The sequence below is a fragment of the Ctenocephalides felis genome, unplaced genomic scaffold (genome assembly GCF_003426905.1).
Source record: "Ctenocephalides felis isolate EL2017-DRISC unplaced genomic scaffold, ASM342690v1 CF-g0.4_SCAFFOLD_01886, whole genome shotgun sequence".
NCBI classification, from domain to species: Eukaryota; Metazoa; Arthropoda; class Insecta; order Siphonaptera; family Pulicidae; genus Ctenocephalides; species Ctenocephalides felis.
The window spans coordinates 101,160,373-101,292,808 of record NW_020538040.1 but is presented as its reverse complement, the minus strand read 5'-3'; the positions used below and the strand labels follow the sequence as shown (position 1 = coordinate 101,292,808).

Below are 132,436 nucleotides of genomic sequence, written 5' to 3'. Positions count from 1 at the left end.
TATTTTATTTACTGAAATGCATAGGGGTGACTGGGTACGATCGTGCCACTTTTTATCATCGATAGTTTTGTTAAGTTACCAGTTAGCTGGGAGTGAAGTGAATGAAATGGTATCTTGAACATTTGTCTACATGGAAATACTGAAAATACTGCGTTTAAAATACGATAGGATTAGTCATAAAATTAAATCATGCAAGAAAAGGGCGAGTGTCACAACCGTCGCCGGGGGTGATCTATCTGTAAGCAACTAACAGTTATTATTTAAAGAAATCGATCAGAGAGACTTACTTTTGACTCTTTAAAAGTAATGCGGTCTGCATGTTAACTTAGGACGCCAACCGAAAGCAATAATGGGAACTTGTTCGAACAATCATACTTTTTCTCTTTGGACCCTATCTCAAAATCAGTATAGTTGAGCTGTTACGACGACTGTCACTACCGTACACTGGCGCAACCGTACCCAGTCTCCCCTACTCTTTATTTTACTAATTTAATTATAGTTTTCCAATATTAATTATTCGATTAATAGTTTTAACTTTTGTTGTAATAAATTGTTATTTTACTCTTTATTTTACTAATTTAATTATAATTTTCCCAATATTAATTATTCGATTAATAGTTTTAACTTTGTTGAAATAACTTAATTGTTGATTAAGACTTTGATTTTGAACATAATATTGATAGTTTGTCAATGTAATTAATTATTTTATTATACTGTATACTTTACCTATGCAATCAATTTCAGTTGCCAATTTAATGAAAAATTCAAATTAAAAAACTTTATAATAGATCTTAGATATATTAACTTTTTGTCAATGTTCACTTAAAAGACTTATTAAAATATTTACCCAAATGATTATTATGTATTTTATAACTTCTTTATCTCTTTAATTAATCACCTTAAAACGCAAATAACTTTTATTTCAAAGGGCTGATATAGGTAATGGGCTAATATGGGTCAAAATCAATACGATTCAAGATTAATCCTTTTTTAATAAGTAATAGTTTTATAACTTGGTACTCTGACACTATTTTCGAAAAAATATAAGTTTTTGGCACGAGCGGCCATTGTTTTCCAATTCGATTTTCATACAGGATTTTGTAGTTTTAAAAAATAAGCGAATCACCGTTATATTTGAATTTTTTATCTTCATTTGACATCATATGTTATCATATTTTAGCACACACAAATTTATCTAACCGCACATAATGTCGATATTTGTATTTTTATCAATATTTAATAAATAATCTTAGTTTTGATACACTTGATAAGTTTTTTTTTTTTAAATAAATATAATATAATCCGTTTAAAATTTAGTTTTTCCTCAAAAGTACAAAAGTTTGTATGAAGTGATAATTAGAAATTAAATTGTTAATATGTAAACTAATATAAATTACAAATGTAATTTTTTTTTAATTATTGTAAAGAACTAAATGAATGGTGTACATATATAAAATATTACGTATAGTATTTGATAAATAATTGATTTTGTAAATAAATGTACATACTAAGTCACTTTTAGTCAGTATGAGCAAACTTTAAGTCGTCAGTGTGAAGAGAAAGCTTCAATTAAAAATACATTATGTCAAAACAGTCTTTGCTCATACTAATGAAATTTAATCTAAGTCACGTGTGACTTCAAGATAAAATATATAAATTTATGTAAAACTAACTAAGGCTTGTGACAAACGACATCGTTGTATAAACATAAATATTTGCTGTTTGTGTTCGCCCGATTTAAATTTACTTATCCGTCCATAGCGATACAATAGGGATCAGGCGCTGATTTTTATGGCCAAATATCACATTCAATTGAATTATTAGATTTTCAAACAGTGGTATAACTATATCGTGGCGGAGCTGGCAAAATGCCTCGGACTGCCGATCCAAGAAGGCCCGGCCTAAAAGGCTGTTCAAAAAAATTTTAATACCGGTTTGTGTATTTGTTTTACATAAATTTTTCAAGGCTCTATTCTATAGACGTCGATTTTAATCTAGATTTATTATTCTTCTTCATTTCGTTACTAGATCAATTTTTGTTACAATTAATGTCCCCTAAGAGAAGGGGCGTATGGCCATTAGTGAAACATATATCGTGAAGATTAGTATAATTAAACTGAGTACTGAACAACGAGCCTCAACAATAAAATCTGGCAAGGGCACCAAGTTTTCATACGCCAAAGTTTTCAAATAAGTTTAAGATATATGTTCGGACGTATTTCCAAATCATTATATTGGCCATGTAGATAGCGGTCTTCATAGCCTTGAGATTTTGTATCGAAAGGTTGGTTGAAAGAGGGTAGTTGGAATAAGCAGAATTTTGTATGCAAAATGAACAAGAATAATCTTTAAAATATTTCTTGTATGAAAAGTATGATTATATTATCATTTAGATATTTTTGATTCAGAACACAAACTGAAAACATTACTTGCCCGATATCATGGAGACATATTTAAACAATTGTAAGCAACAAGAAATTCATACAATTATATTTTTCTATGAAGAATATGATAGCGTTTGTCACAACCTGAGTGGAGATATTAAATTGTGAATAATTTTGTTGATATTAAAATCAAATAAAAAAAATCGAAAAGTATCAGAACAAGCAATTACCATTAGAAACAAAACTCAAGAAACGATTATGTCAAATCTATTGCATGTTAATAAAATACAAAATATAAGCTTTTCAATCCACTTTCCTCTTTTAATCTCAATATATATATGTATATATATATATATATATATATATATATATATTAGGTTGTCAAATATCTTCCTTCCGCTTTTTTGCTCTTGGTTTATAATAAAAAAAAGGGCGGAAGGGAGATATTTGACAACCTAATATATCATGTATATATATATATATATATATATATATATATATATATATATATGCATTAAACATGTGGCTAACATGAAGCAATGATGTATATTATCTCTTGAAAATATCTAACAATAAGTCTTTTATACTTTTTACTAAATCGACTAAACTCAACTTATAATCCTGTTTTGGGAGAGCACCCATTATTTATACAAAATTATAGATGTAAAAAATTGTACATTTCAAACGTGGTTTCTTGTCATGATTGTGGAAGTGTGATTCTAAGATGTCTATTTTATAGTGTTTGAACGCGTTGCCTAAATGAACTTAAAACTATTTATATGTAGATAACTATTTTGATTGTCTCACTTGAAAAACTAATTGATACTGATATATAATGAATGTTCAAATCAATAAATGTGATTTCAATTCTAAGAAAAATAATATATATTTCTACTGTCACATATTGTAAGATAAATGTGGAAAAATAGTTAATCTTTGTTGAATTTGAAACTATACCGTGAACTTTAAAATCTGTTTATTAATACTATTTAGAATTAAGCCGTATTATCTACTGTGACAAAAACTTCATTAAGTTAAACCAGTGGTAGTCAAAGTATAAATTATAATTTTTCAGCATTTATAATTTTTATTCGTAATTTAAAACTTTATCAGTTCACTACACGTTCATAATTCGGACATAAATAAATTGATTTAACTAATTTCAAAATTGACTACCTCTGTGTTAGACTGTGCTAAAACGAGTACCTATTTAAAATATTTTGTGATAATATAAGCCATAATGTTTAGGATAAAAATAAGAAATTTATGTCAAGACGTCCAGAACAAGACATAAATTTGGCAAATTATTTCAGGTTAATGTGTTATTTGTTTGATGTTTTCCCAGTATTATATTAATATCAATTTCAAATATGATACAAAATAAATGGGCTTGTGAAAATAGTTTTACGATATATGTATGAACAATAATATAATGGTATCATTCGAAAAAAACTAAATTTATTATGTTCCGCTGTATAATTGTGCATATTTAGAATAAATTCTATATTAAAATATATTTTCGCCGAAATAATATATTCATAAATATCGAATAAAGTTTAAATTGGGGCTTTGACATTAAAATTACGTGTCAATATAAAGCACTTTGTTTTTTTTTAATTATTATTGATTTATATTTGATCAATTAGTAAAATATTTTTAAATATATATTTATATAGTTTAAAATTTATTTAAAATTTAAAAAATTGAAATAGAACTGTAATTAACAAATAAATTTTGTAATTGCTTTTTTTACATTATTGGATGCGTTACTTTATTCAATTTTCCAATTTCATATAGTAATATAATGTTTGTTTATTTTAAAACAAAAATATACACATTTTTGTGTCACAAGGTACACAATAAATACTTTATAATGTTTACGAAGTTTAATTTTGATAAATTGGTTTAACTATTATTAAAATATTTCCGTGTCGAACAAAAATTCTTGTATGTATATATATATATATATATATATATATATATATATATATACACCTAAGTCTGTTTATACACGGTAGATTGGATCCAGAAGAAGCCGTGTAAAAAAACCGTGTAAAAAAAGACATTGATCTTATACAAAAATGGGTGATTTGTTCCTAATCTCTAAAATCTATTAAAATTAGTGAAAAACAAGAATTTTTAGGGTATTCCCCTAAATTATTCCTATTCACATTTGCTTTGACCAGCAAAAATTGTTTGTACGCGCTAAAGGGGAATTCACTTAAATCTTTAAGCTAGTGTTCGCAAACTATCGATACTATCGATGGTTTCAGACTTTTTTCTTTCATAAATACTTTTTTGTTATATGAACATACTTCGCTAAAATTAAATTTGACAAAAAAAATTTAAGTACATAAAATTTCAAATCGTGCTAAATGTAATAAAATCGTGTAAAAAAATTAAAAATACTCAATTTTCAAACCGTGTTATATCAAAACCGTGTACAAAAAGAACGTGTAAAAACAGACTTAGGTGTATATATATATATATATATATATATATATATATATATATATTGTTCTACACATCTTTGTATAATTGTACCTTTGTTTTATGAAATATTTTATGTTAAGAGTTTTAGCACTTAATATTGCCTTTTAGATAGAGCGCAATTCAATCAAAGTTTTGTATGGAAATACCATGAGAAAATTTTCAAAAATTTTGCAGACCATCGAATTTTCAATAAAAAATGACACGAATTTTCACTTTTGATTCATTTGTCGCTAAGTTATGCGCACTATCTAAAAGTTAATATCAAGAGCTAAAACTTTCAGAAAATTATTTTTTATCAATTTGGAACCATTTGAGCCCTTGGGTGCAAAGAAATTTGAAAATGTCCATATTAAGGACCTCCCTAATATATATATATATATATATATATATATATATATATACATGTATATATATTCTTCCGATGGTGATAAATATGTTGATAAATCAAAAAAAACTTAACAAAAATTATTTTGTTTGTTTTATCAACATATATATATATATATATATATATATATACGAGGTGTGTTCAAAAAGTACCCGGAATTACTAATAATTAAATTTCGCGGGTCTGGAGTGTCTGATTGTCAAATTTTTTTTTTATTGTGTTGGTATACATGCCCCTAAAGTATGATGAAATTTTCAGCTATATTCACTGTTTACTTTGTCTGTGGTAGTCGCTAAGGTTCGACGTGTTTTTCTGAGCTCGGCGATTTTTACAATGGAAGAATTGAAAAGTCAAAGAATTTGTATTAAATTTTACGTAAAAAATGAAATAAAGTGTTGCAAAGTGCAAAAATTCACCAGATATGGCTCCGTGTGACTTTTTCCTATTCCCAAAGTTGAAGAGACCCATGAAAGGACGGCGGTTTTCCTCGATTGAAGAAATAAAGGCCGAATCGCTGAGAGTGCTCAAGGACATATCAAAAAGTGAATATCAAGGGTGCTTCGAAAATTGGAAAAAACGCTGGCATAAGTGTATTATATCTGGGGGGGACTACTTTGAAGGGGACCACATTAATGTAGACGAATAAATAAATATTTTTTTGAAAAAACGAAAATTCCGGGTACTTTTTGAACAGACCTCGTATATATATATATATATATATATATATATATATATATATATATATATATATATATATGGTTATTAGTTCTGTTACAATGTGTTGATGTGTATGTATGTTTTACACATTTATTTTTTCTTTAAAATGGCAATAAATGAATTATATGTAAATATGTCCCTGTTTCTTTCTTTTTCTGTATTCACATTTTTATTTGTCAAGGAATATCATATTCTAATTATCTAATCATCTACTTTTTATTAATATATTAAAATGTTTATATTTTGTTGAAAATGATTGCGTTTATTATACCTTGCCTTCTATTATAGATTTAATTTAATAAAATAGTTGAGTTCAAAAATAATTAGTATAGTAGGGTGGACAGAAGTAAGCCACGTTTTTATTTTTGGTTGTAAAATGGTTAAAAATGATAATATTTTCTTATTTTTTTCTTTATTTGCAAGGGTATTTCAAAATGCAACTTTTCATCATAGCATATAATTGCAAGCATATTTAAATGCTTGCAATTATGTTTGAAAGTATCTTTTTTCAATTGCAAAAAAGTGTATTTACTGTGTTTTCCGAAAATGTAGATAGAAGTGGGCCACACAAATTTTTATCTGAAAAAATGCTGCTTATGCTATACTCGAAGTAGTTTTTTCTTGTCAGTTTTTCGGGCATCAATTTATTGGAAATCATGCAAAAATCGATGTCTCATTGGAAGAAATCGAAAACTTTCTTTTTTTGTCTTTTTTCATAGCTGATTGTGAACTATTGGCCTTCTTGGAAACTTTTTGACGCTGTGCTGCTTCTGTCTAGACTCATGATGGCTTAAGTGATAGAAATAGGAAAATAAGACGTTATTAAAATTGATAATTAATAAAAACACTTTACTGTGCAAAGAACGGCATTGCTCAAGTTGCCCATGTCTGTTCACAAATAGTGGTCAACTTCTACAAACGTCTTTTTTTGCATATGCCTCCCACAAAAATACAATGTAAACCATCGGCAAAAATCATTTTGCATTTCAAATATTATATGTCTTATAATATATTCCATATTTACTTGAGTTTTCTGGTGATAATTCAATAACAAATCACGTAAGAGCGTACGCGGGTAAAAACTTTCTCGACGAAATTCTTAGAGCGTTTCTCTGTGCAATGCGATAGTAGGTTTATAACCTTCAAATGCTGTTTAATATTGAGCAAGTAACAAAATATTATAATTATGTGCACGGTTCGACATACATCACTAGTCTTAGATTTATTCAGGTCTCCAATCTGTGGCCCACGTCTGTCCACCGCACACTAGTGCATGGCATTGTGCCTTAAGAGAAATTTCTGGAACTTTTCGTACCCTAATTTTTTGAAAATTTTGAAAAGCTCAGAATTGAAAAATTTGAGAATTTTGATTTTTTTGATAATTTTGCAAATATTTGAACAATTTGAAAAATAAATATTTTTTGAAAAATACTGATGACTTTTGAAAATTTGATTTTTTTTTTTGAAAATTGAATTTTTTTCTTTAATGTTGAAAATTCCGAAACCGCTGGGGACCTGCCTTTGCAAAACCAGTTTTTCGGTTAAACGGTGGTCCCGAAAACGTCGACAAAAAATTGTATCCCTACATTCATACATGCACACACATCCATATGCAAAAATTTTAATAATAAAAATGCTCTAATTCACTCTACGGGATGTTAGTAAATTTTATATAATTTTAGTCATTTGATAGAACATGCATTTGTAATAATCTAAGAAATTTGAAATAAAAACTAGGTAATTTATTTTACGAATTTGCTTTTTATTTTACGAACTCATTGTTTTGGCAATTGCTATAAATCAGTGTTTCCCGACGTGGGGCACACGCCCCATCGGGGGGCAATTTTTAAATTTAGGTGGGCAATTTGAAAATTATGGTGATTTAAATGTAATGTAGTATAGTATCGGTAAAACATTTACATACCAAAATGCTACTTGGAATTAACTAAGGTGTCCAGGTTTGGTCAGGACAGTCCTTGTTTTCAACCTTGATTCCCTGGAGCTGGAATTATGTTTTTTCTCTCGGATTAATCTGACTTTTTAAAAAGATTAGATTGAATTTGAATTTTTATCATCACTTTATAATAAACTTTATAATAAAATTACAACTACCCATTATAATCTGAAAACGATATATTATGCGATAAACTGCTTATATAAAACTAAACATTATGAAAGAGAATGTTGCGGAATGCAATAATTCTTATGGTTCAAATAGCCCTTCACTAATTATTGTAAACTACTATATTCAAATTTACGAAAATTAGAAAAAAATTAGGTAAATCAAGTTTCTGACTGCCAGTGACAAGATATGACTTGAAATATGCACAAGGAAAGTGATATTTATTACTAAATTTAATTGCAAAGTTTAACGCGAATAGAGTTTTATACAAGGTTTTAAAAGCGGAAAAATCGTAAATATGGCTAAAGATGGAATTAATTTAAAACTATTTTTTATTGTATCCTTAAATAGTACACTTCGAATGATTATTTGGGTTTGTTGAGGTAGTCTACATGTAAAACACATTTTTTTTATTGTATAGTAAGAAATTTAGCTGTCAATTAGTAGAAAATACTTTTTTGATAAGTTATGTAATTTTCGATTAGCGTTCGTTCAAAAATAGAATATCAAAACAAATATTTTAGTCATATTCTGCATTTTTATTTTTGCAAAGAGAACAAGTCTTGACAAAGGTTGGGTGCTGTTTATGGTGCCTGGTTGGTGTTTAGAAAATACCTTTGTTGAAATCGCTTTGGATAATGCCATTCTGGTGATTTTTCACTCAATGCTGCTCTAATTATCCAGTTAAAGTTTTGGACAACCCAATTAAAGCAGTAATCGATTCGGCTAATAAATACAATTTGGCTATGTTTAAAAATTATTGGGGCTTTTTTTTCACATCTACCAAATATTGCAGACCACGAACCATCAGTATAAATCCTTGAATTAAAAAAAAAAATCATGAAGGTGTTAAATTGTGCCTAATTTACTTTTTGATAATAAAAACTAGTAGTTGGGACAATGATGCTTCTTGGAAGATAACAATAGGTCATCGATCAAAATGGTATAGGGTAGGGCGGGGCTAGTTGAGCATATTTTTACTTAAACGGTTGTAGCTCCTCAATGAAAAGTCTCAATAAATTGCTATACGGCTTAATGGATTTTTTGTTTATCGCTTAACAAAAGTGTTATTTTTTGGTAATAAGTAAAATTTAAAAGCTACAGCTGTTCAAATGCAAAAAGTCAAGTATGCTCAATGTACCCCATAGGTGGGGCAAGTTGAGCAGTAAGAAAGTATAATGAAATCGTAGGTTCAATGTCGATTGGTGATGAAATAAATAAGTTTTTAATAACCAGTTCTATATTTATAGTCTTTATTGACAGAGAAAACAAAACTTATAGTAATTTGCTTTGAATAATTAACGAAAACTAGAATCAACAAACAATATCGTATCTTAGAAATTATTTTACCATCATATTCAGTATTTTTGTTTAAAATCATTATTTCTTTATATTATTACTCATAGACTTAGATTAAATCTTAAAAATAATAATTAATTTCTGCAAGTTAATGGTAATTGTCTTAGAGACAGAACAAGTTTAGCAACTATGCTCAACTAACCCCAACTTGGAATTTCAAAATAAAAGTGAGTTTATAAAAAAACCGTGAGCTTTATACCCAGAATCTCTGTGCATATTAAAAGTACTATAATTATATGGAAGAATAGCATTTACCTGATTAAAAATAAATAACACTTGACTAAACCAGACAAAAACTCGCGATGAATTACTTTTTTACTTTCTGGTCTCAAAATAAACAAAACGCCCTTGAGCCTCACTCATTTGTCCATCGGCTACTAGCGATCGCGGGATATTTATTTCTCCCAAACCTCTATCTTTCCGCCATATAATGCCTAAATGGACGTTGAATAGTTTTTGAGATATTTCGATTGCTCAACTTGCCCCTATGCTCAACTAGCCCCGCTCTACCCTACAGAACAAAGTTATTTAATTCCGAAATTTTACTTATGATGTTTAATAACAATTCAATAGTGATTTTATATTGAAAGACATTTTTTAGGAACAAAAAGAATTGTATAGAGGGCACAAAGTTTTTATAAACCTCAAGGTGGGGCGCGGCTCAAAAAAGGTTGGGAATCACTGCTGTAAATCGATATGACACTTAAAAAAACTAGATTATATTTATCTAAATCCTAAGTTTTAAATTAACGCTTTTAATAACTTTTCAATTATTTTATGTTTAGAAATTGTTGACATTTTTAACGTTGACTTGTATTAAATTCCCATAAAAAATATGATTACATATGAAAGGTGGTGGTTCACGTCAGAAGGAACTGGCAATATCTAAATTCAATTTTCTAAGAGTGCTTCAATCTTCTATTTAATTTGAAACATCATTTGATTTAATATGTTTTTTTAATAACACAATAAGTTGTCAATAAAAAGATTCTAAAAAAGTTATATTGCTGCTACTAGCTTATACACGCGTTTCCCATGTTCAAAGTCACTCAGAAGTTGAGTGGTTATGTTCATGATTATGTAACGTACAATAAAGCGTTTAGAGGTGAAATTTCTTTATGTTCAAGACTTTTCACCAAACTATAAACTATTAACTAAAATTACTTTTTACTCAAGTAATGAACTAGGCGTCGAATTTCGAGAAACCCGTGAACAACCAGAAAAAGAAGAAATACAAATAAGATATTGCTTAAGTCTAATACAGATGTGTATCCACATAAAAGGTGACAAATTGAATATCGTATAAAAAACTAGTGGTGTATGGCATCGTGCCTTAAGGCAAATTGCTGGAACTTCCCGTACCGTAACAAAATGTTCGAGGAATATTAAATGTCTTCAAATGGATTAATATAAATACTGTCACATTGTATAATATTTATAAGAATTATATAAACTGAATCACAAAATCGAAAATATTTATTTAAACTAGATATACCACGCCAGTCGAAATGACTGGTTGGGCACTTTCAATTCAAAATTTCCATTATATATAAAATTTGTTTTGTGAAATGAAGTTATGACATGCGTTTATCGCCTACTCTCTTATCGACGACAATGTATATTATTTATTATTTATTCTTTATTACTTTGTAAAAATGCAGATTGCTGAACTATTACTAGATTTTTACCAACAAAACATTTGTTTCGAGCTTCGTTCAACACATTGAAGAAAATTTTATTCAAAGTGATTTACAAGTATAATTAATTATTCTTTTTGTACACTGATACAAAATAATACTGAGGCATCGCTACTATCGACTGTAGAGATGGGAAAACTTGGTGATAAAGATACAGATGGATCAAGTACGATAGTAAATTGATAGATATCACAAACAAACGTATGAGGCGATGCGACCCACTTTCATCCAATTCTGAAAACGAATTTGGAAATAACGCATCATATCAGAAAACTAAAATTGGTTCGGACGAAACTATTTAGACAAGAGTTGTAGTAAAGTGAAATAGGTTTTGCAGGTAGATTAGAAGTTTAAACGAAAAACATATACCATGAAGGGTGTAAATGCAATAACCGATATTATTTTTACAATTATTCATTTGGCATTAAAATTAAAATCTAAAAATAAAAAGCGCAAACAAGTGGTAGCTGCCGGACACTTTTATTGAGTATTGTACTAAAGTACTGTAAAAACTATTAAAAATCAATATTTTTTATTATTTGACAATACCTATAAGTTTCAATCAATATTTTTTATTATTTGACAATACCTATAAGTTTATTTATCAGCTATAATTAGTTTTCAACTTAAAATCACGCACGTTTTCTTAGAGACAAGTCATTTTGACTGGTGTTGGTAGAAATAGATATATTCAAATGGGTGATATATCTAGTGTTAAAGTGAAGTAAAATGAGCTTTAAAACTTTAGCCAGAATTAAAATTGAAATCTAAATTATTCTCGATATCAAAAAAAAAATGAAATAATTTTTTTTTTCAAAAGCAATTGTTTTGTCAACACAAGCAAAAAGTTTTTTTTAATCATTCAATTCGGATGCTTATTTCTCTGAAAAAACTGCCATTTTTTGTATATTTAGCTTATTTTGTATTTTTATCTTCGAAATGGCTAGGCCTGCCTTCGCCAATACTTAATAGCCATTTTTCCCAATCATTACTAATTGAATGTTTTTTAGATCATTCAAATCGGAAGCTCCGTTCTCTCAAAAACTCGATTTCTATTTTCTGCACTTTTTGCTCTTTATCTCCGTAACGGCTGGACCTGCCTTTGCCAAAAACTAATCAGCACATCTCCCTATCAATAGGAATCGAATGTTTTTTGAACCATTGAAATCGGTTAATTCGTGCGCCCGAAAACGTGAACGAAAAAATGCGGGCACACAAAACACATACACACACATCCATTTTTTCTGAGGTATGCCAAAATGTTCATAAACCTTCAAAACGTCGAGAAATGCAAAATATTTTATTTTCAACTTTCGGCCCATTACTATAACTACGCTACGGGAAGTTAGTAAAACCACCAAAATAGTCTAAATGCAAAAAATATGCGTGCGGAATATGTTTATTGAACGCACTTAAATGTAAACTAGCTGTAAGTGGAATTCTGTCTTAAGGCAATTAAGGCATCGTGCCTTAAGGCAAATTGCTGGAACTTCCCGTACCAAAAATTAATATTTTTTTAAAAACGATTCACATTTTTGAAAAAAATTTACTTAGAAAAAATAAGATTTTTGAGAAACTATAAATTGGACAAAAAATTACTTTTTTTGAAAAAAAAATTTAAAAAAAAAAAAAATTTATTTTTTAATTTTTTTTCTTTATTTTGACATATTGTGGAAGATCTGAACTTTCTTTTCAAAGCAATCGTACTGCTTTAACTGCATAAGGACAAAATATTAGGTTGTCAAATATCTCCCTTCCGCTTTTTTGCTATTGGTTTATAATACAAAAAGGCGGAAGGGAGATATTTGACAACCTTATATAAAGCGCGTAAGCCACGCGTCAATGTCTAACGCATAAGCATTGGTACGGAACCCATAGGAATGTTAACAAAATGTATACTTATTGTTAAAATCTCTATAAAATATCTGATAATTTGATGTGCATATTTATCAATACGAATCGAATGTTTTTTGAATTATTCAAATCGGTTGATCCGTGTTCCCGAAATCGTCGACGAAAATTTGTATCCGCACATACATACACACACATACATACATACATACATACATACATACATACATACATACATACACACACACACACACACACACACATACATCCATTTTTTCTAAGGTATGCCAAAATGTTCAGAAACCTCTGAAACGTAAAGATATATAAAAATTTTCATTTTTGATTTTTTTGCGATTACTATAACTTGCCCTACGGGAAGTTAAAAATGCGATGAGCAATGATTGATAAATTTGTATCTATTGCGTTTATGAAAGAAAATACGTTTTTTAATTATAATAAATTGTATTTTCAGATCTATTTCCAATATAACATCCTTACTTCATATACTCAAGCAGGTCATTTGACCCGCTAGACTAAAAATTGTGGTATGATTATTGTTAAATACGAATGTGGAACGTATTTAAGAAGTCAGGTGCTCTAGTAATAACATGTTCAAATTCCATATAAGACAATTTTCCGTCGCCATCAACATCTGCTTCCTCAACTACCTTTCCGGCAATTTGTGCCAATTCGTCCTGGGACAATTCTTGCGAATCACGGGTCAAGAGGCGCAGAGCTGCACGGAGGTCACTCGGACCTATTAGGTCATCTCCATCAAAATCTAAATAGAGAATATATAATTTAGAGTCATACATATGTGCCAAATAATCGTTAATAATAGTTTAGACATAGCTCTCTTGAGACAGGACATACTTAACAAATAGTTTTAATACAGTTCCTTATTACGTCCTACAATTTTATTTCAATTATTTTTATCCAAACCACATAGTTCTTTGATGTAAGCAAATCAAAGATTGGTAATTCTACTTTTGTAATTATGATAAGACTGTACATTTTCAAACTTAGCTTGAATGTAAATTTTAATCAGCACATATGAGTTCCATTCAGCAAACATTCAATAAGTATTGAAAATCGTAACTCGTTTATGTAATAATTTTAAGATAAATTATTATGTTTTAATTTAATTTTAGTGTATAATATATGTAATTGCCTTTTAGGGTTTGTTTTATTCTACATAGATAAACATTGCATTATTTGAACTTTGCACTTTTCCAAAATTTTGACTAAATAATCGAATATTTCATTTTACAGAATTCAAATTATAACTAGTTGGTATTGGTATTTTGCCTTGAGGCAAGTTACATGAACTTCCCGATAATATAAAAATAAATTCCGAGTGGATTCATTATACATGACTGAAAACGAACAAACACGTTTACTCTGAGTATTTTCTAAAAGCAAATTTTAAAAAATCAACAACTTTTATATTTGATCCAGTTTCCGTATGAGTTTAATGGTTTAGTATGTTTATTAATACTAAGTACTCTATAGTTATACCAAGTAAATCGTCTAATTTTAATTTTAACAAACGTTAAAAAAACTACTCATGTTTTGAAACTTTGATGAATTTTTAAAATTAAACTACTTGTCGAAAGGCCGAAATGTTTCAGTAAGTTTTATAAGATCGTGATATATATCGCTAAAAAAAGTTCCATAAAAATCGGATTATTTTATTTTCAACAGTTAATTACTAATCAGTATCATTCCCAAATAATATCTTCCGAACAGTTTTTGATTTTTTAAAATCGATTCGGTAGTATTAGTTTAAATGTGGACGAAAAGTTTAACATTTTTTTTCAAATTACAAAGAAACGGCTTGGCAGATCGTCGCACAAAACTGACAAACGATAGTCCTCATCGAGATAGATCAAATGGCTTTTAAATTTCTGAAATCGGTTCAGGCATTTTTGAGAAAACATCGATGAAAGGTCTAATTTTGACAAATGCAAAAAAAAACGATACTAATTTTTGCAAACTTTGACGAATTTTTAAAGCTAAACCAGTTGTCGTAGAGCCTTAATATTTTAGTATGGTCTAGAAGACTATAGTATCTACCGTCAAAAAAATAATAATAATAATTGTCAAAAAATTTTTTAACACTTTATTACAAGAAAACGGTCCGGCCGATCTCTACCAACAACTCATCAGCACGATTCCCAATCAATATCTTTCGAACGGTTTTTGAATTTTCAAGATCGATTCAGAACTGCGGGCTAAAACGTGGACGAAAATTTTTTCACTTTTCTGCTATTTACAAAGAAACGGCTTAGCTGATCGTCGCGCAAAATTGATAAACGCTAGTCCTCATCGAGATACATCGAATGGCTTTTGAATTTTTGAAATCGGTCCAGCCATTTTTGAGAAAACGTCGATTTACGGCAAAAAATCTGTTCACACACACACACATACACACACACATACTTTTTCCAACTTTGGTCTCATTCGACTCAGAATGGCTTTGCGAACTTGATGATTTTTAACTGAATACGATCTCACGTATTATTATTTAGCAAACCCTGGAGCACTAGTGTACTATTGACACATCTTTGCTCTCGGTCAATTTCATCTGGCTTTAACATCATTTTTACATTTTCTGAAGTAAAACAGTAAAATCTGCCAAAACACTGCTTATTGCTTTTCATATTTAAAAGGATACCATTCAAAAATATATTTATTTATTATATATTTATTATATATTTGATTGGGATGTTTTACACACAAACCTTAATATACAAGCTTTTAAATAATTTAATAAGTATAAGGATCTTGGATTCAAAACATACAATTAAATCCTAAGTCGTAAAAAACGAAATTGCTTTCCATACAACCTTAGTAATTGTTAATAACTAAGAGTAAACGAGGACATAATGTTACGAATTTATATATGGTGATATTTATCGAATTTCATAGGACAGATTTGACAGATAAAATGCAATCAGAGGAAACTAAAACAAAATTGCATGTTTTGATCTTATCAAAATTATTAACTTGTTTTCATAAATTTTCAAAATTCTAAAAAAAATGTCTGACAATAACATCAATAGTTTTAATTGCTCAATGCATAAAGATCTGAATTCTTGTGAATGCGAAGTGCGACATTTACTTAATGAGATCCAGAATTATGTCATTCAGACTAATGTATATCTGCAGCAAGCTGATCGCAAGGTCAAAAACTGTATAGAGCACCACGTTGTTGATTATAAGGAAAGTACGGAGGATGAAAACCGTTCTATGGAGCTGCAAATGGAAGTCGCTGTAAATCAGGAGAATGGGAATAAGAATGAGGAAGATAACAATAGTGAAGATAAGAACAATGAAGATAAAAATGGTAAAGATCAGAACGATAAAGATAAAAACGTTGAAGGTAAAAATGTTGAGGATCAGAACGATAAAGATAAAAACGTTGAAGATAAGAATAAGAACTGAAGAGAAGAAGACACAAAGGAAGAAGAATGTTGAGTATGACGAAAATCAGGAGTAAAACACTGCACTAGTTAGAAAAAAAACCTGAATAACAAGAATGTGTGCAAAATCGATAAAAATTTATATATAAACCTTATATACATTATTTGAATTTAAAAATCAAATTATTTAATTTGAATTGAAATCTCAAACATGCGATCAAGTTTTTATACTGCCACAGAGAACTAAAATATCTCTTGATATAATATAAATGATTTTTTAAATTTTAGGGGCTTTATTACATTCCGAGAATCACACTATTTGTTATATACTTTACACATAAATTTTAAAACCTGTAAATTTAAATAGAGCACGTATATGTAATGTTATATCAATCAAAAAATATAAATAAATGCATTGTTGCTAGCTTCACATATTAACTCAATATGGTTGTTGTTTATATCTAATTTTAGTTTAATTTTTAAAATTAAATATATAATTCAGTTTTATAAATAAGACTTTTATGCAACGCATTTGTTTATTGGTTGTGGTTTTTGTATTTTTAAATACATAATTTGTGCGTTTTGTCCTCTGACTAAGAGTCAAATTGTGTCTCTAAACCTATGGAAGATGTTTTTAAATTAAGCATAACTTAGTTATTTCATTTTAAAAATTTACTGTATTCCTGCATAAAAAACGCATGTTTGTATGTATATATATATATATATATATATATATATATATATATACCATATAGGTGAAGCAAAAACAAAATCTTTATTTTTGCAATACATAGTTGACTTTAATTATCTGTAATTCGCGTTGTATAAGTCCAATTAGGTTCTACCCCTGGGCGTTAGAAACATAAGGTTTAGCGCTAAAAAAACGTTTCTAACAATACTGTAATTGATTGATTCACTTTTGTTGAGCACGCGTCAAAAATGGACACTAGCAAAGAGAAAATACACTGTTTAGGCGGTCTGTTTTATAAAGACAAAAATGCAAGTCAGGTGGCTGAATATGTAAACAGTATTTATGGTCCTAAACAGTAAATTACACGCAATTTTGGTATAGATTCATTCGGATAATTTCCATGTCAAAGTCTTATTTGCACTGGAAGCTAAATTGTCAAAAACGTCGACCGAATCATGGCGTCCAGACGTCATGTAAGTCGATTTCGATTGCCCAAAGGCTAAAGACTGTACAAACAACCGTTAGGCATCATTTGAATAAAGCTAGATACAAAAAAACTTGATGTATGGGTGCCACATGAAAACCTAATAGACCGAATTTACGTCTGCGAATCGCTGCTGAATCGCAAGAAGATTGCCCCATTTTTAAAGCGGTTGGTGACGGGTGATGAAAAGTGGATCACTTACTGCGACGTGAGCTGATCTCCGTTGGTAAAATTGTTAACTCTGTCAACAATCGGTTAGTAAAACTCGGAATTGTACTGTCAACAATTGAACCTTCTAAGTAAAAAAATCTCCCAGAAACGGCGAGCCTTAGCCAATAGTAGATGGAATTGTGTTCCATCAGAACAACGCCTGGCAACACACATTTATGAGTCTCGCCAGAAGCTCCGAGAGCTGGATGGGGTGGTGGTTTATATTCATCTATTTTGAAGTTCGGACCCGGCATAAAGCAATTACCATCTGTTCTTATCTATGACGAGTAGTTTTGCTGTTGAAAATTTCACTTCAATGGAGGCATGTAAAAATCGACTATGTCAATTTTTTGCTAATAGGTACGAAAGCTTATATGAGAGAGGCATAGGGGAGAGATATATTCATTTTGAGATATTACTCTCAAAATGAAAACATGTTATCATACAAAACGGCTCATAATTGACCTAAATCGGATCATTCTAACTATAGTAATTAAACTTGTAATTTCATGCAAAAATAATGGATTTCTGTTTACATATATATATATGTATATATATATATATATATATATATATACTAGCTGACCCGACAGACGTTGTTCTGTACCCACGTCTACAATTTTTCAATATTTTATACTAATATTTACTGCTTAGTTAAAAATAATAATTATTGTTTTTTTAATTACTATTTACACCAATATATGAGTGATGTTGAATGTAGAACTGTTTCAAATAAAATGATTGTTCTCAATTCCCACAGTTAACACTTTAATTATTCATTTAAAAAATATTAAAAAATGTTCAATAAAATTGTATATTAAAAATTATACACTGCGATTTATAAAACAAATTTATTTCCAATAGCTCAATTTATTTTATTGCATTTAAGGGTTATATAGTATTTTTAGTCATACCTGTAGATGTGGATGTATAAATGAATGATTTTTTCTTTATTCACGACTAAAACATTGATTTTCCAAATTTATCACACTAAAAATGATCGTCTGCCTTTGTGATTTATGGTCATAGCATAAGATACACGTGTTGAAAATTGAAATCTTTTAAAAAGTACAACAAATTCAGAAAGAATTAATATATAGCATTCGCGGCAAAGGTGCAATATCACCTTTTATTTTTCTACCCAAAATAATTGCTTCAATAATGTTGCCTATAATTTTTATAATTTCGTACCATATTTTAACTGGCTTTTAGTAATTTTAATATCTAAATTACATTTTTTTCTCCAATAAATCAATATACATTATTGCTTATATTTGAAGTGAATTAATTTGTCAAATGCTGTTCACATGTGCTCTATTCAACTTACGATCAACAAAATTATAGCTCTGTGAATTTTTTTTACTGTGCTCCAATTTACTTGATATTTTGGAAATAGGCTAATCTTTATCTTAAATTCAGAAGTAAAAACAATTTGCACTCCGTCACCATCCACCGCATTAATTAAATTATTACTCTTTTAATTCTAATTTTATCAGAACTTGTAACACACTATTTTAAAGGTGATTAAATGAGCTACAACTTTCTCTATCATAAATTTTTCCGTGACTTCTCTTATTGTGAAGCGATAAAGGGTTAAAGGGCTCGAAAGACCTCTGGTTGGACAGCCGCCCACTCTTTAATTAATTAGACATCTATCAATATTTGTGTAACGGAAAAATAATAAACAACAATAATTAGTCAGAAAAATACCTCGAATTTTCATATATATATATATATATATATATATATATATATATATACTTTTATACGTATTCTTTCAGAGATATTATAATAAGAAATTGGATGATTTTTTAATGTTTTTTTTTTCATGAAATCATGAGTTTATTGAAAATCGTTTGTACTAAAGTTGGGGTATGTTCTAGAATCCATCAAGATCTCTTAAACCAAGTTAATTCTAGATGGAATACGATTATTTTTAAATTTGGTGGAAATGGCACCGAAAAACTATTTGATTTAAATGAAAAAGCATTAAATGCGTCTTTTATTTGCATGATAGTTTACTCATTTTACACGCAGAAGTACTCATTTTAAAGCTTATTTTGAGCACTATAAAAACCCATTTTCATATCTAGCCTAATAATGTTTCTAAAACACTATAAAGTAGCGATTTATTAAGATTTTAATTGATATAATTTTGTTCATTACATGATTTTCGTTAAAATGTATATTTTTGAAGATATTAGCAAAAAATGATGAAAAACGCAAAAAAGAAACAAATTTTCAGTAGCCAGTAACTTGAAAAGTATTTGCTTTTTTGAAAAACATTATTAAACATTTTTCTCTTATAATTAGTTCTTCTATCTATACTCAACGTTATTTTGAAAAAAAAGTAAAATTACACCACTGAAAAGAAATGTCATCCACCCGAGAAGTGGCAAAGGAATCTAAATTGTTTTCACTTCTAAAGAGTAAGATGAACATAGTTCCAAAATTCCAAACAAATTGGAAAACAGTAAAAAAAGTTCAGACCAAAAGCGCTCCATTCAGTAAATATTCCGTACCCAATGACAAGCATATGAATGTTTGACACAATGAAACTTCTAAATATTTTTTTTTGTATTGTGACTTAGTATAGTAAGGCAAAACGACCGCAAATTGAATATTTTTGAGCGCAATCACTTATGGCTCGTCTCCTTTGCACGAATTCGTACGGCGAATCTGTTCGCAAAGTGCGCAAACAAAATTATTGCAAGCAAAAGCAAACCACGCGTACGTTGAGAACACGATTCGCCGTGCGCGTCAGACGCATGCGCAGACTGTCAGACGCATGTTATATTATTTGCATCTTATATTAATTTAATTTTTGGCACATCTCAGCTGCTTTTCGGCATTAATAATGTAGACATTACATTTTCCTTATTCATAATCATGAATTTATTATATTTTAATATTGCCTTAGCCTATAAGTGAATAGAAATGTTTGGCAAATGACAGTCTTCAATTGTTTTTAATGTCAAACTAAGCTTCAAATATTTTCAAGGGCAAACAATGATAAGCGGTTTTTTGTAATTTTTTCCATTTATTTCTACAATCTAACTATATTTCTATAAATCACAACATTCTAGAAAATTTCCCGAACAAACTTCAGGAAGTTACATGAAAATCCGAATTATAGTTTAGGAGGATTAATGAAACTTACACTGTTACAGAAGAATTTTATATATAAGATATAACAAATGCATTCTAAGTGGATACTAGTGTGTAGCAGTGTATCGAGCGACTTGTAACGAATAACACATAATGTTAATTTAGGTTTCCATATTTTAAAGTTTAAATTATAACACACTGATGATGAGACATACCTAGTCTCGAAACGTTTGTGAAAATTATTATTTAATAAATTAGTGCAAAAAAGGGTGTTGTTTGTTCGTATATATATATATATATATATATATATATCAATAGATAAGTCCTGGATTTTTTCAATATATTGATTGTTTCTTTTCCGAACAGTAAATCCAATAATAAAAAACAATTTGTTTTTTGAAGATGTTTAATACGACGTTTCGGAACTAGGTACGTTCCATCATCAGGTTTATTCTGTAATAATTTATATATCCATATCACTAATATTTTTTTGTTAAAAACACTCGATTTTTTTGGAAGATATTTGTAGATGTTACGACTACACAAGACTTAAACTCAGTGTGTTTAAGTCTTGTGTAGTCGTAACATCTACAAATATCTTCCAAAAAAATCGAGTGTTTTTAACAAAAAAATATTAGTGATATGGATATATAAATTATTACAGAATAAACCTGATGATGGAACGTACCTAGTTCCGAAACGTCGTATTAAACATCTTCAAAAAACAAATTGTTTTTTATTATTGGATTTACTGTTCGGAAAAGAAACAATCAATATATATATATATGTGTGTGTGTGTGTGTGTATTGAAATTCTGTAGTCGACGTTAAAATATAATATTTAATTATTTAACAGCCAATACGTCGAAATGAAATATACATTTGTTTCAAAATTGTATAGTTTTGAGAACAAAATGTTTGTCAACATCAAGCTAAGTAGTATACAAAAGTAAGTACAATAATATAATAACACTAAACATTTAAAATTATTCAAAGAACATGGTTTTAAATTGTTTACGGTTGTTGGAGTACATATCCAGAAAAATGGTTTCAAAAAAAACATTTATTGCTGAGTAAAATACTAAAAACGATGGTTTTTTGCAATTTTAGTACGGGAGACGTCTCAGGGGAGGTCCCAGGGGTTGCACCATGGGCATGGGTGTACCGGCCTTACAAAATTAGTGGGGGTCGGTCATACATTAGGACGCGATTGGGGCACTCTAGATGGGTCAAAACGGGATATTTCAAAATTTGACCAATCTTTGGGTCAATGCATGGGTCATCAAAATTCATTTAGAGGTATGGTTTCTTCAGCAAAGTATCTTATTTTGATCCCTAGAATACAAAAATCATATGTGCCCAAGTGCCTTGCAGGCGATGCATGCAAAAAATGCGGTCTCACGCCTTAGGGGGAGCCAAAACGAGTTTCGGAAATTAAATTGATAATATATTATTTATATTTTTTATTATTTATATAAAATCTAGAATACTTGATAAATTATAATAAACAATCAAACTTAACTAGGGATACGGAGACACAAAAAGCATATTTATTTTGCAATGTGATATCAGTAGAAACATATAACCGATTAATTACTCTGCAAATTAATAAATAACAGCTCTGTTTATTGCTTATTCTTCTTATTCAATTTTTTCTTTGTTTGAAGTTACCGTGGAATCGAAAAAAAATTATCTAATATTCAATCCCATAAGCGCAAACCTGCGAAATATGAAATTAATTATTGCGCATTATTGACGAAAAGTTGCGAGCTGATTTAGTTAAAACAGAACTTGTTAAAAAATATAAACAAATTATAATCGGGATAATGAAAAATGGGGAGTCAGTGCTTAAAAAATGGCATGATTATTCCGAGGAATTGAATTGTAACTTTTGTTTTAGTTGCAAATGTTTCGCACCGGATGAACTTTGAAAGACATGCGTGGTTAGGGTTATGGAAATGGAACGAATATAAAAAATGAAAGCAAAATTTACTTTGGAACAAAAATCTTAAGGCTTTTTTATATCTAGTGGTGCCCATACCCTACTCTAATAATACATATTAAATATAATTAGTTTTTTTCAATATAGTTAAAAAAATGTGTAATTTTTTTGCATTTTTTTACTGATTATTGGATAATACTTTTAAAATACGTTAACAATTGATCACAATCACGATTGAAACAATCTGATACTCTGAATATGACGGGAAAGCAAGGATGAATACAATTCGGCTCTTACGATATCAATAAGGAGAAGTTCACGACGCAAATTTGAATATTGTAAATAATGAAGAATTAAATTAACGTAAAATTTAAAAAATCCCACATGAAATACGAATATTATGATTGAAAATGAAAAGCTAGTTTTTTTAGTTTTCTTGGCATGATTTGCTCAATAGAGTAATTGGAATAATAAATAAGTAAAATGTTTCAAAACCCAAATATTAATAATGCAATACGTTAAAAATAATTGAAAATTTAAAAATATTTGATTATAATCACGAGTGGCCTAGATTTTCTAAATAAATTTAAAATCAATGTATTTTATACGCTTTTAGATTATATCTAATTTTTTGTGTACTAAATCCAGAATAATTAAAAATTAGTTTTAAAAAAATATGTAATTTTTATATAATTTTAATAATAAACTGTTTAAACAGTTAAAATGAATAGTGGGGGGCACTAAAAAAAAGTTGCATGCGGGCGCTAAGGACCCCAGGACCGGCCCTAGTCGTTATATTATTATATACCAAAAATAGTTCATTTTCAAGAGAGTTGATTTATTTTTTGATTATGATTCATTATATTCATAATTTTATATAAAGAAAAAAAATCGATAAAATTTACTTTAATTATTTTGATTCTGTTTTCAATAATAAGTGTAATTCTTCATATGCAGTTATCAAAGCATTACGGACCAAAATATTTCTACCTGAGCGACCTTTTTTACCCCCACCCCGTACCCTGTGTGGTTTGCCATGCAGATTGGATCGCGATAGCGTAGAGCGCGGAGTCAGTATAGAAAAATAATGGAGTAAACATCCCAATTGTGCAAAACATATACTAATTTGAGATTTTTATTCTTTCGTTTGTTTCGATGTTTTAGTGTTTGATTGTTAACTTAAACCATAAAAAATATTTAAACTTTGTTGTTGTGCTCTTTTTGATGTAATAGAAAAATATTTCATAATTTCTTCGTAGCTATTTTATAATTATTGAGTGATTATGGTGTACTGATTGTGTAATTGTTTTAGAACTGCTGAATGGTGCAACATCTTTGGTGTTAAAACGTACTAAATAAATAATTATCGAATAAAAATATTTGCTTCATTAGAATGTTTATAAATTTATCTCAGCATTGATTAAAAACTCGTGATATTTACAAGTATATTATAAGAAGAAATGTGAATGTGAAGTAAAAATAATACTTACCGTATATTTTGAAGGCATAAAAAACTTTGATATCCCTTGGCGCCTGTCCGCTGAACACTGATAACAAATCTAGAAAATCTTCGAAGGACAAGTCTCCTGCTCCGTCACTGGAAAATACTTCACAAATCCGCGTTTTAAAGGGATTTTCCTGTAGAGAACAATATAAATTATAAATTGTTTGATAATTGAAGTACAATCTCATTAATAAGTGCATACGGAAAAACTGAAGATGATTATGAATAATTTAAGTGTGAAATAAAAGATTATAGACTTTGACTAATTGGAAATAATCTTACTATTAAGGAAAAAATAATTCTAGCTTCCTTTGCTTGATTTTTTTTCTCTTGTCCTTTGACATACATGTTTGCCGCCAGTCAAACTCGACATTTTTCGACTCTATTTCGTGCGTTAAAATTATTCATAAAATAGTTATTCAAATATCGACTTTACTTAATTAGTGTAATTTATTGTCTTAATTGTCAGAATATCAGATTTTTTTACAAAAAGAAGTTAGTAAATGTGGCGGCAAATATACAAGACAAATCGGGTTGAAACACAGCTGAGACCCTACGTCGTTCGCTTTCATGCATTGGATCCAACTTTCCTACGATCTGTCAAGTCATCTGAAGCAGTTTTTTAAGAAAACAATTTGATATATAATCTTATGATATGTTAAATACAGAACATATTCAGAATATAAATATAGTAATACCAAATAAATTAATACTAACAACATAATTTTTTTTTTGCTTGAACCGGAAGTGAATACCCTGATAACAAACAAGCAACAAGGACCAAGGCAGAAGTTCATGTACACGTAGTGACTGATTATATAGTTTCGCGAAGCAAATTGTTTTTTGAAAATTTCATTGATAATATGGAACCGAATTATGTTGCACTTCGTAAGAAGGTGTACAGGTTGGCTAGAAACATATGTGATGAGGTAATTCCTTGCGTTTGCAACCAGAAATTAAATTTTTGTATGTGTATTGCAAACAATAAAAATAGTACAGCTCGGCACATATATAGATCAATCCGCGTTGTACATTCAATGCGGACGCTGATTAATGACAGAGCCACTACAATAGAGGTAATTAGAAATGGGCTTAAAGACAATTTTAACAGAATAAAGGCTTTGAAAAAGCGAATTGAAACTATCGAAGACTCTATCTTAGAATGTACTCATGAAGATAAAAATGGCTCCACTTGTGAAAGATGCAACGTGTTGGTTGATCACATGCAGAAATTTCAAGAACAGTTGTATGATGTGGAGAGTACATACCGGGCTGGCAAAATGGCTGATAACTATGAGTCCAATTGTTTAAAATATTATACGACAATATATTCGGATATTCTCCGAATAGTTAAACAAAAAATGAGTTGTCTCGAGGATATGGAAAATGATGAGAAAAAAGTTAGTGATGTAACTCATCCAAAAAAGGTTCTTCTAAATATGAAATTAATAACCTCATATTTGCCACCCGTTACTATACCTCGGTACCCTGAAGAGGATGATGATGAAGATTATGATAATAATGATCACAGATATTTTTGGAACGGTGAAATTGACGGTGATGAGGATTATGATGATGTAGATGAGGATGAAAATGAGAATTGGAATGAAGATGGCGATGGCGATAATAACAATAACGATGATCAAGGGGATGATATTGAAGAAGACGATGATGATGACAATGAAGAGAATGATGATGATGATAATGACGACGGTGATGGCGATGACGACGATGATGGTGACGATGACGATGATGGTGATGACGATGGTGATGGTGGTGACGATGGTGATGGTGACGACGACGGTGATGGTGATGACGGTGATGGTGATGAGGACGGTGATGGTGATGAGGACGGTGATGGTGATAACGACGGTGATGGCGGTGCTGATGATGAAGAAGATAGGGGGGTGAATGATGATAATGATGCAAATGACGAACACGAAATAATTGGCAATGAAAACAATCAAAGATCAAATGGTGAAAGTGGCCATGACGGCAATAATAACGCAGAACTAACAATGTAGACTATTTTAGCCCATTATAATATATTTTGCATATTTATTACTTTGTTTGTGTTGTTATTATTAATGAATTTTTATGATAATTAAATATAATAGTTTTATTATCTGTGTTTCATTGCATTTATTTATTTTCAAGAAGAATTTTGTTTATAATTAGCAAAATTGTTTGCATACGTTTTCGTTAAAAATCCTGAACTAAAATACGAAAACTCTTGTAATGATATTAGTTGGCGATGAGATTTTGCTAAATACAGGCTGGGTTAATTCTTGATAATTAATTGTTAAAATTTTTGTTTGACGATTTTAATGAATTAGCATAATGATAGAGCTCAGGCACCTAATTAACATCCTAACGTAACATAGACATACAAAAAGTGGTTATATATCTATATATATATACAAAATCATTTGGTTTGAAATAATTTAAGAGATATAAGGTGTATAATGTAAATTAAAAATTGCATCGATACGAAAGCATTATTCTCCAAATAAACAGTTTATATATATATCGGGACAATTTCAAATGAGACTATATCTCAACAACAAAAGTTCACGAAAGTACGTTAAGGCAATCTGCCGCTAACACCTAGCTTTTGTCCAATTTCTTGTAGTTTTTTTTTTTCAAATACATTTTTGCTAGAGTTTCAATACCTCACACATCTTCTTATGGAGAATAGTTGTAATGTAATTATCGAATGTCACGCAATCATTCATCACCCTTTAAAAGATAAGATCCTTGTGCGGGTCGTCCCATTTATTGATTTGAAACAAACGAGTTGGTTTCAACAGAATTTCATAAGGTCAAGTATTTGTTATTATATAAACTCTACGGTTGATAATTTGGTCACAAACACAAAATAAATAAACTATATGAAAGTAACTTACGCGCAACTCAGGCAATCTTTCCATAAGATCTCGAGGAACTTTTGCAGTAACTGGTTCATCTCCCGTCATGCATTTTGGTACTATTTCTGGTGATACTTCTCGAAAACGTTTGTATACTCTTAGAAGTTAATTTAAAAATGTTTATTAGATGTTTATTTCCAAATCAATTACAATTAAATGTGTTTTGCCACTACCTTAATATTTCTTTTCGCGTGAAAAACGTACAATCCTACGTGCAGTCATAAAAGTATTAAAATAATCAAGATTCGTTAATCAATTGATAATAAGATTGCATATTAGAGAAATTTATAACATTATTACTTGTAAAAATACAAACTAAAATATACAGAAAGAAATAAAGACCTGATAATCTTCCAACTGTTCTTCAGTAAACGTGGCTAGTTTGTTCCCCATCGCGAAAAAAACTAATATAGCGAATACATTCCGTCCGGAAGAAACACCATTAAGGCAACGGGCGCGGCCACGCAGGTCCGCATTTCGTGTCATGCGAGGTGTATATCATGGGTTTACCTCTACATATCAAGATATTTTGCTCTGACGTAATAATTAATTCAAGGGAGTATTTTAGTGTAGATATTACAAAAAATCGTTTTTTCTTTTGTTTCATATTTTCAACTTTTAACTATTTAAGAATATGCGTGCAAAAAGATTTTTTTAATTTTAAATTGTTTTTTGAGATTTCAGCAGTTTGACTGTGATAATCCTTTGTTTCTTTCCATTTTTAAAACTTTAAAAGCGTTTTTCTCAACTCTTTTTTTTTCTTAAGTTTTACTGAACCGATTCATATGAAATTTTGATAAGAATCTTCTTTATAGAAGATTCGACTCTTTTCTCTCTGGCTTATACTAGCATCATCCCCAAGATTCAATTCTTACTATTTAAAAAGAAAATCGCGTGACTCGAAAAGTGGTAAGAAAAATGATCTTTTCAAAAAAAATTTTAACTTGATCCTAGTATATACCATTGCGACATTATTCTAGATTAATATTTCTTTTTTCTTTTTCATTTCGGATTACTAGGAGGGCTGCAATTGTAACAACTGCTAATTTTTAAAATTATTAACTATTCTGTTATTACTTTTTTCTGTACTCTTGTAACATCGATAAATAAATTATAGATAAAATGATAATAAAAAATTGATTGTCTGTTTTGCATAATGATTTAAAGAGACCCATACCCCCTTAAATAAGTTTTGGATCACAAACATTGATTTAATTCAACACTGTGTGTTTATTTAATTTTCTCTACTAATCAAATCAAATTAAATTCTAAGATTTAAGTAGTATCCATGAATAATTATAAATTTTAATATACTTTTAAATATTGCACGGTTAGAAAAGTTATTCATATTTGATTATATTGAATTATAATGTTAATCTGAAAATTTAAATTTATTTCACTTTCACCTTTTTCCTTTGAATCTTTGAATTTTGAAAATAATAAATAACAGAATGTATGGTAACGAGAACGACAGTCGCTTTTTCGGAATTTTTTTGTTAGAAAAATAGTGCCCGCCTCCTTTCGTGTTCGTCGGTAAGTCGGTAACAGGGTCGGTAACGCTCGGGCTTCGCGTTCGCCGCCGTTGTATGTCAGATGTCGCCGCCCGCGTTTATTACTCATCGCAACTTCGCAAGGGGCATAACAGCATCTGACATTTCAAAAACGTCAATCGTCAGAGTGAAACTTAAGTACCTTATTAGTGCATATCCATATGTTTAATTTAAATGAAGTATAACTAACTATGTTGGAATATATCACAGATAATGCCAATAGAACGACCTGCCTTATAGACAAAAAACATAGCGTTATTAGTAATGTCTACAATGGTATTGCTGAAACTTTATTGCTTAACGTACTCGGCTGGATAGGCCTGCTGCTTCTATTTGCCATTTTGCGAAAAAAAGCATGGAATTATGGTCGACTGGCGTTAGTTCGATCTGTTGACAACGCGGTTTGGACCCAATTGTTCTATGGAAATAACGATGACCCAGATATCATTACGACAGATAGCAATGCAGACTCGATGTTGAATATCGACCGAGGCATTTGCTGTTGGCTTCCTGCAGTTTTCAAAATTACGAAACATCAATTTCTCACGAGATGTGGTCCAGATGCTGTTCACTATTTATCATTTCAAAGACACTTGTTGTTTATAATGGCAATTGTTACATCTATATCCACTTGCATTGTATTACCTATAAATTTTCAAGGAAATCTATCAGGCAATGAAACATCCTTCGGACACACAACTGTGGTTAATCTCGATTCAGATTCACCATGGCTATGGAGTCACATCATAATAGCTATGGCGTATGTTCCAATGTTTATTCTCATCATGAGAAAATGCTCTGGCAGAGTGCCGCCTCCTAAAGAAGCAACAAGGACAATTATGGTTTCAAACATATCTGCTGCAGACAGTAATAAAACTACAATAGCTGAATATATTCGACAACTATTTCCAGATATTGAAATCATGGACGTCCAAATGGCTTATAATGTTGCAAAATTAACAGTATTGCACGATTCTTGGGAAACGGCTTTTAAGGCACGAGTGTTTTGCGAAGCCCACAATAAACGTGTGAAGACAAACCTGACGCTGAGAGAGGACTGGTGTTCTTGTGAAAGAACTGACGCCCTAGAATATTATGCAAGACAAGAAACAAAACTCCGAGGAGAATTGGAAAGACAAAAGGCATATGCACTAAGCAAACCTTTAGGAATTGCTTTTGTTACTGTTTACACTTCAGAAGCTGCAGACCACATAGTTGAATATTTTCAACCAGGAACTTACAGAGTGTGGATGATTGAACATGCACCCACCCCATCAGACATATTTTGGGAGAACCTTAATACAAGTACAGGTTTTTGGTATACGAAAGCTATTTTGATCAACTGTATTTTATTTATAATTTTATTTTTTGTAACTACACCAGCAATCATTGTTAACATGTTAGATACATTGCATATGATAAATAATGGCACTATTAACAACATAAGCCCAATTGTTTCAGAATTTTTACCTACATTAATACTTTGGACTATGTCAGCTCTTTTGCCTGTTCTCGTGTCATATTCTGATCAATGGCTTTCTCATTGGACTCGATCACAACAGAATCATGCTATTATGACTAAAACTTTTGGCTTTTTATTATTTATGATTTTAATTTTACCATCTTTAGGGCTTACTAGTGCTGAAGCATTATTGGAATGGAGTTTGCAAACAAAGGATCGGACATACCGTTGGGATTGTGTATTTTTACCTGATAAAGGTGCTTTCTTTGTTAATTATGTTATTACTTCAGCTTTCATTGGTACTTCTTTGGAATTAATAAGATTTCCTGAGCTGGCAATGTACATTTGGAAATTATGCATGGCTAAATCTATTGCTGAAACTTTCAGTATCAGGAAGTCTATTCTTAGAGAGTTTCCTTTTGGTGCTCATTATGCATGGACTTTGATGATTTTCACCACATCTGTTGTATATAGCTTAGCTTGTCCGTTGATAACACCATTTGCATTAATTTATTTGGGCTTAAAGCATTGTGGAGATCGACATAACTTATACTTTGCCTATGGGCCTAGTAACATGTCCAGTAGGGGTGGTGGTCGTATCCACGCAACTGCTGTTCAACTCACTAGGGTTAGTTTGGTGCTTCTGATGATTTCCATGGCAGCTTTATCATTTATTAGGACTGGTGGCTTCAATGCCCGCGTTGTTGTAATGCTGATTTCTTTAGCATGCACTGTTGGAGCATTATTTTGGCTAAGTCCTTTTCCTACTTGTACTTCGAGTACTCCACAAGCCATTGAAGGTACTGAAGAGTCTATTCCTGTATACATTGCGCCCGTATTGCAAAATCAGATTCCATTCTCTGACAGTACCCTACAACATTTTAATTATGGTTCAGACTCTCCAGATACACCAGTAGATGTATCAGCGTAAATTTAGATTTTATAGTATTTATTTATTATTTTATTTGATTTACTTATATGTAAAGGATCAAGAAAAACCTTGTAAATAATTGAGTCACAGAATTCATTTTTTAGACCTTAAGTTCATGAAATTCTTTAAATTTATCCAACTTTTGAGGTCATTGTGAAATACTTGTAGAAAACTTGTAGGAAAAAAAACTGCTATAAAAAATAATCGAATTGAACTGATTGTTTTATATAACAGTAAGAGAGTATATTGAAAGTTTCACATTGTCTCAGATTAACAGTTGAACATTTCGTGGCCTCAAGTTCTAGTTCCTATTGCACAAATAAATTTTTGTGATGAATGTAAGATTTTTACTGTGATGTTATTTATTTGTTTATATTTTTATACTGAAATTTTATTGAAAGTATGTAATATATTTCATTCAAAAGTCATTTTATGAAAAGTTAATGTTTATTCACACATTTAAATATATATTAATGAATATGATTCATCTGTGCAGTGAAAGAAGAATTGAAAATTATTGCTACTGGCTTTTGTACAATTTCTAGTGTGATATTTCCATGTGCAATTAATAGTGCTGTGCACAGATGTGAATTTATATATAATTGTAAAAATTAAGGTTCATTTTTATAGGTATAGATGAAATTATGCTACTAATTATTATCTTGTAGCTTTTAGAACTGATTGTTAACTGACTTTGTAAATAATTCTCCATTAAATTTTTGTGTAAGTTGGTCAACTGTCTCAGTTCTAGCATGTTCACAATCTGCTTTTGTTTTAGGGAAGTGTGAAAAATATGTTAAAATAAGTTTGTACTAATACTTATTGGGTATTTAATATTGTTCTAAATATGAATATTATATAAAACCTAACTGTAATAGTTTAACATCAATTTACCAAATTTTTGTATTTACAAAACAGTTATTTTGTAATATACATACTATGTACCAATGAATTGCTTTTTATTTTGGTCACAGTCATGTAACTGTTATTAATAGCAAATAAATGCTATTAGCATATCCTTAAATAAATCCTTATTGTCTATCCCGATAAGGGACATAAGTGATTCATGAAAAATCCTGCATTTTTATATATTTAATGTCATAAAAGAATCAGAACGTAGAGTATTGTATAATAATTGTATCTTATAATCTAAATTAAGTATATTGAGGCAAGTGCAATTAATTACAGCTATAAATGCAGAATTAGTTTAATTTTTCTTGCACTTGTTTAATTAATAAAAAAACTTATTCGCTTTCAAACTTTTATTTAAAAATATGGACAAACCTTAACTCAAGTATAAGTAAAAACTACAATAAATATATGTAATGATTCATCAACATACAAAATTTATATGTCAAACTTTCAAACTCACTTGTGTCCAGTTTGTAAATGAAAAAAGAAAAATAAATGAGTCACATTTATACAAGATTTACAAACTAATGTTTCTTGGGTTTGGAGAGTTTTTCATACTTCGTCTTAGATGAATACCATAAAGCATACGGGATAACTAATGAGGGAAGAGTCATAACAGCAAAAGCTGTCCAATCAAGTACATGAGATGAGAATTTACGATCGTAATCCTTGAATGCTACAATTCCACCTTCTCCAGGCTCACTGCTGATGGAAACTTGAACCTAATAAAACAAACACATAAGCATTCTTGGTAAAGGTAATTGTTCAATATTAGGATCTACATTTGTTTTAGAGGTGTATCAAAAGAAAACAAAATAATATTTGATGGTATAAAGTAGACAAATACAATTTGGAAATGGAAATCTATGAAAAACTATTATTTTCGCATTTCCACTGTTGAGTCGATAAGATCCATACATAAATAACATTATATTGTACAGTAAATACTATATACAATAAATATTATATTGTATATAAATTAACACATATAAAAATTACAAAAGCATTATTGCTTACCGTAGTAGCTTCTTCAGAGGTCTTATAATTAACTTCAGCAGCTGTGAAGTTGAAATATCCAAACTTTTTAGGCCTTACAACAACAACATGTGTTACATTGCTTTGAGGTGGTATGCGATCAATAGTAGCTGATAATTGGCCACCTACAACATTGAAGACTTCTGGGTGGAATCCACGGTCAGTGAGTTGTACATTGACAGCGGGCGAACTTCCAATATTGTACAAAGTGTATTTAACAACAACGTCCATATCTTCTACAAGATATTTGTTCAATATTTGTTTGGATACTAAAAGTCTGGCTCCATCTTCATCACTTCCAAAAGAGGTTGCAAGGCACGCAGTGAAGATGAATAAAATTGTTCGTAAATTCATTTTTAATTAACTGAAACATTTAAAAAATATTTACATATGATGTTACAATAATAATTCTTATTTGGACATTGAGTGTTTGATTACGAAAAATATGTTTAATTAACAAGCTGTGACCAAAATGCTTTAGATATTATTTTGTTATGAGTAGACCGAAATATTTCATTTACAGAACTTGAAAAATGAAAATGATGTAAAACAATATTAAGTCAAAATCAATTACATGTATTTATTTTCTTCGAACAAACAACATGTTACAACAACATTATTGTACAAAATGTAATAAATATTTTTAATGTAAGCATAATTTCATGTAATGATGAACCAAATAAGAGTTTAACACAAATGTTATTTTAAGAACTATTAATTACCTATATTACACTATTTAAACTAAATTTAACACGAAATTAATATAACACGGCAAGCACAATGACACGAAAGCATTTATGATTTAAATTTCCCAACCTGAGTTCGCAAATGAAATGTGTGCCACAGAACATTCACCGTCCGAATCGGTGAATCCACGCTACGCCACGTCAAAAAATAGTGTTGCCAACAGATTTGTTGACAGTTGACGTTTCGAAAGGCGGGACAATTAAAATTTTCATTTCTTTATTTCAATAGACAATATAATAATAAAAGTAAAGTTTGAGATTTTATACGTCACTATAGAACTTCATATCTAAGATAATTAATGTAGTATTTTTATATTTATTCACAGATACTCAGCAAATATGTATTTCAAATTTAATTTGTGAAGTTGCACAGATACGAAATTGTCAACCAAATAAAATTATTATATTATTAATTATAATATTATTATATTATATTACTTGTTTAACATTTTATCTATATTGAAGATGAACAATGTTTGAATATTTTAATATAACACTTTTGCTTCTCAGTTTATAAATTTTATTATCTGTCTTATAACATTTTATATTTCTACCAATGATGAGTTAATGTTGAGGAGTTAGTGAGAACATAGTGTGTATATTAATTTTTAATTTCCAGTAGGGTGAGTTATAGTATTCGTCCAAAAACCGAAATATTTTCACGTTTGCATGTCTTCAAGTTTCAGAAGTCTCTGAACATTATGGCATACCTTAAAAAATTGATGTGTGTGTGTATGTGCGTATGTAGTATGCATGTATGTATGGATACAATTTTTCGTCGACCGTTTTTGGTAGCACCGCTTTGAATCATTCAAAAAGCTTTTGATTCCTTTTGAATAGATGATGCGGTAATTTGTTTTTGGCAAAAGTTGGCTCAGTCGTTTCGAAGATATAGAGTAAAATGGCAATTGAGTTTGTGAGAGAACTGATTTAAGTTTTTGCAAAGGCTGGGCCAACGGTTTCGGAGATCTAGAAAAAAAGTGTTAAAAAATTCCATTTGGCGGTCGAAACTCAGATATTTTGTAATTTGAATCCATTGATATCAATGGGTATCAAAAACTTTATGCATTAAAAGAAGTATTAATATGAGAACAATTGATATTTATAAAATTTATGCTATTGCTATATAGTAAACAAAGTTTTTATCTTTTAATTTCCTTTGAATGTAATAATAAATGTAATTGAAATGTTGCGAGTAGTTTAAATTAAATTTTTAATTATTATCATTTTTTTATTCATGAGTGATAAACATATATGTCTATATGAGTGATAAAACATATATGTCTTTAGAAGGAGAATGATGATTAATAAATCATATAAAGTTTTGTATAAAATTTATTATGATTCACATATATAAATTTACCATGTATTGATCTGTGATGTATTGCTCAAAATATATATTATAAATTTTAATTACTCAATATATATTGGATTGAGTTTTGTGATATATATATATATATATATATATATATATATATATCACAAACAACATTTTCTATATAACTATTTATTGTCAAGTTTTAAATTTATCGTAATAGATACACATATGTATATATATATATATATATATATATATATATATATGTATATATATAGAACACATACAAACATGTAAATAGGAATCGAAAATTTTGAGCAACATTTGAATATAATATTCTACTACATTTTGCTATTAACCTATTCACATAATTATGTATAATATAACAATTATAAAGTTATTATAATGATTTAATTGCAAATATGTAAGTAACTTTATTTTCGTTTATTGCAATACTTTTTGTTCAAAACTGAAATTTCTACAAGTTCCATATTTTTTCATCATACTGAACTTGCGTATGGTGCATTTTAACTGAAAAATTATTAAGTATAAGTCAATACAAATTATTAATTAAGAATGGTGCTAATGAGGTCTGAGTCTTGCATTTCCAAGAACACTTTGAGATTCAAAAAAATCAATTTTATGAGTTCTCTAATGAAAATAATTCTTAAAATTATGATGTTTGAATACATCACTTAAATAATATATCAAATGATCAACTCTAATATATAAAAAATATCGTTAAGCTATAAAAATATTTGATGCGAATAAACAATAACACTAACTATGCTCAACATAGTTTCGAAAAATACTTCATATAAATAAAAGTATAATAATTTACTAAAAGTTCAGTACAAATAGAAAATAAGATTCCAAAATAAAATAGAAATTCCCTTTTCATGTATGGAAGTTAATATTATTCGTATCACCACAGACACTTTCAATAAATGGATTTGGATATACTGCTATGAATAAATTTTGTATTATATTATATTTAAACATTAACAATAACTGCTTTATTATTTAAATATAATTATAACAAATGTGCAATAAGCCACTTATTTAGGTCATAATTGCATAATGATTAGGCATCATATTTCTTAATGTGATATGTTCATTAAGAGCAATTTTCTGAAATAAGAAATATGCTAAAATAAAAGCAATATTGAAATACTAATAGAGATTGATATGATAACGTTGCAATAAAACATATGATACATGCAACGGTGATGTTCAAATGAAATATTCAATTTCAATATTCAAATATGTATATAGTAATATAATAATAATATAACTATTAATTAGCAGTTATTTTATAAATATGCATATTTCTTACAACTGGTAAGTATTATTACCATAATGCTCTAAATTATTAAATGTATATAAATAAATTAACGAAAGCATCTCAATGGTAAAATACATTATATTGAAAAGTATCACATCTTACTTATATATATATATATATATATATATATATATATATATATATAAGTAAGATGTGTTGAAAATTTAAATTTAATATATGTAAGCATATATATATATATATATATATATATATATATATATATATATATATATATATATATATATATGTATGTATATTTGTGCCCATAATTTATGAAAAATTGGTGATGCATACCTGAAGAGATGACGATAAGTATGAATTTTAATCCAGGCACTGGATTAATATTAAGTTAATATAGAAAACAAAATTTTACCACAGAGATGGTGTATGTTCGAAACTATTTCAAGGGAAAAATCTATATTTGACGTTTTAGGATAATCACAGCATTTAGATCAGGTCTGTATGGAACGCTTTGAATTTTTTAACTTGTTGAAAATTTACTTAGGCAGCGGAGATGTTTCTTCATGCTCTAAAGTTTGATAGCGACGTTGCTCCTGTTCTCCTTGTGGGTAATCTGGAGATTTTTTTGGCTGTTCTTGAATCTCTGGCTGTTGCTCTAGAGGTTCAGAGCCACCGCGAGGGATCTAGATAATAGAAAAAATCATATTTGGTCGTCAATACTGAAATAATTGGAATAAATTGGAATTAATCTAAAATTTTGTATGATTTGAAATACTCGCTGATTTTACTTTACGGAATACTACTTTAAGAAATATATATATGTATATATATATATATATATATATATAAATATTTGAACAAATAATCCAAGATAGAATTAAGACACAAAAAAGTTTCTTCAAATAATCATGGATTTATTGTCAGCATTTCGGAACTAAGTACCTTCCAGTTTCAGGACATATTTCCAAGAACATATTCTAAAAATTAATTTGAAGATATACGATAAAACTAATATTATAAAAAATATAAATAAATTAATTAAAAAGAAATGCCAAAATAAAAACTTTTAAAGAGAAAGTTAAAACGTTTTCAATAGAAAATAAGTTATTCATCTGCGATAAAATATTAAAAAAATTGTTTTGATAATTATACGGAGTGTTTTCAAATTAATCATCAAGGTAAATAACTTCGTTATTTTTATAACTTTTTTATTTGAAGAATTTAATTTTGTTTTCCTAATTCTTTATATAATATATATACATTTATATTTTTATTATATAATTTTTGTTGTTTATCTTTTAACTAACTTTCAGAATATGTTCTTGACAAATTATTGAAGATAAAATGAACATATAGTCTAAGAGCCAGTGAACTATTTGACTAACCTGTTTTTACAAAGCCAGAAATTTTTTTAATGATATTTTATTATCGGCCCATTAAGAAAATACCATTCTGGCAGTCATTCCGCGGTTGCGTCATCATCCCTTCAATTTGTGAAAATGTAAAAAAAAAATTTTTTATAACTTGCTCGCACAAGGCTCAAATTTTGAGGGTGTCTTCTTTTAACTGTTCAGAAAGCATATGTAAAAAGCCAGCCCATTCTGACGGTTGCAAGGGTCTGCCAGACGAGAACATAATAGTCATGACGCGCAAGGGTGTGGGCGCATTGCCATACATAATTGACTAATACCCTTGTATTTGAGTAATTTATACGCCATTTTGAAGGTCATTTTGAAAACATTCGTTATACCAAACTTCCACTTTGTATCTCACCTTATGGCCGAGATATCATTGAAAATATGCCAAAGTGGCTCCTTTTTCAAACTCAATTTTTGGCGTAATCATAAAAGATATCGAAAAAAAAATTACGTGATTCTACTTATATTGGCTTAAACCACATAATGTATAGTAATATATGCTAAATAATCCTTTATTATTAGCTAAAAAGGATAAAATAATTTTTCAATTAATGTTTTCGGATAGTGCGTTTTGTTTAATTACTTTATTGTTAGCGTTATTTAAAAGCTTATTGTTTTCTCTTTTAGTACTGCAAATATGGTTTAAATCAAATTTGTGGAGCACATTGAAAAATTGAAGAAACCAGAACCAGTACACCCGCGCGTAACGCATCGCACATCCGACCGAACGAATTCTATGCGGGCTACTATTAGCGTTACGCGCGGGTGTACTGATTCTGGTTTCTTCAATTTTTCAATGTGTTCCACAAATTTGATTTAAACCATATTTGCAGTACTAAAAGAGAAAACAATAAGCTTTTAAATAACGCTAACAATAAAGTAATTAAACAAAATGCACTATCCGAAAACATTAATTGAAAAATTATTTTATCCTTTTTAGCTAATAATAAAGGATTATTTAGCATATATTACTATACATTATGTGGTTTAAGCCAATATAAGTAGAATCACGTAATTTTTTTTTTCGATATCTTTTATGGTTACGCCAAAAATTGAGTTTGAAAAAGGGGCCACTTTGGCATATTTTCAATGATATCTCGGCCATAAGGTGAGATACAAAGTGGAAGTTTGGTATAACGAATGTTTTCAAAATGACCTTCAAAATGGCGTATAAATTACTCAAATACAAGGGTATTAGTCAATTATGTATGGCAATGCGCCCACACCCTTGCGCGTCATGACTATTATGTTCTCGTCTGGCAGACCCTTGCAACCGTCAGAATGGGCTGGCTTTTTACATATGCTCTCTGAACAGTTAAAAGAAGACACCCTCAAAATTTGAGCCTTGTGCGAGCAAGTTATAAAAATTTTTTTTTTTACATTTTCACAAATTGAAGGGATGATGACGCAACCGCGGAATGACTGCCAGAATGGTATTTTCTTAATGGGCCGATAATAAAATATCATTAAAAAAATTTCTGGCTTTGTGAAGACAGGTTAGTCAAATAGTTCACTGGCTCTTCTACTAATAGTTCTGAAACGTCGATAGCATATCATGCCCTCAGGGCCGTGCCTCGCCAGCGTGCAGTGCGTGCACCGTACGCAAGCGGCCGCCTTTTGGGGTCGGCCGAATCAAAAAAAGAACAAATTTAAAGGCGGCCATACACGAAAAGCGGCCGTAATAAATAGCGGTCGCATTGAAAGTCCACTGAATTGAAAGGCGGCCAAATTGAGACACCGCTGGATTAAGAGGCGGCCAAACTAAAAGTCCGGTGGTCCTTAAACTCATTTGCGGACGTATTGAAAATCCGCTGAGTTAAAAGACGACCGTAGTCAAAATCAGTCGAAGGCGGCCGTATTGAAGGCTAGATCGAATCAAAAAGCGGCTATTGAAAGCTTTCTTTTCAAATTATTAAGTGTATAAACTTGGTGTAAGGTGCGACTTTGCCTTAAAGCAAGATGCATGAATTTTTCGACACGAGCAAATAATCGACTTAACAATAAAAAATATATTAATTCATGAGTGCATTGCAATGTGAAGAACTATCGCAGATTATTCAATTTTGTAAAAAAATTTCAAACATGTTAGTTATTTTTCATAAATGGTTTAAATATTAAATATTATTGAAGAAGAAATAAACGTGTACTATGTTCATTAAGAACAGGATCCAAAATCGCCAAAAAAAATTGTGAATCAAAAACTGAGAAACGACTCGACCGATCTTTGACAAAAACTAATCAGCACGATTCTCAAATAGTACTTTTGTAATGGTTTTTGAATGTTCAAAAACGATTATCGAATTTAGGCTATAACGTTGACGAAAAATTTGACACTTTTGACAATCCTAAAAAAACGGCTCGGCCGATCGTGAGACAAAATTAACCAGCACGAGTGCTTATCGAATGTCATCGAATTTTCAAATAGGATTGCGCATATTTAAATAAACGTTGACTAAAGATGAAATTGTGCCTCACGTAAAAAAGTGCTGTTCACTTTTTCATCTTTGATAATATTTTGAAAATTAAAACGACTTGTCGTAAGGTCGAAATATTTAGTAATATTTGAGATCATGATCTCTATCGCAAAAAAGTTTTATAAATATCATCGTAAAGAAATATTTAACAATTAAATACGAAGAAACCATCCGACCGATCTCTTAAAACTAATCGGCACGATTCCCAAATGCTTTCAAACAGTTTCAAAAACGATGCAGGATTTTTAGCTAAAACGTGTACGACAATTTGTACACTTTTCTGTTGATTAGAAACGGTTTGACCGATTGTTGCACAAATTGACAGACGGTTGTCGAAAACTAATCGATTTAACCGTTTTTAAGAGAAAACGTTGGCAAAAAATAAAATTCGGCTCATATACACACTTTTTTTCAAATTTGGTCTCGAACGTTTCGAATGACTAGAAACGCAAAGAAAACATAAAAATTACAAGTCAAATTTTTCTGTGAGAACATATTTGATATTTTCCTATCATGTTATTTTCAAGGGCGGCAAAAAAATGCTTGCACGCAGGCGTCAACATACACAGGCACGGACCTGTGAACATGATATATATTACATATACAGGGTGCTTCAAAAAAATGTATACACACTTTGAACTTCCATAGAAAATTTATTTACCGTTCTACAAAGTTAAATTTCAGGAAAATAGAAAGCTGAAAGTCCAATATAAATGACCACTGATTCTGTACATCGTATCAAAACGTCCAATAAAATTTCTCTACATCTCATTCTAATGAATGTCTAGGTTACGTAGTTTACGTTTGTACACCTCATCTTTTACTGTGCCCCACAAGAAGAAATCCAGTGGTGTAAGGTCTGGAGAGCGTGCTGGAAACTCGATTGGCCGTCCTATTCACTGGCCCGACAAATTTTGATCCAGATAAGCTCGTACGTCCCTGTGATAGTGCGAGGCTAAATGATGCTACCCATAAATCCCGGTTCACGTTTTACCATCTCCTGAATCTATTCACAAAATTGCAACCTTTTGATGTAAAGAATCAGTGGTGACTCGTACCCAGAATTGTATTGATGTTGCAGGTCACCAATTTGAACAGTATTAACATTTGTTATTTATGTTTCATTTACATTGGACTTTCAGCTTTCTATTTTCCTGAAATTTAACTTTGTAGAACGGTAAATAAATTTTCTATAGAAGTTCAAAGTATGTATACATTTTTTTGAAGCACCCTGTATATACACATATATTACCTCCCCGCTCCGTACGCGTTCATCCCAAGCTCTCAAGAATTCCACCACGTGATGATGTCCAAAAGTCTCGGCCTCATCAAGAGGAGCATTGCCCCAGCGATCGTGGGGATCATGAGGTACCCGTCCTTGCTCCAGAAGGAACGCCACGCAGTCAAGGTGACCCTCGGCAGCCGCCAAATGCAAAGCGGTACGACCGTCGTAATCTGACAGGGTGATGTCCATACCGGACAGCTTGTGCCTAAAGTCAAAAACAATGTTATAATTAAAACGCCATAATATTTATCTATAAGTCGTGCACCTTGCCTTGCCGAAATTGAAAGATGATTGAAATATTCAAATTATCACAAACCATATAATTGTTATTGCAAAAAGACAAACAAAAATGCAATAATTAATTCGATCATATTTGAAAGAATTAATACCTGCGTAGGGCTGTAACATCACCGCTAGCTGCTGAGAACAGAAGATTAACAATGCTCAACCCTTTGGTCTCATATCTGTGTCTTCTTGGATCTTTTTTGTTGCTGGCGTGTTTCAAGTTATCGTACCGATGAAAATTGAAAACTTGTACCAATTCCTAAAAACATTTATAATTATTTCTTGTAATTTCATAAATGTTTCATTAATACACAGAGTTTATATTTAAATGGATGCAGTATAGCACTCATAAGCACATTTTTTATTATACAACTTGAATACTCAATTTTATCTTTTCACTTTCTGAGAAATCTCCCAGATTAATCAATATTTTTAATCAGTTCATAAATTGTATTCTTACTTCGCAGAATTGAACTCCTCGGCAACTGTTTCCAAGTGGATCCAAGGGTGGAGACCATGTAAAGATGCCCATAACATTTGGTATGACTACCAACATGCCCCCACAGACACCGGATTTTGCTGGTAATCCGACCTGCAATTGCAGTTTCAGATTAAAAGTATTATTAAATGCAATAATACGGCAAGCAAAACATTTCAACTCCGTTTAGTATTTCTTTTATTATTAGGTTTCGATTAAACTAAAAAAAAATAAACTACAAAATAACGGGAGCACACTGTCATACACCAGCAGGTATCTATTATTAAATTTAATGAAGGTAATAACCTTAAACGCAAATTGTCCAGAGTAGTCATACATTCCGCAACTGTGCATTAATGATAAGACATCTCGGACGACATCTGGTCTTAAGACTTTTTCATCAGTTATCGGACAAATTCCTCCATTTGCTAAAGTGGCAGCAACTACTGCCATGCTGTCGCAATTTGCCTCCATGGAGCAACACTAAAATAAGAAAAATTAGATAATTTGGTTATTTCATTAGAGAAATTTTAGTTTATAACTATATGAAATAATATAATTTAATTCATTTGAGACCAAACTATGTATTCGTATGAAACCGATTTAAAAAATTAAACAACCTTACAATGAAGTTCGGTAAGAACACGTGTTCGTTAAGTTTACCAAACGATTGGCAGAGCTGTTTCTTACAAATAATTTTATCGATCTATTATTCAAATCGAACGCTCCGTTATCTCAAAAACTGAATTATCATTTTTTGCGCCTTTGCCAAAAGCTAATCAGCACGTCTCCGAATCAAAAGATATCGCATGTTTTTTAGTTATTCAAATCGGTTGATCCGTGTTCCCGAAATCGTCGACAAAAATTTGTATCCGGACACACATACATACATCAATTCGGCAAAATGTTCAGAAATCTTTGAAACATAAAAACCGTAAAGATAAATAGAAATGCTAATTTACAATTTTTTGCGATTACTATAACTTACCCTCCCGGAAATAAAATAAGAAAAAAAACGCCACTTGGCGGTCAAATATAATTATTAGACATATGCACATCAGATTGAGATATTTCATAGAGTTTTTAAATAAAAGTAGAAATTTTGTTTACATTTCTGTGGGCGCTGCGCTGACGCGCTTCGATATTTCGTATCTAAAGCGTCTATGCAGCGCAATTGCTTTAAAAAAATCAGAATTAAAAAAAAATAGATGAACATTTTTTAAAAAAGTGCAATTTTTCTTAAAAATCAAAATTTTTCAAAATAGTCTTCATAATTGTAAAGCTTTAGAAAATAGATTAAGGTACGGAAAGTTCCAGACATTTGTCATAAGGCACGATTCCATACACCACTATTTATCTGATATATTTGAATACAGTTAGCTAAATATAATTCTATACAACACTGGCGTCTACTTACTTGAAAATAAAAGTCCATGCATTCACGTAAATTAGTTTTATCCGGGTAGCACTTGTGTTCCCTCATGTAAAAACCAAGAGCGTAATTTCTATCGGCGGCTTCGCGTTCCGACAAGAACACCGCGTTGTTGAAGCCGAGACTCTCTCCACCAGCCAATCTCTGCACGAAAAATATTTAATTTCGTTAAACACCTCTTTTTATAAATACAAAACAATAACGAATGCATTGGGCGAATGCAAATCTGTGAACTGACAATAGGTTAAACTCCAACTCGACTCAGAGAAGTTTAAAATCGATAGCACTGCCGGGATAATATGGATATCTACCTGCTAATATCTGTACAAAAAATGAATAAATGCGCTGAAAATTAAGTTTTTTTATACGCTCGAAGTTTATTGCGTGACATTTTCATTGCTATTTCACACCGTAAGGTTTTTTTTCAATCGCAAATATATTTTCAATCTAAAATGGATAACACATTATATTATCCTAAAACCTAAAGCATCTTATCGAATATTATCTCATTGTTACAAAGTTTATACCAATATATCAATTTTATAATTAACGAATTCTATTATTAAAGTTTACCTTAAAATATGTGGTCATATAGTCGAACTTCTCAGCTAGAGTCATCTCAGGTTTGACTAAAGTTTTCAATAACGAACAAACCAATATCGCTCCAGCGTTTATCATAGGATTATGCGGTCTTTCTACGAATAGGAGAATCGGGTTGATTATAATGTTTTATTATGAAAAGTAAGCAAAAAAGTCAATACTTACTATTATAATCTAGTACGAGTTCATTAAAGTTTCTACCACTTGGTTCTTGACCGACATATTGATGAACCGTCGCCTGGCCTAGCTTTTCCAATGCTATGGCATATGTCAACGGTTTACTAAAATAATACATTATTAAAATTAATTTGCTTTAACAAATTAAACAGAATTATTTATTAATTAAGATCCAACCAACTCGAATCAAGTGATTCGAATCATTCGAATCAAGGCCTCAACAAGTTGATTCGAAGCTGAGAAATATTTATTGAGATACAACCTGTATGAACATAAATGTTAATAAATATATAAAAAGCAATGTTAATAAATATATAAATAAAAAAATAAACTTGCTTACATGTGAGATACAAGCCATTCGACTTCTCAATAGTTGGCCGAATACGTTTATAAAATAAAATAAAATATCAATAGACCCAATAGATTCGAGATTCCAAATATTTCAACCGTTTTCAAAATTAAATTATTTTTAATGATTTTTGTAATATATTTCTTGATTTTATGTTTACAATTATAATCTTTACTTTGTCGAGTATATTGGTTAAACTCAACCATATGGTTTTTACCTACGATAAAAATATTTTTATCGTAAATAGTCACATTTACAATAAATATATCGATGTTTTTTTATCTTATTGTTAGCTTTTATTTGTACGAATCTGGTTTCCCTCTGATTCGAATCATTCAATCAGTAAAGTTTCAAGTCGGCACTTCACTAGAAAAATCAAGTATTAAAAACAGAAATGTAATTGAAATCGTTAACAAATCCATTTTCAGTGCTTAATAACTTGGGCCATTCGTTTAATAAATTTTATGTGACAGAGTAAAGAACACGTAAAAGGTCCTATTCACTGAGCTTTTCTGGCCCAGCTCTTTCTTTTTATACAATAATTTATTTTATAAATTAAATGATTCCATTTATTTATTTAAAAAACTTCTTAAACAATTTTTAGGAAAGTTTCGTCAAGTTTTATATTGCAGTTTTATAGTAAATTGTGCTGTATGTAATATATTAATTTACCTGCAAGATTGTAAAGTAAATGGCACATTGCAATCTCCAATCGACAACCTTTGTCCGTCAATGGTGCAGACGCTCACACCCCAAAAATCAGGGTTCATGCGAGCCAGCTGTGGAATGTAGCTAGCAACCTATGCAGAATATAACAGATATTGCTATACATGCTATACAGATTAATAAACAATGTTTATTAATCTGTAATGTTTGCTCATAATAGAAAGTGAAATTTAGCGTACAATCAAACATTTGAGAAATGAACAATGGTCACAATTTCAGTAAAGCTGTGGTTTGCTTTGAACTTTGAAATATATCGTATATACAAGGGTGGGCTGAAAAGTTTACGGCTTAACAAATTTTTTTTTTCTTATTTTTTATTTGTATTTGAGTATTAACTCCTTATAACTCTACACACTACCAAATAGTGTCCAAAATAGTACCATCCAAATAGTACTTGGCAAATTTCATTGCAAAAATCATTTGACATTTGGCAAAAATCTATGTGCTCCGAGGGCTGTTTTTAGATGAGAAAATAAAAAGAATTAGCGTTTTAGCAGGGGCAGAACTGGTGAGAAAGGTAGATGGTCAAGCTGTTCCAACGGGTGGATTTTTGCCACAGCAAAGGCAACGGCGCGTTGTCCTGGTGAAACAGGATTTTCTATTCCTGCCAATGTGGTTCCCGCAATTTATGTCTTTAGTAAGTCAAGCAACGATGCGTAGTATGCTTTCGTATTGGTTTTTACCTTTTGAAGATAGTCGATTAAAATAACACCATGACTAGCCATAATAACTGCTATTGTTCTTATTGTAGCTGTTTTCCTCTTTGCAGTCCACCGTTGTTTTAAGAATATAATGGTAAATCAAAGATTCATCTACAGTATTTAATCGACACCAAAAATCAGATCTATTACGCCTAAAGAACGTTGAAAATGTCCATTCGAACATGACATTGGCCTAATGTGAGCAAACGCGGCAGCAAATACGCGAACGGCTTTTTCATGTCTAACTTTTCTTTTAATATGTGACAAACAATTTATTTGACAAAATGAATAGCTGATCAAGTTTTTGGAACGGAAGGTCCGGCGGTTTCGGAGATCTAATAAAAAAGTAAAAAAAAAACGTCATTTGGCGGTCAAAAATGATCATTAGACGTATGCACATCAAATTATGAAATATTTTATAGAGAATTTAAAAACAAGTACAAATATTGTTTACGTTTTTATGGGTTCCGTACCGATTGCAACGCGGCGCTTACGCGCTTGGACATTTCGTCTTTAAAATAGCTACGCAGCGCGTGCTTTGAAAAAAAGTTCTAAATTTTCAAAGTATATAAAAAAAATTTTTAAAGTCAATTTCTTTCAACAATTTAAGAATTCTCAAAAATTTTAAAGCTTCTTCAAAAATTTAAATTTTTGGTGCGGGAAGTTCCATCAATTTACCACAAGGCACGATTCCATGCACGAAGAGTTTGAATTTCTCATTCGAATCACATGACAAAATATAAAATAGAATATAACTAAAATATTTATAATATCTATATTTCCACGCTATGATGCGATAGTTCGCATATTTTCATCGCCACCGACTCCTGCGTTGATCCCAATGTAAATAGACAACAGAATATATTCGCACATTGTACCGTATCTGTTTAACAATCAAAATTCAAACAGATTATAATTTTTCGTGATTTATCACTTCGCAAACTAACTTTACTGGTATGATATACAACATCGCTATAACAAATATAAGAATGGCTCATGGTAAAATTACATTTAGACGCGAGCTCGTAAACAGAACCAGTTAATGCTCACGTAAACAGTGGAAAATGAGGAAAGTAAAATTAGATTTCGAATTCATATTGCTTATACGATTAGAACAACGGGATTTAAATCAGTGATTCCGCGTTCGTTACCCGTTTCGAGCAGCCTGATGTCACGCAGTAGTGACATCGGTTTTGACTTGGAAATATAGATAGCAATATGTTTCGAAGTGAAAATAGCCCTTACTCGGCATTACTGTATCACATAGTGAACGACAACTGTTTGAGTTGCTATCTATAAAGAAACCGATGTAGTTTGTAAAAGGAATTCATCACAATAGCTCATAAAAGTTCTGATTACTGTTCAAATAAAATAACTAGTTGGTATTGGAATTTTGCCTTAAGGCAAGTTAACATGAACTTCCCGATATGTGTAAATAATCGATTTTATTAATAGAAAATAAATTAATTTATGAATGATTAAAAGTATTCCGAGTGGATTTATTGAACACATAATTGAAAACGAACTAACACATTAAATCTCGGAGTATTTTCTAAAAACAAATTTTCAAAAATCAACAATTTTTATAATTGAACCAGTTTCTATAGGACTTTAATGGTTTAGTATTTTCATTAAGACCAAGTACTTTATCGTTATATCAAGTAAATCGTCCGATTTTAATTTTAACAAACCTCAAAAAACTACTAATTTTCTCAAATTTTGATGAATTTTTAAAATTAAACTACTTATCGTAAGACCGTAATATTTTAGTAAGTTCTATTAGACTATGATATATATTGCCAAAATAAGTTCCATAAAAATCGGCTTAATTTTTTTTTAACAGATAATTACAAGAAAACAGCTCGGTAGATTTCACCTTTCCCAACTAATATCTTTCGAAGAGTTTTTGATTTTTTAATATCGATTCGGTATGAAGTATGAGCTTAAATGTGGACGAAAAGTTTTTTCCAAATTACAAATAAACGGTTCGGCAGATCGTCGCACAAAACTGACAAACGATAGTCCTCATTCAGATACATCAAATGGTTTTTAAATTTCTGAAATCGGTTCAGGCGTTTTTGAACAAACGTCGATAAAAGGTCTAATTTTGACAAATGCGAAAAAATATACTAATTTTTGCATACTTTGAAGAATTTTTAAAATTAAACGACTTGTCGTAGAGCCGTAATATTTTAGTATGATTTATAAGACTACTAAATCATAAAAATTGTTCAAAAAAAATTTAACACTTTATTACAAGAAAACGACCCGGCCAATCTCTACCAAAAACTAATCAACACAATTCCCAACCGATATCTTTCGAACAGTTCTTGAATTTTCAAAATCGATTCAGGATTGCGGGCTAAAACGTGGACGAAAAATTCTTCACTTTTCTGCGATTTACAAGGAAACGGCTTGGCTGATCGTCGCGCAAAATTTATAAACGCTAGTCCTCATCGAGATACATCGAATGGCTTTTTAATTTTTGAAACCAGTCCAGCCGTTTTTGAGAAAACGTCGATTTACGGCAAGAAATCTGTTCACACACACACACACATACTTTTTCCAAATTTGGTCTCATTCGATTCAGAATGGCTTGAAAGGTCGAGAAAACATATAATTAGCGAATCGGATTTTTTGATGAAAACAAACTTCTCCTTCCTTTGTAATTACAAGGTTTTTGAACAGATTTTGCTACTGCATTAAAAATATAGATCTGATTATGGTATCAAATAAAAATGGCATTTTGGCTAAATTTGGCTTAAAATTAAATATATTGCAATTAGAAATGAAGGGCTATTGGGTTGCTTTTCATGGTCACTTGAACAGTGGAATATGAGGAAAGTAAAATTATAATTCAAATTTATATTGTTATAGTTTTTAAATTGTTGTATAGTTTCTTTAAAAGAAAACACGTTTAAATATTTATCTGCAAGAAATTAAATCAGCTTTTGTTTCCATAAATTCATTAGTTTTAGTTTTCTACAACTTCTCATTTCTTGGATTATATTATTTGCTTTATCTTTAATTAACTAAAGCCAATCATTTTTCCATGAAAATATTTTATGCGAATACCAAATATTTCTCATAATGTTTTATAATATATCAAACTTACACAATCTATTTCAAACATAAATAAAAGGCTTACGTTATCGTAGCCTTTTTATATTATATTGAAGCAAACGACATTAAAAAGCATATTTAAAAAACATATTACCATGCTAAACTCACCTGCAATTTGATACTATATTTGATTGCATTATAACAAAATTGTTATAATAATGTTTTTATATTTTCAAAAAAAAATAATATCGTGCCCGTCTGGAGAATATTTATTTGACATAGACATGAAAATTAAAAAACCACAATATTTAATTAAATAGTGTAATTAAATAATAATAAATTCGTGTCAAAAAATGGTAAATACCTACTGATCAATTGTTTGATATTTAGAACTTTGATCAATAAATCCTAGAAGAGCTCGATATTAATTCGTATATAGCATTAATATACGATTATATAATCGATATATATACATATATATATATATATATATATATATATATATATATATATATATATATAATTACATTGATAAACCACAGACGACACAATATCCCGCTGACCAAGATGCCCCACAAGTTAGCCAATGTGCAATGTGTTGTGTAGATTTGTAGGCTATGTAAATCGAGTTCAATGTATTATGTTAATCAAGCAAATCTGATTTAATATAATCAGTTTTATTTCTTAAATCAATAAATTAGTAATTTGTTGAAATTAATGTATTTAATATTAAAACTTTCTTGTTCGTATTCTTAAAATCGTTATAAAAATGTATGTTTTGATGCAACGATTGAGCAGTCGTTTTTATATCAAGGGTGATACTACAACAAAAACATACTCTTCTACAACTTATTATTAATTTTGTTTGATTATAAATGCCATATTTCTGCTTGATTTAAAACTATTAAAAATTAAAACGGTATATTTTATGAACAAAAATGTGTATTTGTTTGGTATTAGTGAGAACTGAATGTATATTCGAAAATAGCCTTTACACGTAAATTATGTGCTTGTAGTACTTGTGCAGATATGAATAAGCATGTATAATGCAGAAATTAGAATAATATTTAATATTTTATAGCATTAGTAATTAATGATTTTTTGGTTATTTTTGAATTCGTGCAAAGGCTATAGAAACAAGTAGCAGACAGATTTATAGTAAATTTTACATAACTGCAAAAAATAATATTAAAAAAAAAATCATATTTTGTTTTTGCATTTGTGATCAATAATTAATTATTGAATATGGAATTGAAAATTTAATGTCTGCAGTAAATACAGTATAGTAAATTTTATTCAGACATAATTGTTTTACGATATAATTCTTGGTTTACACAAAGATTTATATGGTAGCCTAATTATACAATATTAAACGCGAGAGATAACTAGTATCTCCGGAAGCTGTAAATAAATTCAATATTTTTTGTACTAATTGAAGATTCCCGATTTACATGCACCAAATTCCCAAAAATATTGATTCAACTAAAAAATGCAAATAATAAATATAATAACCACAAACAACAAAACAAATTTATGATTTCCATGTCCAGACAGTCTACAATTTAATTTCTGTCCAAACAATTAATTGTGTTAACAATAGATCAGATATGCAGCCAGGTAGTTAAATAACTACTTAACTATTTTCAACCTGACTTTTTTTTAACTTATTTAAATATGTATTTAAATAAAAGGAATAAGCAAAATCTAATTGATTTTTTCTATAAGTCTGCCTGATTTTGCATTGGGAATAAGTTGCATCATACGTGACGATAAATACTTTTTCCGGAATAATGAGTTTTTTTGTTCTGGAATTTAAATATGTTGAATTGTAATTCTGATATTTTTTTCAAAAACTAGTTATTATATATATATATATATATATAGACATTTTTGAATTTTATTTTTGAAAAATTAGACATTTTTGCTCTCAGGGGCTTCAAGATTGATAAAAAAAAATCTGTAAAAGTTTTAGCTCTTAATATTAACTTTTAGATAGTGCGAAATTCAATCGACAAATGAATTAAAAGTGACAATTCGTGACATCTTTTATTGAAAATTCGACGCTCTGCAAAACATTTGTTTGCTAAGTTATATCTAAAAATTTTTTTTTAATTTGTGAAAATTTTTCATACTATTTTTATACAAAACTTTGAATTGCGAGCTATCTATGACACAATATTAAGAGTTAAAACTCATAGAGGCTTTTTTTTATCATTTTGGTAGCATTTGAGCCCCTGCGAGCAAGGAAATTCGAAAATGTCCATATTAAGGACCACCCTAATATATATATATATATATATATATATATATATATATATATGATAGTTATATATATATATATATATATATATATATATGTATACATATGCGCGCGCGTGTGTGTGTCGTCTATTTGTGTGCAAAAATATATAGTAAAGAGTAGTTAATAAGTGACTTATTAATTAACAACTAAACATTGAAAAAAAAATATTTCAAAAATCAAGTTCTTTGGGTGGGCCACTTTGTTATTTAAAGACATGTTTAGTTGTATACGTTTTTTACGGCAGCGCCGTACACATTTTTATAAAAAAATGGCAGTAGTGTGACTTGTCTTTCAAATTAATATATGTATATATTTTAGAAGCAGTATGATTCCACTTTTAAATTTTCCCGCCTTTGACTTTTCAACAACGTGGTGTTATGCCGTACAGATTGATGTATTCAGATTTGTAAAGGTTTTTATTTTCATTTATGATGTAATAATCGCAAGTGCTATGTGACAAAATTGTTGTATCGTTCAGTGTGGAGCTATCGAGCTGCATATGTCTAAATATTTTCTTGGAACTGTTATGTTTAAAGTGCAAAATTTGTTTAGTGTTATGAGTGTAAAAAAATGATTGAACTTTTTCCTTCGTAGAGAAAATCTGGCCCGAACAGCAGCATATAGATCAATCAAAAGCTAAACCATTCAATAGCTAAGCGGTGTAATAAATAATAAATTTATAATTGGGAATGGTAATATAAAATACACAATAACAGTAAGAATGTGATAATTTCATGAGCAAAAATGTAATAAAAATTTATTCAGTTTTCTTCAGGAAAAGATGGTAAGTTTTACTGTGATATCAACACTAATTATTATTAACTTTTAAAATTTTATTGCGTGATTTGTATTTTTTGTTTATGTATATATTAGCACAATTTATAATTGTAGAAATAGAAGATTGAAGACTACCTTTTAGAACTAAGTTTTAGAAGATCTTTTAGTTCACTGTTTATTTATTACAATTAATATTAACTCTTTCGCTACGAGGGTCGTTCATAAACGACATCCACTCGATTACCTGTGTATACGGAGACGACATGTTGCGTGTCGGACTTTGATTCAAGATTCATCACTATGAATTAAGCTATTGGTAATTTTAATTTTCATTGTAGTTTTTAGTTTAGGCAAAGAAAAATTCACCGAATTTGAAGAAAAATGTTTCCATGTACATTGCCAATGTTAGATTTCAAAAATACAAATTACATTACATTTTGATTTTATAATGGTAACTATTTGTGGGGTATTTAAAAGGGAATTTAGATGAAACAAAAAATGTGGCTCAAATTATATTAACAAAATTGCAAGAGCGTTTAACTAATACCGATTAAAAGTCGAAACATATACTGCTTTAACACGTTCGCGAACAGCAAACGTTTCGGCAAGGCACAAAAATTGACGCTTATTTTAAATTGATTGTGAAATTTGATTAAGCGCCGTTTCTAGTCAGATTATCATATTTTAATCGTTAAATACCATAAATGCTATAGCATCCACGTCGAGTATTCTTTTTTACTATAAGGAAAGATAAAATAATACGAAAATGCCTTAAGAATCGGTTAGTGGCTACTTTGACAGGTATAATAATTACAAAAGCGTAAGGTTATATGAAATTAAATTCAAAATAATTGACTTTAAAATTTGAATGCTATAGCATTCATGTCAATCAGCATCACAATAAAAAACGTGTTAATAGATAAAGTCAAATATTTGTAGTAAAATGTTTTAGTGCCGATGCTTATGGTTGATATTCAGTGCTGAAGGAATACAAGGTTCTGATAAAAGTAATAAAAATCTCCAAATTTTTTTGAAGATATTTCAAGACAGCTGGAAGGCTATGTTTTCGCTTTTATTCTCGGGTGTTTTGTGTTATTGTTACAGTTCTACAATACGTTTGACGTTCTAGCTCTATTGACCGAGGCAACCATTCACTAAGTTGTTAATAGCCGATTAATGGATTGGAATTCTAAAAGCCGCCTATTAATAGTTCAGCAGTCGATTGTTTCAGTTTAGATGCAATATCAATAGCTTCTAAAACAAATTGTCTATTAGTATAATTTTTAGCTGAATAGTCCAATGATATGAAATGATATGAAATGATAAGGACAATAAAAATCAATATATATTCTTTAATCTAACCATAAAATGTTACGCGATTTATCCATTACTTAATTATCAATAATATTTCTCGTATGATGCAACTCGTTTATAATGGCGTGTTTAATTGTTAACGAACGATTATTGTGTGTGTCGTGCATTGACCATCGTGAGTGGGCGTTTTTTGCTAGTACATTTTCGCCGGCGGGATCGTCGTCCGGGTTCACAACGCGCGACGGTCTGCCCACCTTGCCATCGTTATTGCCCTTGCACTTCCAGTACACTTCCTCCAAGTCCTTCGCGAATCCTTGGAAGTCCGGAATTATGAATTGGTGACGGAACGCGCGCGCTATCAGCACGATGTTCGGCGCCACCACGCTGCAAATGATATACTTTTATAATATATCTAAAATCAAAATTAACATTATTGCACGTAAGAACAGTTTAATATAATATTAAGGTGACCATACGTCCCGGTTTGGCCGGGACAGTCCCGCATTTCCACCTTGTGTCCCGGGTTTTTTCAAAAGCAGTATATGTCCAGGATTTAGTTCATTTGTCCCGAATTGTCCCGGTTTTTCGAAAATTGATAGAAAAATTAATAAAATTTATCGAGACAAATTATTTGAGATTATTTGAGACAAACAAACATATGCCATTTGTTTTCAAATTAAGTACGAAGAAAATTAAATAGAATTTTATACAAGACTCGAGCGATAAAACATATAGATAAAAAAAATATAAGATATAATATAATACCATAGTTAATAAATGTAATCAAATAAAAAAATCCGCAATTCTGATTCAAAAAAATGATTCGTATCGTATCCTTACCTAGCTCCGTCCCTGATAAACGTAAGTAAAAATTGCCATCCCGGATTTGACAAAAAAATATGGTCATGTGTATTTACTAGCCAGTGCCAGACCAACTTTCTTTGCCCATAAAAAATATTTCTAGAAAATTGTTAGTGTAAAAACTCTGATTGTGAATGTAGAACTTCTACGCACTGCATACCACATATTTATATTTATATTTATATTTGGGATACAGTATTAACACTTTCAGGACGGCACCGATTTCAAAACAATCTACTTTACCGGCTGTAAACTTGATTTTATTATGTATGTTATGCAATTTGTTTGATAAAAATTTGTGGTTATTGAAGGACATACATTTATAATAATAATTTATTTTTGATCATTTTATAAAGAATGGTGACGTTCAAAACAATTTCTAAAATGCATAGCTGGTTGATTTTGACATGTTTTACAATAAAATGTTGTTCGCCGCCTTCCACCTAGTGCTTTTCTGTCAGAACAGACAATACAATCCCTTTTTCTATCACTCGCATTTAGAATATGCCACTGATTAGTCAGTATATTTGGTCATTTTTTGCTGCCATAACGGTTTATTTTTTCTATTATATTGTCTAATAATTCATTTATAAAATAATCTATTGGATGTTTTATATTGCTTGGTATTTGTAGTCGGGGTGTTTGTTGATGTATGTCAAACTCGATTATTGAAGGAGAATCGGCACATTCGCTAATGTCTTCCCGCTCTTCATTTAGTTTATCGAACTTTTTCTTCTTTTTGTTGGTTGGATAATATCATCATCACATTCATCACTATCATCGGTGCGAATGGTAATTTCGTAAAATTTGTCTGTATGAATGTCTATTTGAAACCCATCTTCACTACTGCTTAATTCACAAAATTTACCAGTCGTTTTGCCAATGTAAAAGCGCTCGGTCGTTTTAAATATTAAAAAAAACATATAGCAAAGAAAAAGGCTAACAATACTACTAAAAGAACTTAAATTTTTTTCAAAATACAATAATGTTTATCACTGCTATATGTAATTTATTCAACTTTTCGATTCAAACTGAAACACTGTTTATAAAATAGCGTGTGCCTCACAGAGTATGTTTGTCCACTGAGGTGGACAGCCGTCCCCAAAGTGTTAAATTTAATAATTACAAAAAATAAATTATCTTAATTGAATTTATTAGAGTAAAACACAACTCTAAAGCAATATTAAACCATACATTGGTATTATCTAATAACTTGAAGAAAAAATGTTATAATATTGAGATAGTTTATTTAAGGCTTGTAGATCTTGAGATTCATTTGATGGTAAACGAAACCTTTAAATATCCGTAACGCAATTTTCATTTAAGTCCAAAATTTGGAAAATAATAATTAAGGGCAGTCTCAAAAAAAGAATATAATATGAAAATAATTGTAATGATAAAACACTTAGAGTAGAAAAATTTCCAAATAATCTGGAATAAAAATTATAAAAATATGGAAAAAGGAAAAAATAATTGTAACTGTTGAAAAAAAAGTCGTATCAGATATTATTAGTAGGCATTCCTTATCAAAATATTATTTGATATCGAAATTGGCAAATTTAGAAGTATCGAAGAAACTTGGGCTTTTAAAAGCTTAACGATGGTATTGTGAAAATGACGATCACTCAATTCCCTAACATATAGTGGGAGTAGATTAAAAAGATGTACTCCTCTTTAGTTTATGGTATTGAAAGAAGTTTCAAATTTAAAAGTTGGTCCTTTTATAGTCAAATTTCCTGTATTATAATAGGAATTCGACATGGAGGATAAGTTGAAGCGTTCAGGATTATTCTATATGTAATTAGCAAAAATATACAGGAGAACAGTGAGAATTTTCAATTGTCGGAAATATGAGGACAAGGAACTAGTGGAAAAAATATTCTTAATGGATTGTTATTGCAAGTGCCAGAAACTAAGGGAAAAATTATTTTTAATGAATTCTTAATCATACAAATGTTAATGGAGCATATTGATAGTTATTGCAAGTGCATAATCTGACACTGATTTCATTTCAATTGATTTGGTACATTTGGAGGTTCAAGGTTTTGATGTATTATTACTGCGCTTTTCATTATTCAATCATTTTTAAATTACGAAGCAAAATCCAAACATCCATTTTTGAGTTATGGCATGATTACTAATCGCGCAAAGTTTCAGAAACTCTGTTGAAGAAATACAGCTTGGCCATAGGTTTGTGTAGTACTCAGTCACCTCTAAAAATCTGTTGTATCTTCAGATTTTATTATTCTCCATTAAAAAATTAAAATAAAGAAAGGAGATCCCAAAAATTTAAAACAATAGCGTTAGACATGGATAAACCTTAATTAATAATAGGTTTTTTGTACTTTAATTTAATCTTTAAGTTACACAAAAAAATAATCGAAATTCAGTAAAAACATTCATTGATGGAAATTAAAATAAAGAAAGTTGTTTCTAAAAATTAAAAAAAAATGTTATGAATGGATAAGAGTTAAAATAAGGTAACCATACGTATCGGGTTGGCCGGGACAGTCCCGGATTTCTACCTTGTACCCCAGGTTTTCCTAAAATCATTATTTGTTCCGAATTTTGAACTTTTGTTACGGTCCTGGGTTTTTACATAGTATAGGATTAAACTGAATCTGCACAATAAAATTACAACGGAAACTTTACGAGAATTAGCAAAAATTATGAAAACGAATTTTTTCACTACATGGCACAAGTGCTTATTCATTACTAACAATATGTTAATTATGAAAAAGATCAAAACATTTTTCATAGAAGACTTAAAATCGAAAATCGCATAGATCAAAAATGTAAGGTAGAATGTAACCTAACACATAACCGAATAAAAAAGTATTAATAAAAGTCAGTAATTCTGAATTGAAACATTTGATTTATTTAAAAAAGCTGATGTTTATTGCATTCATGAATATAGTGTTTGTTATTTTAAATCATATTGAAGTCATTTAGCGTAATGCACCCTCTCTCCTGTTCCGGATTAGCAAAACAAGTTACAGCCCCGGTTTTGACTTAAAGAAAATGGTCACCTTAGTTAAATCAAAATCGCCGATGCATCGATTACAACTTACAGAAAACTGGATATACGCTATATAATAACTCTAAATCTAAACAACAATCATTCATCCATATGTCTTCGATGGGGTAAGACTAATGTTACTAAAATATAACAAATTTAAAAATCCACCCTGATATTTGTATTACTCTTGCTAATAACAGCATAGTTCAAGAATACTGTTAATTAAATCCGATTTCTGCTATTATGCAACATTTGTTATTTTGTAATAAATTTAAATTCCTAATGCATTGAAAGTATGCAATTCCAATTATATACTTTCTTAAGAGTAAGCACGATATTTAGTAATTAGTAGAAAATTGAAAAAAAAATTATTGGACAACTAGCTAGTAGTAGGTTTTCTATTTTTGAAATTTTATAATAGTAAAAATAAAACATCAAGATGGCTTAATCGGAGAAAATGAAATATTAAGTAAACATAAGACACAGAGTGCAATATCTGAATGCAAAACTGTTTCAAGAGATCATGCTGCAAAATGGCCTGATTCTAAATATGCTGGAGCCAACTAAAATCACTAGAGTTGTCTTCGGTAAATATCGAATATAATTCTATAGATTAACTGAAGATGTACAAATAAAGGAAACCAAACCAAGTAATATTTTTCAACTAAATTTTGATTTAATTTTGACATTATGATCTTTGAGCTATATGTTAATGTACTAATTAACATGAAGTTTAAATTCAAACCTTCTGAACGTTTCCCTATCCATTTTCTGCGTTTCAGGAGAACCGCCTTCGAATCCTGAATTCCTGTGCACCACGGCGAGATTTTCCATCATCTCTCCGATTCGCGGGTCATTTTTCCTTATCCCGGTTGTGCGCAATGCCTAGAAACAAAAGTAGAAAATGCAGTTTCATTTTAAATTTAATATGCTTATATGTGGATCATGTCTTGTATAAACTTTTTTTTATTCTCTTTATTGAATTACAATCTGTCTTTACAAAAAGGAAGACAGTCAGTCATTTTGATGATATATGAAATATTAAACATTAGATCTAAAAGGTTACCCAGTAGTAAGCCTTTTCAATTTTGATATATTAAATTTAAATTTTGTGATTAAATAGAGTAAACTTAAAAATAAAAAGATCTATGAGGTAAATGAGTATAAATTGTGAATTATATCAACAAATAAAAAAAGACAGAACTAATAAACTAAACACAATAAAAATAAATCAAAATATAAATAAACAACTAAATAAGTAGTACTGCTAATTAGAATGAATATATTATATATTATGTGGAAGTCAATGTGTCGGATCCGTCGAGGGGGCGTTTTCTTTTTAGCCGTTCGATGCCGTGCGACTTCAATAAATTCTTGGCCTAATATAGAATATTAGGATGGTTTGGTACTCTGCTCTTATATTTTTGACTAATTAATTAAATTTCTTCATTAATTTTAGGTTAGAGTAGTTGATGTTAATTCTATAAAAAAATTGGCAGAAAATTCTATTTATCGACACATGACGATAACGTATAATAATTGTGTGATGTGTGAGAAGAATATGTATAGATATATTAATATATAACTAAAATAACTATATAAAACTATATAAAAATGAAAAAAACTAGTGAAATTAAAATAAAAAAATTAAAAATTGAAAAAAAAACTAAACTAACATGGTATCGTGCCTTTAGACAAACTGCTAGAACTTTCCATACCATTATGAAGAATTCGAAAAATACTAAATGATTTTGAAATGATTTATTATTGTAAGCACTGCAACTTTATAAGAAATATAAGAGCTTATAACTTGGACGACGACGTTTATATATGTTTACATAAAAAGTGAATAATCAAAACATAATCTAATCGAGCGGAGTAATAATTAAAGGACCTTATTTCATATTTATTATTTCATAATAAAATTAATTTTATATATTTTACATTATATTACTTCAATTAAAAAAATTAAAATGCATACCACAATAAGAAAAATAAAATATTGTTTTTATTACATTTCTTATAAATTCACAATTTATTTTTTCTATTTAGATATTTTTTAATCATTATATTTAAAAGTGCGCGTTACGATTAATTTAACAAAATGTTAATTTTATAGTTAGAAAGAAAATATAGTTGAATCGTAAACACCAAAGTACATTATGAATCATTAATGAAGTAAGTAAATATGAATTTATTTCGTAATTTATTTTTATCGGTTATTGATCAATATATACAATCTAGAAATATGATTTTGTTTATCAGATATTTTCTTCGGTTTATTGTAAATAATTTACATCTTATCGATTCAATCAATAATATTATAATTCAGTTGGAACTTACAATTAGTCATACGCAAAAATTCTCGGCAATATAATTCAAACAACTTATTATAGTGCCAATTAAATGCAAATAAAGTTTTGAAATAGGAATTAAACAATCGATAAGAAATTACAAAACTAATGAGTTTAAAATACATCAAACAGTTTACTCATACTTAATTTATTTATATATGTATATGTATATAAATATATATTCTTGGAATGTTAATAGCCATAATCCCAATATAGACACTAATTATGTGTCCAACCAAAAACAAAACAAAAGAAAATAATTATTAGTTGGTATCATTTTAATAATGAACAGAAAACCATTATTGCTCGTTATAAAAATCATAATAGTAATAATATATAATAAAATTATGATGCTACTTTCTTCATTTCTCAATACAAACTAAAATTAAAAAACAGCTATAAATCATATTTCTCACATTTTTTCAAAGTGTTATAATTATTTTTCTGGTTATGTGTTCTTTGTTAAACAAAAACTATATAAAACTAGTTGGTATTGGTATTTTTTGGCTTGAGGCAAGTTACACGAACTTAAATAAATTAATTCATGAGTGATTAAAAGTATTCCAAGTGAATTTATTGCACATAATTGAAAACAAACGAACACGTTAACTTGGAGTATTTTCTAAAAGCAAATTTTCAAAAATCAACAATTTTTATAATTGAACCAGTTTCTGTAGGACTTTGATAGTTTAGTTTAGTATGTTCATTAAGAACATACCAAGTAAAGCGTCTAATTTTAATTTTAACAAACGTCAAAAAAAAATTACTCATTTTCTCAAACTTTGATGAATTTTTAAAATTAAACTACTTGTCGTAAGGCCGTAATATTTCAGTAAGTTTAATAAGGCCATGATAGTTAATTAGATAGAAAACGGTTTGGTAGATTTTCACCTAACCAGTATCATTCCCAACTAATATCTTTCGAACAGTGTTTGGTTTTTTAAAATCGATTCGGTAGTATGACCTTAAATGTGGACGAAAAGTTTAACACTTTTTTCCAAATTACAAAGAAACGGCTCGGCAAATCGTCGCACAAAGCTGACAAACGATAGTTCTCATTGAGACACATCAAATGGCTTTTAAATTGCTGAAATCGGTTCAGGCGTTTTTGAGCAATATATATGTGTATATTTATGTGTATGTGTATATACAGGGTGTACTAGAACTCAACGTCAAGCTGAAACGAAATATTCATAGTAACTACATTGAAAGAAAAATATGCCACGTAGTTTGGAACTCTGAAATTATGTACTCAAATTTGTTTCTTCGCATTCTTTTATCATAAAACTATCAAGTACCATTAAACAATCCTAAATAAATGCGCAAACTTTTGATGAACTTGCCAAAACACTTTCAATTTTTTTTAAAGACTTATCAAAGTTGACCAATTTTGAAAATTTTAAATATATAGTTTAACAAATGGTCTTAATTCGAGAAAACTTGGAGCAATTGTGTTATTATTTTTTACTGTGGTCTTAGAAGTATTATATTATTTACGATTGCAAATCCTAGGCTTAAATGAATAAAATTAACAAAATTGGCCACAATAATCGAAAAATGTTTAGTTTCAGCAAAGCTCTAGCACTTAAAAATTTTATGAAGCTAATTTAATAATACAAACTACATGTAATATGTTTTTAAATTTTTTTCATGGTAGTTGACGTTGAGTTCTTGGACACCCTATATATGTTCAGGACAATTATTAAAACATTGAAACCGTCAATTGAGCAATTTTAGTTTAAGTTGCCTTAATGAATAAGTCGTAAACTTGTCAAAATTTCTTTAATTCCTAGTCCTGCCCTGCGTTTAATATACCCTGATTTTGTTATCTCCGATATGAATTAATTACAGCTTTCGCTGATGCCAAATTTTCATATTTCGCGAGTCGATAAGATAGATATTTGCAAATAAACATTTCATTTTCATTCCCAATCGTAATCGCTCATCCGCTGCACACGACGGTTTAAATTTAGCGCCGAAATTTCAAGGGCAACGCCAGCTATTATTGGACGAATGGATAAAATTATCGCAGGGATTAGTTTGCTGCGTTCGTAAAGGAAAGTGCTTTAAATATATTTTCCTGCTTTTTTATGTTCTATTTGCGTATTTTTTATAATACAATTTCTCTCGAATAAACTTTAAATTCATAGGATTGCTGATCATCTTAACAACTCCGCAAACAATTTGTTAGTTAATTCCAAAACAGAATGGAAAAGGTTGGTGTTAATTACCTTCCCATCGAAAAAGATTTTGTTTATAACTAAAACTGGTAGAAAGTAAGATTCAATATAAAGAAGTACCTACTAATATAACTGATATAATGGGAACTGCTAAAGATTTTTTTTTAATTCGTTAATTATTACATTTATATTATGGTAAAGTGAGGTGTAAGGTATTTAAATGAAAAGATTTAGTACCGGAATTAAATCATCTTAAAATAATTATCAAATAAGGTTAGATGAATTTTTATTATAAAATTTCTTGAAATGTCTTTAGTATTATAAAAGTCAGCATTTCCAATATTATATTGTTTGACTGATTGTTTTCAATATTGCAAGACTTAACACGCTTTATTCGCTTTCTTATTAAGTTATCAATATACATTAATGAAATTAAATTTTATTTTATAGTAGTAAAGCTTAGGGTAGTCAAAGTTTTATTTGACGCGCTATTCATTTTCAATATGTCGATCCGACAATATTGTTGTCGAGGCTACGTTTCATATTAATTTGTTGATACCCTATAGCAAAAAGTAATATTAGGTTTACTCAACAAAACAGTTACAGCAATGCTTTCAGAATATCCTCATGTAGAGCGAGGCTTAAAGGTCCGCGGGTAAAAAGGTTCACCATCGATATCTCAAAAACAAGAATTGTTAAGAATTGTTCAATAACAATATTTGATAGTAGAGGGAAAAAGAAGAGTGGCCAGCCATCACCGTGATTCCTACGACTTTGCTATCGAGAGATATACGGCAATGTTTGAAAATCCATAGCAAAAGTATTTTCGTTCATTGTTAGTTCTTTTTTATTGTGAGCACTTTTGTTTAAATTACGAGACCTTAATATAATTTTTAAGTCTACATTATTTAAATGTTTCATAAGATTTATTGTTATTTTTATATTGGATTCAATAGTTTTTTTTTTTACATATAACATTTATAAAAGCTTCCATGTGGTTGGAATAGAAAGGATCATCTGAGCCTTTATCCTGACAAAAGAGAAAACATTAAAAAAACAAGAAATAGAAAAGTAAATTAGGTTGCAAAAAGAAAATACAGAAGAGATAAGTTAAATAAATATTGATTCCAACTATGCTGATATTTTCTGACAAAATACCAGATCAAGGTTATATACAGTGTCATCTATCTAAAAAAAATGTATTCATGTTGGTTAAATAATGTATCTATTATTTAGTAAAATCTTTCCAAAATTAAAAATAAGCATTGTACCTGTTTCTCCCTAGCTGTCCCGTTTTACCCCGCATATGAGGTAAAATGGACAAGGTGACTAATTTTTGAAAAACAACAAAACCAACAATTGAATTTTTACAATGTTGAATTAGCTGGGAGTTTTACTGAACATAGTCAGATAGTTGTTTGCTTGATATGTGTTATTTGTTATCGGATAACTTGGTAAATTCAGTATTATCCATTTTACTTGAAAATACAAATCAAAAATAGGTTTGAAAAAAAATAGCATATTCAGACTCTGCAATATTATACAATTTTCGCGATTCGATTGTTTTGTCTTTTTCTCAGCGTTATTTACAATTTTGACATATTTTGGTTGACATGTTTATTTTCAAATATTTATTACGACTTATTAGACTTGACTAACAGATACCGAGATTCGTGAAATAATACGTATTATCTCATATACTCTTGTTTTTGCAAAATCGCACTGTATTTTTCACTCTATCCTTAACATCTGCGTTCAAATTGTACAAAATTCTCTATTTTTAGATGACCTCGATGTGTTTACTTTACTAAACTAATAGTGATTGTTTTTTTTTGTTGATTAGTGACAAAGCTCGAAGTTGAGAAAAATAACTATTTTTCGTTTGCAATGAATGTTATGTTCTATAGATATATAGTTAAAGTTCGTAAAATAAACTTTTTGTTTCTTTCAGTGAACTTAATTACCTCGAATTTCGTTCAAAACTTAATTTAAAAGTTTTATATCTTCTCCAGCTTAATTAAATATTAGTTCTACAGCTTAGTTAATATTACCATATTAATACATCAAATAGTTTTTAAGTAATCCAAAAAGCTGATTTCACTATTTCATTCTATTGATAATTTTTTGAACTCATCTTAGATAGTTAATATTAGAAATGTTAAATGCAAAGCTTGAGTTTAAAGATCTATGAAAACATTTATATACTAAAATTTTATCCGCTTTTTATAAGTCTAAGAAACGGAATGGATCTGTGCGGATCAGAGACATGCATTCTATGGAAAGCAAAAATAACATACTTAGAAAGCTTTGAATATGGTGCAGAAGAAGAAAGAACGGGCCGAGAAACTAACAATTCAAAAGGAGCTTTAAGAGAATTATTAAAATAAAAAAGAATGTATTATATTGAAAAAATGGAGACTACAGCACGGCGTTATAAAGAGTAAAATGAGATTGAAAACCTTGATCAACAATATTGTAGATGATCAAAAACATTGAAGAAATTAGAAGTACCTGATATAATATAAAATCAGAAGTGTGAGATATAAAATCTAGATAATGAATAAAAAATAAGAGAAACTGAATGAGTAAAAAATTGGGTGCTCTCACCATGGACATGCCTTGGGTCTATGCACTAATAATAATTATAAGCCGCAATTAATAATGATATGCATTATTTGAAATACAATTCAATTTTGGGTCTACTCGCATAAAGCAGCACGGCAACAAGATTTTTTCTAATCTGTTGTAATTATTACTGCAAGTTACATAAAAATTGATTACTCCGATGGAATATTTAATATTAGTTGATAAAGATTTTATCTTAACGGCATTTTATCTTAATTTCGGCAGAACCAAATTAGAAATCTATTGCAGAATAATAATGATTAAATGATTTGTAAACAAAATGAAATTTTCTCACATACAATATTTTTATTTTAAATTTAGTAGATACATAAATGTGTATAAAATAGAAGTTGCGGCAAAGACAACAAGAAATTAATAGTTAATAACTACTTTAAATTTTGTATCATTACAGATAATGTGATTTTTGTATTTAAGTGTTATTATACGAAATTTAATTATTGCATTTTGTAAAAATACTTACATATTGCAATTGTAACTTATATATATTTTCTATAATTGATTTTACATTTATTCCATTACTATTTATTTAAGTTTTCATTATTAATTGTAAGTATTAATATACAGTAAGTAATTATTAACTTAATATTAATATTATTATTATACTTGTTAACTTCCCGTAGAGTAAGTTCTTATAATCGCCAAAAATCGAAATTGAAAATTTTTGCATATCTTCACGTTTTGAAGATTTCTGAACATTTTGGCATAACTTAGAAAAAATGTGTGTGTGTGTGTATTTTGTGTGTCCGCAATTTTTCGCCCACGTTTTCGGACGCACGGATCAATCGATTAGAATGGTTCAAAAAACATTCAATGCCTATTGATAAGGAGATGTGCCGATTAGTTTTTGGCAAAAAAAAACTTTCAATTTGTAATGATTGGGTGAAATAATGATTAGTTTTTGGCAAAGCCAGGTCCAGCCATGTTGAAGATACAAAGCTAAATGTACAAAAAATGACAGTTTTTGAGAGAAAAAAGCATCCGATTTGAATGATTCAAAAAACTTTCTACTTGTGTTGATAAAACAATTGCTTTTGGGGTTATTTTTTTATTTCAAAATTAAATTCGAAAATAATTCAGATTTTAATTTTTATTCTGGCTAAAGTTCTAAAGTTCACTTATATACTTTAAATAAATAATTTTAACTTTGCAATTCGATTTATATAATTCTTATAAATATTAGACAATGTTACTGTATTTATAATAATCTATTTGGAAACATTTAAGGGGGTCTTCCTATGTGATGGGTTGAAAAAATCGATTTTTTTCTTCCCTTAACATGTCTAGAATACGGTAGTAAAGCGATTTTAGAAAATTCGAAGTCGTTTTAAAGATACAGCAGGTAAAAGAAAGAGCGGTTCGGAGCGCTGAGTTGGCAGTTAGAGCCCGGGCCTATTGTGTACCGTCGGCTTTATACCCGGCCTCCCTTTTATTCATATATCCGTTTATACAAAGTTTGTTTAGGAGCAGAGACACAAAACAATAACGAATCTTTGAATTCTTTGATTTGGACTTTCGCTCCTAAACATCTTCATTCTGGTCCCAAAATTGTTGAAATTGCTAGCTACTTAGCAGTTATTATCTTTAATGAAGGTTATCAAGGTATTTTAAAAGTTATGTCGAGTATGGGATGCCCTGTTGGTCGTGAAGCCCAAGCGTATGTTGAGAAACGGGATGAAAAGCGAATCTTACGTTCTGAGCGGCGCGTAAGTGATGTCGTTAAACAAGCCAGGATTGACTCAAGAGCTGAACAATCTGCTTCAAAAGAGTTTCAGGAGGAAGAGGAAGGAATACTCTATGAACCAGACATCGCCGATTGAGAGTAAGTTGATATTTTAATAGTTTTTAACGGACTTGAAACTTTAAACGCGTTTTTCTCAAAACTGTGTTTTTCAAACTTTTCACCATTGTATCTCAGAAACGGCTGGACCGAATTACTTGAAATTTACAGGGCACACTCAATATATTTAAACGCATGGAATGAAATTTTCAAAACTTCGATTTTTTTATAGCGAAAAACAAAAAAAAAAACGCCTAATTTGCAACTTTTATTTCAAATGTCTATCAAAAATCCAATTTTTTTATATTCATTTGATTATAGGTCATTCCGTGCTTTTAAGTCTACAAATTAAAACGCCGTTTATTTTTTTTTTCAGATAAGCCGATCAGCCGGAATCGTGGAGAAAGTGGGAGCTCTTTTTTTCGAGGCAAAAGAAAAAAAATCCTAAAATATCCCTAAAAAACAGGCCGTCACATAGGAAGACCTCCTTAATATTCCTCGAATATTTTGTTACGGTACGGGAAGTGCCAGCAATTTGCCTTAAGACACGATGTCATACGCCACTAGTTTATTAATAGTTACTCTATCATTTACTAATCAAAAAGTACTTACTTGTTACTCCTAAATGATTGATATCATCATATGTATATTATTATTGCCATCGATTGCAAATATTTAATAATTAAATTGATTATATTTAATTAACCGTAAAAGTAGTTTATGTATTTCGCAATTTCCCAGAAAACTGTCCGAATTTGAAAAAAAATTCGTTTGCTAATTGTTTTGATTAGTATTTGGTGAAGATCAGTGAAGCTTCGTAAATAATAGCTTAAGACACAATAATTAGTTTAAAACGAATTTTGCGAGGTAGCAGTGCCAAAACATTCAGGTAAAACACAGTCAATCCCTATGTAATTAAGAGAGCAAAAAAGTCGAAATTTTAAAAATTAAAAAAAAAACAATCCTTGTTGATCAACTCTATTAAAAAAATATCGAAAGGTAATGTTACTACAAATTGCGTCAAAATAATTCATTTGTGAGTTACGCTTACATTAGTTATGATTACTTATAACTACTTACAATTATTTAACAATAAATACTTACGGCCAGAAATTTTCCGATGGGCAGCAAGTCCGTCTCTTCATTGCGGAACATATCAAAAAGCACATCTTCGGCGCTCTTCGTCTCTTGGTCTCGGGCGCTGAAAAAAAAGTTTAATTATAATAAATAACGAGGTTATTTAATAATTAATGATGCAAAAATAAAATCAAGGAAAAAATCAAGAAATAAGCGTTAAATTTGCGAAGGCACTGCTAGTAACTACTCGTGACATTTCATTTATATTTTAATAGTTAACACGAAAGATTATACATATATGTTAGTTTAAATTAGATATGTTGTCGAACTACCTATATATTATGAATTAAATCCTAATTAGTGCATTTTATTGCTATTGTAAGTATAGTGAATTGTGAATTAACTTCCCGTAGGGTAAGTTACAGTAATCATCCAAAAATCTAATTAGTATTCTTTTGCATATCTTTACATTTCGAAGGTTTCTGAACATTTTGGCATACCATAGAAAAAATAGATGTGTGTGTATGTATGGATACAATTTTTCGGGTACACGGATCAACTGATTTGGAATATTTGAAAGCATTCGATTCCTATTGATAGAGAGACGTGCTGATTAGTTTTTAGAGATACGAAGCTAAATGTGCGAAAAATGGCATTTTTTGAGAGAACGAAACAACGTGATGTATATTTAAACCGGCGGTGTGTTTATTGATTTATATTTCGATTTGATTGTATATTTATTATAATATATTTAATATTTAGCATATTTTTGTTACTTTTGTATTATTACAAAACATAATACGATTGTAATGCCAAATATAGTTTCAACTACCCGATTGTTAAAATTCATTAATTTTCTTTTCAAAATTTAATTTAGCAGCGCCCTCGCGTCTATAGTGTATTCTTTAACTATCCTTTCTACATCAAATAAAATTCATAATAAATATTCTAATATTGTCTAGGCTTCATAGGGTTATGTAAGAATTATTAATTTCAATAATTACTGTATAAAAATTAGATGAATACATAGTCAGAAATATTTCTCAATCAAAATAGGCATGTAAGCATATGCGAAAAAAACAAATGCTTTAAGTAATCCGTCTGACGTAAATTTGAAAGAGCATATTTCTTTGTAAATAAAATTCGAAATTTTAAAAATGTACAACAGAAGTGATAAACGGGTCTCGAATGCGGTCGACGGTGTCAAGAAATTGAATCGTAATACCCGAAGGCAACCATCAGACGACATGACTGAAGCTATGCCCTCCACCAGCAGTGCGAGTAGTAGTCTTCCCAAACTAAGTGATGAGAGAGTAGAATCTCCTTCTGAAGCTAGTGAAAATCATTCTGGCCAAAGCGCCTTTACCGAATACATGGTTAACAGTATGGTCAACCCGATCTGTGATTATTTAAAATATCTACTACAAACATACAACGCTCGTTATGTTGAAAGAGCGGCTTTCGAATTACTAGAAGAAACTAAGAAGTTGCAGCTGAATTTTCGTTATATTGATGAACATCTGCCTAGGGAATTTCTAGAGAAAATGCTTGGTAAGTTTCGCATAAATAGAGTTAAGAAACCGAATGATTGGTTTGTCTCTCCTATACAGAGAAATACAAGCAAGCAGCCCAAGATTCAGGAAGCTCAGAAAGATCTCAATCTGGAAATGATGCGTCTTTAGGGCTAAACAGGATGGATGAACATAATTGTAGAAAAAGATTAAGAACTGATCCCGCATTTACGCAAATCCAAATGCGTCATTTAAATCATTCGGAGACAAGCAGTAGTAACAATAGTCCTAACCAAGATTATTTAAGAGCACATTGTCCACTCGTGTTTCCAAAAAATCCTTGTACATCTTCCCTGCAACACAGAATGGATGTTTCAAATATGATTGTGATGCTAGATGAAATTATATTGGGAGAACGTAAGGACCGAAGAGACCAACAAGATAAGAATATTAATAATAATTGCCGACCAAGATTAAGTGCACCGATAGAAAAACCTTATGATGATAACCGATTTTCTGCTAAAGCAACTCGCAAAAAAACTCAGCGAAATCCCTTTTACATACGAGATCAAGTTGGCCGAAAACGTTGTCATTGCTCCAGAACTGAAAGTACTTCCAGTCGATGTTTACACGATGAACAAAGCATCATTTCAGTTTTAAGGAGAAAACGTGAACATAAAAACAAAACCACTTTTTGGAACTTACATGATGCATCGACTGAAAATTCCGAAGATAGCTCGGATGAGGTGCAAGATGATCGTGGAAAACGTTCATAGTGTGTCAATCTGTGTGTTTGAACTTCACAATTTATAATATAATCAATTGTGTTATTAAATGAATAAAAGTGATGTTTTAAACTAGTATTAACATCATCAATTAGAGTTTTATTGAGAAACTTAGTTACTAGAAGCTGTTTTCCGTATAATTTTCCATTGCGAATTTGTAGTTACAATCAATCCAATATCTTATGTTTATGCAGAAACTTGATATTAATGATTGTTTTGATATTAATGATTGTTTTGATATTAATGAAATTCGAATGAATTTGATTTGTTTTCTTATGATGCAAATTACTATAAAGACCATAAATTGTGCTTTATTATTAATTAAATTAAATATTTTTTCGAAAATTAGAAAAAGCACCATATTAAATATATTTTATATTATTGAAATTATTTACCCGTAGCTGAAAGTTTAATTAAGATAGCAATGTAAAGTGAGCTATTTTCATGGTATTTATAATATGTTCACTCACATTCTACAAACAAAGAAACTTTTCTTTTTACTTATTGTTAATGATTCAGATATTGTAAGATTTTTATACTAAACATAAAATTATGAAAATATAATCAAAATTGCGTGAATATGATGAAATATAATACACGATTAAATTGAAATGTCAACAACTTTAATTATCTAGTAGCAATAAAAGTTATCATCGAACGAATAAAAAAGAAAACGTCGCACATCTTGAATAGAAGATACACCTACTTACTATATATCATCTATATATATATATATATATATATATATATATATATACAGTGCTGGATTTAGTAGGGGCAGTCGGGGCTACTGCCCAGGGCGGCATATTTTCGAGGGCAGCAAAATTTGGATAGTGAGAAAAAACATGCTATAAAATGTAATTAACAAATTTTTTTAATAACATTTTTGATTTCAAGAAATATAATAAACAAAACATAATACTATTGCAATGCAAAAATTGGGTCCAAATAACCGATTAATAAAATTTATTATTTTGCTTTGTCTCCCTCTCCGAACGTAAATTATCAAATAATAAGTTATTATCAAATTTGGCAATTTGGCTAAAATAAAGTTTCGTAAATGAGCTGAAAATTTAAGAAAAATATGTTCTTCAGATCTCGGCTTTCTTAAGACGACAAATTTTTGCACTTTCACGCTTATAGCGTAGAAAAAAATAAACTAGTGACTAGTGTCCTTGTTCCCTAAGGCAAATTACTGGAACTTTGTTTGGAATTTGTTTTTGATTTCTTTACTAACAATAGGTTTCTATTACAGCATTATATGGAAAGGTAATAAATAAAGCTTGTAATTAATAGAAGCATATTCTATGATTAATTATATATTTTGTTGTAAATGGGAGTGAAGAAAATGAAAACGTAATAGATTTTCAATCCTTTGGCATCTTGTGTGAATTAACAGTATAGCATTTTAGTTTTGATATTATATTATGTTAAAGAAATACGTTGCACAAGTTGCCAATATCAAATTAATAGCTATTATCATATTTATAGCTATATAAATGCAGCATATACAATATGTAATCATAGTCAAAGTTACTAACATTGATAATAAAATAGTTTTAAACTTTCTCAAAATTGATTATCAAATTCTACAGGAGAATGCCGCATGCTGAATAGCAAAATGGAATATTTAATTTTTCTCTTTTATTTTGCAAAATAATTATATGCTATTTTTAGAAAAAATGTTAGATATGCAGAAAATGATTACATATCATATTAAAAAATTCAGCAAAAAAAAACATAAAGCCAATAAATACTTTCATATAATCCATGCAAAAATAAAGACATGCACTTAGATAAACATAATAAGATACACAGAAGTTACATTTAAATAAATATCATTTATAACTCTGTTGGTCAATAAATTTATATATAAATATAACATGATTATAAATTGAGTGAAAAATAAAAAGCATAATCAAAATAGAGAATATTAAAATACTCACGGCCGCATGTAAGTCCGGCTTTCCGAAACAGGCAATGAAAAAGGAGAATAAAAAAGTTGAGATGAAGAAAACATTTTAAGTTAACAAAAAGTTAAAAATTATGACAAAACAAGATACAATTTGCTTAAACTATGTATTCTATTATATTGAGATGCTCCTTGCTCAAACTACTTTAGCAAACTATCGTCTTTAGAAATATGTGCAGCCAATTTTATTGAACGGAAACTTATTGATACTTAATTAAAAACAATGAAAATGGCCGGAGGAGCCATTTGTCATGATATAAAATATACGAAACTCTTAACATTGAATTCAATTTATACCGCACGGTAGTTTTGTGGCGTTGGCGTGATTCGATTTCCGACTTATAAATCTGTTTCATTACATTTTATTATAGAGTTAAATGTTTAGTTCAATTCACAGTAATTAGAAATGCCAAAACGCGATCGAACAATATTGTTGTAAACAATTAATTCATTTAAATCGATGTCGAATTTATGATTCTGGAGATCAAGGCCGGTTCAAGATCAATCGGAATCCTTAAATAGAACGCGAGGGAACGATTAGTTTTAGATTTTGATCGCTTGGATTCGATTTTTATTATTTTAACATTATTTATTTAGTGTACATGACATTGCATGGTTCTAATATTGAGATAATATAACTTTTTTATAAAATAATTAGTGAAAAAGTGATGTGCATTATATTTTCTACAATGCTGATAAATATTTGTGGTATTAAAGTAACACAGAGGTTTACAGATTATTATTTCTCGATAAGCAAAACTTTTGCTTTATAATAGTAAGAATTAAAAATAAGAAAAAATAATATTTTATTTTTATTCGTAATTTTTTTTTCGAATATCAAGTTTTATTTATGCTAAAAAACTTTAAATGAATAAGGATTAGAAAGAAATTACAAAAAATTGTTAACATATAATAAAATATCAAGTTCTATTTTTGCCAATTCTAAAGCTTGCAAAAATTTTCACGTTTTGAAATAATCTGTTCTCAACAATTTAAAAAAATTAAGAATAATTCCTACGCTTACAAAAAATCTTTTTTTTTCAAAAAACGTGCTTTTAAAAATTCTTACATTTTTAAAACATTTCAAACTTTTGCGAAAAATGCACAATTTATTTCCAACAATTACATTATCTTCAAAAATTTGATCTACTAAAGTATAAATGTTTTAATTTATAATTTAAAAATTTAATTGATGATTTTTATTTCGGTTTAAATTTATGTATCGTATTTGTAAAGTTTTTAAATTTTAATATTGTTTAATAAGTTTCTTTTTATACTTATTTACAAAATAAGTTGCAACAATTTGTTTTGAGTAACAGTTACAAAGGTCCACAAAATAAAAAAAAGTTGTCTGTATTGAGTGTGCGGTATATGTTATCCTATGTAGTTTTCACCGCTGAACATGAATCTGAAGTCAAAATTGGGGGTAAAACAGTAAAATTTTGAAAAAAATTATAAAATCTCCGATGTAGTAATTTTTCTGCATAATATTCAAAACCTCATAATTTTTGTCGTTTCGTGGTCCTTTTTACCTTAAATAACTATTGAGTTTCAATTAAATGATCTCTTTAGTTTTTTGGTTTCAGCAGTAATTTGCTTAACATATTTCCACCCCTTTGCTCATGGGTTAACCTGCAACCGTGTTTGCAATTTGAATGTCTGAAAATGTGTTTGCAAAATACTGCTGTATTCTGTAAAAAAACTTAAAAAATCAGTTCAGTGAATACTCAATAGTCATTTAAGGTAGAAAGGGACAGGAAAAGACAAAAATGATCAAATTATAAGTATCATGCAAAAGAATGACTAGATCGGAGATCTTGTCTTTTTTTTAATTTTTCTCAATTTTTTGCCACTTGACCTCCAACTTTGACTTTAGAGGCGTGTTCAGCAGTAAAAACTACATTGGAAAACATATGCGTTACACCCAATATAGACAAGTTTTTTATTTTGTGGACCTGTGTTATTATTACTTATATACATTATTAGTTCTACTTAATTAGCATGGTCGTTACTTTAAATATACAATGAATCAGTCACTTTGATCGAAATCTTCAGTTTCGTATAAGTTTCCAATCAACTATAGATATTACCTAATAAATCTCGCTAAAAGCTTGACAAATCTATCTTGGCCGATTTTGTTCATTTTTTCCTCACAATCCTGCACGGGCGAGGCGCATTCTGATTCCTCGTTCGAATTACCCATGACTGCTTCACAATTTTTTTAAAGAAATTAAATAAAAATTTCTTATTTTTATTATATATACCAGTTTTTCAATGTCACACAAAAATACTTCAATTTCAATATCACTTGCAACTTCAGCACAAAAACTTAAAAATGTACTTTTCTGAAAATAATGGCACATTGTTTTATACTGGGACAATTTTTCAATGTTTTGTAAGAGATGTACGTACAATTTTAATCAAAAATTATTTTTTAAATTTAGAAGAAATAAATTATAATTTTATTTATAAGAGGACAATTAGGATTTATTATTGGTTAAATTTGTGCTAATCAAGAAAGCACATTTTCACATTTTTTAGAAAAATCACATCGTTTCGAGAATCAGGATTGCAAAATTTTTCAAGAAGTACCGCGATCTGGTATGTAATAACAATACATAATTGTATGTAAATTATATGAATAATTTGAAATTATTCATAAACAAAAAAATAAAAAAGCAAAAACTGAAGATGTAATTAATAACGTTAATAATTTGCATGTGACCAAGTAAAACCGAATAGAAGAGATAATCTGAATTTACAAAACTGTAAAGTTTTCGTAATATTTAAAAAAAAAACTAAACAAAAACAATAGTTAAATTATCATCTTCATAAATACAATAATTATTATTTACAAACTTTATTTTAAATTTTTTCATAATATTTAGGCAAGTTTGATTTTAGTAATTAAAATTAAATTGATTATCTAAGAACAAGATTGCAAAAATAATATTGCAATATTACACATCAAAAGGTATTACGTGAAATATTACTAATTAAAAATCTGTAATATTATACAAAACACAAGAATAATTTTTTTTAACTCAGATACTTGCATGTAAAATAAATTAAAACAATATATCATAATGTTTATTTTATATTCAATATATACCGACTTAGACAAAAAGAATTTTCATATTACATAATGACTAATTATGTATTATATTTTCAAGAATTAAAAACTTCTATGTAATACTTAAATTAGTTAAATTAAAACTGATATTTAGGCAAAATATAAATAAGATATTTAAATTTACTGAATGAAATTAAGGGCCAAATAAAAACCGTATTATTTATTCAAGTTCTAAAAATAAGAACGTTTTCATGTAAAACAAAGAATGTATTACGTAAAATATTTTCGATTAAAATTACGTTTTTGATTAAATTATTTAACTCGCAGATTCGTACGTTTAGTCAGACAAAATTATTTTAAATTAAATACTGAAATGTGTAATATTGCAACGTTATTACAACACCTTTTATATAAACGTTTTATAAGCGTATCATAAATCATGTGAGATAATTTTAATTAGGACTCCATCCTTTTAGACAAAACACAATTTTATTTTGTGACACACAGCTATTTACCAGGTAGACACTTATTAACTTTTAATTATTTTGCAAAATGTGTATTAATTTTGTATTGAATATTTAACTTTTGCACTACGTGTTTATCCCGGAACAAATTTTCATATGAATGGTACTATTAAGACTGAGTGTTAAGTAAATGATATTTATGGATTTATAGCACGTAAACTCATTTAAGTTAATTAGCAGTTAATCATGGTAAAATACAACTCATTACGGCTCACGAGGTGTCCTGCCCGCACTAGCAATGAGAATGAGAACTCAATCAGCGCGAGGAGATGATATCGCAATTATTTTTTTGTAAAAACGTTGGATTCAATTGACTTCCCGTAGGGTAAGTTATAGTAACCGCAAAAAAATCGAAAATGAAAATTTTTATATATCTTTACGTTTCAAAGGTTTATGAACATTTTGGCATACCTTAGAAAAAATGGATGTATGAGTGTGTGTATGAATGTGCGGATACACTTTTCTGTCGACGATTTCGACAAAACGATTCAACCGATTTGAATAATTCAAAAAACATTCGATTCCTATTGATAAGAAGACGTGCTGATCAGTTTTTCGCAAAGGCAGGTCTAGTCCTTTCGAAAATACGGGACAAAAAGTGACAAAAATGGTATTTCCGTTTTTGAGATAACAGAGCGTTCGGATATGAATGAATTATACAAATAAATGATACATAATTATTATATGATTAGATTAGACCATTTACCTAAAAATGATAATTATTGTTTTTTAAATTACTCTTCACTCCAAAATGCATATACATTTATAATATGAGCGATGTTAAATGCAGAACTGCTTTAAATAAAATGATGAGTCTCAATTCCCACACTATATTGGAAATTGAAGTCTTTTAAACGGTATAACATAACCATAACCATAGCATAACACTGGTACTTCATGTTGGATTAAATTAATTTAATTTTTAATTATTTAAGATATTTAAAATTGTATCTTAAACTTCTCCTAATCGATATCGTGAGGGCCGAATTGTATGTATTCATCTCTACTTTCCCATTTGTTGTTTTAAAGTAAAATTTTTATGAGTTTTAAAAATATTGTGGAAAAATTAGTAAAAGATGCAAAGAAATTATATATTAAAAAAAAAGGCGTGCGCTCGTATTTTTCGCATGCATCGCATTAAAGATAGGACCGGCTCTGAGTAATACTTAATTTCATATTTTAAGTGAATTAATTTGTCATATTTTTTCATATGTGTATAATCCAATCTGCCATACATTCACTCCATTTTATATTATTTTAATTTCTGGCACATCTCAGCTGCTTTTCGGCAATAATAATGTAGACATTTCAGTCTTCTTATTCATAATCATAAATTAATATACATATTTTAATATTGTCTAGGTTCATAAGTAAATTGAAATTTTTGGCAGATGATAGTTTTTATTTATTTTTAATGCAAATAATGACATGTCATTTTTGCAATTTTTTCCATTTATTTCTACAATATTGCACATACATCCCAGTACTTTATAATCACATACATCCTAGAAAATTTCCTTAACAAACTTAAGAAAGATTTATCAAAATCCGAATAATCGTTTAGAAAGAGTATGAAGCGAGTGCTTGTAATTTAATATGAACTTTGTATTTAAGAAAACGTTTGTATGAGAAAAAGAAAAGGACTGTTTTTAGGGTTTTCCTGTCAAATATTCAATTTTGTCTCGCCGTAAGAAACATTCTTGGACTTCAACGAATATTTAAAAAAAAAAAAATTGGCCAAATTGGTCCAGGCGTTGTTGAGTTATCCGCTTACCAACACATTTTGCGATTCATTTTTATATATAAGTTTTGAAAGCTTATATTTTAAGGTTTGTCTGTAAAAAGTTCTAATTGATTACACGCAGTAGTTTTTGGGTGGTGCCACTTTGAATAAATACGGAAAGAGTTTAGCAGCATTTTCGATATGTTTTACTTTTTTGCCATAGAAAAGGTAAAAATACTGTTCAAGTCAAAATGAAATTGACCGATGTATATGGAAATGGCGTGTTGATAGTACGACAGTGCCAAAACTGGTTTGCTAAATTTCATTCCTGTTATTTTGATGTCTAGGAAACACGACGTCCAAGAAGCACGGTTGTAGCTCATAAAGACTCGAGAAAGGCATTAGTTGATGCAAACCGGCAAATAACTATACATGAGATTCTATTGAGTTCAAATTTAAGAGTTCAGGATCACTCAAAAAGTCTCACATTTTCCTCAAACTTCAATGTATGGTTCTCTTAGAAAGAAACCTGTGTCGTCGCACTGGCGTCCGCGATTCGCCTCTGAAAATTCTTGAAAATTATCAGGTTTCGAAGCGAATTGTCACTAGAAATGTCAAATGGAATGTAAAGAATATAATACACGCAATTGCCTATGAAACAAAAATGAAGAACCTGCTCAAAACAGTTGCAAAGTGAAATTCGGCAGAAAAGGGTGATGCTGTATGTTTGGTGATGATATTAAAGGAGTAGTCATCAGCAGTAGTTTATGTCATCAGCTGGATAAACTAAATAATGTATTTCAATAGAGAAGGTCAAAATTAACCCACAAGCAAGATATAGTATTGCATCAAGACGATGCAAGACCTCACATAAATTTGGTCAATCGCCAAAAGCTTTTACAACTTGAATAGGACTCAACGCCATATTCATCACATTCTCCAGATCTGCCATCATCGGACCATTATTTATTCCGGTCATTAAAAAATTCAAATGAGGAGGTCAAAAAGCACTTTGATCAGTTTTTTTTAATAACGACCAAATCATTATGATCCCGGAATTATACTAATGCCAGAAATATGACAAAAGATGTTCAATCAAAATAGGCAATACATAATTTAAATTTAAAGTATTTGCTTATATGAAACGCACGTGCCAAAATATCCATAAAAAACGAAGTTACTTTCCATTATTAACAAAATGAAGAACTGATTAAATTTTTGGAAAGGCATATCTAGCGGTTTCGGAGATTCAATAAAAAAAAGTAAATTTAGTGGTGTATGGCATCGTGTCTTGAGCCAAATTGTTGGAACTTTCCGTACGGAATTAAAGTTTTGAAAATCTGAATTATTTTTGATATTCAAAAATATTTATTCTTTAATCTTTGCTCCGTAACTTCAAAACGGGTGGACCGATCTTTCCCAAAAACTAATCATTCAAAGCGTCTGAGTGGTGCTAACGTCGACGAAAAATTGTATCCACACATACATAAACAATACACATCCATTTATTTCTGACCCAAATTGATCAAAAACCTCTAAAAAGTGAAGGTATGCAAAAAAATTTATTTTTGATTTTTGACCCATTACTAAAACTTACTCTCCGGAAAGTTAAAAAAAATGCCATTTGGCGGACAAAAGTGATTATATATGGGCATCTAATTATCAGATATTTTTTAATAATAAGTACAAATTTTGTTTACATTTGTCTATGGATTCCGTACCAATTTATCTGTTAGACTATGACGCGGCGCTTTGATTTTTTGTCTTTACGTAGCTAATGCAGCGCGATTACTTTGAGAAAAACTTCAATATTTTCAAAAAATTTCAAAACGTAAAAAAATATTTCAAATTTAAAGACGTCAGCTTTCTTTCAAAAACTTCAAAATTCTCAGAAAACTATTTTTTTTAAGTTTTAAAAAGAATTTAAAGCTTTAAAGTAATTTGCCTTTAGGCACAATGCTATACACCACTAGATGTAGTCTAAAAACATAAGTCTCTATTACAATATTGAAATATATATGCAATTGAGTCCGCAAAATTCTCAAATCGAGCATAATATATATAAGACGAGGGTACTTATAACTGTTGAAAGGCTTTGATTTTAATTTTTTTTTCAGAGACAATTTGCCACAGCAAAATAAATGTCTGTCATAATATTTTTTTCATATAGTAATAAGTGAATTTTGAAATCAATTTATATATATAGCAAGTTTTTTTTAATTAGGCACATGAATTAAATCCCGAACAGGTCGTCGATAAGGTTATCAAGTGGTTTTAGTATTTCCGCATGATGAATTCTGATAACAAGATCAGCTGTTCTTTTAACAAAATATTTAAATTATATTAAAAAAAATAACTTCAATTGTGTCATAAATTAAATGACAGCTGTATCTCAAAAATATCATAAATGCTTTTAATATACACTTGTGCATAGAGAAAATTTATGAAAAAAATGAGAAGTAATATTTTAATACATATCTCTAATGTTCTTCACAAATTCTCACATAACTCACATAACAAACTGAATCAGCAAAAATAATAAACATCCTGTGGACAACTGTGTTAATGCATTATACAATAGAAACAAATCGTTCCGAATTCAAATAATTAAAACATTTCAGTGAAAAAATAGTGAAAAAACATGTCAATAAATAAAAAGAGGTAATCCTTTATCTATGTCTATTTTATAGTGTCCAAGTCGACTATAATATTGAGAATTATTAGCATCTTCGTTATATGTGTAAATAATGTAAGAATGTAGAAATGTTCATTTTTAATTAAGCAACTTTTTATATGGCTCTAGTATTTCAAAAGTTAATTTGGACTCATGTTTTATTACTATTTAACGTAACAAAACTCAAGATTTTCTAAAGAAAATTTCGGAAATCTGGAAATTTTTTTGTCAATATCATGAAAACTATTTTCTAAATTCCGTGCTAAAATGGTTTAAATAAAATTTATTTGTCTTAGTAATTTACTATTAGTTTTTTGCCTGAATATCTTCCTGAACTTCTGGATTTTTGTTTGTTACATATTGATGTTTTTATTTTTGATGGTTTAAAATCCAAATAACTCTTTATCTATAAAATTGAGATGTTTACAAGTTTTTACGATTGTATATTCCATAAAATATATAAACAATAAACATTTCATCCTATGGGTAGGAGCTCATTTCGACCGAAGAATTTCGATGTTTATATTATCAAATGAGCGCATACCACCCAAACACTCTAATAAAAGACCTGCTAAAACAAATTCCTATGAAAAGATTAAAAAAAAAATGGCCGCAAGATTTAATAAATTAACAATCAATATATTTATGTAAGAAAATTCCCCACTGGAGAAATTTCTAAAAGCCCTGTATCCGTCAGCAAATAACCTCATTGAACCCAAGGTTCAGATTGGTTATAAGAAATGAATAAAATAAAAAAAAAATCGATTTTCACTTATTTTCCTACTGTGCAATATAAACGAAATAATAACCACGATATAAGTTCATAAGACTTGATAATGATATCATTGATGATATTTATAATTATAATTATTATTTCATTATACCTAAAATAAGATTTTTAATGATTACTTACTTAATATATTTTACACACCAAGATATAATATGTAATTGTGATTTCAAATGAACGCATTATTATATTCGGATTTCTCTATTGAACTTAAACAATTTTGCGTCACCAAGTTGCAAAAATAGATCTCATTTACACTATTATAGAATATTTGTTAACGTATTTATACCGATGTTTGTAATATTAATGAAATTAAGATAAACTGTCCAATAACTAAAAGCACTTATTGCGAATCAATATTGACAGATGCATTTAGAATTATTCAGTGACGGCTGAATATAAAAAGTCGAATTAAATTGGATGTGTGTGTGTTAAGTTTCGGCAAAGACAGGTCCAGCCGTTTTGAAGATACGGAACATTTTTTTAGGAAATCTTGGATACGGGAATAAATGTCAATTCAGTTTTTGAGAGAACGAGCGTCGATTCAAAAATCATCAAAATTTATTTCACTTGTATTGCAGAATGATTGATAACATTTTTGGGAAGACAAGTACAGAGGTTTCGTAGATTCAATAAAAAAAAGTAAAAAATTGCCATTTGTCGGTCAAGATTGATAATTAGACATATGCGCATCAAATCATAAGATATTTTGTAAAGATTTTAATAATAAGTACAAATTTGATTACATTTCTACGGGTTGCGTACCAAGAGTTATAATGTTCAACCGTTAGACTGACAATGAGACACGGCGTTTACGCGCTTCGATATTTCGTCTCTTAAACAGCTACAGCTAGTTCAATGTCTTCAAAAATTTCAAATTTCTCAAATCTAATTTTTCATTTCCAATCTAGTTTTCAAAAAAAAAATTAAAACTTTTAAAAATGTACATTACAGAGCGGGAAGTTACAGTAATTTGTCTTAAGGCACGATGCCATGCACCACTGGTAATATTATTTATCTGCGACTCTTTTCTTTTTTCATCCACAACTCTTTATGCTTTGGATATTCAATGTCAGTTGATAATATAAATTGGACAAAATATTTACATATCCAACTAGTGACAAAAGGTTCATCTTTGCCGTTTACTTAAATATTGTTTAAAACGTAATATTTGCGTTGATTTGTCGTAAACAGATTTTAACAAAAATGAAGAAATGAAAATGGATTTTAAAGTGCAAGTGATAATAAGTCTTGTAAGGATAAGCACGTGTCAAAATGTACGGCATTAGAAGTAGTACAAAAAATTTAAATTTTATTGATTTGCATATTAGTTTGCAGTTATACAATTTTCATTATAATTTTCAATTGGAAATTTTTAAATGCATCACACAACCCTAGCAAGATTATATGAGAATTAGACAAAAGCTATTTTTTTTCTAAAAATATTAATTTGAATCCTACCACTACTAAGTTATAAAAAAACATAAAAAATGTATGTTTGTATAATTCGATCAGAGAAAATATGGACAAAAAGTCACAAATTGATAAAATGTTACTGCATATAATGAAGAAAACCATAATCACAATCCTGTCAGATGTTTACATCCTTGTCACAGTTTTGTCCGAGTAATACTAATGTGTATCTCGCCTTCAAAAGTTTATTTTGAAGAAATTTTATCATGTTCTTGAAACTTATTATTGTTGTTTGTAATTATTTCTAGTGTAAGCAATACAGTTTTGCCAGTACTAATAATTTCGATCAATTTTATCAAGTTTTTAAAGGATCTTTTTATTTTTGTTTACTTTTGGACAATATGACATGGTGCATACCATTGCGCAAGAACTGCGGGTTACTTCATTTGAGGCCAAGAAAAAAAAACAGTCATAGGTGATTTGCTTTCAAATTCTGCTGTCACTACTTCTAAAAACATACTAAAGGATCCACCAGTATTTATTATAGGGACCAGCATATATTACAAAAATCTTTTTTTACGTTCTGAACCTGGCGAAAATTGGTTACGATGTAAGGTTTGTTCTCTTCAGGCTCATGCGTAAAAGACTATTTTACTGGTAGCCAATGAATCTAAGATACGTAAAAACGATTGGGACTGATCATAAAAGCATTAAATAAATAAAAATAATTATAAAGAAGGGGAACCGGTGGCGATATCGGTTAGAACGTGGGCTATCACCAACTAGTCCCGGGTTCTCTGGTTCGATTCCCGCTACCGTCATAGCCCGACATCAGGCAACTTTGATGTCAAATTTCCACTTGAGGTTATAGATCTCAAATATAGCCTCAAGTTTAAATCGCCTCTCGTGGCTATAGTTGCATATATAATAAAAATGTCTGCAAATACTTTGAGTATAGAGTTACTCATAACTGGACTGGACAACTACTGGGTTGCCATCCATTCAAGATTCATATAATAAGAAAAAGTTAAAACAATCACTGAATGCCTTAATTGTGACAGATTGTAATTAAAATGAAAAAAAAAATAAAAAAAGTTATGAAAGAAAACATCATGTCATGTTATCCATATCTACGTCCTCTACACTACGAACACAGTGAATTAAAAAATCTCGCACATATCTATTACTGAACTTCTCAAGAATTTTAGTTTTTTATGTTTCAAATATCAAAAGCATTATAGGGTAGGGCGGGGCTAGTTGAGCATAGGGGCAAGTTGAGCAATCGAAATATCTCGAAAACTGTTCACCGTCCGTTTAGGCATTATATGGCGGAAAGATAGAGTTTTGGGAGAAATAAACATCCCGCGATCGCTAGTGGCCGCTGGACAAATGAGTGAGGCTCACGGGCGTTTTGATTATTTTGAGACCAAAAAGTAAAAAAGTAATTCATCACGAGTTTTCGTCTGGTTTAGTCAAATGTTATTTATTTTCAATCACTTTTGATATGCACTGAGATTCTGGGTATAATTCTCACGGTTTTTTTATAAACTCTCTTTTATTTTGAAATTCCGAGTTGGGGTAGTTGAGCATAGTTGCTAAACTTGTTCTGTCACTAAGACAATTACCATTAACTTTCAGAAATTAATTATTATTTTTAAGATTTAAGCTGAGTCTATGAGTAATAATATAAAAAAATAATGATTTTAAACAAAAATACTGAAAATAATGGTAAAATAATTCTTAAGATACGATATTGTTTTGTTGATTCTACTTTTGGTTAATTATTCAAAGAAAATTACTATAAGTTTTGTTTTCTCTGTCAATAAAGACTATAAATATAGAACTGGTTATTGAAAACTAATTTTATTTCATCACTAATCGACATCAAACCTATGATTTCATTATAATTTCTTAGTGCTCAACTTGCCCCACCTATGGGGTACATTGAGCATACTTCACTTATTGCATTTAAACAGCTGTAGCTTTTTAATTTTACTTATTGCTAAAAAATAGTATTACCACTTTTGTAAAGCGATAAACAACAAATCCATTAAGCCGTATAGCAATTTATTGAGACTTTTCATTGAGGAGCTACATCCGTTTAAGTAAAAAGTTGCTCAACTAGCCCCGCCCTACCCTACTCATAACAAATGATAATACATGATTGTTTTGAGAATTCCTATGTCTTTGACATATCCGAAATGTTATCAGTGTCACACGCACACACACACACATATATATATATATATATATATATATATATTATATAATATATATAATATATAATATATATATATATATATATATATATATATATATATATATATATCGTGCCTTAAGGGGTTACACCACTCTAGCAGTAAAAAAACGTATGTTTTTGCCATTTATTCTGATGGAAGGAAAAGTATTAATATCATGATATTAAAGATAGTTATTTATTGTACTTTAAAGTAACAAAATAAAATATAAATATAAAAAATTTGAGAATGGCGGTACCACAACCATTTCGGCGAGCCGCGTCAAAATCTGCGGCACGCAAAATAACTACAACAATTTGAATTTTTTTTACTCGAATGTTTCACAGTATATTTAAAATTAAATTTTTAAGTGCCCATCATAGGAGATCTTATATATGTTAATTTGTTCATCAATTATTAACAAATTACTATCCGTTTTTTTCGTTGAAATTGCACGATTTTGAGTAAAGTGCTCGCCAAACAAACAAAAATCGATATTTTCTAAATCCGCTATGATGGGCACTTTAAAATGTTATTTTAAATATACTATTGAAAATTCGAATAAAAAAAATTCAAATTTAACCGCCATTTTTAATTTTTTTTACAATTGTATTTTATTTTGATACTTTAAAGTACAATAAATAACTATCTTTAATATCATGATTTTAATACTTTTCCTTCCGTCCGAAAAAAAATGGCAAAAACATACGTTTTTTTCACTGCTAGAGTGGTGTAACCCCTTAAATTACTGAACTTCACGAACCGCTATTTAACATTTTTGAAAGCCCAGAGAAGAAAAGTTAGATTCTTTTTGAGAATTTTTTGAACATTTAAATAAGTAAATACCATCAATGAACAAAATACAATGTCATTTTATCCGTACTGCCCCTAATTTGTTTACTCATTTCATAATTTATTTCAATGATCAATTGAATTAATTAATTTTTAATAAATATGGGTTCAAAAGTATTTTTGTTGTTGCAAATTAAAGATGTAACAATTTTTAATTTTAATTTGTTGATCAAGCTAATTGTTTTCAGATGCATTCATGCAAAATAGTACATAAATTTGTTTTTATATTTAGAAAATTATAATTCACAAACCTATTTTAGAAATTTTCGAAATGAATTGAAATGAATGAAATGAATGAAACGAAATGAAAGTAACTTATAATATTATAATAAATAAAATTCTCTTGATAACTAACTTTTCAACAATGACGGTTTATTATGGTCTTTTATAAAATATTTCGATTTTTTACGTGATTATTATTTAGCTGTTCATGAAGTATTTCAGTGAAAATAAAAAATAAGTGAAATCAAATTCAATTTTTGATATCAGCACTCTTCTCTTCTCAACTCCTAATAAATTTTATTTGCAACTTCTAACAGAACTCTAATTTTGAAATTTCTTTTTGATTATCATCATTTATGATTAAAATTTTTGTGTGAAATTTCATGCACATTTATTTTATAGTTTCGTTAGTCATCATCATATACAATGGGGATCTGCATATTTGACGAGATCAAATTCCGTTTAGTCTTGTAAAGGAAATACTTAATGCATACACACACATATATACATACATACATATATATATATATATATATATATATATATATATATGAGGATTTTTTATATTGAGGATATATATGTCTTAATTTTTTTATGATTACCATTAATAACTTCCTGTAGGGTAAGTTATAGTAATCGCAAAAAAATCGAAAATAAAAATTTTTATATATCGTTGCGTTTCAGAGATTTCTGAATATTTTGGCATACCTTAGAAAAAATGGGTGTATGTGTGTGTGTATGTGTGCGTGTGTGTATGTGTGTTCGGATACAAATTTTCGTCGACGATTTCGGGAACACGGATGAAGCGGTTTGAATAATGCTTATTAGTTTTTGACGAAGGCAGGTCTAGCCGTTCCGAAGATATGGAACAAAAAGTGCCAAAAACGGTAACTCAGTTTTTAAGAGAACGGAGCGTCCGATTTGAATAATTCAGAAAACGACACATGCACATCAAATTATCATAGAGATCTTAACAATAAGTAAATTTTGTTTATATTTCTATGGGTTCCGTACCAATAAATATCCGTTCAAATTTTTTGACAAATTTATAGTTTCTCAAAAATCCAATTTCTTCGAATTATTTTTTTTTTTCAAAAATGTTAATCGTTTTTAAAAAAATAATAATTTTTGGTACGGGAAGTTCCAGCAATTTGCTTTAAGGCACGATGCTATGCGCTCCACTAGTTAATATTAATGTTGCAGTTTATGTAGATAAGTCACTATGGGAAAAGAATTACTGAACCAATTTGGGTGGTTTAGAAAGCGTTAAATATGTATTTTTAATCCTCAGAGACTATTCGTTCTTGGTGAAAGTAAAACCAACCTTCAAGGATATACTAAGGACAACGGCTGTTTTCGTAAAAAATTAGAGTTTTATATATTCTAATCTAATTATCAAATTATGTATAGATATATTAACTATCTATATCACTATCTTTTGAGTTACCTACCAATATAAGAATTTTAGAACTTACTTCTCTAGTCAAACGATTTTAATTTTACATGTAAGCTTTTCAAATTTCATATAGAAATGTAATCCACAATAATTAGTAAAGAAGCATCTTTGAGATACCCAAAACTAAAAACAAAAAATTTTTGCTCCAGAATACTACTATATATTTAATTTTATTTACAAATGAAATATATATTAGCTCCCTTTGAGCGACTCTTTGCAAATTTTACGTCCGCTGAAGACTTATTGTTAGTTAAAAATAGCAGTTTTTAAAGTTTACGGAAAGTGCTGAAAAAGAATGTTCAATATCAAACATTTTTGACAAGTAAATTATTTTACAGAAAAACATTCCTCCTAAACAAATCTTTACTTCTGGTTACTCATCTTTCGAGTTGGGGAGTAGGGGAGGCTGGGTATGGTTGTTCCAAGGAACGGTAGTAACAGTTGTCATAACAGCCAAACTATACTGATTTTGAGATAGAGTCCAAAGGGAGAAAGGAGAAATATGATTGTTCGGTACGGTTGTGAAATGTATTTTTTGTTCTTTTCGGGTGTAGTTTAAACAGATACAAAAATGTAACTTAAATAACACAAAATTTGGGAGAAAAACGAAGTGGTAAATTCAATACAAGAAAAAAAGTTTTCAATCTTGTTAACTTTGTTTAAAATAATATATTTTGTTATAAATTGATATATTTTATACATAAGCTTTGTTTAAATGTGCATTTTGTGTTGTGTTACATATTATTCTTATTAAGGACAATACAAGTCGTTATAAACCATTTTGGTATTTATAGCTATTGTTTTTTAACCTTCATTTCTCGAGTGTGGACGGTTGTAAAACTCGCCATTTTCTTGTCTGATTTATTTTTTGACAATATTTTAGTATTTTAGTATTTAGGGACAATATTTTAGTATTTCCAATTAGACAAACATTCAAATTAAATTTACTTTTCTCCCAGCGAACTGGTAAATTAACAACATTATTGCTGAACAAAACAAAAGTGGCACAACTGTACCCAGTCTCTCGTACTCTATGAATTACTATTTCAAAAACTCGTATTTGGGTAACTACTATTTAGATAAATCCAGAAGAATTCGTGCGATTAATTAATTATTACTTCAGAAAAATGAAGTTAAAAAAAGCAAGTGCTTAATATTAATTTTTTGAATTATGTATTATAGCTCGCGTTGCAAGTTCACAATTAACAATATATAATTATGAAGAATAAGAAGAATTTAATATGAATGAGTGTTAAGGAATTCATGCCTATTAATTCGATAATTCATAGAACTATCATTTCATTGTTTAATGCGGAGCAATTGTAAACAGGTTGTTTCAACTAAGTTCAACAATAGAATGGTCATCGACACGAAACAATCAATTACTAGAGTTACACCCATAGACTATATATAATTCAACAAAACTAAGAATTTGTTATGGAAGACTTTGCACAAACAAAAATGAACGTCTTGACTTTAGTTTTAGATGAATTTATTTCAACCGATTATAATTTCACAAACATCATTGTAATATCCATCAATTGTAATATAAATACACACAAATACAAATTTGATATATGTGTGTGTATATATCTGATAATAAATGGTAGGCTGCCCGAAGGCAGGACCATGGTGTGAGAGCCACTACAAATAAATGATTCCTTATCATTCGTCGTTTATCATTCCCATTACCACTATTTCCTCCCCCCCCCTGTTTTTGCATGTGTTTTTTTTCCGAACTTCTGCTTTCATGCTTCTTGATCCTGTGCTTCGGCTTTCAGTTCCCTGTATTTTTCCTTCTCACATAAGTCGTTGATCGTTCGCCTTCTTTTTCTTCCCATTCCTTTCAGTCCGTCTATTTTACCCTTAACGATGTCGAGCAGGAGGCCCTCTTTTTGCAGAACGGGTCCGATCCAGTTTCCTTTTCTTTTCAGGATTGTGCTCAGTAGAGTCCTTTCTTCGTCCACTCATCTCAGTCTTCTTCATTTGTTATTTGGTCTGTCCACTTTATCTTCTTCATTCGCCTTCAGCGCCACATTTCAAAACTCTCGAGGTAGCACTTGTCGGCCTTTCTCAGCGTCCATGTCTCCGATCCGTACAGAGGTCCATACGTAGCACTTTATTAGTCTCTTTCGCAAAGCAAGACTCAGTGTGCTCGTCAGTAGCGCGTTCTCTTCTTCGTGAACGCCACCTGGGCGCTTGCGATCCTTGTCCTGATCTCTCCGTCTCTGGTCAGGATGCTTCCCAAATATTTGAAATGATCCTTTTCTTTACAACAATATTTGAAAGTAGAGCGAAAAAGATGTATAACCAGCTAACGCCTTAATTCTTACGACGTTGATATTGGGAGATAAACGACATTGTTTGGAAATCCATAACAAAAGTATTTTCTTTCGTTGTTAGTTTTTTTGGTTGTGAGCACGTTTTAGTTTAGTTTACGAGACCTTAATATAATTTTTAAGTATACGTTATTTCATTATTTTCTAAGATGAATTGTTAATTTTAAGTTAGATTGAACAGTTTTTTATACAGCCTTGTGGGTGTGGTAACAATGACCAGCTACACCTTTTCCCCGTCAAAGGTGTAAACAATGAAAGATAGTAAATAAAAAAGTAAATTAAGTTAAAAAAAAGCTATTTTACAAGAGATAAGTTAAATAAATGTACCTGCTGATTAATCTATCGTAAAATTTAGGTTTGCGTTATTATCATCGACTAATTTTAAATTTTATATATCATATTGTGTTTGAAATTTATCAATCGATGATCATGTGTAACAGTTTTTGTGATTGCTAAATTGTATAAAGAGTTATCTTAATTAATGTAAAAAATCACATCTGGGGTTTTTTGAAACAAAACTTTGGGGCCATTAGTAACATATAAGAATTGCATATATTGAAGAGAAGATTGGATGATGGAATGTATAGTTTGTAAGATGTGGGCAAATATCAATTGTGTTATAAGAAACGCTTTATCTTTTATTTGTATTATGATATTAATCATCGTTTACGTTAATTTATGATAAAAATTTATATTACAGGAGACATTATATATTTTATTTGTATCAATTTTAGTTGAAACTATTCTCCAAGCTCCACTATATAAATACTCTAACATATAATTGAAGAAACCCAATGTCACAGTCTGGTGTTTGAGTTTTTTTAAAAAAACAAATATGCCGTGAATAGTTATATTGCAGACATTACGCATGATGCATTATATGCATTCTAACTCTATTCTCAGCACTTTTCCTTTTATTTATTTCCATATAATTACAATCTGATAAGGCATTCGAAAATTTTGGTGACAAATGTGTAAATATAAGATTTTAAAAAACTACCTAGTGGTAGTCATTTTAGGTTTGAAAATAGATGAGATAAAATTACTGAACAATAATAATAACTTTACATTATATTTTATTTGCTAAATTTTGAGTCTTCTGAGCACTTTCCTAATAATTTTCTTTCGCCAATAATTACATAATGACACCTTCCGAAATGATTTATTTTCGGAAAATTTCCGCATTCTAATTTCCCTGATACTATCCGAAATGTTTGCTAATTAAGCTTATTAGCAAAAAAATAATTAAAATCCATTCACGAATAACGCTTCGACATCTGTTCGATCGTTATCAGGAGGCACGTGATTCAAATAGAATTGCTACCGCAAAAATTATTGAAAAACACATAAATTTCAAAATTACATCGATTTTGACAGAATCATCATCGATGATATAACGTGATGTGTATTTTTATAGATATTTTTATCACATCTATAATATATTTTTAGAGTCGCAGATGTGCAATGCCAATTGTATTAAATTCAAGGATTGAGGTTTTGTAACACATAGAATTTTGCTATTACGTCATACTGTGGCTAAGTTTTCATAATTCTACAAATTTTAGGTTAGGTCAATATTAAACCCTATGCATAAAACTTTCGTTAACAAACAAATTCGTATCATAGAGTGTCTACTACTTTTAATAAAATATTAAACAACAAAAATTAGATGGATAAAATTAAATAAATTATAATTTCAGAAAAAAGGCGATGATCAATGGATACTGTATTACCAAAGTTAATACAAATCTAAAGCAATTTTTTTTTCAATAATTTACTAATTGTTTAATTATGTACTATTTTTTTTATTGATTTTACATTAATTTTTGATTTCGTTTATTAATTTATTAGATATTTCAATTATTAAAGTATTAACATTAAGTACTAACTTATTTGTTCAAATTTAAAACTGTTTACTATTTCATAATTAATAATTTATTTATTATTTATTCATTAAATTATTCATTTATTTATTAGTTTAGCGCCTATTTTATTCAAGTTTTTATATGCCTATTGATTTACATAAATAATTTAATACTAATTTATCATTTCGCTTATTCATTTATTAGATACTCCAAATAATAAAATATTAACATCAATCACTAATAGCCTATATCTATTTAAATTTAAAACTGTAATAATTAATTAATTAGATTTTATTTTTTAATATAACTTTGTCATTGATATTAATTCATTTATTTATTAAATTATTTATTTATGTGTGTGTGTGTGAGTGTGTATGTATGTATGGATACAATTTTTCGCCCACGTTTTCGGGCGCAGCGATCAACCGATTTAAATGGTTCAAAAAACATTCGATTCCTATTGATAGGGAGATGTGCTGATTAGTTTTGGCAAAGGCAGGTCCAGCCGATTAGGAAATACGGAGCAAAGAGTGCAGAAAATGGAAATTGAGTTTTTGAGAGATCGGAGCATCCGATTTGAATGATCCCAAAAACATTCGTAATGACGGGGAGAAGGTGTGATTAGTTTTTCGCAAAGACAGGTCTAGCGGTTTCGGAGATACAGAGCTAAATGTGCAAAAAATGACAGTTTTTGAGGGAACTAAGCGTCTGATTTGAATGATTCCAAAAACTTTCTGCTTGTGTTAACAAAATAATTAATTTCGGAAAAAAAAAATTTTTTTTATTTTTTTTTTCCAAAAAAAAATGTTTTTGTATATTGAAAATAATTCAGATTTTTATTTTAATTCTGTTCTAATATACTCTAAACAAATAATTTCAACTTTCCAATTTAGTTTATATAATTCTTATAAATATTAGACAATGTTACAATATTTATAATAATCTATTTTAAAACATTTAATATTCCTGGATCATTTGTTACGGTACGGGAAGTTCCAGCAATTTGCCTTAAGGCACGATGCCATACACCCCACTAGTTAATTTTGTATTTGCTCGTTAATGTGGTAACCGAATATTCTTAAAAGATGCAAATATTTCTTACAATTGGATAATCGTAATAAAATCGCAATAAACGCTATCGAAATATGAATGAATGTTTGTCTACTACTATATAATAAATTATTTTTTTGTATATATATATATATATATATATATATATACATATATATATATAAAACATAAAGCAAAAGTAAAAGAATATGAGGTAGATCTTTGTCTAACTGAATTTGTAACACCGTTAGTGATCTCATTGACGCGACTCACATGACTCTAATTAACATAAAAGTGATAAATTCACATATGTTTTTATTTCTCCGACTTTACTTTTTAATCAATAGAAAATACATTTATTATTTATGTATTAAATAATATTTCTGACTGCATGTGCATTTAGTTTTTTTTTTCAATACCTCATAGATATTGCGTTGATGATACATTTAAAATTAAACAGTGCCTACTTTATCAATATTTTGTCGATAACATCTATATATATATATATATATATATATATATATATATATATATATATATATTGATATTATTCCAAGAATGGATTGAATAATTGTTTTCTAGTTAATTGCCGAAATGTATATTTCCATGCAAAAAATTATTCAACGGTGTGGAATTTGATCATTAAATCGAAGCTATTGACTATTCTATATATCGAGCGACTCCGTTATAAAAGCAGTCATTTATAAGCTTATACATTTAAACACAAACATTTATTTTTATGTATATGTAGAGGTTAAGTAAATTTAATATGTGTATAAAGTTCTTAAATAAAAAAAAATAAATTTAATTTTTAAGAATCTTTATGTTTTTATATGTTTCGATTTAGTACATAATTTGAACAAATTTGTATATATATATTATAATTAATTATAGAGTATGGTAAGGCAAGGCACAAAGGTCCAATTGTGCAATTATATTGTGAAAATTATATAAACTGCATCACAACAAATAACATATGTGAAACACAAAACTACCTGACTATGTTCAGTAAAACTCCCAGCTAATTCATCATTGTAGAAATTTGTTGCTGTTTTTCAAAAATGTGTCACCTGGTTTTACTTTTTTACCTTTTTACCTTTTAGATAGGCGGGGTGAAAAAGGACGGGCAGGGGGCAAACACATCCACCATTTTATTTTTAATTTTAAAGAAATTTTACGAAATATCAGCTACATTTATCTAAATATATATTTCATGGCTACATTTTTTACAGTGATAACACTGTATATCTCCCTAATCGGGTATTTCGTGAGATATTCATTAGCAGAGTTGGAATAAATATTTATTTATCTCTTGTAAAATTGCTTTTCTTAGCTTAATTTACTTTTTAATTTACTATTTTTTATTGTTTACACATTTGCCAGGATGAAGGTTCAGTTTGTCCTTTTTACCCGAACCACGTAAAAGTAAATTATTTTTGAGGTTATATAAAAAAAACTGATGAATCTAGCATAAATTTAACAATTATACGTATATTTAAAAATTATAATAAGGTCTCGTAAACTAAATAACAGTGCTCACAACCAAAAAAAAACCTGACAACCAATAAAATACTTTTGCCATAGATTTTCGAACATTGCCGTTTATCTCCCGATAGCAGCGTCGTTAGAAGCATGGTGATGGTTGGTTATACATCTTTTTCCCTCTACTCTCAAATATTGTTGTTGAAAAATTCTTAACTTTATTTGTATTTGAGATATCGGTGGTGGACCTTTTCACCCGCGGACCTTCTAGACCCGCTCAATCTTTATACTAGAATGTAATTACATATAGGCACCAAAAATATAATGACATATAATTAAATCAATAATCTATGTAGTTAAAATCACAGATCAACTAAAACTAAAAATTCAATGTTAAAAATCGTTTTTCTCATTCTTTGTATTTCCTATGTTTTTATCAACACGCATTTCCGATATTTCGACGTACAATGTCAACATATTTAAACTCTAGACATGATAAATATCAATTATTTCACTTGTCACGATTTTTGCGATTTTTTGATAGTGCGCAGTTAAATAACCAACAAATAGACAAAAATAATCAAATTATGACAACATGTTACGCAATATTTAAATTACAAGTATGCATTTTACGCGGTATTTCTTTTTTATTATTTTTTGTACGACTTGGCAACGATTTTCGGCCAGGACACGGCGTTATTATTAAGACGGGATTCTCGCCCACGCAATCGGTTCAACACAGATAACATAAAAGTTCAGATTTAAAAAGCAATTACTGGCTTCGTAACATTTTTAGAAAAATATATTTCAAAGATTTTTTTTATTTTCTTTGATATTTGAAGAAGTAATATACATATCAAAGTTCGATTTTTTTTAATTCGCATCCACTTAAATAATATCAAACCGAAATATAATTATGTGAATGAATTAGTTACAGAATATTGTTTTAATGTGAATTGAAAAAAAATTATATGTAGTTCAATTAAGTTTTCCAAATGTTATAATAAAATTTAAATTTTTATTGCATTCAGTGTTATATTGCGTTTCGTTTGTATATTTTAATTAATTTAATTTACTTCTGTGGCTTTTATTGTTACTGCATTTTCTTGGTAGTTGAAACTAGTTTCTAAAAAATTCATGATACTTTCTTTACCTCAGAATTTTAGCACTAAGTATTTTTAGAAATGAAGTACTTTCGGATTCAAGGATTGAAATTATTTTATTTTTTATCTAAATAAGTGGTATAAATACCTTTAAAGGTTTTTAACATACTTTTGTTCATAAATTTTAGCAATGAAAGATGAAACGATAAGCAATAGTTCGAAATAATTTATAAAATTTATAATCATCTAAAGCTTCATGTAGGCGCATAAACATTAATTATCAAAACTTTTTATTATCAGCTTGTTCAAAAAGCTGGTGACACTTTATTATTTGTTGGCCTCAAAAATAACTATAAAAGCACAAAAATGATAAAAAAAACTTATTCATGTCTTTAAAGTTAATCAAGAAAAATTTATATTGTATTACTATACCGATCATTGTACAAATTATTATTGTTAATTTTTGTTTCCACTATTTAATAACATTTCTTCTTTTTATCAATAAACTTTATTTTATTTTACTAACTTCCCATAGAAATTGTGTATATGTGCGTGTGTGTGCGGATATAATTTTTCGTCTACGATTTCGAGAGTACCATTTGAAAAAACATTCGATTGCTATTGATGAAGAGACGTAGTGATCAATTTTTGGCAAAGGCAGGTTCCGCCAGTGTCAAAAATGGTAATTCACTTTTTGAGAGAACTGAGCAGCCGATTTGAGAGATTCAAAAAATGTTGATGAAATGAAAAATTGATTAAATTTGTGGAAAGCCAGGTCCGACGGTTTTGAAAATCCAGACAAAATGTTAAAAAAATATATCATTAGTCATATGCATATTAGATTATCAAATATTTTTTATAGAGAGTTTGAAATGAAATGAATTTTGTATCCATTTTTTGGGTTCGTTACTAAGATTTTTAATTTTTGAAGTTCACATACATAGTTGAGTCATAGATCCACAACATTTTGACAGTATGGATCAACTGACTTTTTTTTTTTTTTTTTTTTTAATTTTTATTTTCAATAGCAATCAGAATACATGACTATTCTATGAGCTATTTGGCTTATGTCATTCACTCACACACATACACACACACTTGTAAACACACATATAAATTTATCGGATCAATATTACAATCATATTCAGAGAATCACTTCAATAAATGATTCAATTATTCTGTTTATATAAGGTTGTGGTAGTTCTATGGTTCCTCCATATTATCTTCGGGCAGCTTCTTCTTCAGTTTTCTTGAAGTTGATGTCTCAAGAAGCTGAGTGACTATATTGTTTGAATGATGTTGTAGTTTTTGAAAGTGTTTTATACTGTTGATTTGTATTATTTTGTTTATAAAATCAATATGAAGATCGTCGTGTAAAGTTTTGTTACTAACAAACCACGGAGCATCAGTAATCTGCCTCAATATTTTCGATTGGGCACGTTGCATTAACGCTATATTGGATTTGCTTGCACAGCTCCACAATTCAATGCCATAAGTCCATATGGGTTTTATTATTGCCTTGTAAATTAGAAGTTTATTGTCAATCGACAAAATTGACTTGCGTCCCAGTAGCCAGTATAGTTCAGCGGTTCTAATTTTTATAGTCTTTAATTTGGCGCGAATATGGTCCTTCCACGTGAGCCTGCGATCTAAATGCATACCTAAGTATTTGACGCATTCGGTGCTTGGAATTGCTTGGCCATAAAAATGTACTCCTGGGCATGTTGTCTTATTCAGAGTAAATGTTATATGATTAGACTTGCTCTCATTTATTTTTATTCTCCATTTTTTTGTCCAATCCTCTATAACTGACTTGAATAAGTTTCAACATTTTAGAGAAATTTCAAAATTTTTAAAAGATATTTTTCTTTCTAATTATAGGTTTTAAAAATTTTCATTTGCGGTTCTGAAAGTTCCAGCAATTTGCCTTAAGGCACCATTCCATACACCACTAAACTACTTTTTATTACAAAAGTCAACCTGTGTTGCTCGATTCAAATTCAAACTAAATACAATTATCCTTATAACTATTTGATGTATATGAACCATTATTTCTAGGGATTTGAAATTTTGAAAAAAATGTTTGAGAACCACAATTTATCTAAACATTAGGTAAAAACTGTGCAGAATCTTCGTTTCGATCGTTTTGAAGGTTATTGGATCGTACACTACTTCCGTAGAGTCGAATTCACGGGCACTGTGCTAATATAATACATACAATGTTACAAATTACATGAACATGTCTCGCGTCCAAATGCGAGGAATGCCAAATTTTAGACAGCGCTCTGGAAACCAATTTTTAAAATAAATTAAAGCAAACTTTCAACTATATTTACTAACTACCTGAGATCGTGAATTTATTAAATATAATTAAATTATGAAAAGAAAATTTGTAGTGGATTTTGCTTCTTGTTCTTAATGAAAAGTTTTTGCATTAACCCAAGTTAGCAGGATAAACCGTCAGCTTAGAACGTAACAAATGTTATAAATTAATTATCCATTGAGAAAAACTGCGACGCAAATCATATTATTATGTAGTGCAGAAATTGGGAAGCATACATCAATTATCAAAATCTGTGACACTGCTCAGAAGATTTTGTATTTTAAAGTCCTTTTTTAATTCCTACTGTTTTACTTGTTGTCCATTTCAGGATAGGCGTAAAAATGACTATATAATAAAAAAAAGTTTACTGCATATTTTATACCATCGTAATTTTGTTATTGTTATTGTTATTGTAATAATTTTGTTATAGTTTGAAACTTACACGAAAAATCATGTTATTTACGAATATTTGGCAATGTCCCACGTAAACTTTAATATTTACATTTGAGTACGCAAATGATGTTTTAAATAAACTTTTATAAGCATATGTTTTTATATATAAAAATTGGATAAAATTTTTGAAAAACTACAGATCAAAAATTATATACTACAAAAAAATTATGAACCCGTATGAAATGTTGTCTGCCGTTTCTTCGACTAAACAAAAATGGTCTTCTTACATTTCTACTACTACTACTTCTAGGATTGATTGACGGAATGCCTGTAGATTTTGAAAAATCCGATGATAAGCAACCAGATATGGAAGAAATATTAACTCAGCTTTTGATAAATTTTGTCTTGTTTTTTGGATTAACTATCAGTGAATGGAACTTGCCTTCGACATTACGCAAATAAGAAAATAACACACAAAATGTGGTATTACTGATCTATGAGGATGGATTATACTACAACTACTTTTGCGTATTCCAGAATCAACTTTGAAAGCGTTGCTACAATTTTTTCTAAACACAAAGAAATAATGGATAAATATAAGTTTGCAGCACACCGAATGTAAAGCACGCCCGAAACTTCATGTTTTACTATTTACAAACCTTCAGATTACAATCACCAGTCGAATAAGAGGCGTGACTACATATATGAGCAATTAATACTGAAGGTAAATTGATAATATGTTAACATTTATGCGTTACAGACTGAATGATGTTTCAGAATTAGGAGATTCACCAAGCACAGCATTTGGTTGATAAAAAAAGGTATGGATAAGCTCGGAACTTCTTGTTCAGTTGTTTCGTATCATTTTATTCAGTATATAACAGTTGAAATGTGAAAACTATTTAAAATCTCCTGCATCTTTATGATTACGATCAAATCATGGTAGTAGCGTCATAAAAGAAGCTAACATTGCAGTACTGCTCAAGAAATCATATCCTAGGTCAGTTTGTATGGATATAGCACTAACGAAACTGTGAAGTAAATGAACTTCAAACAACAGGGTTATGGCACTGTAATAAAAATGTCATTCAACAAAAAGATTTTTTAAAAAAGAACCAGAAGATTTTGTAGCTGTGTACATATTTCTGATCCATCAAATGAAGAATTTTATGAAAACTGAATAAAGTTATCTACTAGAGCCACCGATAGTTCTAGATGAAATTTTAAATGTAAAAATAAAGTTTGAATTGAATATTATATCTTCTGTATTCTGTAGAGTACATACTAAGCATCTACAAAAATTAAATAGGAGTTAAGTCATACATAAATAACAGCAATAAGACTGCACTAGATTCAATAAATATTCTTTAAACCTTTTAAAAGAATAAATTATTAAAAAGAATAGAATGATGAAAGCGTATTATATAAGGAAGATTATTAAGAACACATGATTTAGTGTAAAATATATTAATTAATTATTATCGATTTGAATTATTTAAATCGAACGCTACGTTCTCTCAAAGACTGAATTGACTTTGTTTTTGGCACTTTTGGTTCCGTATCTTTAAAACGGCTGGACCTGTGTTGGCCAAAAACTAATCAGCACGTCCCCTTATCAATAAAAATCGAATGTATTTTGAATTAAGCTTGATCTGTGTTCGCAGAATCGTCGACAAAAATTTGTATTCAAAAATGCACACATACATCCATTTTTTCTAATTGTAAGGTATGCCAAAGTGTTCAGAAACGTAAAAATACATCACAATTTTCATTTTCGATTTTTTTGCGATTACTTTAACTTACCCCACTGGATCTTAATAAAAGTTGATCTAGGTCTATCTAAATTATAATGTGTTTATTACTAGGTAAATAGGGCGTCTTAATCATATCGATTTTGTAAAACTTCTACAAGCTCTCCGTCTAAAAATGACGCGTCGACGCGATTCTGCGGTGAAATTGAGAGTATACAGAAATGTCTCCGCTTCACAAATAAGACGACAAATTCGCATACAAACATGCATACATACAACCGCATTCTGATATCAGAGTTAGAAAATTTCATTCACTTACACCTCATGACTATGAGTCACACGGTCACACCTGCCTGGCCCGTTCATGCGTTTCGCGTCGTTTCATCTACATATCGCCAAGAAAATTAAAAAAAAAAACAAATTTAATAAATCTTCAATTTTTATTTTTTCAAAATATTCAATTTTACTCTAAAAAATTAAAATAAAACTATTGGTGCATGGCATCGTTAAGGCAAATTGTTGAAACTTCCAGTACCAAACATTATTTTTTTTTAAAAAGCTTTAAAATTTTTTGAAAAGTTTGAAAAATGAGATTTTAAAGACTTTTGCAACTTTAGAAAATGACTTTTCTTGAAAAGTTTGATTTTTTTTAAATGTATACTTATTATTAAAATTTGTATAAAATATCTTATAATTTTATGTGCATACGTCTAAGAAACATTTTTGACCGCCAAATGGCATTTTCGATTTTGCGATTACTATAATTTACCCTAAGGGAAGTTAACTGGTGGTTTAATTTATTATTTATTTATTTCAGTCTAACAGCCTAGAAATACATCAATTTCTTAAGCCACAGTAATACCTTAAACCTACTTTATATACAAAAAAGAAAAACCCAATCTATTAACAACTAGTGCTTTAATAAACATTGAGAAAAACGGAGTATATAGACAATTATCTAAATTGTCCTTTTTCGAAAAATGTGAAAAAATTGAGAACTGAACTGTTTAAAATTTGAAACTCAATATTACAGAACTAATATATTATTTAAATCCAATTCGAATTTTAATATAACTGAAAAAAACGTTTTATGCTAGTTCTAATGTAATTCATATTTACTGGAATCTAGGTGCAAATTCTTAAATTTTTTGAAAACAATTGAATTAATTGCAAGTAATGTTCAAATTGATTGGCTACAAAGGAGTAACTTTTGAAATTCTTCATATATTTAGTCGATCCGATTCGATTGATATATTAATTCGATTAATCCAAAATTTAGAAAGAAAATTTACATTATTTTCATTTCTATTTTACTCATAAGTACTCTTTTTTGCCTCCAATGAGCAAAATAATTAATGTCATATAAAAAATTAATAATTCCAATTATATATAATAATGCATGAGCAAAGCTTTGTTTTTTGAGCTTTTGCGCAATTATAACTAATGCGTTTATAAAATTGGTCATTATTATTGTATAGTTATAGTTTAATATTCATTTAATTTAATAACTTGGATTAGCATTTCTAAAGCAAAATATTTATTTATTTATTTCATAAATAATTATTAACATTTAAACATTAATTGTCGTGCACTTTTAAAGTACGCAGAATTAAATATATAAATATTTAAAATATAATCATTTCATAAATATTTTTTTTTAACTTCCCGTAGGGCAAGTTATAGTAATCGCAAAAAAATCGAAAATGAAAATTTTTGCATTTCTCGACGTTTCAAAGGTTTCTGAATATTTTGGCATACCTTAGAAAAAATGGATGTGTGTGTGTGTGTGTGTGTGTGCGTGTGTGCATGTATGTGCGGATACAAATTTTCGTCGACGATTTCGGGAACACCGATCAACCGATTTGAATAATTCAAAAAACATTCGATTCGTATTGATAAGGAGACGTGCTGATTAGTTTTTGGCGAAGTCAGGTCTAGCCGTTCCGAAGATACGGGGCAAAAAGTGCCGAAAACGGTAACTCAGTTTTTAAGAGAACGGAGCGTCCGATTTGAATAATTCAAAAAACATTGTATTTGTATTGACTAAATGAAGAACTGTTCAAATTTTTTGAGAGGCAGGTCTAGCGGTTTCGGAGATCTAGTAAAAAAAGTAAAAAAAAATGCCATTTGGCGGTCAAAAATGATCATTAGACATATGCACATCAAATCATCAGATATTTTATAGAGATTTCAACAATAAGTATAATTTTGGTTTACATTCCTATGGGTTCCGTACCAATGTTCATGCGTTAGACGGCGACGCGGCGCTTACGCGGTTTGATATTTCGTCTTTATGCAGTTAAAGCAGTACGATCGCTTTGAAAAAAAGTTTAGATTTTTCAAAATATGTCAAAATAGAGAAAACATTTTTCTTTCAAAAAAAAATTAAAAAAAAAATTAAAAATTTTTTTTTTTCAAAAGAAAGTAATTTTTTGTCTAATTGTTTGTCAAAAATCTTATTTTTTCGAAGTCAATTTTTTTCAAAAATGTTAATCGTTTTTAAAAAAATAATAATTTTTGGTACGGGAAGTTCCAGCAATTTGCCTTAAGGCACGATGCCTTAATTGCCTTAAGACAGAATTCCACTTACAGCTAGTTCAATATTTTCATTATAATATTTTACCGACCTGACTATCAAATATTAATTCCCTTTTGAACCTCATATCGTTTTATTGAATAAAAGTCCCTTTCCTTTATTCTTGTATTATTCTTTGTTATATCGCCAGAAAAAGGTAGTTTCTTAGTCTGTTTACAATGTATTAAGTTGCTTAATTTAATTCCGACTATGCTAAAATAGATAAAGTTTGTTCTAAAAATACTTATACATTGTTGAATCATGCGATGAAGTGTCGACGGAGGTCTTTGCCAATTTGAAAGAAAATTACGTTCGTATGCAGGGGTCGGCAACCTTGCCTAAAAATCATTCTTATTGATCAATTATTATAAGAGCATTTGAAGTTACGAATATTAAAATTTAAATACTAAATATTTTTAAAGTTGAACGCCGCCAATATATTTTAGATCTTAGTTTTTTTTTTTAATTTTTGGTATTTAAATTTTTCTAGGTTATATGTTATAAAAAATAATGGTTAATAGTTTTAAAATGTTCAGATATTAAATAGCAAACAGTAGAAATATGCCATATTAAAAAAAGTAATGTAATTTTTTTATATTCGATAATGACAATATATTTATTTAAAAATTAATAAATTACATTCTTGCAATAATTTATTTTTCCATAAACAAAATGCATAAGTTAATACGATACTAATTATTTTATTAATTTATAAGAAATTTAATGCGATACTAATTTCTTATTAGTTATAAAAAATGTAAAATAACTGCAATATTGATATTTTTTTTTTAAATTGAACCATTAATTTGAATGAATTAAATAATTCTTTTTTGTAAAAGACACAATATCTTAATTCAACTATTAAGTTTGTAATAATGACATATTTGTTTTAAGAAATAAACTAACGTTATGATGATTCAAAAATAGTTAATTTATTTTATAACTTTAATTACATTTCAGTTTTTTATGTACTTGTTTAAAATATTTTATTAATGATCATATAATTATTTCATTTCAATATCAATACAAATTGTAGAGTCGTTTAACAACTAATGAACTAGCCTAATCAATATTAATCAAAATAATTTGTACAATTACTTTAAATAATTCAGAGAAAAATGTTTAATAATGTTATTCCATAGCAATTTATTCAAAAAAGTTAAAAGTTTTACGAGAATGCAGCTTCAATTCTTTTATCCTAAATATAATGACTGATAATACTATGACACACAACTTTAAAAATTTTGATATTACTTTATCTTTTTCCCTATTATGACGACAAGACAAAGTTTTACATTATTAATCTACTGGATAATTAATGACGTCTTCCAAATAAATAATCTGAAATCACTTCCATTTCTTATCAAATGCGTATAAAAGATATAATACGAATCATAATTCCATATAATTTTAATTGTGTTATTTAACAAGCAGTTAGTTATCAGTTTAAAATTTTCTACAAATCATAGATATTGATAGAATTTTAATATATACATAAAATCACCAAAGGTTTAAGTTGCACTGTAGAAAATATAACAATATTAGAATTTTCGTAAAACTCGGCAACTCTGCGTCATAAAATTTATATTTTATATAATATAATCATTATATTTATTTTTCAAAATTTAATTGACTTTAACACCTGTTACTTTTGATATTAACAATGTTATGATTTAAATTTTATGTATTTGATTAAATATTCAAATAGTCGTGTGATTTATTATTTCCTAATTAATTTTTCATATTTTATTTGTAATTTTTATTTATTGTATTATTTATAGTACATGTTTTAATTTTCTTATTTTTATTATTTATATTTTATATCGTATTTTAAACAATTATCGTATTTTAAACGTACTATGTACGCGTACAAATATATATAAGAAGATCTGGGAATATTTTGCAAAACTCAAATTGTTTTTTAAGTTTCCGTTGATAATCTTGAACCGATATTGAAAATTTTGAAAATTTTAAAATTTTAAAAATCCAATTATTCAACAGGTTTAAATTTTCAAAAACTTTTATAACATTATAACAATTTTATTTGATAACTTTATATACATTTATATTTAATATATAGACTCACCTGTACGGAGTGTCGAGATCATAGAAAGCAGCCCTTTCACTACTCTTCAGTTGAAACAATGGTTGCCCGCGACTTGCTTTTCGTACCTGTAATTATAATTGAGATATAGAGCTAAAATAATATAGCATATTTACAATTTAATGAACTGCTATTGAACATAATTTAAAGAGTTTCTAAGCAATAAATGAATTCAAGTGATATATTGAGAAAATTATGGCATATTATTATTAAGCAAGAAGTTACATAAAAGAGCATCATCTCCAAGAACATGACGTACCAATGGGTGGTTCTCTAAAACCATTATACCTAGGTTAAGTCTCAGATTATTTACTAAATGTCTTTTAATTATAAGACAAATTGTAATTGAAATATGAATAAAAAAAATCTCCGAAAACACCCATACAAACAAAGCATTTTTTTGGTTTAAATCCAATAACCATATTTCTAAAATTCCCGTAAGATAAGTTATACCATAGGTTCTCAAACTCGTTTGTGTCGTGGACCCGTTGCGATGTTTTTCATTTTGTTATGGACCCCCTTTGGTGGCCATACGTCCCGGTTTTGCTGGGGCAGTCCCGGATTTCCCAGGTCTAGTGATTTGGCTTATTCGAAAACCGATATTCGGCCCGGATTGTGCCGGGTTTTCGAAAAATATAGATTTAAATTGAATCTTCGCAAGTGCTTGATAATAAAATTCTACTCAATAAACTATCAAAATAAACTACCCTTCAAATATCTGTAAATGATATATACAATGAGTATTCTCACATCAATCTATTCGTTATGAATGAGAAAATTGCCGAATGCAAAATTCCAAAGACAGGTCAAAACTGCATTTCACATTAATCTGTATGGAGAAATTCCTCCATACTGTGATTTAAGTCAGATGTTGAATGTAGCTTGAAACGTACTCAGTTTGTCCGTAAAAAAATTTCAAAACTTTGTAATTATTTTCAAAACTTCATCAGATAAATATTATTTCAATTTCGCTTATTATTTCAATACGCTTTAAATTAAAATTAAAATTTAACTTTAAATTAAACAATTTTTTTACATCACTAACCCAGGTGGAACAAATAACTGCTACAATAATCAGAAACATCATTAAGCACTACCAAAACGAAAGCATTTGTCAGTGAACATTTTATATAAGCAGCTTTCTTCAATGATCAACCCAGAATTTATTTTTACCAAATGTTCACCAAAGCACAAAATTACCTGTGTACAATTTGACATTTAGTTCAAAACACTTCACTTCACGACTACAATGCAAAGCATAGCTTTAGTGAATCCAAGAGGCAAAAAATTCTATAAAGTTGCCCAAAGTTCCAAAAAGAATTGCGAACAATCATGTCCAGGCCAAGCTTTGCTGGTTCTGACCATTTCACCGATAATTAGTCACCTATAGCACAAAAACTTTAAGAGATAAAAACAATTTTGTAGCCAATAATCAACAAACATACAAATTAGGATTGGTATTTTATACATTAAATTTCTATTTTTAAGATTTTATGGAAAAATAACCTTGATTTTGATGACTGCTGTCATTCTATTCTATGCTTTATGTTATATCAAAACTTTAACGCTTTAAATTATCGAAAAAACTTATTACAGACAAACAAGGGTAAGAGAGAGGGCAAACCAGATTTCCTCAAAACAAATCACAATTAAATAAAATGTAACTATTCCTCCAATTTATAATACGTGACACGGAGCGATTCCGAAAATGCAGAAACCATCCTCAATTAGATAGTTTAAAACAAATTGCTTCAAATTGCGCTCAACGAGAAGAAGAATTGATTTTAAGGTTTTTAAAAGCGAGATCATGTCGAGTATTGATAGAATCAAATGTGTGGGAAAAGTTGATTAAACGATATCTGTGTTACACTTTGTCAAATTGTCTATTGATCCATCATATTTAGTATCTATAAATTCTAAAACAGTCTTTAAAAGCGCAAAAAGTCTTGCAAAAAGCATTTCAACAGCCAGCTTATATAAAACTTACGCGTTTTCCATACATATGTAATGTTTTTCTTAACTTTTTGTGGCATTTCTAAATATGCCGTGGACCCCCATTTATATTTCGTGCACCCTTAAATTTTGTTTTCGGTGCCGTGAATCCCTGGGGGTCCATGTGGACCATTTTAGAAGCACTATGACTTATAATAAGCATTAAAAAATCAAAAAAAAATTTTTTTATATTTGGCATATCTTACAAAAAAGTGATGTATGTATGTATAGATACAATGTTTCGTCGGCGTTTTCGGGAGCACCGATTAACCGATTTGATTTATTCAAAAAACATACGATTCCTATCGCTAGAGAGATGTGCCGATTAGTTTTTGGCAGAGACAGGTTTCGGAGATAAGGAGCAAAGAGTACAGAAAATACAAATTAATTTTTTGAGAGAACAGAGTATCCGATTCGAAATAATAATAAAACATTCAATATGTAATTCAATGTGATACGCCATTATTAGTTTCTGGCAAAAATAGGTCGAGCCATTTTGGAGATACGGAGCTAAAAGTGCAAAAAAATGGCAGTATTTAAAAGGACGAAAGATCTGATATCTGAATTTTTTAAATAACATTTTGCTTGTGATGACAGTATGAAGAAATTTTTAGTTTTTGGGAAAAGCAAAATAATTTTTGATATAGAAATTAATATTCTTTTTTTTGTATTTTCAAAAAAAAAAAATAAGTATAGAATATTATTTGGATTTTAATTTTAATTCTAGCTAAAATTCTAAAGTTCACTAATATACTTTAAATAAATAATTTTAACTTTGAAATTTAGTTAATAAGCATATACATAGTTGGTAATTCTTAGAAATATGGTGCAAGTCTTTCATTCTAACTCCGCTTGATTAAGTTTTGTTTATTTACTTTTCATGCAAGCTTATTATAAACGTCATCATCCAATTTATAAGCTACAAAAGCTTTTGTTTACAAAATACGAACAATAAAAGCTACAGCATTTATAATAATCTATTTGAAAACATTTAAAATTCCTCGAATATTTATTTCATTACGAAAGGAAAAGTTCCAGCAATGTTTCTTAAGGCACGATGTCATGCAGTACTAGTTATGATTATCATTATGAATTATTTAAACTAATTTATGGCCTAACATATAATAATTTTATGAGCACATTTTTCACAAAGATAACACTGTATATAATTTTGACCTGGAATTAATTTAATCGACTTAATTTTCTTTTTTATTAACTATTTTTATTGTTCACACCTTTTGTCAGGGAAAAACTTCAGTTGGTCCTTTTCACCCCACCCCCCATAAGCTTTTATAAGGGTTATATAAGAAAATCTAACTTACAAATAACAATACAAATTACAAAACAATTAAACAACGTATATTTAAGTATTATATTAAGTTCTAATTAACTAAACAACAGTGCTCATAACCGAAAAAACTAACAATGAAAGAAAATACTTTTATTATAAATTTTCAAACATTGCTGTTTATCTCCTGATTAATCTTTGGTTTGAGTTTGACTTTGGTTGATTTGAGGCGATGACTGATTACACATATTTTTTTCTCTACTTTTAAATAATGTTATTAAAAAAATTTACTTTATTTGTTTTTGAGAAATTGGTGGTGGAGCTTTTTACCCGGGATTTTTAAGCCGCCCTATAAACTATAGTAATTGAAATTCAATAGAATAAAGTTAATTTGTCAGATTTGCGTGGTTAGAATTTAAACCCAATAGATGACAGTATTATATTTTACGACATGATTAAGGTGACCATATTTTTCTGCATAAAATCCAGGACGGATTAGAACGCGTGGGAAAGCGGGGGGGGAGAGGGTGATTTTCCGGTTCAAATTTTCTAGCTGAAATATATGTGAAAAATAATTATTAAATATTTGCAATTCAAACATTTTTAAAAATCCGGGACAATCCGGCACAAAACACCTACAACCGGGACAGTTATTGCTTTTAGAAAAAACCAGGACGCAAGGCGGAAAATCGGGACTGTCCCGGCCAATCCGGGACATGTGGTCACCTTATACATGATGCAAAACCTAATATTTATTACATCATATTTCTAGTTAAAAAAAAATATAAAAATAACTACTAAAAATATTTCTTTTACAAAGCCATGCGATATTTCTACCTGTGTTTTAAAAAAACTGACGAAGATTCTGGATTTCTGTTAATTAAAGTTTTTGCTAGGCGCGACTGTTGTTCGTGTTAGATCATCGGTGGTACAAAACTATGTGATGACTTTGATAGATCAAAAACTTTACTTAATATTTGTTATAGTAATCCAAAGTTTGACAGTAATTTATCAAAATTACTGAATGTAATTTGTCTAATTATAAGAATCATTGAATTATTCTCTAATTATATTGCAAAATTATTTCAACACTCCTCAGTTTCAAACAATGATATGTTTGTGAGCCTCAATTGTCTAATTAATAAAATTTGAACCTAAACTATGTAATTAAAAATTAAATTATATTCGGTTTTCCGTAAGCAAAGTTAGTACCTGCGATTGAAATATATATATGTATTATTTCTGTGCGACAACCAAATTATCAATACAATTGCTATTAAAAGCAATTTTACAAGAGATAATTTAAATATATAGTTATTCAATACTGCTGATGATCATTTCTGACGAAATACCAGATCAAGTTTATATACAGTGTTATCTCTGTAAAAAACGTACCCATGAAATTTATATTTTACATCATTAGTCGAATAATGTAGCTATTATTTCGTAAAATCTCTTTAAAATTAAAAATAAGACTTTGGACTTGTCCCCTGGCTGTCCTATTATGCCGGCAGTTAAGGATGGGGCATGGGACCTGTCGGAATAGTTTATTCTATTGTATATATTCCATAGCTATTAGCATTTGAAAATTGAGTATATTAAGAAAAATAAGGTTATTTTGCTAGAAGTCTAGAAAGTTCAGCTTGCTCGGAATACTGACATAATGCCGTAATAATGTTGGTAAAACCTTTCCAACATATTAAGTAAACTATTTTTTTCTTCTTAGAAATGAAAATAAAATATTATAATAAGATTAGTTTTATTATGTGTAAAATTTGCAGAAAAATTACAATTCGGACAAACTTAATATCGGAATATGATTAGTTTTATTTATATTAGAAAATGAGTAATTACAGACTCTTTATCAATTTAATGTATTATATATTTAAAATACATAGTACATATAAATTACTGCCTAAATCTAAATCTTGTTATGATGTTTTGAAATAAAATACATCTTTAATAAATATATATTAATATTTAAATAGGTAATGTGTATGATCTTAAATTATATTTAACTAATCGCAATTGTGTAAATATAAATAATGAGTAATAACTACTGCTGTTAGTTTTATAAAAATATTCCATGATTTGTAACACATTACATTTTTAAAAAACCGCGCTGATTTAAAATATAGTAAAATGTCCCATTTTATTTTACTATATATTGAAATATAATTCATTTAGTACTTTGGTGAAAATATCATTACGATCATATATTCATTTATTATTATTTTATGTTTTTAAAACATATTAAAAATACTTATGAAAGTTATATACTTTATTATCAAATATTTCTTAATACCGAATATTAAAATTTTAATTTTGTGAACAAAAAAAAATCGTTTTTTCAAATTGAAATGGAGTAAGGGTGGCCAAACACAAAGTGCCTTTGAGTAATTCTATTGGAACCAAACCAAACCAATTATATAACATCAAATCTTAGTCCTTCCTACACTATAGACGGGGTAAAAGGCACAGTCAGAAGTCAAAAAGGTCCACCATTTTATTTATTTATTTTTAATTTTAAAATAGTTTTATAGAATAATAGCTACATTATTCAATCAATGCGATGTAGTTCAATAGGGTAAACAACAAAATTAAAAATTATGATTTAAATACAAATATGTATTTTACAGAATAAACATAAAGCTTTATCAACTCTTACTACTTCATAAATCCTATTTTGGTGATTATTTCTGTCTGCTTTATTATAATCAGAGTAATTGTTTCTTAAAATGCAATCATTGCAAAAGGGATAAATATCACTTCTATTTGAAATACATATTTTATGGGCACATTTTTTGTAAAGATCATACAGGCAACAACTTTCGTATGGAACTCGGAGAGAAGAATTCATCATCAGAGTTGGAAAAAAATCATGGTTGGAACATTTTTTTTTTGAATTATTGAAATTTTATTTAGTAATATATACATTTCATATATATCCATATCTCAGACAGACAGGGGTTTCTGGTATGCCTATACATATATATTTATCTATTTCATATTACTATTTTAAATTCATCTCTTGTATAATTGTTTTTATAACTCATTTTACATTTTTATTACTATTTTCTTATTGTTTACACCTCCCCAGCGTACAGGTCTAAGTGGTCCTTTTTACCCCAACGTAAGCATGTAATAGATGTTAAAAGCTATTGTAGAGGTTAAAAAGAAAAGCCTATTAAATTTAGCTTAATAATAATAATGCATCTTATAAAACAAAAAGACTAACAACGATTAAAATAAAAATTTAAAAATGTGGCCATTTATCTCCTGATTACGATGTCGCCCGATTTAAGGCGATGACTTATTATTACACATGATTAAGTCCCTAATTTGAAATAGTATCGTTAAAAGAATCCACATTTTACTTTTTTGTGATAACAGTGCTGGACCTTTCTATTCGCGGACCTTTAAACCCAGCAAAAATTAATTCTAAGACTTTCAAATATGTACTTACAAACGATTAGAACACACAAAATTTTGAAGAAGAAAAAAATATCATTCAAAATTATTAAAATTTCGTTTACCAATGCAAATAATTTTAATTTTTAAAAAGCTTTAAAATGATGCAATTAAAAAAATAAATTAAATGAATACAATTTTGAACAAAAAATGTGGATTATAAAAGTTTCTAAATTTTTTATATTTTTAACAAATTCAAATCGTAAGTTGTAAAAATTAGAAAAAAGTTTTAGAAAAATCTAGTTGATAAAAGTTAGAAAATTTAAATTTTAGGTTAAAATTATATAATATTTTTGAGGAAATTTCGCATGAGAAAAAAACGTATTATTCAAAATTTTCTGAAATTGGTGGATAATTGGACTCTAGATCGAGGAGATCCACAAACCTTAAGGTGCAATGCCCATACACCACTAGTTTCTGAACTGCGTATATTATTATCGTTTTAAATAGTTGCATTTACTTGTCATAAGATTTTGACATTTGACGTCTGGCCACCTTGAGATTTATTTCGGTCCCAGCGAACGAGGAGGAGGAGACGATGAGCGTAACTGATAACGTTTTCTGTTTCGCATCGGTTAATTATGCAATATACACAGAGCAAATAATCTCGTGCGAATTACATTTAATCATTCTTTATCATTAATTCGAAAAATTAGATTATGCATACAATTTTTTATTAAAACACCAGAAAATATGCGGCCGTGGAATGTATTCAAGAAGAAATCAGTTGCCCTAGGAAAGGCCAATTATTCGTACAACTATTGTCAAGAAGTATCGATTTTTAGAAATTAATTATAATAATTTCTATAATTTGCATTTTTTTTAAAAAACACAAAAACTATACTATTAAAAATATAATTCTAAGATCTAACATTTTACGAGCGTACATAGTGTCAAAAATTTCTATAGTTGTAGGGGAGACTCGGAACGGTTGTCTCATTTTTTTTTTGATCGGCCATAATTTTGTCAATTTACTAGTAAGCTAGAAGAAAAGTGAATTAAATGGTAAATTGAACATTTATCTTTATGGAAATACTGAAATACTGTCCTTAAATACGATGGATTAGTTATAAAAACAAATCATTTAAGAAATATCACAATCGTTCACACCCCAGGGACGGTTGTGACAGGCATTACAATAGGATCAAAACCAATATGTATAAACACCAGAATGGTTTCTAACAACTTTGATTGTGAGAAATATGTAACATAACAAACAATCATTTAACCAAAGCTTATGAATATAATATAACAGTATATAACAAAACATATTTTTTTAAACAAACTTAACGAGAATTCTTATGAATTTTTTTTTCTTGTATTAATTTTCCTTTCCTTTTCTCTTTTGTATTTTACCTTCATTAGTTAAGTTAGATTTTACTTTATATTTAAAGACAAATCATCGTTATGACTGAGCTAAATTGTCTCCGGAAAACTTAATTGCTGGTAATTACCTCCTAATATCCAACTTACAGCAAAATAACAAAATGATCTATCTATATACAAGAAAGAGTTTTTATCAAAAGAAATCAAACAAAGAAACTTGTTATGACTCTTTAAGGGCAATGCGGTCTGCAGATTGTGTTAATGTAGAGCGCCACATGCTTCATCTTCCTCCCTTTGGACCCTATCTCAAAATTAGTGAAGTTTATTTTTGTTATGACGACTGTCACTACCGTACCCTGGCACAATCGAATCAAGTTTCCTCTACTTTAAATATAATCGACGATTTAATTATTTTATTATTTATTGGTGGTAATAAAATTAATGATAATCTAAAGTCGCAAATTAGATCATGAATAAAATGTTAAAACATTTATTAATAAAACACAATATAATACCTAGTTCCAAAGTTTGTTCAAGACGAAACACTTTTTAAAGTTAAAAATTTAAGCGCTGAAATTAAAATGTCATTAACTAATGGAAAGGAAACATTTCCTATTGTGGAATAATATTAAATTTTATGGAAAATTGATATTCAAGTATGTAATTAAGATATTATTTTTGAAAATAAAAATTATGCTTAAGATATTGTAAACTGCTGTGGGTCTACAAACTATCTTTTACCAATTTACTTAACTTTGCAAATTCGTAGCTAAATAATTGGATTTTTAATTAAATTCACAGACTTGGATAGATATAAATGGGTTCGTTATTGGATTTTTTTAATATATAGATAAATGACTACGACGACACGCAACATTGATTAATAAATATATAGATGTATGATAAATAGATAGAGTAAGGTCAGTAAAGAAGTCACACATTGTATTTTAAATATACTTCAAGAAAATCTCAACAAGGTTTATATCAAAAGAGAAAATCGAAGAAAAATTCAAATAAAATCTATGATTTCAGGGACCTTTTTTATATAAAACTTAAGTATCGAAATTCTACTCATTAGTACATATATAAATTCATTTCAGAAAGAGTTCATACTGGATATGTGCGTATAGAATGCCTCCGGTAGGTATTTGAAATTTTCATATATCACAGATATTATTTTAAATATTTTCACTACAACTGCAAAATCTTTTTAATCGCTTTATATGATTTACCTATTTAAACAGTTCTGAATAACTTTCTATAGTTTTTATAATTATATTGAAATTTTTGAACTAGAATAAATCAGAAAATTCTGTACAAACTATTAAAAGTTTTTAATATCATAATAGCAAGAAAAATCATAAATATTAAAGTAAAAATAAATTTATATAAATATTGTTATATCTATACATAAATAATTCTTGTATAAGATTGTAAATATATTTATTTATATTGAAACTATAATTAAATTACAATTTAAGGGTACATATAAAAATGTGTGTAATATCAAATTTAACTGTAAAATTGAATCTATCAGTAGATTTTATTGTTAAAAATCATTTTCATACTTTGTTCTTAAAATATCTTATTTATTTTAAGAAATCATTGATCATTTCTTTTTTTAATTTTTGTGTTACTGTTTATTAGTAGGGCACAAAATTTGAATATTATATAGTGTAGAACGCACATTAATTTATCATTTTCCGAGGTGTTTGGCAAATAGTATTCTGTGCAAATTAACGCTAATAGGCAGAAGCGTGCGAAAAGTCAATATTAAAACATCTGGCTCATTAAATAAACGAACGCGTTGCAAAAATTCAGGTTTTGTCTTCAATTCGATAATAAATTTTGTGTAATATAGAAATAGAAAAAAATATTTGTCGTAGAATGATTAAAATTTTATTAAAAATTATTAAACTTACAAAAATTCTGTCCAATGGTTTTTTACATTGTTTTAGTTTATCAAAATCAGTAATTAGTAATTAATACGTAAGTACAATCACTAAATTTACTCATCAAAATTTGAACTAAAATTATGTTTTGAATCTCAATATATTATGAATAGCAGTAACATGGAACAAATAACCTTACTTAATTAAAACCTTAATTTTTGAAATATCAAAACTACACCAGGCTATTTTAAAAAATATAGAAGAATCATCAATGGCATTCCAAATATAGTATTACTCAACGTGTTTCATTAAGAAACGCATTTTAACTATAAATATTATATATTATAGTAACTTTATTTTGAATAAAGGCTGCATAATGAATACTGAATTCTTGATTTTGAATTTTCAAATAATGACGAAGCTATCTTTGTAATTTAAAAAAATATATTATTATGTATATTAACATTCTTTAAATAAAAGTTTTATTTTTCATCTGTAAATTTTATATCCTTAATCATAATCTTTCTAGTAATTATTTGGCATTTCATATAAAATCGAACATCATAGTTTATTCTTAATGTGTAAATATTTATGTTAATATTTAACAAACTCTCATACATATCTGAATTTTAGCAAGTTGAAAGCCAGATGAGAAAGTTTCATCTGTTATTCGGAAATATTTCAAATGTATGTTATTTATACGTAAAATAATTAATGAAAAATTAATTGTTGACGGCCTTAAATCAGTATAAATTGGGATCTAAAGCATAAAGAAAATGTGTAATAGAAATTAATGATAACAACATCACGTGTTTCAGAAAGTGTTTAATAAAGTGATAAAGTGTTTTATCGTAGAATTGGTGTTGAAATTAAAAAATTAATTTTTACTAGATAAAAATAATTTCTTTCCAGGAACTGTGCACTACAGGAGAAGAAATATTCACTCGAGGGAATTTCACATTTACCGGTAATTACGGTCACACATGACGTATACCGGTTGTTGCATCGGGGTGGGAAACATGACCTAATGCGAGTAAGTATGTATCTTTTTACTCTCAATATATTTTGTGTGCATGAAGCAGAAAATCAATATTACAGGACATTTGACATGTTATAAATGTTTAGCGTGATTGGTTTTCGTGGTTTTCTCGACCTACCTGTGCGGCACTGTGATAAGAGTAATTCTTCCAATAATTGATCTCGGCACATGTGCTTTTCTGTTGTCTCAGTACCCTCTGGGTGACATTTGGAAGGGTCGTCGAATAGGTGGAAGCTCGGCAGGAACGCGGGATGGGTAACGGCACTGCGATACTATTACTATTCTTGATAAAAACGCGTGCAAATTTATTATTCATTATTGGACGGACGCACTTTGATTCAGAAACGGTTCTTCCTCGGATACAAAATATTTAAAAATTTATCCACGAATATCAAATCGTCGGAATAACAGAACTATGTTCGGCACAAAATTTTATTTGACGTCTGTCCGTCAATAGGCACAATTAATAGTAAAATTATTGAAGCCGGTCTGGAAACACATTAACAGCTTCGAGTTAAAATGTCAGCGCCTTTGAACGCCGGGAATTTTTTTGTGGTTTCTCGTCCGTTCGGTGCGACTGTGCGAATACGACTGTCGCATAAAAATCGCGAATTTGTCCCGATAATAGACTTCTAATATGTGTCTTTGTGTTTGCGTTCGAGCACATGTGTTTAAGTGTGAGTGGATTTGTGTTCACACAGGTTTTGTAACTTAACGCGCCGACTCCGAATTCTAATCTATAATTCCCCCCATGCCGCGATTTCCGAAGCATTTATTTCGTGCACTTCTTGGGACGCTGGTTTGCTTCCCGAATTTCAATCGGTTTATTTTAAATGTAATTTAATTCACTTTACTTCTTCAAGTAAACAACAATATTAATATAAACTAGTGGTGCATGGCAACGTGCCTTAAGGCAAATTGCTGGTACTTCCCGTACCGAAAATTAAAATGTTTAAAAAGCTTGAAAATTAAAAAAAACGATTTTTGAGAAACGGCTGGACCTGCCTTGACCAAAAACTAATCAGCACGTCTCCGTATCAATACGAATCGAATGTTTTTTGAATTAGTCATATCGGTTGATTCGTGTTCACGAAACCGTCGACGGAAAATTGTATTCGAACACATACACATACATCAATTTTTTCTAAAGTATGCCAAAATGTTCAGAAACCTTCGAAACCTAAAGATATATGAAAATTTTCATTTTCGATTTATTGTGATTACTATAACCCTACGAGAAGTTGCTAGAAAAAATAAGAGAATAAATTATATTAAATAAAATTAAAATTCACCGATAACAGTTTATTGGTAATTTAATATGCTATATATAATTAAATAACCGAAATGATTAATAATAATATAAATATATTATTAATATTAGTATATATATGGGGTAGGGTGGGTCCAATTTGGCAATTATATTGTGATTTGGGTAATTGTATTGTGAAAATCAAACCAATTATATCACAACAAATAACACATATTAAACAAGCAACGATATCTGACTATGCTCAGTAAAACTCCCAGCTAATTCATCATTGTAGAAATGTAAGTTTTTGCTATTTTTCAACAATTTATCACCTGGTCCTTTTTACCCCATAGGCGGCGTAAATTGTGACGGCCAGAAGGCAAACTGGTTCAATGTTTCATTTCAGTACAATAATAGCAAAATAATAGTTCCATTATTCAACCAATGCAAATTAAAAATTTCATTGGTACATTTTTTACAGAGTACATTTTTATAACCTTGATCTGGTACTTCGTTAGAACTATTTATCAGTAGAGTTGGTATAACTAATTATTAAATTAAATTAAATATTTTTTTTGTAATATTGCCCCATTTTTTATTAATATTGTAATATTGTAAGCTTCATTTACTCTTTTATTTGATATTTATTACACCTTTCCTAGGGTTAAGGTTCAGTTGGTCTTTCTTACCTCACCCAGGTGTAAGCTTTTATGGAGGTTATATAAAAACAGCTGTTGAATCTAAATTATACTTAACAATAATCTCATATAAAACAATTAAATAACGTATACTTAAAAATTTTGTTAAGGTCTCGCAAACTAAGCAACGGTGTTCGCAATAAAAAAATGTAACAACGTAAGACAATACTTTTATTACGAATTTTCAATATATGTAGCCGTTTTTTTCCCGATAGCAACATCATAAAAATCAAGGTGATGGATAGTTATCCAAGTTTTTCCCTCTACTTCCAAATATTGTTAAAAGATTCTTAACTTCACTGATTTTTGAGATATCGGTGGTGGACCTTTAAGCCCCCTATACTCTCTCTCTCTCTATACAGGGTACTTCAAAAAAATGTATACACACTTTGAACTTCTATAGAAAATTTATTTACCATTCTACAAAGTTAAATTTCAGGAAAATAGAAAGCTGAAAGTCCAATTTAAATGAAACATAAATAACAAATGTTAATACTGTTCAAATTGGTGACCTGCAGCATCAATACAATTTTGAGTACGAGTCAGCACTTTTTGTATATGGCAAATAATTCAGATTTTAATTGTAATTTTGACTTACTTAATATTTAAACAAATATTTTCAACGTTGCCATTCAGTTTATATAATTCTTATAAATATTAGACAATGTTACAGTATTTATCTATAATAATCTATTTGAAAACATTTAATATTCCTCGAACATTTCGTTACGGTACGGAAAGTTCCAGCAATTTGCCTTAAGGCACTATGCCTTACACACCACTAGTTTTCTTTATTTTTTATTCTTTATCATATTGTAAAATGCAGATTGCGGCATTATTACTATATTTTTATGTGGTTACAGAAATATTCAAAACTATATTCTTGAGTAAGAAGAAGACTAAAAACGCAGAAAGTGTCATGATTTCAACTTATTTTTATAGCGGTCTCCAGCCTTCGAATCTGTCGAAAAGAAAATGAAACCAGCGGATTTCTAAAATGTTCGGACGTTGAATGTGAATTATATGATAAAAAATGGTGAAATTTTTGATAGACCAATCGATCCAGAAGGCAATTATTGACTAAAGTGATGAGAAAATTCGTGATAAGGAGAATATAGATGGATCAAGTGAGATAGTGTATGGATAAATATTACAAACAAACGTATGAGACGACACGAGCAACTTTCTTTCAGTTCTGAAGTCGAAGTTGGAACTATCGCACAAAATCAGGCATCTGAAATTGGTTTACATAAAACTATTGGAAAAAAAATGATTTTACAAGAAAAATTTGCAAACAAACCAATTCGCTTTGGTTTCAGCAGTTTGGAACAAATTCTTAGATAATAGCTAAAATTACTTCTAACCGGGATCACATATTGCTGTGGATGAACGACTTTTTCTAAAAAAGTCCAGATGCAAATTTATCAAGTATATTAAGGTGACCATATATCTTTTTGCATGAAATCCGGGACGGATTAGAATTTTTGTGTGAGAGCGGGCGGGAGGGTGGTGGTGGTAGTGAGCTAGAAGCTTACTAATATTGTTCAACTGAAAGTCACAATAAGGATGTTTTTAATAGACTTACTCAAATATACTCAAATGGGTAGTGGGCTAATGAAATTGAATATACTATTTATTGTCAATGAATACATCGTTTCATATCATCTATTTTAGTACTGAGAATCGAAATATTAAAGAATATTGCTCATTGTTAGACAATTTATGTTCTGATTTCAATGAATTATTAACTTCGAATTCGAAATCGTAAGAATTCGATTTGCTAATTTTATATTTTTTCGATGTTTCAAGCTATTCTGAATCGAATTTGAAAAAAGCATGTGTGTGTGTTCGTGTGTATGTGTGTGTGAAAAGATTTTCAATCTTTTGTCGACCTTTTCTTAAAAACGGCGGGACCAATTTCAAAAATTCAAAAGTTAATCGGTGCATCCCGATGAGGGCTATAGTTTGTAAGTTTTACGCGACGATCGGCCAAGCAGTTTCTTTGTGAATCGCAGAAAAGCAAAATTTTTCGTCCACGTTCTAGCCCCCAATTCTGAATAGATTTTAAAAATTTAAAAACCGGTCAAAATATATGGGTTTGGAAACCACCTGATTAGTTTTTGGTAAAGATTTGCAGACACAATTTGTTGCGATTAACCGTAGAAAAAAAATTTTCGACGACTTTGATAAAAAAAATTTGACGATAGATATCATGGTCTTATAGAACATACTGAAATATGACGGCCCTACGATAAGTAGTTTAATTTTAAAAAGTTTGAAAAAATGTTTTAGAAGAGTCAAAATTTGTGTCAAAAGTCGCTTCTGTTATGTGATAAGTTAATCAATTCGATTAGAAATGGCTTTGGAATTAGCAAAAAAGTAAATGAACCGTCTACAAAACTTCTCTAGTTTTGTGAAAAATGTTACCATTCATTTAATAATTGTACGTAAATCATGTCCTGAACTTGACAGTATTTTCTTATAGCACAAACAATAAACTATAATTTTAGTACATAATTAATATAATTACAAATATTATAAATGAGTTTGAGAAAATTCAATTAGAAATTGCAATGTGTAGCTTTATTTGAAAGCGAAAACTTGATTTTCAAAATAAACTATTGAAAATATTATCTAAATATCGAAATCTCAATTTTGGTTGATTATGTCAATTAATACACCAATCGAGAAGTTTTTGCAACTTGTCTTAAGGCAAAATGCCACTTACAACTAGTTTCGTTGCATGCAGCTATTAACCGTATTTTACTTGTATAAACACTTTTACTAATTAACAATGATAATACTATTATTCAACTTTTCGTAGGGTAAGTTATAGTAGTCGCAAAAATCGAGAATGAAAATCTTTATAAATCTTTACGTTTCAGGAATTTCTGAACATTTTGCCATACTTCAGAAAAAATGGATGTATGTGTGTGTGCGTGTGTGCGTATGTGTTTATGTATGTATGTAGGATATAATTTTTTGTCGATGATTGCGGGAACACGGATCAACTGATTTGAATGAATTCGATTCGATCCTATTGATAATGGGACGTCCTAATTAGTTTTTTGCAAATGCAGGTCCAGTCGTAAGAAAGATAACTCAGTTTTTGAGATAACGGAGCGTCCGATTTGAATGTTTCAAAGAACAATTTATTTGTATTCACGAAATGAAGAACTGATAAATTTTTTGAGAAAGCAAGTCTAACGGTTTCGGTCATCCAATAAAAAAAAGAAAAACTAGCTGTAAGTGGAATTCTGTCTTAAGGCAATTAAGGCATCGTGCCTTGAGGCAAATTGCTGGAACTTCCTGTACCAAAAATTATTATTTTTTTAAAAACAATTCACATTTTTAAAAAAATTTTACTTCGAAAAAATAAGATGTTTGAGAAACTATACATTGGACAAAAAATTACTTTTTTTTGAAAAAAAAAATTAATTTTTTTTTTTTTTAAATTTTTTTTTGAAAAAAAAAATGTTTTCTTTATTTTGACATATTTTGGAAAATCTAAACTTTTTTTCAAAGCAATCGTACTGCTTTAACTGCATAAAGACAAAATATCAAAGCGCGTAAGCGCCGCGTCGCCGTCTAACGCGTAAACATTGGTACGGAACCCATAGGAATGTAAACCAAATTTATACTTATTGTTAAAATCTCTATAAAATATCTGATAATTTGATGTGCATATGTCTAATTTGTATCCGCACACACATACGAGGTCTGTTCAAAAAGTTTTCGTAATTTTCGTTTATTCAAAAAAATATTTATTTATTCGTCTACATTAATGTGGTCCCCTTCAAAGTAGTCCCCCCCAGATATAATACACTTATGCCAGCGTTTTTTCCAATTTTCGAAGCACCCTTGATATTCACTTTTTGATATGTCCTTGAGCACTCTCGGCGATTTTCTTCAATCGAGGAAAACCGCCGTCCTTTCATGGGTCTCTTCAACTTTGGGAATAGGAAAAAGTCACACGGAGCCATATCTGGTGAATTTTTGCACTTTGCAACACTTTATTTCATTTTTTACGCAAAGTTTAATACAAATTCTTTGACTTTTCAATTCTTCCATTGTAAAAATCGCCGAGCTCAGAAAAACACGTCGAACCTTAGCGACTACCACAGACAAAGTAATTAGTGAATATAGCTGAAAATTTCATCATACTTTAGGGGCATGTATACCAACACAATAAAAAAAAAATTTTGACAATCAGACACTCCAGACCCGCGAAATTTAATTATTAGTAATTCCGGGTACTTTTTGAACAGACCATGTACATACACGCACACACACACACACACATACATCCATTTTTTTTAAGGTATGCCAAAATATTCAGAAACCTCTGAAACGTAAAGATATATAAAAATTTTCATTTTCGATTTTTTTGCGATTACTATAACTTGCCCTACGGGAAGTTAAAAAATGCAATTTAGCAAAAATGTAGTGATCACTTATGCACATCAAATTATCAGATATTTTATAGAAATTTTAATAGTAAAAATAAATTTCATTTACATTTCTATGGGTTCCATACCAGTGTTCACCCATTGTGCAATCCGGCGCTTACGCGCTTCGACATTGCTGATAAAAGATTGCTAAGATTGCTTATATAAGGTTGCTGATGTAGAAATACAAAATTTTCAAAATATTTAAAAAGATATAAAAAATTCAAACTTTTTCATAAAGACAATTATTTTCTAAATAATCTATTTTTTTTAAATTTAGAAAAAAAAAATCTTCATTAAAATTTTTAATTTCAGTTTCAGCTATTTGCTTGAAGGCACGATGCCATGCACCACAGTTAATGTATTATATTTGGATCATATGGTTCTATAATACAGAATCTATATATATTGGAATATTTTTCACTGGTATATTATGTTATTACAACGAATTTGTTTTGGTTATATTTATTTTTAAGTTTTGAGAAAGGAAATTGTGAAATAATTTGTTATGTACATAATATGATACTTGAATGTGATACGACTTGACTTGAAACATTATTACTTATCATTCATATATTAATAGAAGCGTTGTTAAATTATTTAATTTCAAATTAAACAAAAAACAATTGTAATAGTTATATAGTGTACAATTTTTATGTCAGTTATCATTATTCTACGTATATTACTAAAAATTATCTTAAAAATTAACACTAATTAACATCAATAAACAGTTTGCCGTTTCCAATAAAACTGTTTAAACTTGAGTTACTATTCCAATGATTTTGACAAATCTTGAAATAACATTTTGTAGGGGAGACTGGTACGATTGCGTTAGGGTACGGTAGTAATGTCGTCATAACAGCTAAACTATACTGATTTTGAGATAGGGTCCAAGGGAGAAACAAAAAGTTTGTTTTTTCGAAGAAGTTTCCAATGATGCATTGCTTTTAAATAGTGAAAGTAAGTTTTTTTTGTTTGATTTTTTTTAATAATAATTGTTACTTGTATACAGATAGATCACATCAAAATAGATGTAAGTTGAACATTAGTAGTTAATTACCAGCAATTAGTTTAGTATTATGTTACATGTTCATATTGTGATGTGTATTTCTTGATCTTTTTGAGCTTAGACAGTTGAAAAAAATCTAGCTTAACTAACTAAGACAAAATACGAAAGAGAAAGGAAAGGTATAAACTCCCTTTTTTGTCTGATTTGACTTTATGACTAATACAGCGTATTTAATGACATACTTCAGTATTTTTGCGTAGACAAATATTCAAAGTAGTTGGTATTGGTTTTTTGCCTTGAGACAAGTTACATGAACTTCCCGATATGTGTAAATAACCGAGTGAACTTATTGCACATAATTGAAAACGAACGAACACGTTAACTCGGAGTATTTTCTAAAATCAAATTTTCAAAAATCAATAATTTTTATAATTGAACCAGTTTCCGTAGGACTTTAATGGTTTAGTATGCGAATTGAGACCAAGTACCCAGTAAATACCAAGGACCAAGTTATACCAAGTAAGTCGTCTAATTTTAATTTTATCAAACGTCAAAAAACAACTAATTTTCTTAAACATTGATGAATTTTTAAAATTAAACTACTTGTCGTAAGGCCGTAATATTTCAGTAAGTTCTATAAGACCATATATCGCAAAAAAAAAGTTTTATAAAAGTCGGCCTAAATTTCTTTTTCAACAGTTAATCATAAGAACACGGCTCGGTAGATTTTCACCTAAAACTAATCAGTATCATTCCTAACTAATATCTTTCGAAGAGTTTTTGATTTTTCAAAATCAAAATGCGGGCTAAAACGTGGACAAAAATTTTTCACTTTTCTGCGATTTGAAAAGAAACAGCTTGCCTGATCGACGCACAAAACTGACAAACGATAGTCCTCATCGAGATACATCAAATGGCTTTTAAATTTTTGAATTCGGTCCAGCCGTTTTTGAGAATTCGTCGATTTACGGCAAAAAATCTGTTCACACGCATATACTTTTTCCCAATTTGGTCTCATTCGATTCAGAATGGTTTGAAGCATCAAGAAAAAGAATAAAATTAGCGAATTTGATTTTTTGATGAAAACATAAACTTCTCCTTCGAGAAGTTTATTACCATTTAATTTACTTTTCTTTCAGCTAGCTACCAAAATGATTACTGATAAAAAAAAGTGGCACAACTGTGCTCAGTCTCTCCTCCTATTAATCATGATTTAATTGATAAATGAATAAATAATATAATTATTTGCAGTAAAGTAATATTTGCAATAATATAATTTGAATATAAAGTGTTGAAACATATTCTTACAATTAGTGCATCAAATCAAATTTATTAAGTCCGTTTTGAACATTAACAAGTTGTGAGTATGTTTATTTTGTTCGAATTAAAAAAAATATTTGAATTATTTATTTTGAACGTTTTGAGACTGTATGTGTGCCATCACTCAGCATGTAAAAAAATACAATTTAAACATAGTATAATTTCATAAGATCTTAATATAGGTTCTGAACATAAATTTATTTAGGTTCTTTATTATTTTCTTACGGTACATGTTAATTATTTTAGAGTTAAAATACTTGCGTATATAAATCTGCATATATTATTATGCAAATTTTATTTGTATTTCAATGTCGTCAATAAATTTGTAATTGACAATGAATTGCTTTTTATAGTTCAACGCCAACGTATCCGCAAAAACTTTTACTCTTTGGGTTTGTAGACAAGAATATCTCAGATTTGTACCAGAAGTTGAATTTTAGCACAGAAACTGAAATTGGGATGAAATATATGGATTGGTTACTTCATTCGTATATACGATGAAGCAACAGATAGCGTTTAGAGTTAATCTTTTTATAAGTAGCAATAAATTTTTTTTTTGAAAATAATTTCAATTTGGACTAATTCAGCTTCACAAATTTGCACTTACTAATATCATTAGATTCTTAAAAAATTAAAGACACCAAACACTATAGAATTAATAAATGTATTTTTTATAATTTCAAATATAATTAAAATAGATATATTTATCTATAAGGGGTTGAAAACATGTAAGTAATAAGTAATAACAATCTGATAAATAATACAAAGTATTTTTTTTTTGCAAATATTGGGGTATCCAAATTATTTCATTTTAAATTGTGTTAATTAAATAGGGTAGAGCGGGGCTTAAATGTCCGTGGATCCACCACCGATATATAAAAAATAAACAAAATTAAAAACGATTTAACAATAATATTTGAAAGTTGAGGAAAAACGATGTATAACCACCCATCACGTTTAGAAAATCCATTACAAAAGTATTTTCTTTGCTTGTTAGTTATTTCAATTGTGTGCACTGTTGTTTAGTTAACAAAACCTTAATATAATAAATTTTGAGTATACGTGATTTAATTATTTATTAATTTTTAATTTAATTTAATTATTTTATAAGAAGTATTGTTAATTTTGAGTTAGTTTGAAAAGTTTTTTTTATATAAGCTTTATAAAACCTTGGGTGGGGCAGACAGGACTAACTGAACCTTTGCCTTGGCAAAGTTGTAAACAATAAAAAATAGTAAATAAAAAAGTAAATTAAGTTAAAAAAAGCCATTTTACAAGAGATCAATTAAATAAATAGTTATTCCAACTCGGCTGATGAATATTTCTGACAAAATACCAAATCAGGGTTATATACAGTGTAAGTTCTGTTAAAAAGTACCAATAAAATTTACATTTTGCATTAGTTGAACAATGTAGATATTGTTTCGTAAATTTTCTTTAAAATTAAAAATAAGACATTGGACCTGTTTGCCTCCTGGTGTAACAGGAACCTAGTAACAAATTTTTTAAAAACAGCAAAAAGAAGACATTTCTACAAAGACGAATTAGCTGGGAGTTTTACTGAACATAGTCAGATAGTTGGTTGTTTGTGATGTAATTGCTCACAGTCAAATTAGACCATAGTGCCTCGCGATACCCCATATTATTTTAAATTTCAACCATTAATACTATTTTAACCGGAAGAAACAGATGTCACTATTTCATAAGCAAAAACGTTACCATTTTTTGCTACACGAATACAGGAATGTGTATTATATCCATTTAATGTAATTATATTCATTTCGAATTAAAAAATTAATTAATATTAAAATTACTTATATTCGATTTGTATATATGCATATACTGAATATAATTACCTTCAGAATTACCTCAGAAAGTTATTGAGAGTTTTCTCTGTGCTACGTCTTTTAACATTTGTGATCTACTGAATTTTTATTGGCGACTTAAATTTGTTCTGAAATGTTGTGATAATACTTCTGTTTTTATTCATATTCTTGGCTTTATACTGCATCATCTATTACTTTTTATGCCTACGAGCCAAGTATTGTTCTTTAAAAAAATATAAATTAAAAGATTATTATATTAAACGTTTATCAAAAATGCTGTTTTTGGCAATAAATCTATCTTATAAAATTACATCACGTTACGTTTAATTGCCATTCAGTTAGTTACCAATTAATGTTTTCCTATAAAAAAATATTACCTTTCCTATAAAATTCAGTGATATTAAGATGTATAATACTTATTTTTATCCCAGCACCCAAGTTGTTTATGTACACGTTGTGTGCACTGAGATAAGATAATTGCATTTGCCGGAACATTAATTAACTATGAATTTTATCAATTATTATTGTAAATGAATTACATCAGTTTATAATTTTGACTTTAGGTGAGTTTTTATTCATATGATAATTTTTGCTGCACATTTGTTAGTAACTATCGCCGCTTAACTCTTAATCTCTAACACTTAATATTTAGATAAATTAAATTCTTAATCGAATGATATTATTTCTATTATATTATGTGCACATATTTAAATGACCAACAATAAATTATTTATTTGTGTATATTATGTATATTTTCAAATAATTCTGTATTGTTGCATGTTAAATGAATTATAGTATCAGTTGAGTATTTATAAAATTAAATAGTCAGAAAAATTACGGGTGCGCAACAATTAAAAAAAAACATGTTCGGAAAGGTTGGAAACCACTGCATTATACCTTTTATTCGTGGGACAAAACTGAACTTAAAAGTACGATTTACAAATAACATGAATATATAATAAAATATAATTCATGTCATTTTTTCTGGGTGATCCTGATAACTTATTATGGATTATATAATTTTAATCTTAGTTCTTCAATTCTTCAATAATAAAACTAGTTCAAAGTGGCATTTTGCCTCAAAGCAAGTTACAAAAACTTCTCGACGGGTGTAATAGTTGATTGATCGAAATTGGGATTTAGATATTTAGATTAAATTTTTCGCTTTCAATTAAATCTTAACAATGCGATTTCGAATTGAATTTTTGCAAGCACATTTAAATTATCTGTAATTATATTAATTATATTGAACAGTCACGTTCTTGTATATATGTTTCAAAATTTTATATAATAATTTAATAATTGTAGGTTATCATTCCACATTTTAATGAATTGACAATATTTGACTTATCACATCACAAAAGTGACTTTTGACACAAATTTTGACTACGATATTTTTTCAAACTTTATGAACTTTTCAAATTAAACTACTTGCTGTAAGACCGTAGTGTTTCAGTATGTTCTATAAGGCCATTATATCTATCGCGAAAAAAAGTTTCATAAAAATCGGCAAAAAAAATTTCTTCAACAATTAATTACAAGAAAACAGCTCGGTCGATCTTTACTTAAAACTAATCAGTATCATTCTCAACCAATATCTTACGAACAGTTGTTGAATTTAAAAATCCATTCAGTATTGTGAATTAAAACATTTTTTTTTTTGATTATTCATAGCAAGCTATACAAAGTACATTCAGCTACATTTGTTACAGTTATATATTAATTGACGGCGTGAGAAGGATTGCTATTCTGCGATAGCGCCTTCATAGATTTTAAGTTATATTTTGTAGTAAATCATTGCAGATTCTTTTTTTGAGACGCTTTGGTAGTAAAGGCTTGAGCAGATCTAACGCTAATACGTTTGGATGACACTTAGACGAGTTTTGTATCTGGTGCAGTAAAGACTAATTTCTTCTTCTATAGTTCGAATTCTGAGAGCTTGATGTATCAACCAGTTGGGAACGTATTTTGGAGCGTTCACGATTTCTTTCAAAATGTTATATTACCCCAGGTAGCAATCATGGTTTCTGCATTTGTAGGTATATCAGCAGTATATATAATGTAAAGTAGCGGACCAAGAACACTACCTTGGGGAACTCCGGAAGAAATATTTTTAATATTAGATATGATTTTAGAAGGAGATAATAGTTGTATGGTTAATTTTTCTTTAAATAGTACAGCAAGCCGTTATGCCAAACTTTATCAAACGCCTGACTGATGTCAAGAAAATGGGCTGAACAATATTTTTTTAAGTGAATGGCTTTATAAATGGAATCCGCAACTCTATGTATTTGTTCTATGAATTAAAACATGGACGAAAAGTTTTACACTTTTTTGCAAATTACAAAGAAACGACTCGGTCGTTCGTCGCACAAAACTGAGAAACGAGAGTCCTCATCGAGATACATCGAATTGGCTTTTAAATTTTTCAATTCCAACCGTTTTTGAAAAAACGTCAATTCAAGGCCAAAAATCTGTTCACACACACACATACTTTTCCAAATTTGGTCTTATTTGATTCAGAATGGCTTAAAACATATATTAAATTTTAAAATAAATTTTAATACAATATATTTATTCAATCTTACACAAAAACACAAGTATTAACAAGGATTTTACATCAAACATTTAGTTTAGTTTTCTAAATTAATTAGTTAATAGCATCTCAATTGAATTAGACTTTTTCTAGACAAATTACGAATTGAATTACTAATGGAAGTATCTTGTATCCCTGGAGATTTATAAATAAGAAATAAAAAAGAAATACATCGACGTATCTCGAAGTTGTACAGCCGAATTGTATTAAATAGCTTTAACAATTTTCATTTACTTGATTCAATAATTTTATATAAATCAGAGGCCATGATGTTGTTTAGGTATATTATAAAATTCTTATTGTAATTACTAGTTATTAGCATATTACATATTATTTATGTTACATTATAAAATAAATGAGACTCGATAAATACATCCACTGCTATTTATAACTTATGGTTTATTTATAAGAACTATGGACTTCTAATTAGGAGTTCAAGGTTCGATACCCGCCTCAGACAGCTTGGCGTCAAGTAGTTGTGACTTCAGTTTTCACTTGATATAATAGATAGCAATATGTTTCCAAATGAAAATAACCTTTACCCGATAAATGGTCAAACTGCTGGGTTGCTTTCTTATAAACCAACACCATTGAGAAACATCAGATTGCTATTTAATATAAAAAATAGTGCGTTGCAAAAGTGCAACCGCCCAATAAAGTAAAAGTTTAACAATATTTGGTGCTCGTACTTAGTTCGGTCGCATGTGTTATTCATTCATGCATTAATTTTGTTCGAAAATTTCATCTTGACCGTTAATTGTTTGTGACATGTGCGAAAATATGACGCAAATCAAATTCGTTCAACATGTGTTTTATTATCTTTATCAAGGGTATTCGAAAATGATGAATTATCGAACTTTCACCGAAATTTCACTCCTATGTGCTCTCATGTGTACTCGGAAAAATACTTATTAACAAGCTCACAGTATACATAAAAAAGCTCTTGGAATAAAAAGAAGAAATAGATATATAAAAAAATATGATTTTGATCTGTACATGATTAAAAATGAGAATTGAGAATGACAAAGAATGTATTATTTATTACAAAAATGAAAACAATTCGACTGAATTTTACAAACGTGAGTAATTTTTATTTGAGAATTTCTAGGTACAACGAAACAGCTAGATCGATCATCATATAAAATAAATAAATACACAAGATAATTGAAATCTCAAGCTTTAAAACTGGGCAAAAACTATGGCTCAGAGATCAACTGATAACAAAAAAAACCTGGTGAAGTATACTAGTATATAAAATTCACGGACTTATTCTGATTATCCAATAAGTTTCTTATGCTATCGTTTCTCTAGTCTAGCATGGTTAGTCTTCATTTGTCTAGCTAGAATATATTAGGTAGGAAACTAAGTAAGTGGTGGTTCTCACTCTTAGATGGTTTGAATTGAATTTTTAGGTTTGCTGATTTGGAAAATTGAATTTTTAAGTTTGCTGATTTTATTGATCGTTGCGTAGTTTTCGTTTGACGTACGTTCAAAGATTGAAAATCAATTCGAAAATTTTTGTCATTTTGTCAAAAAGGCATCTTGAGCTCAGTTATGCGCTGGTTATGGTGACGACGGTTATGGTGACGACGGCTTAAAAAACGGCAGTGACAAAATTGGTTTGCCAACTTTCGTGATTTTTCACTTAAAGATGAAAAAAGTTCTATTCGTCCAGTTGAAGTTGTACTACTACTACTTCCATCCCTACCACCAAACCGAACGATCAATTCAGATGTCTACATTGACTAACAAAACTAAGCAATACAGTTGAAGAAAAGCGGCATGAATTGACTAATCGAAATAGTGATGTATTCCATTATTTGATCACTCGGGAACAGTTATTGGAGCTGTTATTGGTTAGAATGTTTTGCTACATCCACCATATAGTCCTCAATTTGCGCCTTCTGATTACTTTTTGTTTCAATCGTTACAAAACTCCCTGCACTGTAAATGTTTTAATTATTATGATGGTGTCAAATTGGACATATATAGTGTGGGTATATGAGCCGAAAATTGACCTTTTGTCGACGTTTGTTCTAAAACGGCTGAGATCTCAAAAATTTAAAATCCATTTGATGAAACTTGATTAGTTTTGCGACAGGAGTGTCAAAGCAGATAATGCAAAATTTTTTTACAGGGTGCATTTTTTGCAGAGATAACACTGTAAATAACCTTGATTTGGTATTTTGTTAAAAATATTTATCAGCATAGTTGGAAAAACGTTGATTTAATTTATCCCTTGCAAAATCGCTTTTTTAACTTAATTTTCTTTTTAATTTGCTATTTTTCATGTTTTACATCTTTGCCAAGGCAAAGGTTCAGTTGGTCCTTTCACCCTATCCTGGTGTAAAATTTTATAGAGGTTATATAAAAAAAACTGTTGTTAAATATTTCTTAACTTCACTGTTTTTTTTTAGATATCGATGGTGGATCTTTTTGCCCCTTAGACCACGCTCAAACAATAAGTCTACCCTATATAAGATCATTTTGAATCATGAGCTGTGTCAATATTTCAATCTGCTATCGCTTTATTTTGAAAAGTTGGTAAATCTTGTGATTTAATTTTTGATTTAAAATCATGTATTTCATTGAATATGTTGTATTACAGTTTATAATTAAAATAAATAGTTTATTACCCACGGATATTATATTAACAATGTTTATAAATATTGTTATACGTTTTATCTTAATTTTTGGGAAAAAAGAAAGTAATTAACAATTTCCCAAAAAAAGACCACATTACAGTGATTGCGAGGTAAATCTTATATTGAGTCGATTATTTACACTCTTATCGGGAAATTTTAACAACATGCTTTAAAGCAAAATATCACTACACCTAGTTAAAGTTATAATTTTATTATGCAAGAAATTATTCGTGTGTATGGTATAATATGGTTTATGCATATGTATATATATATATATATATATATATATATATATATATATATATATATATATATATATATATATATATTCAATAAACTGTAATACTGATGAATAAATAAATTTAGCTATTAAGTTCATTATCAAAATCCATTAAGCGTTCCCTTTTACAAATGCACTTCGTAAATGTCAAAGCGAGATAAGGCCGACGCTCTGGTTAAACAATTCGGTCGTAATTTTGATATACGCACAAAATGAAAGACAACAGGCACAGTAATCTAATTGCCACAGTTATCAGAAACATAATAAAATATTAATCTGTAAGATTACGATCATAAACTACTGGCACACATTTCGAACCAGATTTAGATGCGGCGCCATTCGCTAAATCGGGGCGCCAAAAGTTATGAACGGAATTAATTAACTCATTCGAATTAATTGGATGCACTTTTAGAAGCAATTCGATGATGTTATGGAATGGAGTACGAAACTCTATTGATAATTTTATGGACGGTATATGTGATAAAATAACACTTACATTCTTGAGATTTTTTATTAGACATTGACACGTATTATGTATCGGACGTATAGAATAATATTGTTAAAATCTTATGGACTCGCTTAGTTTTATTTTCACAGTAAACGACAGGTGCAACGATTTTTTTATGAATCCATTATTACAATTTCTGTAACACTAGGCGTGCGGCTAGTAAATCAAACATAGCAATTATTGAGCCGATTCTGCCAACAGGCAAATATTATGGCAAGGCCATGTTACGCTCTAACTTGCATACATTATGCTACTGATTTATACTGAATACTGTCAAAATTTCATGTATTTGCTATGCGTTCAGGCGTTTTACTCATGTACTACAACGTCACTTCTATGTTATGAAGCTGGGTCGGAAAGACCCTGTTATCTAAGATCGTTTTTTTCACAATTGTGTGGTTTCTAAGTTAGTATTTTTATATGACAACCTAAGAATGACACTTGACTGCACAGTGACCACATGGCTTCTGACAATATTTAGAACGAATTAGTATGGAAACTTCTTCATAGTGTAGCCTTGCCATAACGTTGTACTGTTTCAGATCAAAATTTTGAAACAGATCGTAAACGCCCCAAACTATGTACCTAACTGGCTATTTTATCGAGACCTGCTACTTCTAACTATCGAAGAAGAGATTAATCAGTTCTGCACCAGATACAAGGCTCGGCTAGGTCAACATCCAAATCAACTGGCGATTGACCTGCTCAAGCTTTTGCCACCTAAACGTCTAAATAAAAGAATTTGTAGTGAATTGCTTCTAGTTATCTTTCACACGCCATCT

At 29.1% G+C, this 132,436-nt stretch overlaps 4 protein-coding genes across 8 annotated transcripts; 1 reads left to right on the top strand and 3 right to left on the bottom strand.

Moving 5' to 3' along the window:
• Window positions 1-13,565: 13,565 nt before the first annotated feature.
• LOC113378523 (calcium and integrin-binding family member 2) lies at window positions 13,566-27,691 on the bottom strand. Its single transcript, XM_026619063.1, has 5 exons — window positions 27,641-27,691; window positions 27,472-27,506; window positions 27,278-27,395; window positions 24,358-24,505; window positions 13,566-13,789 (listed from the first exon to the last, which is right to left on the bottom strand). The coding sequence occupies exons 1-5, from the start codon at window positions 27,689-27,691 to the stop codon at window positions 13,566-13,568; spliced, it is 576 nt and encodes a 191-aa protein (XP_026474848.1).
• Window positions 27,692-28,977: 1,286 nt separating this feature from the next.
• LOC113376642 (CSC1-like protein 1) lies at window positions 28,978-31,344 on the top strand. Its single transcript, XM_026616639.1, has one exon. The coding sequence runs from the start codon at window positions 29,040-29,042 to the stop codon at window positions 31,239-31,241; it is 2,202 nt and encodes a 733-aa protein (XP_026472424.1). The 5' UTR covers window positions 28,978-29,039; the 3' UTR covers window positions 31,242-31,344.
• A 1,150-nt stretch (window positions 31,345-32,494) lies between these two features.
• On the bottom strand, window positions 32,495-34,065 carry LOC113377569 (translocon-associated protein subunit beta). 2 transcript variants are annotated; one of them, XM_026617931.1, is made up of 3 exons: window positions 34,005-34,065; window positions 33,171-33,552; window positions 32,495-32,875 (listed from the first exon to the last, which is right to left on the bottom strand). In XM_026617931.1, exons 2-3 carry the CDS (start codon window positions 33,540-33,542, stop codon window positions 32,678-32,680), a joined length of 570 nt encoding a protein of 189 aa, XP_026473716.1. In that variant the 5' UTR covers window positions 33,543-33,552; window positions 34,005-34,065; the 3' UTR covers window positions 32,495-32,677. The 2 variants fall into 2 exon arrangements, with proteins under 2 accessions (XP_026473716.1, XP_026473715.1); XM_026617930.1 differs by having other exon boundaries at window positions 33,911-34,041.
• A 2,799-nt stretch (window positions 34,066-36,864) lies between these two features.
• LOC113377393 (glutaminase kidney isoform, mitochondrial-like) lies at window positions 36,865-115,595 on the bottom strand. Of its 4 annotated transcripts, none has more exons than XM_026617700.1 (15): window positions 115,194-115,595; window positions 104,050-104,135; window positions 72,096-72,113; window positions 67,881-67,977; window positions 58,565-58,704; window positions 54,140-54,323; window positions 45,729-45,856; window positions 44,696-44,811; window positions 44,504-44,625; window positions 43,916-44,074; window positions 42,805-42,981; window positions 42,481-42,612; window positions 42,125-42,279; window positions 41,703-41,940; window positions 36,865-37,241 (listed from the first exon to the last, which is right to left on the bottom strand). In XM_026617700.1, exons 1-15 carry the CDS (start codon window positions 115,389-115,391, stop codon window positions 37,095-37,097), a joined length of 2,097 nt encoding a protein of 698 aa, XP_026473485.1. In that variant the 5' UTR covers window positions 115,392-115,595; the 3' UTR covers window positions 36,865-37,094. The 4 variants fall into 4 exon arrangements, with proteins under 4 accessions (XP_026473485.1, XP_026473487.1, XP_026473486.1 ...); XM_026617702.1 differs by having other exon boundaries at window positions 54,194-54,323; XM_026617701.1 differs by lacking the exon at window positions 72,096-72,113.
• Between the last annotated feature and the right edge of the window lie 16,841 nt (window positions 115,596-132,436).

What these genes read in the sequence shown, in the direction of transcription:
- LOC113378523 (XM_026619063.1), bottom strand. Translation starts at nt 27,691, where the DNA reads ATGGGGAACAAACTAGCCACGTTTACTGAAGAACAGTTGGAAGATTAT. An exon ending in AACAGTTGGAAGATTATCAG is followed by an intron (nt 27,507 to 27,640) that starts GTCTTTATTTCT and finishes GACTGCACGTAG; the next exon opens with GATTGTACGTTTTTCACGCG. An exon ending in ACGCGAAAAGAAATATTAAG is followed by an intron (nt 27,396 to 27,471) that starts GTAGTGGCAAAA and finishes TTAACTTCTAAG; the next exon opens with AGTATACAAACGTTTTCGAG.
- LOC113376642 (XM_026616639.1), top strand. Translation starts at nt 29,040, where the DNA reads ATGTTGGAATATATCACAGATAATGCCAATAGAACGACCTGCCTTATA.
- LOC113377569 (XM_026617931.1), bottom strand. Translation starts at nt 33,542, where the DNA reads ATGAATTTACGAACAATTTTATTCATCTTCACTGCGTGCCTTGCAACC. An exon ending in CCTCTGAAGAAGCTACTACG is followed by an intron (nt 32,876 to 33,170) that starts GTAAGCAATAAT and finishes TTGTTTTATTAG; the next exon opens with GTTCAAGTTTCCATCAGCAG.
- LOC113377393 (XM_026617700.1), bottom strand. Translation starts at nt 115,391, where the DNA reads ATGAATAATAAATTTGCACGCGTTTTTATCAAGAATAGTAATAGTATC. An exon ending in CCATCGGAAAATTTCTGGCC is followed by an intron (nt 58,705 to 67,880) that starts GTAAGTATTTAT and finishes TTTTGTTTCTAG; the next exon opens with GCATTGCGCACAACCGGGAT. An exon ending in GATGTTACAGCCCTACGCAG is followed by an intron (nt 41,941 to 42,124) that starts GTATTAATTCTT and finishes TTTTGACTTTAG; the next exon opens with GCACAAGCTGTCCGGTATGG.